General features: G+C 38.2%; 11 protein-coding genes and 2 pseudogenes across 21 annotated transcripts; 4 read left to right on the top strand and 9 right to left on the bottom strand.

Moving 5' to 3' along the window:
* Positions 1-56,684: 56,684 nt before the first annotated feature.
* Positions 56,685-58,680, bottom strand: LOC114183860 (sm-like protein LSM6A). The gene is made up of 4 exons (XM_028071019.2): positions 58,520-58,680; positions 58,041-58,175; positions 57,148-57,261; positions 56,685-57,002 (listed from the first exon to the last, which is right to left on the bottom strand). The coding sequence occupies exons 2-4, from the start codon at positions 58,153-58,155 to the stop codon at positions 56,956-56,958; spliced, it is 276 nt and encodes a 91-aa protein (XP_027926820.1). The 5' UTR covers positions 58,156-58,175; positions 58,520-58,680; the 3' UTR covers positions 56,685-56,955.
* Positions 58,681-60,335: 1,655 nt separating this feature from the next.
* LOC114184316 (uncharacterized) lies at positions 60,336-72,310 on the bottom strand. 7 transcript variants are annotated; one of them, XM_085673923.1, is made up of 13 exons: positions 72,238-72,310; positions 66,137-66,204; positions 63,214-63,517; positions 62,928-63,134; positions 62,613-62,843; positions 62,051-62,531; positions 61,765-61,958; positions 61,447-61,682; positions 61,198-61,365; positions 61,016-61,123; positions 60,844-60,919; positions 60,676-60,771; positions 60,336-60,598 (listed from the first exon to the last, which is right to left on the bottom strand). In XM_085673923.1, the coding sequence occupies exons 3-13, from the start codon at positions 63,511-63,513 to the stop codon at positions 60,506-60,508; spliced, it is 2,190 nt and encodes a 729-aa protein (XP_085530049.1). In that variant the 5' UTR covers positions 63,514-63,517; positions 66,137-66,204; positions 72,238-72,310; the 3' UTR covers positions 60,336-60,505. The 7 variants fall into 7 exon arrangements, with proteins under 7 accessions (XP_085530049.1, XP_027927424.1, XP_027927421.1 ...); XM_028071623.2 differs by having other exon boundaries at positions 72,224-72,295; XM_028071620.2 differs by lacking the exon at positions 72,238-72,310 and adding an exon at positions 66,292-66,363.
* LOC114183085 (uncharacterized) lies at positions 66,369-72,362 on the bottom strand (annotated as a pseudogene). Its single transcript, XR_014995360.1, has 2 exons — positions 72,224-72,362; positions 66,369-69,570 (listed from the first exon to the last, which is right to left on the bottom strand). The product of XR_014995360.1 is annotated as an uncharacterized LOC114183085 (transcript).
* Positions 72,363-73,687: 1,325 nt separating this feature from the next.
* LOC114183082 ((+)-neomenthol dehydrogenase-like) lies at positions 73,688-75,456 on the top strand. The gene is made up of 5 exons (XM_028069935.2): positions 73,688-73,707; positions 73,945-74,191; positions 74,378-74,437; positions 74,725-74,904; positions 75,079-75,456. Exons 1-5 carry the CDS (start codon positions 73,688-73,690, stop codon positions 75,454-75,456), a joined length of 885 nt encoding a protein of 294 aa, XP_027925736.2.
* Positions 75,457-76,554: 1,098 nt separating this feature from the next.
* On the top strand, positions 76,555-79,876 carry LOC114183079 ((+)-neomenthol dehydrogenase-like). The gene is made up of 5 exons (XM_028069927.2): positions 76,555-76,715; positions 76,842-77,088; positions 78,048-78,107; positions 78,774-78,953; positions 79,075-79,876. The coding sequence occupies exons 1-5, from the start codon at positions 76,696-76,698 to the stop codon at positions 79,450-79,452; spliced, it is 885 nt and encodes a 294-aa protein (XP_027925728.2). The 5' UTR covers positions 76,555-76,695; the 3' UTR covers positions 79,453-79,876.
* A 391-nt stretch (positions 79,877-80,267) lies between these two features.
* On the top strand, positions 80,268-82,821 carry LOC146886014 ((+)-neomenthol dehydrogenase-like). The gene is made up of 5 exons (XM_085673697.1): positions 80,268-80,629; positions 80,759-81,005; positions 81,546-81,605; positions 81,875-82,054; positions 82,181-82,821. The coding sequence occupies exons 1-5, from the start codon at positions 80,610-80,612 to the stop codon at positions 82,553-82,555; spliced, it is 882 nt and encodes a 293-aa protein (XP_085529823.1). The 5' UTR covers positions 80,268-80,609; the 3' UTR covers positions 82,556-82,821.
* A 1,444-nt stretch (positions 82,822-84,265) lies between these two features.
* Positions 84,266-88,373, top strand: PMM (phosphomannomutase). Its single transcript, XM_028070713.2, has 12 exons — positions 84,266-84,577; positions 84,675-84,771; positions 85,323-85,367; positions 85,514-85,580; positions 85,881-85,957; positions 86,311-86,346; positions 86,603-86,658; positions 86,745-86,844; positions 86,949-87,044; positions 87,134-87,223; positions 87,661-87,712; positions 88,162-88,373. The coding sequence occupies exons 2-12, from the start codon at positions 84,703-84,705 to the stop codon at positions 88,215-88,217; spliced, it is 744 nt and encodes a 247-aa protein (XP_027926514.1). The 5' UTR covers positions 84,266-84,577; positions 84,675-84,702; the 3' UTR covers positions 88,218-88,373.
* A 370-nt stretch (positions 88,374-88,743) lies between these two features.
* On the bottom strand, positions 88,744-92,171 carry LOC114183087 (bifunctional protein FolD 4, chloroplastic-like). The gene is made up of 5 exons (XM_028069941.2): positions 91,833-92,171; positions 90,284-90,609; positions 89,826-90,062; positions 89,517-89,684; positions 88,744-89,199 (listed from the first exon to the last, which is right to left on the bottom strand). Exons 1-5 carry the CDS (start codon positions 91,972-91,974, stop codon positions 89,029-89,031), a joined length of 1,044 nt encoding a protein of 347 aa, XP_027925742.1. The 5' UTR covers positions 91,975-92,171; the 3' UTR covers positions 88,744-89,028.
* Positions 92,172-94,831: 2,660 nt separating this feature from the next.
* LOC114183999 (uncharacterized) lies at positions 94,832-97,849 on the bottom strand. Its single transcript, XM_028071227.2, has 2 exons — positions 97,486-97,849; positions 94,832-95,585 (listed from the first exon to the last, which is right to left on the bottom strand). The coding sequence occupies exons 1-2, from the start codon at positions 97,808-97,810 to the stop codon at positions 95,362-95,364; spliced, it is 549 nt and encodes a 182-aa protein (XP_027927028.1). The 5' UTR covers positions 97,811-97,849; the 3' UTR covers positions 94,832-95,361.
* A 3,276-nt stretch (positions 97,850-101,125) lies between these two features.
* On the bottom strand, positions 101,126-115,376 carry LOC114183951 (K(+) efflux antiporter 2, chloroplastic-like). Of its 3 annotated transcripts, none has more exons than XR_014995168.1 (22): positions 115,034-115,375; positions 113,003-114,683; positions 112,486-112,657; positions 112,313-112,403; positions 111,316-111,452; positions 111,165-111,224; positions 110,950-111,069; positions 110,560-110,628; positions 109,924-109,989; positions 109,406-109,495; positions 108,694-108,798; positions 108,117-108,245; positions 106,946-107,155; positions 106,004-106,153; positions 103,931-103,984; positions 103,787-103,845; positions 103,205-103,271; positions 102,944-103,120; positions 102,613-102,669; positions 102,081-102,155; positions 101,519-101,981; positions 101,126-101,413 (listed from the first exon to the last, which is right to left on the bottom strand). XR_014995168.1 is itself a non-coding variant. In XM_028071158.2 (22 exons), exons 3-22 carry the CDS (start codon positions 114,598-114,600, stop codon positions 101,850-101,852), a joined length of 3,618 nt encoding a protein of 1,205 aa, XP_027926959.1. In that variant the 5' UTR covers positions 114,601-114,683; positions 114,762-114,823; positions 115,034-115,376; the 3' UTR covers positions 101,415-101,849. The 3 variants fall into 3 exon arrangements, 2 of the variants coding, with proteins under 2 accessions (XP_027926959.1, XP_027926958.1); XM_028071158.2 differs by lacking the exon at positions 101,126-101,413 and adding an exon at positions 114,762-114,823 and having other exon boundaries at positions 101,415-101,981; positions 115,034-115,376; XM_028071157.2 differs by lacking the exon at positions 101,126-101,413 and having other exon boundaries at positions 101,415-101,981.
* A 4,973-nt stretch (positions 115,377-120,349) lies between these two features.
* On the bottom strand, positions 120,350-123,551 carry LOC114185118 (pentatricopeptide repeat-containing protein At2g22410, mitochondrial pseudogene; annotated as a pseudogene). The gene is made up of 3 exons (XR_014995354.1): positions 121,279-123,551; positions 120,927-121,016; positions 120,350-120,791 (listed from the first exon to the last, which is right to left on the bottom strand). The product of XR_014995354.1 is annotated as a pentatricopeptide repeat-containing protein At2g22410, mitochondrial pseudogene (transcript).
* Positions 123,552-124,494: 943 nt separating this feature from the next.
* Positions 124,495-129,757, bottom strand: LOC114185119 (uncharacterized). The gene is made up of 12 exons (XM_028072647.2): positions 129,357-129,757; positions 128,578-128,706; positions 128,379-128,471; positions 128,160-128,239; positions 127,658-127,771; positions 126,837-126,910; positions 126,355-126,431; positions 125,955-126,038; positions 125,778-125,870; positions 125,582-125,689; positions 125,429-125,500; positions 124,495-125,129 (listed from the first exon to the last, which is right to left on the bottom strand). Exons 1-12 carry the CDS (start codon positions 129,702-129,704, stop codon positions 124,686-124,688), a joined length of 1,716 nt encoding a protein of 571 aa, XP_027928448.1. The 5' UTR covers positions 129,705-129,757; the 3' UTR covers positions 124,495-124,685.
* A 2,112-nt stretch (positions 129,758-131,869) lies between these two features.
* On the bottom strand, positions 131,870-134,002 carry LOC114186118 (LIM domain-containing protein PLIM2c-like). The gene is made up of 5 exons (XM_028074146.2): positions 133,681-134,002; positions 133,192-133,291; positions 133,028-133,056; positions 132,768-132,857; positions 131,870-132,453 (listed from the first exon to the last, which is right to left on the bottom strand). The coding sequence occupies exons 1-5, from the start codon at positions 133,813-133,815 to the stop codon at positions 132,181-132,183; spliced, it is 627 nt and encodes a 208-aa protein (XP_027929947.1). The 5' UTR covers positions 133,816-134,002; the 3' UTR covers positions 131,870-132,180.
* Positions 134,003-137,380: the final 3,378 nt, after the last annotated feature.

Genomic DNA, 137,380 nt, shown 5'->3' with positions numbered 1-137,380 from the left:
GCGTTTCGAGTTTTGGGTTACGGTTACGGGTTTCTGGTTACGGGTTGGTGGTTTGAGGTTTCGTGTTTCGGGTTTCGAGATTCGTGTTTCAGATTTCGGATCACGAGTTTTGGGTTTCGGGTGTAGGGTTTGGGGTTTCAGATTTGGTGTTTCGGGTTGGGACTTCAGGTTACGGGTTTTCGGTTTAGGGTTTCGAGTTACATGTTTTTGGTTTCGGGTTTTGGGATTCGGGTTTCGGGTTTCGAGTTTTGGGTTTCGAGTTTCGAGTTTCGGGTTTTGGGTTTCGGGTTTGAGGTTTGGGATTTTGGGTTTCGGGTTTGAGGTTTTGTGTTTTGGGTTGGGCATTTCGAGTTTCGGGTTACGGCTTTTTCGTTTCGAGTTTTGAGTTTTAGATTGTGGGTTTGGAATTTCGGGTATCGAGTTTCGGATTTCGGGTTTCAGGTTTGAGGTTTCGGTTTTCAGGTTTTCGGGTTAGAGGTTTTGAGTTACGTGTTTCGGGTTTTGCGTTTGAGGTTTGGAGTTTCGGATTTCAGGTTACTAGTTTAGGGTTTCAGGTTTAGGGTTTGGGGTTTCAGGTTTGGTGTTTCGGGTTGGGGATTTCGGGGTACGGGTTTCGGATTACGGGTTTGTAGTTTAGAGTTTCGAGTTACATGTTTCTGGTTTCGGGTTTCGAGAGTCATGTTTCAGGTTTCTGGTTTTGAGTTTCGAGTTTCGGGTTTCGGGTTTCGGGTTACGGATTTCCGGTTTTGGGTTTCGAGTTACATGTTTCTGGTTTTGGGTTTAGGGATTCGTGTCCTGGGTTTCGAGTTTTGGTCAGTTTTCAGGTTTGAGGTTTGGGGTTTCGAGTTTCGGGTTACGGGTTTCGAGTAACGCGTTTCGGGTTTGAAGTTTGAGGTTGGAGTTTTGGATTTCGGGTTACGCGTTTTGGGTTTTGGGTTTAGGGTTTGGGGTTTCAGGTTTCAGATTTCGGGTTACGGGTTTTGGGTTTTGGGTTTCCGATTTTGGGGTTTGGAATTTAGGGTTTGGTGTTTCGAGTTGAGGGTTGAGGTGTTTCGGGTTTGAGGTTTCGGTTTTCAGGTTTTCGGGTTAGCGGTTTTGAGTTACACGTTTCGGGTTTTGGGTTTGAGGTTTGGTGTTTCGGATTTCAGGTTACTGGTTTGGGGTTTCAGGTTTAGGGTTTGGGGTTTCAGGTTTGGTGTTTCGGGTTTGGGATTTCGGGGTACGGGTTTCGGATTACGGGTTTGCGGTTTAGAGTTTCGAGTTACATGTTTCTGGTTTCGGGTTTCGAGAGTCATGTTTCAGGTTTCTGGTTTTGGGTTTCGAGTTACATGTTTCCGGTTTCGGGTTTCGAGTTACATGTTTTCGGTTTCGAGTTTTGAGTTTTTGGTTGAGTTCAGAATTTCGGGTTTCGGGTAGCGGGTTTCGGATTTCAGGTTTTGGGTTTGAGGTTTGAAGTTTTGGGTTGAGGATTTATGGTTACGGGTTTCGAGTTTTGAGATTCAGGTTTCGGGTTTCAGGTTTTGAGTTTCGTGTTTCGAGTTTCAGGTTTAGAGGTTGAGGTTTGGGGTTTCGGGTTTGAGGTGGGGTGTTTCGGGTTAGGGAATTCAGTTTACGGGTTTCGGGTTACGGGTTTCCGGATTAGGGTTTCGATTTACATGTTTCCGGTTTCGGGTTTTGGGTGTGAGGTTTGGGATTTCGGGTTTCGGGTGTGAGGTTTGATTTTTCGGGTTACGGGTTTCGAGTTTTGGGTTACGGGTTTTGAGTTTCGAGTTTTGAGTTTCTGGTTGTGGGTTTTGAATATCAGGTTTTGGGTATTGAGTTTCGGGTTTGAGGTTTCGGGTTTCAGGTATCGGGTTTCAGGTATCGGGTTTGGGGCTTCGTGTTACGGGTCTCGGGTTACGGTTTTCCAATTCCAGGTTTCGAGTATCTGGTTTGGGGTTTCGAGTTTCGGGTTTAGGGTTTCAGATTTTGGGTTTCGAGTTTCAGGTTTCCGATTTTGGTGTTTGGGGTTTAGGGTTTGGTGTTTCGAGTTTCGGGTTACTATTTAGGGTTATGTGTTTGGGGTTTGGGGTTTCGTGTTTCGGGTTTGAGGGTTACGTGTTTCGGATTTCGGGTTTGAGGTTTTGGATTTCAGGTTACGGGTTTCGAGTTACGCGTTTCGGGTTTCGGGTTTGAGGTTGGGAGTTTCGGATTTCGGGTTACGAGTTTTGGGTTTCAGGTTAAGGGTTTGGGGTTTCAGGTTTTGTGTTCCGGGTTGGGGATTTCGGGGTACAAGTTTCGGGTTACTGGTTTACAGTTTAGGGTTTCGAGTTACATGTTTCTGGTTTCGGGTTTCGAGATTCATGTTTCAGGTTCCCGGTTTTGAGTTTCGAGTTTCGGATTTCAGGTTTCGGGTTACGGATTTTCGGTTTTGGGTTTCGAGTTACATGTTTCTGGTTTTGGGTTTAGGGATTCGTGTCCTGGGTTTCGAGTTTCGGTCAGTTTTCAGGTTTGAGGTTTGGGGTTTCGAGTTTCGGGTTACGGGTTTCGAGTAACGCGTTTCGGGTTTGAAGTTTGAGGTTGGAGTTTTGGATTTCGGGTTACGCGTTTTGGGTTTTGGGTTTAGGGTTTGGGGTTTCAGGTTTCAGATTTCGGGTTACGGGTTTTGGGTTTTGGGTTTCGGGTTTCCGATTTTGGGGTTTGGAATTTAGGGTTTGGTGTTTCGAGTTGAGGGTTACGGTTTAGGGTTAAGGGTTTCGGGTTTGAGGTTTCGAGTTTCGGGATTTCAGCTTATGGGTTTTGAGTTTCGAGATTCGGGTTTCAAATTTCGAATGACAAGTTTCAGGTTTGGCGTTTGGAGTTTCGGATTTGGGGTTTCGGGTTTTCAATATGGGGGTTTCGCGTTTCGAGTTTTGGGTTACGGTTACGGGTTCCTGGTTACGGGTTGGTGGTTTGAGGTTTCGTGTTTCGGGTTTCGAGATTCGTGTTTCAGATTTCGGATCACGAGTTTTGGGTTTCGGGTGTAGGGTTTGGGGTTTCAGATTTGGTGTTTCGGGTTGGGACTTCGGGTTACGGGTTTCTGGTTTAGGGTTTCGAGTTACGTGTTTCTGGTTTCGGGTTTTGGGATTCGGGTTTCGGGTTTCGAGTTTTGGGTTTCGAGTTTCGAGTTTCGGGTTTTGGGTTTCGGGTTTGAGGTTTGGGATTTTGGGTTTCGGGTTTGAGGTTTTGTGTTTTGGGTTGGGCATTTCGAGTTTCAGGTTACGGCTTTTTCGTTTCGAGTTTTGAGTTTCAGATTGTGGGTTTGGAATTTCGGGTATCGAGTTTCGGATTTCGGGTTTCGGGTTTGAGGTTTCGGTTTTCAGGTTTTCGGGTTAGAGGTTTTGAGTTACGCGTTTCGGGTTTTGGGTTTGAGGTTTGGAGTTTCGGATTTCAGGTTACTGGTTTGGGGTTTCAGGTTTGGTGTTTCGGGTTGGGGATTTCGGGGTACGGGTTTCGGATTACGGGTTTGCAGTTTAGAGTTTCGAGTAACATGTTTCTGGTTTCGGGTTTCGAGAGTCATGTTTCAGGTTTCTGGTTTTGGGTTTCGAGTTTCGGATTTCGGGTTACGGGTTTCCAGTTTTGGGTTTCGAGTTACATGTTTCCGGTTTCGGGTTTCGAGTTACATGTTTCCGGTTTCAAGTTTTGAGTTTTTGGTTGAGTTCAGAATTTCGGTTTTCGGGTAGCGGGTTTCGGATTTCAGGTTTTGGGTTTGAGGTTTGAAGTTTTGGGTTGAGGATTTCAGGTTACGGGTTTCGAGTTTTGAGATTCAGGTTTCGGGTTTCAGGTTTCGAGTTTCGTGTTTCGAGTTTCAGGTTTAGAGTTTGAGGTTTGGGGTTTCGGGTTTGAGGTGGGGTGTTTCGGGTTAGGGAATTCAGGTTACGGGTTTCCGGATTAGGGTTTCGATTTACATGTTTCCGGTTTCGGGTTTTGGGTGTGAGGTTTGGGATTTCGGGTTTCGGGTGTGAGGTTTGATTTTTCAGGTTACGGGTTTCGATTTTCGGGTTACGGGTTTTGAGTTTCGAGTTTTGAGTTTCTGGTTGTGGGTTTTGAATATCAAGGTTCGGGTATCGAGTTTCGGGTTTGAGGTTTCGGGTTTCAGGTATCGGGTTTCAGGTATCGGGTTTGGGGCTTCGTGTTACGGGTCTCGGGTTACGGTTTTCCAATTCCAGGTTTCGAGTATCTGGTTTGGGGTTTCGAGTTTCGGGTTTAGGTTTTCAGATTTTGGGTTTCGGGTTTCAGGTTTCCGATTTTGGTGTTTGGGGTTTAGGGTTTGGTGTTTCGTGTTTCGGGTTACTATTTAGGGTTATGTGTTTGGGGTTTGGGGTTTCGTGTTTCGGGTTTGAGGGTTACGTGTTTCGGGTTTCGGGTTTGAGGTTTCAGATTTCAGGTTACGGGTTTCGAGTTACGCGTTTCGGGTTTCGGGTTTGAGGTTGGGAGTTTCGGATTTCGGGTTATGAGTTTTGGGTTTCAGGTTAAGGGTTTGGGGTTTCAGGTTTTGTGTTCCGGGTTGGGGATTTCGGGGTACAAGTTTCGGGTTACTGGTTTACAGTTTAGGGTTTCGAGTTACATGTTTTTGGTTTCGAGTTTCGAGATTCATGTTTCAGGTTCCCGGTTTTGAGTTTCGAGTTTCGGATTTCGGGTTTCGGGTTACGGATTTCCGGTTTTGGGTTTCGAGTTACATGTTTCTGGTTTTGGGTTTAGGGACTCGTGTCCTGGGTTTCGAGTTTCGGTCAGTTTTCAGGTTTGAGGTTTGGGGTTTCGAGTTTCGGGTTATGGGTTTCGAGTAACGCGTTTCGGGTTTCAAGTTTGAGGTTGGAGTTTCGGATTTCGGGTTACGCGTTTTGGGTTTTGGGTTTAGGGTTTGGGGTTTCAGGTTTCAGATTTCGGGTTACGGGTTTTGGGTTTTGGGTTTCGGGTTTCCGATTTTGGGGTTTGGAATTTAGGGTTTGGTGTTTCGAGATGAGGGTTACGGTTTAGGGTTACGAGTTTCGGGTTTGAGGTTTCGAGTTTCGGGATTTCAGCTTACGGGTTTTGAGTTTCGAGATTCGGGTTTCAAATTTCGAATGACAAGTTTCAGGTTTGGCGTTTGGAGTTTCGAATTTGGGGTTTCAGGTTTTCAATATGGGGGTTTCACGTTTCGAGTTTTGGGTTACGGTTACGGGTTTCTGGTTACGGGTTGGTGGTTTGAGGTTTCGTGTTTCGGGTTTCGAGATTCGTGTTTCAGATTTCGGATCACGAGTTTTGGGTTTCGGGTGTAGGGTTTGGGGTTTCAGATTTGGTGTTTCGGGTTGGGACTTCGGGTTACGGGTTTCCGGTTTAGGGTTTCGAGTTACATGTTTCTGGTTTCGGGTTTTGGGATTCGGGTTTCGGGTTTCGAGTTTTGGGTTTCGAGTTTCGAGTTTCGGGGTTTGGGTTTCGGGTTTGAGGTTTGGGATTTTGGGTTTCCGGTTTGAGGTTTTGTGTTTTGGGTTGGGCATTTCGAGTTTCGGGTTACGGCTTTTTCGTTTCGAGTTTTGAGTTTCAGATTGTGGGTTTGGAATTTCGGGTTTCGGGTATCGATTTTCGGATTTCGGGTTTCGGGTTTGAGGTTTCGGTTTTCAGGTTTTCGGGTTAGAGGTTTTGAGTTACGCGTTTCGGGTTTTGGGTTTGAGGTTTGGAGTTTCGGATTTCAGGTTACTGGTTTGGGGTTTCAGGTTTAGGGTTTGGGGTTTCAGGTTTGGTGTTTCGGGTTGGGGATTTCGGGGTACAGGTTTCGGATTACGGGTTTGCAGTTTAGAGTTTCGAGTTACATGTTTCTGGTTTCGGGTTTCGAGAGTCATGTTTCAGGTTTCTGGTTTTGGGTTTCGAGTTTCGGATTTCGGGTTACGGGTTTCCAGTTTTGGGTTTCGAGTTACATGTTTCCGGTTTCGGGTTTCGAGTTACATGTTTCCGGTTTCGAGTTTTGACTTTTTGGTTGAGTTTAGAATTTTGGGTTTCGGGTAGCGGGTTTCGGATTTCAGGTTTTGGGTTTGAGGTTTGATGTTTTGGGTTGAGGATTTCAGGTTACGGGTTTCGAGTTTTGAGATTCAGGTTTCGGGTTTCAGGTTTCGAGTTTCGTGTTTCGAGTTTCAGGTTTAGAGCTTGAGGTTTGGGGTATCGGGTTTGAGGTGGGGTGTTTCGGGTTAGGGAATTCAGGTTACGGGTTTCGGGTTACGGGTTTCCGGATTAGGGTTTCGATTTACACGTTTCCGGTTTCGGGTTTTGGGTGTGAGGTTTGGGATTTCGGGTTTTGGGTGTGAGGTTTGATTTTTTGGGTTACGGGTTTCGAGTTTCGGGTTACGGGTTTTGAGTTTCGAGTTTTGAGTTTCTAGTTGTGGGTTTTGAATATCAGGTTTCGGGTATCGAGTTTCGGGTTTGAGGTTTCGGGTTTCAGGTATCCGGTTTCAGGTATCGGGTTTGGGGCTTCGTGTTACGGGTCTCGGGTTACGGTTTTCCAATTCCAGGTTTTGAGTATCTTGTTTGGGGTTTCGAGTTTCGGGTTTAGGTTTTCAGATTTTGGGTTTCGGGTTTCAGGTTTCCGATTTTGGTGTTTGGGGTTTAGGGTTTGGTGTTTCGAGTTTCGGGTTACTATTTAGGGTTATGTGTTTGGGGTTTGGGGTTTGGGGTTTCGTGTTTCGGGTTTGAGGGTTACGTGTTTCGGGTTTCGGGTTTGAAGTTTCGGATTTCAGGTTACGGGTTTCGAGTTACGCGTTTCGGGTTTCGGGTTTGAGGTTGGGAGTTTCGGATTTCGGGTTACGAGTTTTGGGTTTCAGGTTAAGGGTTTGGGGTTTCAGGTTTTGTGTTCCGGGTTGGGGATTTCGGGGTACAAGTTTCGGGTTACTGGTTTACAGTTTAGGGTTTCGAGTTACATGTTTCTGGTTTTGGGTTTCGAGATTCATGTTTCAGGTTCCCGGTTTTGAGTTTCGAGTTTCGGATTTCGGGTTTCGGGTTACGGATTTCCGGTTTTGGGTTTCGAGTTACATGTTTCTGGTTTTGGGTTTAGGGACTCGTGTCCTGGGTTTCGAGTTTCGGTCAGTTTTCAGGTTTGAGGTTTGGGGTTTCGAGTTTCGGGTTACGGGTTTCGAGTAACGCGTTTCGGGTTTCAAGTTTGAGGTTGGAGTTTCGGATTTCGGGTTACGCGTTTTGGGTTTTGGGTTTAGGGTTTGGGGTTTCAGGTTTCAGATTTCGGGTTACGGGTTTTGGGTTTTGGGTTTCGGGTTTCCGATTTTGGGGTTTGGAATTTAGGGTTTGGTGTTTCGAGTTGAGGGTTACGGTTTTGGGTTACGGGTTTCGGGTTTCGGGTTTCGGGTTTCGGGTTTGAGGTTTCGAGTTTCGGGATTTCAGCTTACGGGTTTTGAGTTTCGAGATTCGGGTTTCAAATTTCGAATGACAAGTTTCAGGTTTGGCGTTTGGAGTTTCGGATTTGGGGTTTCGGGTTTTCAATATGGGGGTTTCGCGTTTCGAGTTTTGGGTTACGGTTACGGGTTTCTGGTTACGGGTTGGTGGTTTGAGGTTTCGTGTTTCGGGTTTCGAGATTCGTGTTTCAGATTTCGGATCACGAGTTTTGGGTTTCGGGTGTAGGGTTTGGGGTTTCAGATTTGGTGTTTCGGGTTGGGACTTCGGGTTACGGATTTCCGGTTTAGGGTTTCGAGTTACATGTTTCTGGTTTCGGGTTTTGGGATTCGGGTTTCGGTTTTCGAGTTTTGGGTTTCGAGTTTCGAGTTTCGGGTTTTGGGTTTCGGGTTTGAGGTTTGGGATTTTGGGTTTCGGGTTTGAGGTTTTGTGTTTTGGGTTGGGCATTTCGAGTTTCGGGTTACGGCTTTTTCGTTTCGAGTTTTGAGTTTCAGATTGTGGGTTTGGTATTTCGGGTATCGAGTTTCGGATTTCGGGTTTCGGGTTTGAGGTTTCGGTTTTCAGGTTTTCGGGTTAGAGGTTTTGAGTTACGCGTTTTGGGTTTTGGGTTTGAGGTTTGGAGTTTCGGATTTCAGGTTACTGGTTTGGGGTTTCAGGTTTAGGGTTTGGGGTTTCAGGTTTGGTGTTTCGGGTTGGGGATTTCGGGGTACGGGTTTCGGATTACGGGTTTGCAGTTTAGAGTTTCGAGTTACATGTTTCTGGTTTCGGGTTTCGAGAGTCATGTTTCAGGTTTCTGGTTTTGGGTTTCGAGTTTCGGATTTCGGGTTACGGGTTTCCAATTTTGGGTTTCGAGTTACATGTTTCCGGTTTCGGGTTTCGAGTTACATGTTTCCGGTTTCGAGTTTTGAGTTTTTGGTTGAGTTTAGAATTTTGGGTTTCGGGTAGCGGGTTTCGGATTTCAGGTTTTGGGTTTGAGGTTTGAAGTTTTGGGTTGAGGATTTCAGGTTACGGGTTTCGAGTTTTGAGATTCAGGTTTCGGGTTTCAGGTTTCGAGTTTCGTGTTTCGAGTTTCAGGTTTAGAGCTTGAGGTTTGGGGTTTCGGGTTTGAGGTGGGGTGTTTCGGGTTAGGGAATTCAGGTTACGGGTTTCGGGTTACGGGTTTCCGGTTTCGGGTTTTGGGTGTGAGGTTTGATTTTTTGGGTTACGGGTTTCGAGTTTCGGGTTACGTGTTTTGAGTTTCAAGTTTTGAGTTTCTGGTTGTGGGTTTTGAATATCAGGTTTCGGGTATCGAGTTTCGGGTTTGAGGTTTCGGGTTTCAGGTATCCGGTTTCAGGTATCGGGTTTGGGGCTTCGTGTTACGGGTCTCGGGTTACGGTTTTCCAATTCCAGGTGTCGAGTATCTGGTTTGGGGTTTCGAGTTTCGGGTTTAGGTTTTCAGATTTTGGGTTTCGGGTTTCAGGTTTCCGATTTTGGTGTTTGGGGTTTAGGGTTTGGTGTTTCGAGTTTCGGGTTACTATTTAGGGTTATGTGTTTGGGGTTTCGTGTTTCGGGTTTGAGGGTTATGTGTTTCGGGTTTCGGGTTTGAGGTTTCGGATTTCAGGTTACGGGTTTCGAGTTACGCGTTTCGGGTTTTGGGTTTGAGGTTGGGAGTTTCGGATTTCGGGTTACGAGTTTTGGGTTTCAGGTTAAGGGTTTGGGGTTTCAGGTTTTGTGTTCCGGGTTGGGGATTTCGGGGTACAAGTTTCGGGTTACTGGTTTACAGTTTAGGGTTTCGAGTTACATGTTTCTGGTTTCGGGTTTCGTGATTCATGTTTCAGGTTCCCGGTTTTGAGTTTCGAGTTTAGGATTTCGGGTTTCGGGTTACGGATTTCCGGTTTTGGGTTTCGACTTACATGTTTCTGGTTTTGGATTTAGGGACTCGTGTCCTGGGTTTCGAGTTTCGGTCAGTTTTCAGGATTGAGGTTTGGGGTTTCGAGTTTCGGGTTACGGGTTTCGAGTAACGCGTTTCGGGTTTCAAGTTTGAGGTTGGAGTTTCGGATTTCGGGTTACGCGTTTTGGGTTTTGGGTTTAGGGTTTGGGGTTTCGGTTACGGGTTTCTGGTTACGGGTTGGTGGTTTGAGGTTTCGTGTTTCGGGTTTCGAGATTTGTGTTTCAGATTTCGGATCACGAGTTTTGGGTTTCGGGTGTAGGGTTTGGGGTTTCAGATTTGGTGTTTCGGGTTGGGACTTCGGGTTACGGGTTTCCGGTTTAGGGTTTCGAGTTACATGTTTCTGGTTTCGGGTTTTGGGATTCGGGTTTCGGGTTATGAGTTTCGAGTTTCGGGTTTTGGGTTTCGGGTTTGAGGTTTGGGATTTTGGGTTTCGGGTTTGAGGTTTTGTGTTTTGGGTTCGGCATTTCGAGTTTCGGGTTACGGCTTTTTCGTTTCGAGTTTTGAGTTTCAGATTGTGGGTTTGGAATTTCGGGTTTCGGGTATCGAGTCTCGGATTTCGGGTTTCGGGTTTGAGGTTTCGGTTTTCAGGTTTTCGGGTTAGAGGTTTTGAGTTACGCGTTTCGGGTTTTGGGTTTGAGGTTTGGAGTTTCGGATTTCAGGTTACTGGTTTGGGGTTTCAGGTTTAGGGTTTGGGGTTTCAGGTTTGGTGTTTCGGGTTGGGGATTTCGGGGTACGGGTTTCGGATTACGGGTTTGCAGTTTAGAGTTTCGAGTTACATGTTTCTGGTTTCGGGTTTCGAGAGTCATGTTTCAGGTTTCTGGTTTTGGGTTTCGAGTTTCGGATTTCGGGTTACGGTTTCCAGTTTTGGGTTTCGAGTTACATGTTTCCGGTTTTGGGTTTCGAGTTACATGTTTCCGGTTTCGAGTTTTGAGATTTTGGTTGAGTTCAGAATTTCGGGTTTCGGGTAGCGGGTTTCGGATTTCAGGTTTTGGGTTGAGGATTTCAGGTTACGGGTTTCGAGTTTTGAGATTCAGGTTTCGGGTTTCAGGTTTCGAGTTTCGTGTTTCGAGTTTCAGGTTTAGAGTTTGAGGTTTGGGGTTTCGGGTTTGAGGTGGGGTGTTTCGGGTTAGGGAATTCAGGTTACGGGTTTCCGGATTAGGGTTTCGATTTACATGTTTCCGGTTTCGGGTTTTGGGTGTGAGGTTTGGGATTTCGGGTTTCGGGTGTGAGGTTTGATTTTTCGGGTTACGGGTTTCGAGTTTCGGGTTACGGGTTTTGAGTTTCGAGTTTTGAGTTTCTGGTTGTGGGTTTTGAATATCAGGTTTCGGGTATCGAGTTTCGGATTTCAGGTTTCGGGTTTGAGGTTTCGGGTTTCAGGTATCGGGTTTGGGGCTTCCTGTTACGGGTCTCGGGTTACGGTTTTCCAATTCCAGGTTTCGAGTATCTGGTTTGGGGTTTCGAGTTTCGGGTTTAGGGTTTCAGATTTTGGGTTTCGGGTTTCAGGTTTCCGATTTTGGTGTTTGGGGTTTAGGGTTTGGTGTTTCAGGTTTAGGGTTTGGGGTTTAGGGTTTAGGGTTTAGGGTTTAGGGTTTAGTGTTTAGGGTTTCGGATTTCAGGTTACTGGTTTGGGGTTTCAGGTTTAGGGTTTGGGGTTTCAGGTTTGGTGTTTCGGGTTGGGGATTTCGGGGTACGGGTTTCGGATTACGGTTTTGCAGTTTAGATTTTGGAGTTACATGTTTTTGGTTTCGGGTTTCGACAGTCATGTTTCAGGTTTCTGGTTTTGGGTTTCGAGTTTCGGATTTCGGGTTACGGGTTTCCAGTTTTGGGTTTCGAGTTACATGTTTCCGGTTTCGGGTTTCGAGTTACATGTTTCCGGTTTCGAGTTGAGTTTTTGGTTGAGTTCAGAATTTCGGGTTTCGGGTAGCGGGTTTCGGATTTCAGGTTTTGGGTTTGAGGTTTGAAGTTTTGGGTTGAGGATTTCAGGTTACGGGTTTCGAGTTTTGAGATTCAGGTTTCGGGTTTCAGGTTTCGAGTTACGTGTTTCGAGTTTCAGGTTTAGAGCTTGAGGTTTGGGGTTTCGGGTTTGAGGTGGGGTGTTTCGGGTTAGGGAATTCAGGTTACGGGTTTCGGGTTACGGGTTTCCGGATTAGGGTTTCGATTTACATGTTTCCGGTTTCGGGTTTTGGGTGTGAGGTTTGGGATTTCGGGTTTCGGGTGTGAGGTTTGATTTTTCGGGTTACGGGTTTCGACTTTCGGGTTACGGGTTTTGAGTTTCGAGTTTTGAGTTTCTGGTTGTGGGTTTTGAATATCAGGTTTCGAGTATCGAGTTTCGGGTTTGAGGTTTCGGGTTTCAGGTATCGGGTTTGGGGCTTCGTGTTACGGGTCTCGGGTTACGGTTTTCCAATTCCAGGTTTCGAGTATCTGGTTTGGGGTTTCGAGTTTCGGGTTTAGGGTTTCAGATTTTGGGTTTCGGGTTTCAGGTTTCCGATTTTGGTGTTTGGGGTTTAGGGTTTGGTGTTTCGAGTTTCGTGTTACTATTTAGGGTTATGTGTTTGGGGTTTGGGGTTTCGTGTTTCGGGTTTGAGGGTTACGTGTTTCGGGTTTCGGGTTTGAGGTTTCGGATTTCAGGTTACGGGTTTCGAGTTACGCGTTTCGGGTTTCGGGTTTGAGGTTGGGAGTTTCGGATTCCGGGTTACGAGTTTTGGGTTTCAGGTTAAGGGTTTGGGGTTTCAGGTTTTGTGTTCCGGGTTGGGGATTTCGGGGTACAAGTTTCGGGTTACTGGTTTACAGTTTAGGGTTTCGAGTTACATGTTTCTGGTTTCGGGTTTCGAGATTCATGTTTCAGGTTCCCGGTTTTGAGTTTCGAGTTTCGGATTTCGGGTTTCGGGTTACGGATTTCCGGTTTTGGGTTTCAGGTTAAGGGTTTGGGGTTTCAGGTTTCAGATTTCGGGTTACGGGTTTTGGGTTTTGGGTTTCGGGTTTCCGATTTTGGGGTTTGGAATTTAGGGTTTGGTGTTTCGAGTTGAGGGTTACGGTTTAGGGTTACGGGTTTCGGGTTTCGGGTTTCGGGTTTGAGGTTTCGAGTTTCGGGATTTCAGCTTATGGGTTTTGAGTTTCGAGATTCGGGTTTCAAATTTCGAATGACAAGTTTCAGGTTTGGCGTTTGGAGTTTCGGATTTGGGGTTTCGAGTTTTCAATATGGGGGTTTCGCGTTTCGAGTTTTGGGTTACGGTTACGGGTTTCTGGTTACGGGTTGGTGGTTTGAGGTTTCGTGTTTCGGGTTTCGAGATTCGTGTTTCAGATTTCGGATCACGAGTTTTGGGTTTCGGGTGTAGGGTTTGGGGTTTCAGATTTGGTGTTTCGGGTTGGGACTTCGGGTTACGGGTTTCCGGTTTAGGGTTTCGAGTTACATGTTTCTGGTTTCGGGTTTTGGGATTCGGGTTTCGGGTTTCGAGTTTTGGGTTTCGAGTTTCGAGTTTCGGGTTTTGGGTTTCGGGTTTGAGGTTTGGGATTTTGGTTTTCGGGTTTGAGGTTTTGTGTTTTGGGTTGGGCATTTCGAGTTTCGGGTTACGGGTTTTTCGTTTCGAGTTTTGAGTTTCAGATTGTGGGTTTGGAATTTCGGGTATCGAGTTTCGGATTTCGGGTTTCGGGTTTGAGGTTTCGGTTTTCAGGTTTTCGGGTTAGAGGTTTTGAGTTACGCGTTTCGGGTTTTGGGTTTGAGGTTTGGAGTTTCGGATTTCAGGTTACTGGTTTGGGGTTTCAGGTTTAGGGTTTGGGGTTTCAGGTTTGGTGTTTCGGGTTGGGGATTTCGGGGTACGGGTTTCGGATTACGGGTTTGCAGTTTAGATTTTGGAGTTACATGTTTCTGGTTTCGGGTTTCGACAGTCATGTTTCAGGTTTCTGGTTTTGGGTTTCGAGTTTCGGATTTCGGGTTACGGGTTTCCAGTTTTGGGTTTCGAGTTACATGTTTCCGGTTTCGGGTTTCGAGTTACATGTTTCCGGTTTCGAGTTGAGTTTTTGGTTGAGTTCAGAATTTCGGGTTTCGGGTAGCGGGTTTCGGATTTCAGGTTTTGGGTTTGAGGTTTGAAGTTTTGGGTTGAGGATTTCAGGTTACGGGTTTCGAGTCTTGAGATTCAGGTTTCGGGTTTCAGGTTTCGAGTTACGTGTTTCGAGTTTCAGGTTTAGAGCTTGAGGTTTGGGGTTTCGGGTTTGAGGTGGGGTGTTTCGGGTTAGGGAATTCAGGTTACGGGTTTTGGGTTACGGGTTTCCGGATTAGGGTTTCGATTTACATGTTTCCGGTTTCGGGTTTTGGGTGTGAGGTTTGGGATTTCGGGTTTCGGGTGTGAGGTTTGATTTTTCGGGTTACGGGTTTCGATTTTCGGGTTACGGGTTTTGAGTTTCGAGTTTTGAGTTTCTGGTTGTGGGTTTTGAATATCAAGTTTCGGGTATCGAGTTTCGGGTTTGAGGTTTCGGGTTTCAGGTATCGGGTTTCAGGTATCGGGTTTGGGGCTTCGTGTTACGGGTCTCGGGTTACGGTTTTCCAATTCCAGGTTTCGAGTATCTGGTTTGGGGTTTCGAGTTTCGGGTTTAGGTTTTCAGATTTTGGGTTTCGGGTTTCAGGTTTCCGATTTTGGTGTTTGGGGTTTAGGGTTTGGTGTTTCGAGTTTCGGGTTACTATTTAGGGTTATGTGTTTGGGGTTTGGGGTTTCGTGTTTCGGGTTTGAGGGTTACGTGTTTCGGGTTTCGGGTTTGAGGTTTCGGATTTCAGGTTACGGGTTTCGAGTTACGCGTTTCGGGTTTCGGGTTTGAGGTTGGGAGTTTCGGATTTCGGGTTACGAGTTTTGGGTTTCAGGTTAAGGGTTTGGGGTTTTAGGTTTTGTGTTCCGGGTTGGGGATTTCGGGGTACAAGTTTCGGGTTACTGGTTTACAGTTTAGGGTTTCGAGTTACATGTTTCTGGTTTCGGGTTTCGAGATTCATGTTTCAGGTTCCCGGTTTTGAGTTTCGAGTTTCAGATTTCGGGTTTCGGGTTACGGATTTCCGGTTTTGGGTTTCGAGTTACATGTTTCTGGTTTTGGGTTTAGGGACTCGTGTCCTGGGTTTCAAGTTTCGGTCAGTTTTCAGGATTGAGGTTTGGGGTTTCGAGTTTCGGGTTACGGGTTTCGAGTAACGCGTTTCGGGTGTCAAGTTTGAGGTTGGGAGTTTCGGATTTCGGGTTACGAGTTTTGGGTTTCAGGTTAAGGGTTTGGGGTTTCAGGTTTCAGATTTCGGGTTACGGGTTTTGGGTTTTGGGTTTCGGGTTTCCGATTTTGGGGTTTGGAATTTAGGGTTTGGTGTTTCGAGTTGAGGGTTACGGTTTAGGGTTACGGGTTTCGGGTTTCGGGTTTCGGGTTTGAGGTTTCGAGTTTCGGGATTTCAGCTTACGGGTTTTGAGTTTCGAGATTCGGGTTTCAAATTTCAAATGACAAGTTTCAGGTTTGGCGTTTGGAGTTCCGGATTTGGGGTTTCGGGTTTTCAAAATGGGGGTTTCGCGTTTCGAGTTTTGGGTTACGGTTACGGGTTTCTTGTTACGGGTTGGTGGTTTGAGGTTTCGTGTTTCGGGTTTCGAGATTCGTGTTTCAGATTTCGGATCACGAGTTTTGGGTTTCGGGTGTAGGGTTTGGGGTTTCAGATTTGGTGTTTCGGGTTGGGACTTCGGGTTACGGGTTTCCGGTTTAGGGTTTCGAGTTACATGTTTCTGGTTTCGGGTTTTGGGATTCGGGTTTCGGGTTTCGAGTTTTGGGTTTCGAGTTTCGAGTTTCGGGTTTTGGGTTTCGGGTTTGAGGTTTGGGATTTTGGTTTTCGGGTTTGAGGTTTTGTGTTTTGGGTTGGGCATTTCGAGTTTCGGGTTACGGCTTTTTCGTTTCGAGTTTTGAGTTTCAGATTGTGGGTTTGGAATTTTGGGTATCGAGTTTCGGATTTCGGGTTTCGGGTTTGAGGTTTCGGTTTTCAGGTTTTCGGGTTAGAGGTTTTGAGTTACGCGTTTCGGGTTTTGGGTTTGAGGTTTGGAGTTTCGGATTTCAGGTTACTGGTTTGGGGTTTCAGGTTTAGGGTTTGGGGTTTCAGGTTTGGTGTTTCAGGTTGGGGATTTCGGGGTACAGGTTTCGGATTACGGGTTTGCAGTTTAGAGTTTCGAGTTACATGTTTCTGGTTTCGGGTTTCGAGAGTCATGTTTCAGGTTTCTGGTTTTGGGTTTCGAGTTTCGGATTTCGGGTTACGGTTTCCAGTTTTGGGTTTCGAGTTACATGTTTCCGGTTTCGGGTTTCGAGTTACATGTTTCCGGTTTCGAGTTTTGAGTTTTTGGTTGAGTTCAGAATTTCGGGTTTCGGGTAGCGGGTTTCGGATTTCAGGTTTTGGGTTTGAGGTTTGAAGTTTTGGGTTGAGGATTTCAGGTTACGGGTTTCGAGTTTTGAGATTCAGGTTTCGGGTTTCAGGTTTCGAGTTACGTGTTTCGAGTTTCAGGTTTAGAGTTTGAGGTTTGGGGTTTCGGGTTTGAGGTGGGGTGTTTCGGGTTAGGGAATTCAGGTTACGGGTTTCCAGATTAGGGTTTCGATTTACATGTTTCCGGTTTCGGGTTTTGGGTGTGAGGTTTGGGATTTCGGGTTTCGGGTGTGAGGTTTGATTTTTCGGGTTACGGGTTTCGATTTTCGGGTTACGGGTTTTGAGTTTCGAGTTTTGAGTTTCTGGTTGTGGGTTTTGAATATCAAGTTTCGGGTATCGAGTTTCGGGTTTGAGGTTTCGGGTTTCAGGTATCGGGTTTCAGGTATCGGGTTTGGGGCTTCGTGTTACGGGTCTCGGGTTACGGTTTTCCAATTCCAGGTTTCGAGTATCTGGTTTGGGGTTTCGAGTTTCGGGTTTAGGTTTTCAGATTTTGGGTTTCGGGTTTCAGGTTTCCGATTTTGGTGTTTGGGGTTTAGGGTTTGGTGTTTCGAGTTTCGGGTTACTATTTAGGGTTATGTGTTTGGGGTTTGGGGTTTCGTGTTTCGGGTTTGAGGGTTACGTGTTTCGGGTTTCGGGTTTGAGGTTTCGGATTTCAGGTTACGGGTTTCGAGTTACGCGTTTCGGGTTTCGGGTTTGAGGTTGGGAGTTTCGGATTTCGGGTTACGAGTTTTGGGTTTCAGGTTAAGGGTTTGGGGTTTTAGGTTTTGTGTTCCGGGTTGGGGATTTCGGGGTACAAGTTTCGGGTTACTGGTTTACAGTTTAGGGTTTCGAGTTACATGTTTCTGGTTTCGGGTTTCGAGATTCATGTTTCAGGTTCCCGGTTTTGAGTTTCGAGTTTCAGATTTCGGGTTTCGGGTTACGGATTTCCGGTTTTGGGTTTCGAGTTACATGTTTCTGGTTTTGGGTTTAGGGACTCGTGTCCTGGGTTTCAGGTTTCGGTCAGTTTTCAGGATTGAGGTTTGGGGTTTCGAGTTTCGGGTTACGGGTTTCGAGTAACGCGTTTCGGGTGTCAAGTTTGAGGTTGGGAGTTTCGGATTTCGGGTTACGAGTTTTGGGTTTCAGGTTAAGGGTTTGGGGTTTCAGGTTTCAGATTTCGGGTTACGGGTTTTGGGTTTTGGGTTTCGGGTTTCCGATTTTGGGGTTTGGAATTTAGGGTTTGGTGTTTCGAGTTGAGGGTTACGGGTTTCGGGTTTCGGGTTTGATGTTTCGAGTTGAGGGATTTCAGCTTACGGGTTTTGAGTTTCGAGATTCGGGTTTCAAATTTCAAATGACAAGTTTCAGGTTTGGCGTTTGGAGTTCCGGATTTGGGGTTTCGGGTTTTCAAAATGGGGGTTTCGCGTTTCGAGTTTTGGGTTACGGTTACGGGTTTCTTGTTACGGGTTGGTGGTTTGAGGTTTCGTGTTTCGGGTTTCGAGATTCGTGTTTCAGATTTCGGATCACGAGTTTTGGGTTTCGGGTGTAGGGTTTGGGGTTTCAGATTTGGTGTTTCGGGTTGGGACTTCGGGTTACGGGTTTCCGGTTTAGGGTTTCGAGTTACATGTTTCTGGTTTCGGGTTTTGGGATTCGGGTTTCGGGTTTCGAGTTTTGGGTTTCGAGTTTCGAGTTTCGGGTTTTGGGTTTCGGGTTTGAGGTTTGGGATTTTGGTTTTCGGGTTTGAGGTTTTGTGTTTTGGGTTGGGCATTTCGAGTTTCGGGTTACGGCTTTTTCGTTTCGAGTTTTGAGTTTCAGATTGTGGGTTTGGAATTTTGGGTATCGAGTTTCGGATTTCGGGTTTCGGGTTTGAGGTTTCGGTTTTCAGGTTTTCGGGTTAGAGGTTTTGAGTTACGCGTTTCGGGTTTTGGGTTTGAGGTTTGGAGTTTCGGATTTCAGGTTACTGGTTTGGGGTTTCAGGTTTAGGGTTTGGGGTTTCAGGTTTGGTGTTTCAGGTTGGGGATTTCGGGGTACAGGTTTCGGATTACGGGTTTGCAGTTTAGAGTTTCGAGTTACATGTTTCTGGTTTCGGGTTTCGAGAGTCATGTTTCAGGTTTCTGGTTTTGGGTTTCGAGTTTCGGATTTCGGGTTACGGTTTCCAGTTTTGGGTTTCGAGTTACATGTTTCCGGTTTCGGGTTTCGAGTTACATGTTTCCGGTTTCGAGTTTTGAGTTTTTGGTTGAGTTCAGAATTTCGGGTTTCGGGTAGCGGGTTTCGGATTTCAGGTTTTGGGTTTGAGGTTTGAAGTTTTGGGTTGAGGATTTCATGTTACGGGTTTCGAGTTTTGAGATTCAGGTTTCGGGTTTCAGGTTTCGAGTTACGTGTTTCGAGTTTCAGGTTTAGAGTTTGAGGTTTGGGGTTTCGGGTTTGAGGTGGGGTGTTTCGGGTTAGGGAATTCAGGTTACGGGTTTCCAGATTAGGGTTTCGATTTACATGTTTCCGGTTTCGGGTTTTGGGTGTGAGGTTTGGGATTTCGGGTTTCGGGTGTGAGGTTTGATTTTTCGGGTTACGGGTTTCGATTTTCGGGTTACGGGTTTTGAGTTTCGAGTTTTGAGTTTCTGGTTGTGGGTTTTGAATATCAAGTTTCGGGTATCGAGTTTCGGGTTTGAGGTTTCGGGTTTCAGGTATCGGGTTTCAGGTATCGGGTTTGGGGCTTCGTGTTACGGGTCTCGGGTTACGGTTTTCCAATTCCAGGTTTCGAGTATCTGGTTTGGGGTTTCGAGTTTCGGGTTTAGGTTTTCAGATTTTGGGTTTCGGGTTTCAGGTTTCCGATTTTGGTGTTTGGGGTTTAGGGTTTGGTGTTTCGAGTTTCGGGTTACTATTTAGGGTTATGTGTTTGGGGTTTGGGGTTTCGTGTTTCGGGTTTGAGGGTTACGTGTTTCGGGTTTCGGGTTTGAGGTTTCGGATTTCAGGTTACGGGTTTCGAGTTACGCGTTTCGGGTTTCGGGTTTGAGGTTGGGAGTTTCGGATTTCGGGTTACGAGTTTTGGGTTTCAGGTTAAGGGTTTGGGGTTTTAGGTTTTGTGTTCCGGGTTGGGGATTTCGGGGTACAAGTTTCGGGTTACTGGTTTACAGTTTAGGGTTTCGAGTTACATGTTTCTGGTTTCGGGTTTCGAGATTCATGTTTCAGGTTCCCGGTTTTGAGTTTCGAGTTTCAGATTTCGGGTTTCGGGTTACGGATTTCCGGTTTTGGGTTTCGAGTTACATGTTTCTGGTTTTGGGTTTAGGGACTCGTGTCCTGGGTTTCAGGTTTCGGTCAGTTTTCAGGATTGAGGTTTGGGGTTTCGAGTTTCGGGTTACGGGTTTCGAGTAACGCGTTTCGGGTGTCAAGTTTGAGGTTGGGAGTTTCGGATTTCGGGTTACGAGTTTTGGGTTTCAGGTTAAGGGTTTGGGGTTTCAGGTTTCAGATTTCGGGTTACGGGTTTTGGGTTTTGGGTTTCGGGTTTCCGATTTTGGGGTTTGGAATTTAGGGTTTGGTGTTTCGAGTTGAGGGTTACGGGTTTCGGGTTTCGGGTTTGATGTTTCGAGTTGAGGGATTTCAGCTTACGGGTTTTGAGTTTCGAGATTCGGGTTTCAAATTTCAAATGACAAGTTTCAGGTTTGGCGTTTGGAGTTCCGGATTTGGGGTTTCGGGTTTTCAAAATGGGGGTTTCGCGTTTCGAGTTTTGGGTTACGGTTACGGGTTTCTTGTTACGGGTTGGTGGTTTGAGGTTTCGTGTTTCGGGTTTCGAGATTCGTGTTTCAGATTTCGGATCACGAGTTTTGGGTTTCGGGTGTAGGGTTTGGGGTTTCAGATTTGGTGTTTCGGGTTGGGACTTCGGGTTACGGGTTTCCGGTTTAGGGTTTCGAGTTACATGTTTCTGGTTTCGGGTTTTGGGATTCGGGTTTCGGGTTTCGAGTTTTGGGTTTCGAGTTTCGAGTTTCGGGTTTTGGGTTTCGGGTTTGAGGTTTGGGATTTTGGTTTTCGGGTTTGAGGTTTTGTGTTTTGGGTTGGGCATTTCGAGTTTCGGGTTACGGCTTTTTCGTTTCGAGTTTTGAGTTTCAGATTGTGGGTTTGGAATTTTGGGTATCGAGTTTCGGATTTCGGGTTTCGGGTTTGAGGTTTCGGTTTTCAGGTTTTCGGGTTAGAGGTTTTGAGTTACGCGTTTCGGGTTTTGGGTTTGAGGTTTGGAGTTTCGGATTTCAGGTTACTGGTTTGGGGTTTCAGGTTTAGGGTTTGGGGTTTCAGGTTTGGTGTTTCAGGTTGGGGATTTCGGGGTACAGGTTTCGGATTACGGGTTTGCAGTTTAGAGTTTCGAGTTACATGTTTCTGGTTTCGGGTTTCGAGAGTCATGTTTCAGGTTTCTGGTTTTGGGTTTCGAGTTTCGGATTTCGGGTTACGGTTTCCAGTTTTGGGTTTCGAGTTACATGTTTCCGGTTTCGGGTTTCGAGTTACATGTTTCCGGTTTCGAGTTTTGAGTTTTTGGTTGAGTTCAGAATTTCGGGTTTCGGGTAGCGGGTTTCGGATTTCAGGTTTTGGGTTTGAGGTTTGAAGTTTTGGGTTGAGGATTTCATGTTACGGGTTTCGAGTTTTGAGATTCAGGTTTCGGGTTTCAGGTTTCGAGTTACGTGTTTCGAGTTTCAGGTTTAGAGTTTGAGGTTTGGGGTTTCGGGTTTGAGGTGGGGTGTTTCGGGTTAGGGAATTCAGGTTACGGGTTTCCAGATTAGGGTTTCGATTTACATGTTTCCGGTTTCGGGTTTTGGGTGTGAGGTTTGGGATTTCGGGTTTCGGGTGTGAGGTTTGATTTTTCGGGTTACGGGTTTCGATTTTCGGGTTACGGGTTTTGAGTTTCGAGTTTTGAGTTTCTGGTTGTGGGTTTTGAATATCAAGTTTCGGGTATCGAGTTTCGGGTTTGAGGTTTCGGGTTTCAGGTATCGGGTTTCAGGTATCGGGTTTGGGGCTTCGTGTTACGGGTCTCGGGTTACGGTTTTCCAATTCCAGGTTTCGAGTATCTGGTTTGGGGTTTCGAGTTTCGGGTTTAGGTTTTCAGATTTTGGGTTTCGGGTTTCAGGTTTCCGATTTTGGTGTTTGGGGTTTAGGGTTTGGTGTTTCGAGTTTCGGGTTACTATTTAGGGTTATGTGTTTGGGGTTTGGGGTTTCGTGTTTCGGGTTTGAGGGTTACGTGTTTCGGGTTTCGGGTTTGAGGTTTCGGATTTCAGGTTACGGGTTTCGAGTTACGCGTTTCGGGTTTCGGGTTTGAGGTTGGGAGTTTCGGATTTCGGGTTACGAGTTTTGGGTTTCAGGTTAAGGGTTTGGGGTTTTAGGTTTTGTGTTCCGGGTTGGGGATTTCGGGGTACAAGTTTCGGGTTACTGGTTTACAGTTTAGGGTTTCGAGTTACATGTTTCTGGTTTCGGGTTTCGAGATTCATGTTTCAGGTTCCCGGTTTTGAGTTTCGAGTTTCGGATTTCGGGTTTCGGGTTACGGATTTCCGGTTTTGGGTTTCGAGTTACATGTTTCTGGTTTTGGGTTTAGGGACTCGTGTCCTGGGTTTCGAGTTTCGGTCAGTTTTCAGGATTGAGGTTTGGGGTTTCGAGTTTCGGGTTACGGGTTTCGAGTAACGTGTTTCGGGTTTCAAGTTTGAGGTTGGGAGTTTCGGATTTCGGGTTACGAGTTTTGGGTTTCAGGTTAAGGGTTTGGGGTTTCAGATTTCAGATTTCGGGTTACGGGTTTTGGGTTTTGGGTTTCGGCTTTCCGATTTTGGGGTTTGGAATTTAGGGTTTGGTGTTTCGAGTTGAGGGTTACGGTTTAGGGTTACGGGTTTCGGGTTTCGGGTTTGATGTTTCGAGTTGAGGGATTTCAGCTTACGGGTTTTGAGTTTCGAGATTCGGGTTTCAAATTTCAAATGACAAGTTTCAGGTTTGGCGTTTGGAGTTTCGGATTTGGGGTTTCGGGTTTTCAATATGGGGGTTTCGCGTTTCGAGTTTTGGGTTACGGTTACGGGTTTCTGGTTACGGGTTGGTGGTTTGAGGTTTCGTGTTTCGGGTTTCGAGATTCGTGTTTCAGATTTCGGATCACGAGTTTTGGGTTTCGGGTGTAGGGTTTGGGGTTTCAGATGGGGTGTTTCGGGTTGGGACTTCGGGTTACGGGTTTCCGGTTTAGGGTTTCGAGTTACATGTTTCTGGTTTCGGGTTTTGGGATTCGGGTTTCGGGTTTCGAGTTTTGGGTTTCGAGTTTCGAGTTTCGGGTTTTGGGTTTCGGGTTTGAGGTTTGGGATTTTGGGTTTCGGGTTTGAGGTTTTGTGTTTTGGGTTGGGCATTTCGAGTTTCGGGTTACGGCTTTTTCGTTTCGAGTTTTGAGTTTCAGATTGTGGGTTTGGAATTTCGGGTACCGAGTTTCGGATTTCGGGTTTCAGGTTTGAGGTTTCGGTTTTCAGGTTTTCGGGTTAGAGGTTTTGAGTTACGCGTTTCGGGTTTTGGGTTTGAGGTTTGGAGTTTCGGATTTCAGGTTACTGGTTTGGGGTTTCAGGTTTAGGGTTTGGGGTTTCAGGTTTGGTGTTTCGGGTTGGGGATTTCGGGGTACGGGTTTCGGATTACGGGTTTGCAGTTTAGAGTTTCTAGTTACATGTTTCTGGTTTCGGGTTTCGAGAGTCATGTTTCAGGTTTCTAGTTTTGGGTTTCGAGTTTCGGATTTCGGGTTACGGGTTTCCAGTTTTGGGTTTCGAGTTACATGTTTCCGGTTTCGGGTTTCGAGTTACATGTTTCCGGTTTCGAGTTTTGAGTTTTTGGTTGAGTTCAGAATTTCGGGTTTCGGGTAGCAGGTTTCGGATTTCAGGTTTTGGGTTTGAGGTTTGAAGTTTTGGGTTGAGGATTTCAGGTTACGGGTTTCGAGTTTTGAGATTCAGGTTTCGGGTTTCAGGTTTCGAGTTTCGTGTTTCGAGTTTCAGGTTTAGAGTTTGAGGTTTGGGGTTTCGGGTTTGAGGTGGGGTGTTTCGGGTTAGGGAATTCAGGTTACGGGTTTCCGGATTAGGGTTTCGATTTACATGTTTCCGGTTTCGGGTTTTGGGTGTGAGGTTTGGGATTTCGGGTTTCGGGTGTGAGGTTTGATTTTTCGGGTTACGGGTTTCGAGTTTCGGGTTACGGGTTTTGAGTTTCGAGTTTTGAGTTTCTGGTTGTGGGTTTTGAATATTAGGTTTCGGGTATCGAGTTTCGGATTTCAGGTTTCGGGTTTGAGGTTTCGGGTTTCAGGTATCGGGTTTGGGGCTTCGTGTTACGGGTCTCGGGTTACGGTTTTCCAATTCCAGGTTTCGAGTATCTGGTTTGGGGTTTCGAGTTTCGGGTTTAGGTTTTTAGATTTTGGGTTTCGGGATTCAGGTTTCCGATTTTGGTGTTTGGGGTTTAGGGTTTGGTGTTTCAGGTTTAGGGTTTGGGGTTTAGGGTTTAGGGTTTATGGTTTAGGGTTTAGTGTTTAGGGTTTAGGGTTTAGGGTTTCGGATTTCAGGTTACTGGTTTGGGGTTTCAGGTTTAGGGTTTGGGGTTTCAGGTTTGGTGTTTCGGGTTGGGGATTTCGGGGTACGGGTTTCGGATTACGGGTTTGCAGTTTAGATTTTGGAGTTACATGTTTCTGGTTTCGGGTTTCGACAGTCATGTTTCAGGTTTCTGGTTTTGGGTTTCGAGTTTCGGATTTCGGGTTACGGGTTTCCAGTTTTGGGTTTCGAGTTACATGTTTCCGGTTTCGGGTTTCGAGTTACATGTTTCCGGTTTCGAGTTTTGAGTTTTTGGTTGAGTTCAGAATTTCGGGTTTCGGGTAGCAGGTTTCGGATTTCAGGTTTTGGGTTTGAGGTTTGAAGTTTTGGGTTGAGGATTTCAGGTTACGGGTTTCGAGTTTTGAGATTCAGGTTTCGGGTTTCAGGTTTCGAGTTTCGTGTTTCGAGTTTCAGGTTTAGAGTTTGAGGTTTGGGGTTTCGGGTTTGAGGTGGGGTGTTTCGGGTTAGGGAATTCAGGTTACGGGTTTCCGGATTAGGGTTTCGATTTACATGTTTCCGGTTTCGGGTTTTGGGTGTGAGGTTTGGGATTTCGGGTTTCGGGTGTGAGGTTTGATTTTTCGGGTTACGGGTTTCGAGTTTCGGGTTACGGGTTTTGAGTTTCGAGTTTTGAGTTTCTGGTTGTGGGTTTTGAATATTAGGTTTCGGGTATCGAGTTTCGGATTTCAGGTTTCGGGTTTGAGGTTTCGGGTTTCAGGTATCGGGTTTGGGGCTTCGTGTTACGGGTCTCGGGTTACGGTTTTCCAATTCCAGGTTTCGAGTATCTGGTTTGGGGTTTCGAGTTTCGGGTTTAGGTTTTTAGATTTTGGGTTTCGGGTTTCAGGTTTCCGATTTTGGTGTTTGGGGTTTAGGGTTTGGTGTTTCAGGTTTAGGGTTTGGGGTTTAGGGTTTAGGGTTTATGGTTTAGGGTTTAGTGTTTAGGGTTTAGGGTTTAGGGTTTCGGATTTCAGGTTACTGGTTTGGGGTTTCAGGTTTAGGGTTTGGGGTTTCAGGTTTGGTGTTTCGGGTTGGGGATTTCGGGGTACGGGTTTCGGATTACGGGTTTGCAGTTTAGATTTTGGAGTTACATGTTTCTGGTTTCGGGTTTCGACAGTCATGTTTCAGGTTTCTGGTTTTGGGTTTCGAGTTTCGGATTTCGGGTTACGGGTTTCCAGTTTTGGGTTTCGAGTTACATGTTTCCGGTTTCGGGTTTCGAGTTACATGTTTCCGGTTTCGAGTTGAGTTTTTGGTTGAGTTCAGAATTTCGGGTTTCGGGTAGCGGGTTTCGGATTTCAGGTTTTGGGTTTGAGGTTTGAAGTTTTGGGTTGAGGATTTCAGGTTACGGGTTTCGAGTTTTGAGATTCAGGTTTCGGGTTTCAGGTTTCGAGTTACGTGTTTCGAGTTTCAGGTTTAGAGTTTGAGGTTTCGGGTTTCGGGTTTGAGGTGGGGTGTTTCGGGTTAGGGAATTCAGGTTACGGGTTTCGGGTTACGGGTTTCCGGATTAGGGTTTCGATTTACATGTTTCCGGTTTGGGGTTTTGGGTGTGAGGTTTGGGATTTCGGGTTTCGGGTGTGAGGTTTGATTTTTCGGGTTACGGGTTTCGAGTTTCGGGTTACGGGTTTTGAGTTTCGAGTTTTGAGTTTCTGGTTGTGGGTTTTGAATATCAGGTTTCGGGTATCGAGTTTCGGGTTTGAGGTTTTGGGTTTCAGGTATCGGGTTTGGGGCTTCGTGTTACGGGTCTCGGGTTACGGTTTTCCAATTCCAGGTTTCGAGTATCTGGTTTGGGGTTTCGAGTTTCGGGTTTAGGGTTTCAGATTTTGGGTTTCGGGTTTCAGGTTTTCGATTTTGGTGTTTGGGGTTTAGGGTTTGGTGTTTCGAGTTTCGTGTTACTATTTAGGGTTATGTGTTTGGGGTTTGGGGTTTCGTGTTTCGGGTTTGAGGGTTACGTGTTTCGGGTTTCGGGTTTGAGGTTTCGGATTTCAGGTTACGGGTTTCGAGTTACGCGTTTCGGGTTTCGGGTTTGAGGTTGGGAGTTTCGGATTTCGGGTTACGAGTTTTGGGTTTCAGGTTAAGGGTTTGGGGTTTCAGGTTTTGTGTTCCGGGTTGGGGATTTCGGGGTACAAGTTTCGGGTTACTGGTTTACAGTTTATGGTTTCGAGTTACATGTTTCTGGTTTCGGGTTTCGAGATTCATGTTTCAGGTTCCCGGTTTTGAGTTTCGAGTTTCGGATTTCGGGTTTCGGGTTACGGATTTCCGGTTTTGGGTTTCGAGTTACATGTTTCTGGTTTTGGGTTTAGGGATTCGTGTCCTGGGTTTCGAGTTTCGGTCAGTTTTCAGGTTTGAGGTTTGGGGTTTCGAGTTTCGGGTTACGGGTTTCGAGTAACGCGTTTCGGGTTTCAAGTTTGAGGTTGGAGTTTCGGATTTCGGGTTACGCGTTTTGGGTTTTGGGTTTAGGGTTTGGGGTTTCAGGTTTCAGATTTCGGGTTACGGGTTTTGGGTTTTGGGTTTCGGGTTTCTGATTTTGGGGTTTGGAATTTAGGGTTTGGTGTTTCGAGTTGAGTGTTACGGTTTAGGGTTACGGGTTTCGGGTTTCGGGTTTCGGGTTTGAGGTTTCGAGTTTCAGGTTCGGGATTTCAGCTTACGGGTTTTGAGTTTCGTGATTCGGGTTTCAAATTTCGAATTACAAGTTTCAGGTTTGGCGTTTGGAGTTTCGGATTTGGGGTTTCAGGTTTTCAATATGGGGGTTTCGCGTTTCGAGTTTTGGGTTACAGTTACAGGTTTCTGGTTACGGATTGGTGGTTTGAGGTTTCGTGTTTCGGGTTTCGAGATTTGTGTTTCAGATTTCGGATCACGAGTTTTGGGTTTCGGGTGTAGGGTTTGGGGTTTCATATTTGGTGTTTCGGGTTGGGACTTCGGGTTACGGGTTTCCGGTTTAGGGTTTCGAGTTACATGTTACGTGTTTCGGGTTTCGGGATTCATGTTTCAGGTTTCCGATTTTGGGTTTCGGGTTACGGATTTTGGTTTACGGTTTATGGGTTTCCAGATTAGGGTTTCGAGTTACATGTTTCTGGTTTCGGGTTTTGGGATTCGGGTTTCGGGTTTCGAGTTTCGGGTTTCGAGTTTCGGGTTTTGGGTTTCGGGTTTGAGGTTTGAGATTTTGGGTTTCGGGTTTGAGGTTTTGTCTTTTGGGTTGGGCATTTCGAGTTTCGGGTTACGGCTTTTTCGTTTCGAGTTTTGAGTTTCAGATTGTGGGTTTGGAATTTCGGGTTTCGGGTTTCGGGTTTGAGGTTTCGGTTTTCAGGTTTTCGGGTTAGAGGTTTTGAGTTACGCGTTTCGAGTTTTGGGTTTGAGGTTTGGAGTTTCGAATTTCAGTTTACTGGTTTGGGGTTTCAGGTTTAGGGTTTGGGGTTTCAGGTTTGGTGTTTCGGGTTGGGGATTTCGTGGTACGGGTTTCGGATTACGGGTTTGCAGTTTAGAGTTTCGAGTAACATGTTTCTGGTTTCAAGTTTCGAGAGTCATGTTTCAGGTTTTTGGTTTTGGGTTTCGAGTTTCGGATTTCGGGTTACGGTTTCCAGTTTTGGGTTTCGAGTTACATGTTTCCGGTTTCGGGTTTCGAGTTACATGTTTCCGGTTTCGAGTTTTGAGTTTTTGGTTGAGTTCAGAATTTCGGGTTTCGGGTAGCGGGTTTCGGATTTCAGGTTTTGGGTTTGAGGTTTGAAATTTTGGGTTGAGGATTTCAGGTTACGGGTTTCGAGTTTTGAGATTCAGGTTTCGGGTTTCAGGTTTCGAGTTTCGTGTTTCGAGTTTCAGGTTTAGAGCTTGAGGTTTGGGGTTTCGGGTTTGAGGTGGGGTGTTTCGGGTTAGGGAATTCAGGTTACGGGTTTCGGGTTACGGGTTTCCGGATTAGGGTTTCGATTTACATGTTTCCGGTTTCGGGTTTTGGGTGTGAGGTTTGGGATTTCGGGTTTCGGGTGTGAGGTTTGATTTTTCGGGTTACGGGTTTCGAGTTTCGGGTTACGGGTTTTGAGTTACGAGTTTTGAGTTTCTGGTTGTGGGTTTTGAATATCAGGTTTCGGGTATCGAGTTTCGGGTTTGAGGTTTCGGGTTTCAGGTATCGGGTTTGGGGCTTCGTGTTACGGGTCTCGGGTTACGGTTTTCCAATTCCAGGTTTCGAGTATCTGGTTTGGGGTTTCGAGTTTCGGGTTTAGGGTTTCAGATTTTGGGTTTCGGGTTTCAGGTTTCCGATTTTGGTGTTTGGGGTTTAGGGTTTGGTGTTTCGAGTTTCGTGTTACTATTTAGGGTTATGTGTTTGGGGTTTGGGGTTTCGTGTTTCGGGTTTGAGGGTTACGTGTTTCGGGTTTCGGGTTTGAGGTTTCGGATTTCAGGTTACGGGTTTCGAGTTTCGAGATTTGTGTTTCAGATTTCGGATCACGAGTTTTGGGTTTCGGGTGTAGGGTTTGGGGTTTCATATTTGGTGTTTCGGGTTGGGACTTCGGGTTACGGGTTTCCGGTTTAGGGTTTCGAGTTACATGTTACGTGTTTCGGGTTTCGGGATTCATGTTTCAGGTTTCCGATTTTGGGTTTCGGGTTACGGATTTTGGTTTACGGTTTATGGGTTTCCAGATTAGGGTTTCGAGTTACATGTTTCTGGTTTCGGGTTTTGGGATTCGGGTTTCGGGTTTCGAGTTTCGGGTTTCGAGTTTCGGGTTTTGGGTTTCGGGTTTGAGGTTTGAGATTTTGGGTTTCGGGTTTGAGGTTTTGTCTTTTGGGTTGGGCATTTCGAGTTTCGGGTTACGGCTTTTTCGTTTCGAGTTTTGAGTTTCAGATTGTGGGTTTGGAATTTCGGGTTTCGGGTTTCGGGTTTGAGGTTTCGGTTTTCAGGTTTTCGGGTTAGAGGTTTTGAGTTACGCGTTTCGAGTTTTGGGTTTGAGGTTTGGAGTTTCGAATTTCAGTTTACTGGTTTGGGGTTTCAGGTTTAGGGTTTGGGGTTTCAGGTTTGGTGTTTCGGGTTGGGGATTTCGTGGTACGGGTTTCGGATTACGGGTTTGCAGTTTAGAGTTTCGAGTAACATGTTTCTGGTTTCGGGTTTCGAGAGTCATGTTTCAGGTTTCTGGTTTTGGGTTTCGAGTTTCGGATTTCGGGTTACGGTTTCCAGTTTTGGGTTTCGAGTTACATGTTTCCGGTTTCGGGTTTCGAGTTACATGTTTCCGGTTTCGAGTTTTGAGTTTTTGGTTGAGTTCAGAATTTCGGGTTTCGGGTAGCGGGTTTCGGATTTCAGGTTTTGGGTTTGAGGTTTGAAGTTTTGGGTTGAGGATTTCAGGTTACGGGTTTCGAGTTTTGAGATTCAGGTTTCGGGTTTCAGGTTTCGAGTTTCGTGTTTCGAGTTTCAGGTTTAGAGCTTGAGGTTTGGGGTTTCGGGTTTGAGGTGGGGTGTTTCGGGTTAGGGAATTCAGGTTACGGGTTTCGGGTTACGGGTTTCCGGATTAGGGTTTCGATTTACATGTTTCCGGTTTCGGGTTTTGGGTGTGAGGTTTGGGATTTCGGGTTTCGGGTGTGAGGTTTGATTTTTCGGGTTACGGGTTTCGAGTTTCGGGTTACGGGTTTTGAGTTTCGAGTTTTGAGTTTCTGGTTGTGGGTTTTGAATATCAGGTTTCGGGTATCGAGTTTCGGGTTTGAGGTTTCGGGTTTCAGGTATCGGGTTTGGGGCTTCGTGTTACGGGTCTCGGGTTACGGTTTTCCAATTCCAGGTTTCGAGTATCTGGTTTGGGGTTTCGAGTTTCGGGTTTAGGGTTTCAGATTTTGGGTTTCGGGTTTCAGGTTTCCGATTTTGGTGTTTGGGGTTTAGGGTTTGGTGTTTCGAGTTTCGTGTTACTATTTAGGGTTATGTGTTTGGGGTTTGGGGTTTCGTGTTTCGGGTTTGAGGGTTACGTGTTTCGGGTTTCGGGTTTGAGGTTTCGGATTTCAGGTTACGGGTTTCGAGTTACGCGTTTCGGGTTTCGGGTTTGAGGTTGGGAGTTTCGGATTTCGGGTTACGAGTTTTGGGTTTCAGGTTAAGGGTTTGGGGTTTCAGGTTTTGTGTTCCGGGTTGGGGATTTCGGGGTACAAGTTTCGGGTTACTGGTTTACAATTTAGGGTTTCGAGTTACATGTTTCTGGTTTCGGGTTTCGAGATTCATGTTTCAGGTTCCCGGTTTTGAGTTTCGAGTTTCGGATTTCGGGTTTCGGGTTACGGATTTCCGGTTTTGGGTTTCAGGTTAAGGGTTTGGGGTTTCAGGTTTCAGATTTCGGGTTACGGGTTTTGGGTTTTGGGTTTCGGGTTTCCGATTTTGGGGTTTGGAATTTAGGGTTTGGTGTTTCGAGTTGAGGGTTACGGTTTAGGGTTACGGGTTTCGGGTTTCGGGTTTCGGGTTTGAGGTTTCGAGTTTCGGGATTTCAGCTTATGGGTTTTGAGTTTCGAGATTTGGGTTTCAAATTTCGAATGACAAGTTTCAGGTTTGGCGTTTGGAGTTTCGGATTTGGGGTTTCGAGTTTTCAATATGGGGGTTTCGCGTTTCGAGTTTTGGGTTACGGTTACGGGTTTCTGGTTACGGGTTGGTGGTTTGAGGTTTCGTGTTTCGGGTTTCGAGATTCGTGTTTCAGATTTCGGATCACGAGTTTTGGGTTTCGGGTGTAGGGTTTGGGGTTTCAGATTTGGTGTTTCGGGTTGGGACTTCGGGTTACGGGTTTCCGGTTTAGGGTTTCGAGTTACATGTTTCTGGTTTCGGGTTTTGGGATTCGGGTTTCGGGTTTCGAGTTTTGGGTTTCGAGTTTCGAGTTTCGGGTTTTGAGTTTCGGGTTTGAGGTTTGGGATTTTGGGTTTCGGGTTTGAGGTTTTGTGTTTTGGGTTGGGCATTTCGAGTTTCGGGTTACGGCTTTTTCGTTTCGAGTTTTGAGTTTCAGATTGTGGGTTTGGAATTTCGGGTTTCGGGTATCGAGTTTCGGATTTCGGGTTTCGGGTTTGAGGTTTCGGTTTTCAGGTTTTCGGGTTAGAGGTTTTGAGTTACGCGTTTCGGGTTTTGGGTTTGAGGTTTGGAGTTTCGGATTTCAGGTTACTGGTTTGGGGTTTCAGGTTTAGGGTTTGGGGTTTCAGGTTTGGTGTTTCGGGTTGGGGATTTCGTGGTACGGGTTTCGGATTACGGGTTTGCAGTTTAGAGTTTCGAGTAACATGTTTCTGGTTTCGGGTTTCGAGAGTCATGTTTCAGGTTTCTGGTTTTGGGTTTCGAGTTTCAGATTTCGGGTTACGGTTTCCAGTTTTGGGTTTCGAGTTACATGTTTCCGGTTTCAGGTTTCGAGTTACATGTTTCCGGTTTCGAGTTTTGAGTTTTTGGTTGAGTTCAGAATTTCGGGTTTCGGGTAGCGGGTTTCGGATTTCAGGTTTTGGGTTTGAGGTTTGAAGTTTTGGGTTGAGGATTTCAGGTTACGGGTTTCGAGTTTTGAGATTCAGGTTTCGGGTTTCAGGTTTCGAGTTTCGTGTTTCGAGTTTCAGGTTTAGAGTTTGAGGTTTCGAGTTTCGGGTTTGAGGTGGGGTGTTTCGGGTTAGGGAATTCAGGTTACGGGTTTCCGGATTAGGGTTTCGATTTACATGTTTCCGGTTTCGGGTTTTGGGTGTGAGGTTTGGGATTTCGGGTTTCGGGTGTGAGGTTTGATTTTTCGGGTTACAGGTTTCGATTTTCGGGTTACGGGTTTTGAGTTTCGAGTTTTGAGTTTCTGGTTGTGGGTTTTGAATATCAAGTTTCGGGTATCGAGTTTCGGGTTTGAGGTTTCGGGTTTCAGGTATCGGGTTTCAGGTATCGGGTTTGGGGCTTCGTGTTACAGGTCTCGGGTTACGGTTTTCCAATTCCAGGTTTCGAGTATCTGGTTTGGGGTTTCGAGTTTCGGGTTTAGGTTTTCAGATTTTGGGTTTCGGGTTTCAGGTTTCCGATTTTGGTGTTTGGGGTTTAGGGTTTGGTGTTTCGAGTTTCGGGTTACTATTTAGGGTTATGTGTTTGGGGTTTGGGGTTTCGTGTTTCGGGTTTGAGGGTTACGTGTTTCGGGTTTCGGGTTTGAGGTTTCGGATTTCAGGTTACGGGTTTCGAGTTACGCGTTTCGGGTTTCGGGTTTGAGGTTGGGAGTTTCGGATTTCGGGTTACGAGTTTTGGGTTTCAGGTTAAGGGTTTGGGGTTTCAGGTTTTGTGTTCCGGGTTGGGGATTTCGGGGTACAAGTTTCGGGTTACTGGTTTACAGTTTATGGTTTCGAGTTACATGTTTCTGGTTTCGGGTTTCGAGATTCATGTTTCAGGTTCCCGGTTTTGAGTTTCGAGTTTCGGATTTCGGGTTTCGGGTTACGGATTTCCGGTTTTGGGTTTCGAGTTACATGTTTCTGGTTTTGGGTTTAGGGATTCGTGTCCTGGGTTTCGAGTTTCGGTCAGTTTTCAGGTTTGAGGTTTGGGGTTTCGAGTTTCGGGTTACGGGTTTCGAGTAACGCGTTTCGGGTTTCAAGTTTGAGGTTGGAGTTTCGGATTTCGGGTTACGCGTTTTGGGTTTTGGGTTTAGGGTTTGGGGTTTCAGGTTTCAGATTTCGGGTTACGGGTTTTGGGTTTTGGGTTTCGGGTTTCATGTTTCAGGTTTCCGATTTTGGGTATCGGGTTACGGATTTTGGTTTACGGTTTATGGGTTTCCAGATTAGGGTTTCGAGTTACATGTTTCTGGTTTCGGGTTTTGGGATTCGGGTTTCGGGTTTCGAGTTTCGGGTTTCGAGTTTCGGGTTTTGGGATTCGGGTTTCGGGTTTCGAGTTTCGGGTTTCGAGTTTCGGGTTTTGGGTTTCGGGTTTGAGGTTTGAGATTTTGGGTTTCGGGTTTGAGGTTTTGTCTTTTGGGTTGGGCATTTCGAGTTTCGGGTTACGGCTTTTTCGTTTCGAGTTTTGAGTTTCAGATTGTGGGTTTGGAATTTCGGGTTTCGGGTTTCGGGTTTGAGGTTTCGGTTTTCAGGTTTTCGGGTTAGAGGTTTTGAGTTACGCGTTTCGAGTTTTGGGTTTGAGGTTTGGAGTTTCGAATTTCAGTTTACTGGTTTGGGGTTTCAGGTTTAGGGTTTGGGGTTTCAGGTTTGGTGTTTCGGGTTGGGGATTTCGTGGTACGGGTTTCGGATTACGGGTTTGCAGTTTAGAGTTTCGAGTAACATGTTTCTGGTTTCGGGTTTCGAGAGTCATGTTTCAGGTTTCTGGTTTTGGGTTTCGAGTTTCGGATTTCGGGTTACGGTTTCCAGTTTTGGGTTTCGAGTTACATGTTTCCGGTTTCGGGTTTCGAGTTACATGTTTCCGGTTTCGAGTTTTGAGTTTTTGGTTGAGTTCAGAATTTCGGGTTTCGGGTAGCGGGTTTCGGATTTCAGGTTTTGGGTTTGAGGTTTGAAGTTTTGGGTTGAGGATTTCAGGTTACGGGTTTCGAGTTTTGAGATTCAGGTTTCGGGTTTCAGGTTTCGAGTTTCGTGTTTCGAGTTTCAGGTTTAGAGCTTTAGGTTTGGGGTTTCGGGTTTGAGGTGGGGTGTTTCGGGTTAGGGAATTCAGGTTACGGGTTTCGGGTTACGGGTTTCCGGATTAGGGTTTCGATTTACATGTTTCCGGTTTCGGGTTTTGGGTGTGAGGTTTGGGATTTCGGGTTTCGGGTGTGAGGTTTGATTTTTCGGGTTACGGGTTTCGAGTTTCGGGTTACGGGTTTTGAGTTTCGAGTTTTGAGTTTCTGGTTGTGGGTTTTGAATATCAGGTTTCGGGTATCGAGTTTCGGGTTTGAGGTTTCGGGTTTCAGGTATCGGGTTTCAGGTATCGGGTTTGGGGCTTCGTGTTACGGTTTTCCAATTCCAGGTTTCGAGTATCTGATTTGGGGTTTCGAGTTTCGGGTTTAGGGTTTCAGATTTTGGGTTTCGAGTTTCAGGTTTCCGATTTTGGTGTTTGGGGTTTAGGGTTTGGTGTTTCGAGTTTCGGGTTACTATTTAGGGTTATGTGTTTGGGGTTTGGGGTTTCGTGTTTCGGGTTTGAGGGTTACGTGTTTCGGGTTTCGGGTTTGAGGTTTCGGATTTCAGGTTACGAGTTTCGAGTTACGCGTTTCGGGTTTCGGGTTTGAGGTTGGGAGTTTCGGATTTCGGGTTACGAGTTTTGGGTTTCAGGTTAAGGATTTGGGGTTTCAGGTTTCAGATTTCGGGTTACGGGTTTTGGGTTTTGGGTTTCGGGTTTCCGATTTTGGGGTTTGGAATTTAGGGTTTGGTGTTTCGAGTTGAGGGTTACGGTTTAGGGTTACGGGTTTCGGGTTTCGGGTTTGATGTTTCGAGTTTCGGGATTTCAGCTTACGGGTTTTGAGTTTCGACATTCGGGTTTCAAATTTCGAATGACAAGTTTCAGGTTTGGCGTTTGGAGTTTCGGATTTGGGGTTTCGGGTTTTCAATATGGGGGTTTCGCGTTTCGAGTTTTGGGTTACGGTTACGGGTTTCTGGGTACGGGTTGGTGGTTTGAGGTTTCGTGTTTCGGGTTTCGAGATTCGTGTTTCAGATTTCGGATCACGAGTTTTGGATTTCAGGTTACGGGTTTCGAGTTACGCGTTTCGGGTTTCGGGTTTGAGGTTGGGAGTTTCGGATTTCGGGTTACGAGTTTTGGGTTTCAGGTTAAGGGTTTGGGGTTTCAGGTTTTGTGTTCCGGGTTGGGGATTTCGGGGTACAAGTTTCGGGTTACTGGTTTACAGTTTATGGTTTCGAGTTACATGTTTCTGGTTTCGGGTTTCGAGATTCATGTTTCAGGTTCCCGGTTTTGAGTTTCGAGTTTCGGATTTCGGGTTTCGGGTTACGGATTTCCGGTTTTGGGTTTCGAGTTACATGTTTCTGGTTTTGGGTTTAGGGATTCGTGTCCTGGGTTTCGAGTTTCGGTCAGTTTTCAGGTTTGAGGTTTGGGGTTTCGAGTTTCGGGTTACGGGTTTCGAGTAACGCGTTTCGGGTTTCAAGTTTGAGGTTGGAGTTTCGGATTTCGGGTTACGCGTTTTGGGTTTTGGGTTTAGGGTTTGGGGTTTCAGGTTTCAGATTTCGGGTTACGGGTTTTGGGTTTTGGGTTTCGGGTTTCTGATTTTGGGGTTTGGAATTTAGGGTTTGGTGTTTCGAGTTGAGTGTTACGGTTTAGGGTTACGGGTTTCGGGTTTCGGGTTTCGGGTTTGAGGTTTCGAGTTTCAGGTTCGGGATTTCAGCTTACGGGTTTTGAGTTTCGTGATTCGGGTTTCAAATTTCGAATTACAAGTTTCAGGTTTGGCGTTTGGAGTTTCGGATTTGGGGTTTCAGGTTTTCAATATGGGGGTTTCGCGTTTCGAGTTTTGGGTTACAGTTACAGGTTTCTGGTTACGGATTGGTGGTTTGAGGTTTCGTGTTTCGGGTTTCGAGATTTGTGTTTCAGATTTCGGATCACGAGTTTTGGGTTTCGGGTGTAGGGTTTGGGGTTTCATATTTGGTGTTTCGGGTTGGGACTTCGGGTTACGGGTTTCCGGTTTAGGGTTTCGAGTTACATGTTACGTGTTTCGGGTTTCGGGATTCATGTTTCAGGTTTCCGATTTTGGGTTTCGGGTTACGGATTTTGGTTTACGGTTTATGGGTTTCCAGATTAGGGTTTCGAGTTACATGTTTCTGGTTTCGGGTTTTGGGATTCGGGTTTCGGGTTTCGAGTTTCGGGTTTCGAGTTTCGGGTTTTGGGTTTCGGGTTTGAGGTTTGAGATTTTGGGTTTCGGGTTTGAGGTTTTGTCTTTTGGGTTGGGCATTTCGAGTTTCGGGTTACGGCTTTTTCGTTTCGAGTTTTGAGTTTCAGATTGTGGGTTTGGAATTTCGGGTTTCGGGTTTCGGGTTTGAGGTTTCGGTTTTCAGGTTTTCGGGTTAGAGGTTTTGAGTTACGCGTTTCGAGTTTTGGGTTTGAGGTTTGGAGTTTCGAATTTCAGTTTACTGGTTTGGGGTTTCAGGTTTAGGGTTTGGGGTTTCAGGTTTGGTGTTTCGGGTTGGGGATTTCGTGGTACGGGTTTCGGATTACGGGTTTGCAGTTTAGAGTTTCGAGTAACATGTTTCTGGTTTCAAGTTTCGAGAGTCATGTTTCAGGTTTTTGGTTTTGGGTTTCGAGTTTCGGATTTCGGGTTACGGTTTCCAGTTTTGGGTTTCGAGTTACATGTTTCCGGTTTCGGGTTTCGAGTTACATGTTTCCGGTTTCGAGTTTTGAGTTTTTGGTTGAGTTCAGAATTTCGGGTTTCGGGTAGCGGGTTTCGGATTTCAGGTTTTGGGTTTGAGGTTTGAAGTTTTGGGTTGAGGATTTCAGGTTACGGGTTTCGAGTTTTGAGATTCAGGTTTCGGGTTTCAGGTTTCGAGTTACGTGTTTCGAGTTTCAGGTTTAGAGTTTGAGGTTTCGGGTTTCGGGTTTGAGGTGGGGTGTTTCGGGTTAGGGAATTCAGGTTACGGGTTTCGGGTTACGGGTTTCCGGATTAGGGTTTCGATTTACATGTTTCCGGTTTGGGGTTTTGGGTGTGAGGTTTGGGATTTCGGGTTTCGGGTGTGAGGTTTGATTTTTCGGGTTACGGGTTTCGAGTTTCGGGTTACGGGTTTTGAGTTTCGAGTTTTGAGTTTCTGGTTGTGGGTTTTGAATATCAGGTTTCGGGTATCGAGTTTCGGGTTTGAGGTTTCGGGTTTCAGGTATCGGGTTTGGGGCTTCGTGTTACGGGTCTCGGGTTACGGTTTTCCAATTCCAGGTTTCGAGTATCTGGTTTGGGGTTTCGAGTTTCGGGTTTAGGGTTTCAGATTTTGGGTTTCGGGTTTCAGGTTTTCGATTTTGGTGTTTGGGGTTTAGGGTTTGGTGTTTCGAGTTTCGTGTTACTATTTAGGGTTATGTGTTTGGGGTTTGGGGTTTCGTGTTTCGGGTTTGAGGGTTACGTGTTTCGGGTTTCGGGTTTGAGGTTTCGGATTTCAGGTTACGGGTTTCGAGTTACGCGTTTCGGGTTTCGGGTTTGAGGTTGGGAGTTTCGGATTTCGGGTTACGAGTTTTGGGTTTCAGGTTAAGGGTTTGGGGTTTCAGGTTTTGTGTTCCGGGTTGGGGATTTCGGGGTACAAGTTTCGGGTTACTGGTTTACAGTTTATGGTTTCGAGTTACATGTTTCTGGTTTCGGGTTTCGAGATTCATGTTTCAGGTTCCCGGTTTTGAGTTTCGAGTTTCGGATTTCGGGTTTCGGGTTACGGATTTCCGGTTTTGGGTTTCGAGTTACATGTTTCTGGTTTTGGGTTTAGGGATTCGTGTCCTGGGTTTCGAGTTTCGGTCAGTTTTCAGGTTTGAGGTTTGGGGTTTCGAGTTTCGGGTTACGGGTTTCGAGTAACGCGTTTCGGGTTTCAAGTTTGAGGTTGGAGTTTCGGATTTCGGGTTACGCGTTTTGGGTTTTGGGTTTAGGGTTTGGGGTTTCAGGTTTCAGATTTCGGGTTACGGGTTTTGGGTTTTGGGTTTCGGGTTTCTGATTTTGGGGTTTGGAATTTAGGGTTTGGTGTTTCGAGTTGAGTGTTACGGTTTAGGGTTACGGGTTTCGGGTTTCGGGTTTCGGGTTTGAGGTTTCGAGTTTCAGGTTCGGGATTTCAGCTTACGGGTTTTGAGTTTCGTGATTCGGGTTTCAAATTTCGAATTACAAGTTTCAGGTTTGGCGTTTGGAGTTTCGGATTTGGGGTTTCAGGTTTTCAATATGGGGGTTTCGCGTTTCGAGTTTTGGGTTACAGTTACAGGTTTCTGGTTACGGATTGGTGGTTTGAGGTTTCGTGTTTCGGGTTTCGAGATTTGTGTTTCAGATTTCGGATCACGAGTTTTGGGTTTCGGGTGTAGGGTTTGGGGTTTCATATTTGGTGTTTCGGGTTGGGACTTCGGGTTACGGGTTTCCGGTTTAGGGTTTCGAGTTACATGTTACGTGTTTCGGGTTTCGGGATTCATGTTTCAGGTTTCCGATTTTGGGTTTCGGGTTACGGATTTTGGTTTACGGTTTATGGGTTTCCAGATTAGGGTTTCGAGTTACATGTTTCTGGTTTCGGGTTTTGGGATTCGGGTTTCGGGTTTCGAGTTTCGGGTTTCGAGTTTCGGGTTTTGGGTTTCGGGTTTGAGGTTTGAGATTTTGGGTTTCGGGTTTGAGGTTTTGTCTTTTGGGTTGGGCATTTCGAGTTTCGGGTTACGGCTTTTTCGTTTCGAGTTTTGAGTTTCAGATTGTGGGTTTGGAATTTCGGGTTTCGGGTTTCGGGTTTGAGGTTTCGGTTTTCAGGTTTTCGGGTTAGAGGTTTTGAGTTACGCGTTTCGAGTTTTGGGTTTGAGGTTTGGAGTTTCGAATTTCAGTTTACTGGTTTGGGGTTTCAGGTTTAGGGTTTGGGGTTTCAGGTTTGGTGTTTCGGGTTGGGGATTTCGTGGTACGGGTTTCGGATTACGGGTTTGCAGTTTAGAGTTTCGAGTAACATGTTTCTGGTTTCAAGTTTCGAGAGTCATGTTTCAGGTTTTTGGTTTTGGGTTTCGAGTTTCGGATTTCGGGTTACGGTTTCCAGTTTTGGGTTTCGAGTTACATGTTTCCGGTTTCGGGTTTCGAGTTACATGTTTCCGGTTTCGAGTTTTGAGTTTTTGGTTGAGTTCAGAATTTCGGGTTTCGGGTAGCGGGTTTCGGATTTCAGGTTTTGGGTTTGAGGTTTGAAATTTTGGGTTGAGGATTTCAGGTTACGGGTTTCGAGTTTTGAGATTCAGGTTTCGGGTTTCAGGTTTCGAGTTTCGTGTTTCGAGTTTCAGGTTTAGAGCTTGAGGTTTGGGGTTTCGGGTTTGAGGTGGGGTGTTTCGGGTTAGGGAATTCAGGTTACGGGTTTCGGGTTACGGGTTTCCGGATTAGGGTTTCGATTTACATGTTTCCGGTTTCGGGTTTTGGGTGTGAGGTTTGGGATTTCGGGTTTCGGGTGTGAGGTTTGATTTTTCGGGTTACGGGTTTCGAGTTTCGGGTTACGGGTTTTGAGTTACGAGTTTTGAGTTTCTGGTTGTGGGTTTTGAATATCAGGTTTCGGGTATCGAGTTTCGGGTTTGAGGTTTCGGGTTTCAGGTATCGGGTTTGGGGCTTCGTGTTACGGGTCTCGGGTTACGGTTTTCCAATTCCAGGTTTCGAGTATCTGGTTTGGGGTTTCGAGTTTCGGGTTTAGGGTTTCAGATTTTGGGTTTCGGGTTTCAGGTTTCCGATTTTGGTGTTTGGGGTTTAGGGTTTGGTGTTTCGAGTTTCGTGTTACTATTTAGGGTTATGTGTTTGGGGTTTGGGGTTTCGTGTTTCGGGTTTGAGGGTTACGTGTTTCGGGTTTCGGGTTTGAGGTTTCGGATTTCAGGTTACGGGTTTCGAGTTTCGAGATTTGTGTTTCAGATTTCGGATCACGAGTTTTGGGTTTCGGGTGTAGGGTTTGGGGTTTCATATTTGGTGTTTCGGGTTGGGACTTCGGGTTACGGGTTTCCGGTTTAGGGTTTCGAGTTACATGTTACGTGTTTCGGGTTTCGGGATTCATGTTTCAGGTTTCCGATTTTGGGTTTCGGGTTACGGATTTTGGTTTACGGTTTATGGGTTTCCAGATTAGGGTTTCGAGTTACATGTTTCTGGTTTCGGGTTTTGGGATTCGGGTTTCGGGTTTCGAGTTTCGGGTTTCGAGTTTCGGGTTTTGGGTTTCGGGTTTGAGGTTTGAGATTTTGGGTTTCGGGTTTGAGGTTTTGTCTTTTGGGTTGGGCATTTCGAGTTTCGGGTTACGGCTTTTTCGTTTCGAGTTTTGAGTTTCAGATTGTGGGTTTGGAATTTCGGGTTTCGGGTTTCGGGTTTGAGGTTTCGGTTTTCAGGTTTTCGGGTTAGAGGTTTTGAGTTACGCGTTTCGAGTTTTGGGTTTGAGGTTTGGAGTTTCGAATTTCAGTTTACTGGTTTGGGGTTTCAGGTTTAGGGTTTGGGGTTTCAGGTTTGGTGTTTCGGGTTGGGGATTTCGTGGTACGGGTTTCGGATTACGGGTTTGCAGTTTAGAGTTTCGAGTAACATGTTTCTGGTTTCGGGTTTCGAGAGTCATGTTTCAGGTTTCTGGTTTTGGGTTTCGAGTTTCGGATTTCGGGTTACGGTTTCCAGTTTTGGGTTTCGAGTTACATGTTTCCGGTTTCGGGTTTCGAGTTACATGTTTCCGGTTTCGAGTTTTGAGTTTTTGGTTGAGTTCAGAATTTCGGGTTTCGGGTAGCGGGTTTCGGATTTCAGGTTTTGGGTTTGAGGTTTGAAGTTTTGGGTTGAGGATTTCAGGTTACGGGTTTCGAGTTTTGAGATTCAGGTTTCGGGTTTCAGGTTTCGAGTTTCGTGTTTCGAGTTTCAGGTTTAGAGCTTGAGGTTTGGGGTTTCGGGTTTGAGGTGGGGTGTTTCGGGTTAGGGAATTCAGGTTACGGGTTTCGGGTTACGGGTTTCCGGATTAGGGTTTCGATTTACATGTTTCCGGTTTCGGGTTTTGGGTGTGAGGTTTGGGATTTCGGGTTTCGGGTGTGAGGTTTGATTTTTCGGGTTACGGGTTTCGAGTTTCGGGTTACGGGTTTTGAGTTTCGAGTTTTGAGTTTCTGGTTGTGGGTTTTGAATATCAGGTTTCGGGTATCGAGTTTCGGGTTTGAGGTTTCGGGTTTCAGGTATCGGGTTTGGGGCTTCGTGTTACGGGTCTCGGGTTACGGTTTTCCAATTCCAGGTTTCGAGTATCTGGTTTGGGGTTTCGAGTTTCGGGTTTAGGGTTTCAGATTTTGGGTTTCGGGTTTCAGGTTTCCGATTTTGGTGTTTGGGGTTTAGGGTTTGGTGTTTCGAGTTTCGTGTTACTATTTAGGGTTATGTGTTTGGGGTTTGGGGTTTCGTGTTTCGGGTTTGAGGGTTACGTGTTTCGGGTTTCGGGTTTGAGGTTTCGGATTTCAGGTTACGGGTTTCGAGTTACGCGTTTCGGGTTTCGGGTTTGAGGTTGGGAGTTTCGGATTTCGGGTTACGAGTTTTGGGTTTCAGGTTAAGGGTTTGGGGTTTCAGGTTTTGTGTTCCGGGTTGGGGATTTCGGGGTACAAGTTTCGGGTTACTGGTTTACAATTTAGGGTTTCGAGTTACATGTTTCTGGTTTCGGGTTTCGAGATTCATGTTTCAGGTTCCCGGTTTTGAGTTTCGAGTTTCGGATTTCGGGTTTCGGGTTACGGATTTCCGGTTTTGGGTTTCAGGTTAAGGGTTTGGGGTTTCAGGTTTCAGATTTCGGGTTACGGGTTTTGGGTTTTGGGTTTCGGGTTTCCGATTTTGGGGTTTGGAATTTAGGGTTTGGTGTTTCGAGTTGAGGGTTACGGTTTAGGGTTACGGGTTTCGGGTTTCGGGTTTCGGGTTTGAGGTTTCGAGTTTCGGGATTTCAGCTTATGGGTTTTGAGTTTCGAGATTTGGGTTTCAAATTTCGAATGACAAGTTTCAGGTTTGGCGTTTGGAGTTTCGGATTTGGGGTTTCGAGTTTTCAATATGGGGGTTTCGCGTTTCGAGTTTTGGGTTACGGTTACGGGTTTCTGGTTACGGGTTGGTGGTTTGAGGTTTCGTGTTTCGGGTTTCGAGATTCGTGTTTCAGATTTCGGATCACGAGTTTTGGGTTTCGGGTGTAGGGTTTGGGGTTTCAGATTTGGTGTTTCGGGTTGGGACTTCGGGTTACGGGTTTCCGGTTTAGGGTTTCGAGTTACATGTTTCTGGTTTCGGGTTTTGGGATTCGGGTTTCGGGTTTCGAGTTTTGGGTTTCGAGTTTCGAGTTTCGGGTTTTGAGTTTCGGGTTTGAGGTTTGGGATTTTGGGTTTCGGGTTTGAGGTTTTGTGTTTTGGGTTGGGCATTTCGAGTTTCGGGTTACGGCTTTTTCGTTTCGAGTTTTGAGTTTCAGATTGTGGGTTTGGAATTTCGGGTTTCGGGTATCGAGTTTCGGATTTCGGGTTTCGGGTTTGAGGTTTCGGTTTTCAGGTTTTCGGGTTAGAGGTTTTGAGTTACGCGTTTCGGGTTTTGGGTTTGAGGTTTGGAGTTTCGGATTTCAGGTTACTGGTTTGGGGTTTCAGGTTTAGGGTTTGGGGTTTCAGGTTTGGTGTTTCGGGTTGGGGATTTCGTGGTACGGGTTTCGGATTACGGGTTTGCAGTTTAGAGTTTCGAGTAACATGTTTCTGGTTTCGGGTTTCGAGAGTCATGTTTCAGGTTTCTGGTTTTGGGTTTCGAGTTTCAGATTTCGGGTTACGGTTTCCAGTTTTGGGTTTCGAGTTACATGTTTCCGGTTTCAGGTTTCGAGTTACATGTTTCCGGTTTCGAGTTTTGAGTTTTTGGTTGAGTTCAGAATTTCGGGTTTCGGGTAGCGGGTTTCGGATTTCAGGTTTTGGGTTTGAGGTTTGAAGTTTTGGGTTGAGGATTTCAGGTTACGGGTTTCGAGTTTTGAGATTCAGGTTTCGGGTTTCAGGTTTCGAGTTTCGTGTTTCGAGTTTCAGGTTTAGAGTTTGAGGTTTCGAGTTTCGGGTTTGAGGTGGGGTGTTTCGGGTTAGGGAATTCAGGTTACGGGTTTCCGGATTAGGGTTTCGATTTACATGTTTCCGGTTTCGGGTTTTGGGTGTGAGGTTTGGGATTTCGGGTTTCGGGTGTGAGGTTTGATTTTTCGGGTTACAGGTTTCGATTTTCGGGTTACGGGTTTTGAGTTTCGAGTTTTGAGTTTCTGGTTGTGGGTTTTGAATATCAAGTTTCGGGTATCGAGTTTCGGGTTTGAGGTTTCGGGTTTCAGGTATCGGGTTTCAGGTATCGGGTTTGGGGCTTCGTGTTACAGGTCTCGGGTTACGGTTTTCCAATTCCAGGTTTCGAGTATCTGGTTTGGGGTTTCGAGTTTCGGGTTTAGGTTTTCAGATTTTGGGTTTCGGGTTTCAGGTTTCCGATTTTGGTGTTTGGGGTTTAGGGTTTGGTGTTTCGAGTTTCGGGTTACTATTTAGGGTTATGTGTTTGGGGTTTGGGGTTTCGTGTTTCGGGTTTGAGGGTTACGTGTTTCGGGTTTCGGGTTTGAGGTTTCGGATTTCAGGTTACGGGTTTCGAGTTACGCGTTTCGGGTTTCGGGTTTGAGGTTGGGAGTTTCGGATTTCGGGTTACGAGTTTTGGGTTTCAGGTTAAGGGTTTGGGGTTTCAGGTTTTGTGTTCCGGGTTGGGGATTTCGGGGTACAAGTTTCGGGTTACTGGTTTACAGTTTATGGTTTCGAGTTACATGTTTCTGGTTTCGGGTTTCGAGATTCATGTTTCAGGTTCCCGGTTTTGAGTTTCGAGTTTCGGATTTCGGGTTTCGGGTTACGGATTTCCGGTTTTGGGTTTCGAGTTACATGTTTCTGGTTTTGGGTTTAGGGATTCGTGTCCTGGGTTTCGAGTTTCGGTCAGTTTTCAGGTTTGAGGTTTGGGGTTTCGAGTTTCGGGTTACGGGTTTCGAGTAACGCGTTTCGGGTTTCAAGTTTGAGGTTGGAGTTTCGGATTTCGGGTTACGCGTTTTGGGTTTTGGGTTTAGGGTTTGGGGTTTCAGGTTTCAGATTTCGGGTTACGGGTTTTGGGTTTTGGGTTTCGGGTTTCATGTTTCAGGTTTCCGATTTTGGGTATCGGGTTACGGATTTTGGTTTACGGTTTATGGGTTTCCAGATTAGGGTTTCGAGTTACATGTTTCTGGTTTCGGGTTTTGGGATTCGGGTTTCGGGTTTCGAGTTTCGGGTTTCGAGTTTCGGGTTTTGGGATTCGGGTTTCGGGTTTCGAGTTTCGGGTTTCGAGTTTCGGGTTTTGGGTTTCGGGTTTGAGGTTTGAGATTTTGGGTTTCGGGTTTGAGGTTTTGTCTTTTGGGTTGGGCATTTCGAGTTTCGGGTTACGGCTTTTTCGTTTCGAGTTTTGAGTTTCAGATTGTGGGTTTGGAATTTCGGGTTTCGGGTTTCGGGTTTGAGGTTTCGGTTTTCAGGTTTTCGGGTTAGAGGTTTTGAGTTACGCGTTTCGAGTTTTGGGTTTGAGGTTTGGAGTTTCGAATTTCAGTTTACTGGTTTGGGGTTTCAGGTTTAGGGTTTGGGGTTTCAGGTTTGGTGTTTCGGGTTGGGGATTTCGTGGTACGGGTTTCGGATTACGGGTTTGCAGTTTAGAGTTTCGAGTAACATGTTTCTGGTTTCGGGTTTCGAGAGTCATGTTTCAGGTTTCTGGTTTTGGGTTTCGAGTTTCGGATTTCGGGTTACGGTTTCCAGTTTTGGGTTTCGAGTTACATGTTTCCGGTTTCGGGTTTCGAGTTACATGTTTCCGGTTTCGAGTTTTGAGTTTTTGGTTGAGTTCAGAATTTCGGGTTTCGGGTAGCGGGTTTCGGATTTCAGGTTTTGGGTTTGAGGTTTGAAGTTTTGGGTTGAGGATTTCAGGTTACGGGTTTCGAGTTTTGAGATTCAGGTTTCGGGTTTCAGGTTTCGAGTTTCGTGTTTCGAGTTTCAGGTTTAGAGCTTTAGGTTTGGGGTTTCGGGTTTGAGGTGGGGTGTTTCGGGTTAGGGAATTCAGGTTACGGGTTTCGGGTTACGGGTTTCCGGATTAGGGTTTCGATTTACATGTTTCCGGTTTCGGGTTTTGGGTGTGAGGTTTGGGATTTCGGGTTTCGGGTGTGAGGTTTGATTTTTCGGGTTACGGGTTTCGAGTTTCGGGTTACGGGTTTTGAGTTTCGAGTTTTGAGTTTCTGGTTGTGGGTTTTGAATATCAGGTTTCGGGTATCGAGTTTCGGGTTTGAGGTTTCGGGTTTCAGGTATCGGGTTTCAGGTATCGGGTTTGGGGCTTCGTGTTACGGTTTTCCAATTCCAGGTTTCGAGTATCTGATTTGGGGTTTCGAGTTTCGGGTTTAGGGTTTCAGATTTTGGGTTTCGAGTTTCAGGTTTCCGATTTTGGTGTTTGGGGTTTAGGGTTTGGTGTTTCGAGTTTCGGGTTACTATTTAGGGTTATGTGTTTGGGGTTTGGGGTTTCGTGTTTCGGGTTTGAGGGTTACGTGTTTCGGGTTTCGGGTTTGAGGTTTCGGATTTCAGGTTACGAGTTTCGAGTTACGCGTTTCGGGTTTCGGGTTTGAGGTTGGGAGTTTCGGATTTCGGGTTACGAGTTTTGGGTTTCAGGTTAAGGATTTGGGGTTTCAGGTTTCAGATTTCGGGTTACGGGTTTTGGGTTTTGGGTTTCGGGTTTCCGATTTTGGGGTTTGGAATTTAGGGTTTGGTGTTTCGAGTTGAGGGTTACGGTTTAGGGTTACGGGTTTCGGGTTTCGGGTTTGATGTTTCGAGTTTCGGGATTTCAGCTTACGGGTTTTGAGTTTCGACATTCGGGTTTCAAATTTCGAATGACAAGTTTCAGGTTTGGCGTTTGGAGTTTCGGATTTGGGGTTTCGGGTTTTCAATATGGGGGTTTCGCGTTTCGAGTTTTGGGTTACGGTTACGGGTTTCTGGGTACGGGTTGGTGGTTTGAGGTTTCGTGTTTCGGGTTTCGAGATTCGTGTTTCAGATTTCGGATCACGAGTTTTGGGTTTCGGGTGTAGGGTTTGGGGTTTCAGATTTGGTGTTTCGGGTTGGGACTTCCGGTTTCGGGTTTCCGGTTTAGGGTTTCGAGTTACATGTTTCTGGTTTCGGGCTTTGGGATTCGGGTTTCGGGTTTCGAGTTTTGGGTTTCGAGTTTCGAGTTTCGGGTTTTGAGTTTCGGGTTTGAGGTTTGGGATTTTGGGTTTCGGGTTTGAGGTTTTGTATTTTAGGTTGGACATTTCGAGTTTCGGGTTACGGGTTTTTCGTTTCGAGTTTTGAGTTTCAGATTGTGGGTTTGGAATTTCGGGTTTCGGGTATCGAGTTTCGGATTTCGGGTTTCGGGTTTGAGGTTTCGGTTTTCAGGTTTTCGGGTTAGAGGTTTTGAGTTACGCGTTTCGGGTTTTGGGTTTGAGGTTTGGAGTTTCGGATTTCAGGTTACTGGTTTGGGGTTTCAGGTTTAGGGTTTGGGGTTTCAGGTTTGGTGTTTCGGGTTGGGGATTTCGGGGTACGGGTTTCGGATTACGGGTTTGCAGTTTAGAGTTTCGAGTTACATGTTTCTGGTTTCGGGTTTCGAGAGTCATGTTTCAGGTTTCTGGTTTTGGGTTTCGAGTTTCAGATTTCGGGTTACAGGTTTCCAGTTTTGGGTTTCGAGTTACATGTTTCCGGTTTCGGGTTTCGAGTTACATGTTTCCGGTTTCGAGTTTTGAGTTTTTGGTTGAGTTCAGAATTTCGGGTTTCGGGTAGCGGGTTTCGGATTTCAGGTTTTGGGTTTGAGGTTTGAAGTTTTGGGTTGAGGATTTCAGGTTACGGGTTTCGAGTTTTGAGATTCAGGTTTCGGGTTTCAGGTTTCGAGTTTCGTGTTTCGAGTTTAAGGTTTAGAGTTTGAGGTTTGGGGTTTCGGGTTTGAGGTGGGGTGTTTCGAGTTAGGGAATTCAGGTTACGGGTTTCCGGATTAGGGTTTCGATTTACATGTTTCCGGTTTCGGGTTTTGGGTGTGAGGTTTGGGATTTCGGGTTTCGGGTGTGAGGTTTGATTTTTCGGGTTACGGGTTTCGAGTTTCGGGTTACGGGTTTTGAGTTTCGAGTTTTGAGTTTCTGGTTGTGGGTTTTGAATATAAGGTTTCGGGTATCGAGTTTCGGATTTCAGGTTTCGGGTTTGAGGTTTCGAGTTTCAGGTATCGGGTTTGGGGCTTCGTGTTACGGGTCTCGGGTTACGGTTTTCCAATTCCAGGTTTCGAGTATCTGGTTTGGGGTTTCGAGTTTCGGGTTTAGGGTTTCAGATTTTGGGTTTCGGGTTTCAGGTTTCCGATTTTGGTGTTTGGGGTTTAGGGTTTGGTGTTTCGAGTTTCGTGTTACTATTTAGGGTTATGTGTTTGGGGTTTGGGGTTTCGTGTTTCGGGTTTGAGGGTTACGTGTTTCGAGTTTCGGGTTTGAGGTTTCGGATTTCAGGTTACGGGTTTCGAGTTACGCGTTTCGGGTTTCGGGTTTGAGGTTGGGAGTTTCGGATTTCGGGTTACGAGTTTTGGGTTTCAGGTTAAGGGTTTGGGGTTTCAGGTTTTGTGTTCCGGGTTGGGGATTTCGGGGTACAAGTTTCGGGTTACTGGTTTACAGTTTAGGGTTTCGAGTTACATGTTTCTGGTTTCGGGTTTCGAGATTCATGTTTCAGGTTCCCGGTTTTGAGTTTCGAGTTTCGGATTTCGGGTTTCGGGTTACGGATTTCCGGTTTTGGGTTTCGAGTTACATGTTTCTGATTTTGGGTTTAGGGATTCGTGTCCTGGGTTTCGAGTTTCAGTCAGTTTTCAGGTTTGAGGTTTGGGGTTTCGAGTTTCGGGTTACGAGTTTCGAGTAACGCGTTTCGGGTTTCAAGTTTGAGGTTGGAGTTTCGGATTTCGGGTTACGCGTTTTGGGTTTTGGGTTTAGGGTTTGGGGTTTCAGGTTTCAGATTTCGGGTTACGGGTTTTGGGTTTTGGGTTTCGGGTTTCCGATTTTGGGGTTTGGAATTTAGGGTTTGGTGTTTCGAGTTGAGGGTTGAGGGTTACGGTTTACGGTTACGGGTTTCGGGTTTCGGGTTTCGGGTTTGAGGTTTCGAGTTTCGAGATTTCAGCTTACGGGTTTTGAGTTTCGAGATTCGGGTTTCAAATTTTGAATGACAAGTTTCAGGTTTGGCGTTTGGAGTTTCGGATTTGGGGTTTCGGGTTTTCAATATGGGGGTTTCGCGTTTCGAGTTTTGGGTTACAGTTACGGGTTTCTGGTTACGGATTGGTGGTTTGAGGTTTCGTGTTTCGGGTTTCGAGATTCGTGTTTCAGATTTCGGATCACGAGTTTTGGGTTTCGGGTGTAGGGTTTGGGGTTTCAGATTTGGTGTTTCGGGTTGGGACTTCGGGTTACGGGTTTCCGGTTTAGGGTTTCGAGTTACATGTTACGTGTTTCGGGTTTCGGGATTCATGTTTCAGGTTTCCGATTTTGGGTTTCGGGTTACGGATTTTGGTTTACGGTTTTGGGTTTCCAGATTAGGGTTTCGAGTTACATGTTTCTGGTTTCGGGTTTTGGGATTCGGGTTTCGGGTTTCGAGTTTCGGGTTTCGAGTTTCGAGTTTCGGGTTTTGGGTTGAGGGTTACGGTTTAGGGTTACGGGTTTCGGGTTTTGGGTTTCGGGTTTGAGGTTTCGATTTTCGGGTTCGGGATTTCAGCTTACGGGTTTTGAGTTTCGACATTCGGGTTTCAAATTTCGAATGACAAGTTTCAGGTTTGGCGTTTGGAGTTTCGGATTTGGGGTTTCGGGTTTTCAATATGGGGGTTTCGTGTTTCGAGTTTTGGGTTACGGTTACGGGTTTCTGGGTACGGGTTGGTGGTTTGAGGTTTCGTGTTTCGGGTTTCGAGATTCGTGTTTCAGATTTCGGATCACGAGTTTTGGGTTTCGGGTGTAGGGTTTGGGGTTTCAGATTTGGTGTTTCGGGTTGGGACTTCCGGTTTCGGGTTTCCGGTTTAGGGTTTCGAGTTACATGTTTCTGGTTTCGGGTTTTGGGATTCGGGTTTCGGGTTTCGAGTTTTGGGTTTCGAGTTTCGAGTTTCGGGTTTTGAGTTTCGGGTTTGAGGTTTGGGATTTTGGGTTTCGGGTTTGAGGTTTTGTGTTTTGGGTTGGACATTTCGAGTTTCGGGTTACGGCTTTTTCGTTTCGAGTTTTGAGTTTCAGATTGTGGGTTTGGAATTTCGGGTTTCGGGTATCGAGTTTCGGATTTCGGGTTTCGGGTTTGAGGTTTCGGTTTTCAGGTTTTCGGGTTAGAGGTTTTGAGTTACGCGTTTCGGGTTTTGGGTTTGAGGTTTGGAGTTTCGGATTTCAGGTTACTGGTTTGGGGTTTCAGGTTTAGGGTTTGGGGTTTCAGGTTTGGTGTTTCGGGTTGGGGATTTCGGGGTACGGGTTTCGGATTACGGGTTTGCAGTTTAGAGTTTCGAGTTACATGTTTCTGGTTTCGGGTTTCGAGAGTCATGTTTCAGGTTTCTGGTTTTGGGTTTCGAGTTTCAGATTTCGGGTTACAGGTTTCCAGTTTTGGGTTTCGAGTTACATGTTTCCGGTTTCGGGTTTCGAGTTACATGTTTCCGGTTTCGAGTTTTGAGTTTTTGGTTGAGTTCAGAATTTCGGGTTTCGGGTAGCGGGTTTCGGATTTCAGGTTTTGGGTTTGAGGTTTGAAGTTTTGGGTTGAGGATTTCAGGTTACGGGTTTCGAGTTTTGAGATTCAGGTTTCGGGTTTCAGGTTTCGAGTTTCGTATTTCGAGTTTCAGGTTTAGAGTTTGAGGTTTGGGGTTTCGGGTTTGAGGTGGGGTGTTTCGAGTTAGGGAATTCAGGTTACGGGTTTCCGGATTAGGGTTTCGATTTACATGTTTCCGGTTTCGGGTTTTGGGTGTGAGGTTTGGGATTTCGGGTTTCGGGTGTGAGGTTTGATTTTTCGGGTTACGGGTTTCGAGTTTCGGGTTACGGGTTTTGAGTTTCGAGTTTTGAGTTTCTGGTTGTGGGTTTTGTATATAAGGTTTCGGGTATCGAGTTTCGGATTTCAGGTTTCGGGTTTGAGGTTTCGAGTTTCAGGTATCGGGTTTGGGGCTTCGTGTTACGGGTCTCGGGTTACGGTTTTCCAATTCCAGGTTTCGAGTATCTGGTTTGGGGTTTCGAGTTTCGGGTTTAGGGTTTCAGATTTTGGGTTTCGGGTTTCAGGTTTCCGATTTTGGTGTTTGGGGTTTAGGGTTTGGTGTTTCGAGTTTCGTGTTACTATTTAGGGTTATGTGTTTGGGGTTTGGGGTTTCGTGTTTCGGGTTTGAGGGTTACGTGTTTCGAGTTTCGGGTTTGAGGTTTCGGATTTCAGGTTACGGGTTTCGAGTTACGCGTTTCGGGTTTCGGGTTTGAGGTTGGGAGTTTCGGATTTCGGGTTACGAGTTTTGGGTTTCAGGTTAAGGGTTTGGGGTTTCAGGTTTTGTGTTCCGGGTTGGGGATTTCGGGGTACAAGTTTCGGGTTACTGGTTTACAGTTTAGGGTTTCGAGTTACATGTTTCTGGTTTCGGGTTTCGAGATTCATGTTTCAGGTTCCCGGTTTTGAGTTTCGAGTTTCGGATTTCGGGTTTCGGGTTACGGATTTCCGGTTTTGGGTTTCGAGTTACATGTTTCTGATTTTGGGTTTAGGGATTCGTGTCCTGGGTTTCGAGTTTCAGTCAGTTTTCAGGTTTGAGGTTTGGGGTTTCGAGTTTCGGGTTACGAGTTTCGAGTAACGCGTTTCGGGTTTCAAGTTTGAGGTTGGAGTTTCGGATTTCGGGTTACGCGTTTTGGGTTTTGGGTTTAGGGTTTGGGGTTTCAGGTTTCAGATTTCGGGTTACGGGTTTTGGGTTTTGGGTTTCGGGTTTCCGATTTTGGGGTTTGGAATTTAGGGTTTGGTGTTTCGAGTTGAGGGTTGAGGGTTACGGTTTACGGTTACGGGTTTCGGGTTTCGGGTTTCGGGTTTGAGGTTTCGAGTTTCGAGATTTCAGCTTACGGGTTTTGAGTTTCGAGATTCGGGTTTCAAATTTTGAATGACAAGTTTCAGGTTTGGCGTTTGGAGTTTCGGATTTGGGGTTTCGGGTTTTCAATATGGGGGTTTCGCGTTTCGAGTTTTGGGTTACAGTTACGGGTTTCTGGTTACGGATTGGTGGTTTGAGGTTTCGTGTTTCGGGTTTCGAGATTCGTGTTTCAGATTTCGGATCACGAGTTTTGGGTTTCGGGTGTAGGGTTTGGGGTTTCAGATTTGGTGTTTCGGGTTGGGACTTCGGGTTACGGGTTTCCGGTTTAGGGTTTCGAGTTACATGTTACGTGTTTCGGGTTTCGGGATTCATGTTTCAGGTTTCCGATTTTGGGTTTCGGGTTACGGATTTTGGTTTACGGTTTTGGGTTTCCAGATTAGGGTTTCGAGTTACATGTTTCTGGTTTCGGGTTTTGGGATTCGGGTTTCGGGTTTCGAGTTTCGAGTTTCGAGTTTCGAGTTTCGGGTTTTGGGTTGAGGGTTACGGTTTAGGGTTACGGGTTTCGGGTTTTGGGTTTCGGGTTTGAGGTTTCGATTTTCGGGTTCGGGATTTCAGCTTACGGGTTTTGAGTTTCGAGATTCGGGTTTCAAATTTCAAATTACAAGTTTAAGGTTTGGCGTTTGGAGTTTCGGATTTGGGGTTTCAGGTTTTGAATATGGGGGTTTCGCGTTTCGAGTTTTGGGTTACAATTACGGGTTTCTGGTTACGGATTGGTGGTTTGAGGTTTCGTGTTTCGAGATTCGAGATTCGTGTTTCAGATTTCGAATCACGAGTTTTGGGTTTCGGGTGTAGGGTTTGGGGTTTCAGATTTGGTGTTTCGGGTTGGGACTTCGGGTTACGGGTTTCCGGTTTAGGGTTTCGAGTTACATGTTACGTGTTTCGAGTTTCGAGATTCATGTTTCAGGTTTCCGATTTTGGGTTTCGGGTTACGGATTTTGGTTTACGGTTTATGGGTTTCCGGATTAGGGTTTCGAGTTACATGTTTCTGGTTTCGAGTTTTAGGATTCGGGTTTCGGGTTTCGAGTTTCGGGTTTCGAGTTTCGAGTTTCGGGTTTTGGGTTTCGGGTTTGAGGTTTGAGATTTTGGGTTTCGGGTTTGAGGTTTTGTGTTTTGGGTTGGGCATTTCGAGTTTCGGGTTACGGCTTTTTCGTTTCGAGTTGAGTTTCAGATTGTGGGTTTGGAATTTCGGGTTTCGGGTATCGAGTTTCGGATTTCGGGTTTCGGGTTTGAGGTTTCGGTTTTCAGGTTTTCGGGTTAGAGGTTTTGAGTTACGCGTTTCGGGTTTTGGGTTTGAGGTTTGGAGTTTCGGATTTCAGTTTACTAGTTTGGGGTTTCAGGTTTAGGGTTTGGGGTTTCAGGTTTGGTGTTTCGGGTTGGGGATTTCGGGGTACGGGTTTCGAATTACGGGTTTGCAGTTTAGAGTTTCGAGTAACATGTTTCTGGTTTCAAGTTTCGAGAGTCATGTTTCAGGTTTCGGGTTTTGTGTTTCGAGTTTCGAATTTCGGGTTATGGGTTTCCAGTTTTGGGTTTCGAGTTACATGTTTCCGGTTTCGGGTTTTGGGATTCGGGTTTCGGGTTTCGAGTTACATGTTTCCGGTTTCGAGTTTTGAGTTTTTGGTTGAGTTCAGAATTTCGGGTTTCGGGTAGCGGGTTTCGGATTTCAGGTTTTGGGTTTGAGGTTTGAAGTTTTGGGTTGAGGATTTCAGGTTACGGGTTTCGAGTTTTGAGATTCAGGTTTCGGGTTTCAGGTTTCGAGTTTCGTGTTTCGAGTTTCAGGTTTAGAGTTTGAGGTTTGGGGTTTCGGGTTTGAGGTGGGGTGTTTTGGGTTAGGAAATTCAGGTTACGGGTTACGGGTTACGGGTTTCCGGATTAGGGTTTCGATTTAAATGTTTCCGGTTTCGGGTTTCGGGATTCATGTTTCAGATTTTCGGATTCAGGTTTTGAGTTTCGGATTTCGGGTTTCGGGTTTCCGATTTTGGGGTTTATGGTGTAGGGTTTGGTGTTTTGAATTTCGGGTTACGGTTTAGGGTTTGAGGTTTCGGTTTTCGGGTTTGAGGTTTCGGGTTTCGGGTTGGGGATATCGGTATACGAGTTTCGAGTTTCGAGTTTCATGTTTCGGATTTCGGATTTCGAGTTTCGGGTCTGAGGTTTGGAGTTTCGAGTATCGTGTTTCGAATTTCGGATTTCGTGTTTCGGGTCTGAGGTTTGGAGTTTCGAGTTTCGTGTTTCGGGTTTCGTATTTCCAATTTTGGGGTTTTAGGTTTGCAGTTTGTGGTTTCGGGTTTGAGGTTTGGTGTTTCGGGTTTGGGATTTCGGGTTACGGGTTTCGGGTTTCAAGTTACATGTTTCCGGTTTAAGGTTTCGGGATTCATGTTTCATGTTTTCGGTTTCAAGTTTCGAGTTTCGAATTTCGGGTTTCGGGTTTCGAGTTTCAAATTTTTGGGTTTGGGGTGTAGGGTTTGGTGTTTCGAGTTTCGGGTTACAGTTTAGGGTTACATGTTTCGAGTTTCGTGTTTCGGGTTTCGAGTTTGAGGTTTCAGGTTTCGAATTTCGGATTTCGAGTTTCAGGTTTTGGGTTTCGGGTTTTGGGTTTTGGGTTTTGGGTTTTGGGTTTCAGGTTTCGGGTTTCTGATTTTGGGGTTTGGGGTTTAGGGTTTGGTCATTCGAGTTTCGGGTTACGGTTTAGGGTTACGGGTTTGGGGATTGGGCGTTTCGGGTTTGAGGTTTGGAGTTTCGGGATGGGGATTTCGGGTTACGGGTTTCGAGTTTCGGATTACGGATTTCTGGTTTCGAGTTTCAGGTTGTGGGTTTGGAATTTCGGGTTTCGGTTATCGAGTTTTAGATTTCGGGTTTCGGGTTTCAGATTACGGGTTTCAAGTTACGCATTTCGGGTTTCGGGTTTGAGGTTTGGAGTTTCAGATTTCGGGTTTTGGGTTTGGGGTTTCAGGTTTGGTGTTTCGGGTTGGGGATTTCGGGTTACGAGTTTCAGGTTACGGGTTTCCAGTTTAGGGTTTCGAGTTACATGTTTTCGATTTCGGGTTTCGGGATTCATGTTTCAGGTTTCCGATTTCGGGTTACAGATTTTGGGTTATAGGTTTCCGGTTTAGGGTTTCGAGTTATATGTTTCCGGTTTCAGGATTTGGGATTCGAGTTTTAGGTTTCGAGTTTCGGATTTCGCGTTTCGAGTTAACGATTTCATGTTACGGGTTTCCTATTTAGGGTTTCGAGTTACATTTTTCTGATTTCGGGTTTCGAGATTAATGTTCTGGGTTTCGGGTTTCGTGTTTCGGGTTTCAAGTTTCGGATTTCGGGTTTGAGGTTTGGGGTTTGGTGTTTGGGTTACGGGTTTCTAGTTACGCGTTTCGGGTTTCAAGTTTAAGGTTGGAGTTTCGGATTTCTGGTTACGCGTTTCGGGTTTCAGGTTTTCGTGTTTCGGGTTTCGGGTTTCAGATTTCGGGTTTCAGGTTTCGAGTTTTGAGTTTTGGGCTTCGTGTTACGGGTCTCGGGTTTCGGTTTTCCAACTCTGGGTTTCGAGTTTCGGGTTCGGGGTATCGGGTTTTGGGTTTCGTGTTTCGGGTTTGAGGTTTCGGGTTTCGGGTTAGGGATTTCGGGTTACGGGTTTCGAGTTTCAAGATTCGTGTTTCGGGTTTCGGATTTTGGATTTCGAGTTTCAGGTTTGGAGTTCCGGGTGTCGGGTTTCCGATTTTGGGGTTTCGGGTTACAGTTGCGGGTTTCTGGTTACGGGTTTGGGGTTTGGGGTTTCATATTTCGGGTTTCGGGTTTCGAGATTCGTGTTTTGGATTTTAGGTTGCGAGTTTTGGGTTTCGGGTGTAAGGTTTGGGGTTTCCGGTTTGGTGTTTCGGGTTAGGGATTTCGGATTACGGGTTTCCGGTTTAGTTTCGAGTTACATGTTTTCGATTTCGGGTTTCGGGATTCATGTTTAAGGTTTCCGGTTTTGGGTTTTGAGTTTTGGATTTTGGGTTACGGATTTCGGGTTACGGGTTACGGATTTCCGAATTAGGCTTTCGAGTTACATGTTTCCGGTTTCGGGTTTTGGGATTCGGGTTTCGAGATTTCGGTTTCGAGTTTCGGATTTCGGGTTTGAGGTTTGGGATTTCGGGTTTCGGGTGTGAGGTTTGGTTTTTCGGGTTACGGGTTACGGGTTTCGGGTTACGGGTTTTGAGTTTCGAGTTTTGAGTTTCTGGTTGTGGGTTTTGAATTTCAGGTTTCGGGTATCGAGTTTCGAATTTCAAGTTTCGGGTATCGGGTTTGGGGCTTCGTGTTACGGGTCTTGGGTATCGGGTTTCCAACTCCGGGTTTCGAGTATGCGGTTTGGGGTTTCGAGTTTTGGGTTTGGGGTTTCGGATTTTGGGTTTCGATTTTCAGTTTTCCGATTTTGGTGTTTAGGGTTTAGGGTTTGGTGTTTCGAGTTTCGGGTTACGTGTTTGGGGTTTGGTTTTCGTGTTTCGGGTTTGAGAGTTTCGTGTTTCGGGTTTCGGGTTTGAGGTTTCGGATTTCAGGTTACGGGTTTCGAGTTTCGAGATTCGTGTTTCGGGTTTCGGATTTCAGATATTGAGTTTCAGGTTTGGGTTTTGGAATTTCGGGTTTCGGGTTTCTGATTTTGGGGTTTCGGGTTTCGAGTTTCGTGTTACAATTACAGGTTTCTGGTTACAGGTTTGTGGTTTGAGGTTTCATGTTTCGGGTTTCGAGATTCGTGTTTCGGATTTTGGGTTGCGAGTTTTGGATTTTGGGTGTAGGGTTTGGGGTTTCAGGTTTGGTGTTTCGGGTTGGGGATTTCGGGTTACGGGTTTCTGGTTTAGGGTTTCGAGTCATGTTTCCGGCTTTCGGTTTCGGGATTCATGTTTCAGATTTCCGGTTTCGAGTTTCGAGTTTTGGATTTCAGGTTTCTGGTTGCGGATTTCGAGTTACGGGTTTCCGGATTAGGGTTTCGAGTTACATGTTTCCGGTTTCGGGTTTTGGGATTTGAGTTTCGGGTTTCAACTTTCGGATTTCGAGTTTCGCGTTTGAGGTTTGGGATTTCGGGTTTCGGGTTTGAGGTTTGGTGTTACGGGTCGGAGATTTCGGGTTACGGATTTCTAGTTTCAAGTTTTAAGTTTCGGGTTGTGGGTTTTGAATTTCAGGTTTCGGATTTCGGGTTTTGGGTTTGAGGTTTCAGGTTTCGGGTATCTGTTTACCGGTTTCGAGTTACACGTTTCAGGTTTGAGGTTTGGAGTTTCAGATTTCGGGTTACGGGTTTTGAGTTTCGAGTTAGAGTTTGGGGTTTCAGGTTTGGTGTTTCGGGTTGGGGATTTCGGGTTACGGGTTTCCGGTTTAGGGTTTCGAGTTACATGTTTTCGGTTTCGGGTTTCGGGATTCATGTTTCAGGTTTCCGGTTTCGGGTTTCGAGTTTCGAATTTCGGGTTACGGATTTCGGGTTACGGGTTTCCGGTTTAGGGTTTTGGGTTACATGTTTCTAGTTTCGGATTTTGGGATTCGAGTTTCGGGTTTCGGGTTTCGGGTTTCGAGTTTCGAGATTCGTATTTTAGGTTTCGAGTTTCAGATTTCGGGTTTGAGGTTTGGCGTTTCGGGTTTGAGGTTTGGTGTTTCGGGATGGGGATTTCGGGTTACGGGTTTCGAGTTTCGGATTACGGATTTCTGGTTTCGAGTTTCAGGTTGTGGGTTTGGAATTTCGGGTTTCGGTTATCGAGTTTTAGATTTCGGGTTTCGGGTTTCAGATTACGCGTTTCAACTTACGCGTTTCGGGTTTCGAGTTTGAAGTTTGGAGTTTCAGATTTCAGGTTACGGGTTTTGGGTTTCAGGTTTAGGGTTTCGAGTTTGGTGTTTCGGGTTACGGGTTTCGGGTTACGGGTTTCCAGTTTTGAGTTACATGTTTTCGGTTTCAGGTTTCGGGATTCATGTTTCAAGTTTCCGGTTTCGGATTTCGGGTTTGAGGTTTCGGGTATCGGGTTGGGGATTTCGGGTTACGGGTTTCGAGTTTCGAGATTCGTGTTTCGGGTTTCGAGTTTCGGATTTCGGGTTTCGGATTTAAGGTTTCGGGTTTCGGATTTCGGATTTGAGGTTTGGTGTTTCAGGTTGGGGATTTCAAGTTACGGGTTTCGGATTTGAGGTTTGGTGTTTCAGGTTGGGGATTTCGGATTACAGGTTTCGAGTTTCGAGATTCAGGTTTTAGGTTTTAGGTTTCGGGTTTGAGGTTTTGGGTTTCGGGTTTGGTGTTTCGGGTTGGGGATTTCGGGTTGCGGGTTTCGAATTACGAGTTTTCGATTTAGGGTTTCGAGTTACATTTTTCCGATTTCAGGTTTCGAGATTCATGTTTCAGGTTTCCGATTTCGGGTTTTGGGTTTCGGATTTCAGGTTACGGATTTCGGATTACAAGTTTCCAGTTTAGGGTTTCGAGTTTCAGGTTTTGGGATTCGGGTTTCGAATTTCGGGTTACGAATTTCAAGTTACGAATTTCCGGTTTAGGATTTCGAGTTACATGTTTCCGGTTTCGAATTTCGGGATTCGTGTTTCGGGTTTCGAATTTCGAGTTTCGAATTTCAAATTTCGAATTTCGAATTTCAAGTTTGAGGTTTGGGGTTTCGGGAACGACAAAACTTATTTTTCAAACTTCTTCATCATGAGTTTATGTTTGTTCAATCTAATCAAACCAGAGTTTATGTTTGTTCAATCTAATCAAACCAGACAATCACCGTCAATAATTTGGTGGATTACATATCACATGGGGGATGGTTAACTTTATAGTTCAGACCCATCCAACCAAGTCAAAAACTCCCCTAAGAAGATTTACACAGGCATAATATATAACATAGTAACATGTCATTTAAAAAAACTAAAAGAAAAATCAAAGCGATAGCAGTTTCTATTACAATTTTGAATTTTCAGAGCAGGCTAAAAATTCTACCAAAATATGTCAACATGCATTTTACAAACTGACCATATTGCTTTGCCTTACATATTTAAGGCGGGCAAATCGTCTACAGCAGGCAAGAGTTGAACATAAAGGCAGTCTCGAAAAAATCATACGCGTCTTCCAAACATAAAAGAACATCAATAATCCTATACATTTTACGCCCCCTCTGCTAGAGTCCTCTTTGAGGTACTGATGTATAGAACTGCATCAAATAAAATAAATTTTCCAATTATTTCTTCAATCAAATATCTATTGTGAATAATAAACAATATCTCAATTTTCCATATATATGTGTGAGTCTGTGTGCGCGTGTTTATAATATCATTGCATTTCAAATATTAGTGTACCATTATTTCCTCGGATGAAAGCGTCACCATACTTGTTCTTCAGTTGTCCATTGACATATTCCTCTGTCTGCTCCATTGCAATATTCATATAACCATCTAGACAAGCAAGTATACCTGCGACATTTAGCCAAAAAGAGTGAGCCTACGTCATGCATACACAGAAGCATAACATAACAGATACAAACTATACAGTGGAGAAGACCAATAGGCAAATTCACAAAGTAAATCCTCCATTAAACATTGAATTTGATAATAAATTGAAGGTCATAATTTGAACTACTTTTCCTCGTTTTGTCACTTAAATAATCAATTCCTTTTCAAATACCCACAGAAACGTATCATAAAGTAAAAAACTATGATCTTCAATAGTTAGTGAAAAACGTGTCTATATGAAAAGAAGAACCCAGCGTTTGATATATATATAAAAAAGTAAGTAAATTCCATCCTTATTACTCCAAGTATGCAACAATTTTGGGCATGGCTCAAACACAGCTTGCCCAGAAACCTAAATCAATATACGAGATCAAAATCTAACAATAATTACCATTAGACTAAATGAAGAAGTTTCCTTCTCATCCAATCAACCAAATCATTAGATTTTCTCTCAACAAAGCAGAAAAAGCTGTGGCAAGAAAATATGGACCACGCACAACATATCGATGAATCATATCCAGCCCAGATATACCCATTAATTCACCAATATTTTAAAGAATCATGAGACAACGACTTGCACAAGCACACTAACCCATACATACCCCTTACAAAAATATGACAGAAAATAAACCAAAACATGTCGGCACTAACAGTCTCTAACTTTCTATCAACATTTAGCAAACAATCTTGATCAGCGTATCTAGGGAAGACGAAAAAAAGTAGTAAACGAAGAAAGAAACCTCGGTAATCAACACCGGAATTGAGCTTGACGACAACCGGCCTTCCACGAATGGATTTGAGGAAATCAGCTGGGGTTTTTGTGGTTCCTGATCCTCCTTTCTCTGTTCCACTCATTTTATCTCAACTTCAAAAACCTGACGGAAAAAGAGAATAACTTTAATCAATTACACACTCTGGCACCGTATAAGGCATCCAAGTTCCCTCCTGACTGAAGCATTTTCACAAACAGCTTACGGGGAGTTAAAAAAAAATGGAGTACGCTGGTAATTCTCTCTCGAAATTCTAATTGACCCTCTCTAATTCGGTCTCAAATTAAAGCTCTGGAATTTGACCTCAGCCAGGTGCATAAAAAGGCTACGTAATCCAGATTCACAAAAAGAAGATAATATACAAGAAAAGTAAAGAAAAGAAACAGAAAGAAGGAACAGTGTTGTGATAGTGAGGGTTAAAATTTGAAGAATGGTTTAGAAGGGCGTACCTGAGATGAAGTGAATTGATTTTACACAGCGATCCACTCTCTATTCTCTTCCTCAGATGCTTTTGAAAACAGAGAGATGGCAAAATAAGAAGACACAAGAAACGTGAAAAAAGCCCAAAAAAACCCTAGGGTTTCAAAATCAACCAATCTAATTATCTAACGCTCCTCCCAAACAGTGTGAAAAAGGAACTCAAAATATAAATAAATTTATATTATCTAATTATTTTTTTTCAATCATATTATTGGTACCAGTTTTATTTATGTAACTACAATATTTGAACTTGATAGAAGCTATATATCAACCACTATTAATTTTTTTTCTCAAATAAAATATTATTATGATATAAAAAATATTAGTTTTAAACCGTTAGAAATGAAAACAAGGCCCTATGTCGTCTCTGTTTTCTTCAATTCAAAATTTAACCTTCGTGTCGGAAGTTAACTGTAATAATAATTTAATAAAAATTAGACAAATCATATTTTATCTTGTAAATCAAGCTGAAATTATATGTTTCAATTCAACTCTTTGTCTTTATAATTTTTTTAATATGCAAGCTTAATTTAATTAAATTTTAATATAGAGTGTGGAAATACATTTCTTTTTTAGCATTTTAAAGTCAAACAAGTCTAGTCTATCTTAAGTTAAATATCATCTAATTATTAATACAGAATACTAACATGTTATTTTGCGTATTAAATGATAATAATTATTATTACTACCTCTACTTTATCAGTACCGATTCAACTACAGTTTAATATGAAAAAACAGAACTTTTTTAGTTTCTAAAATCTGAAATTTATATGTTTTTGGTTTAAGAAATTAAAAATTATTGGTAAGAAAATAAAGACGAGAATAAAACATAGAAAAAAGAATAGTTATAAACACGACACAAGTGTCACCTTTATTTTCACAAGTAAAAAAATTGAACCATTTTGGTTTGTAAAATATCAAGTATATATACAATGGAAGTGTTCTATGATCAAATTGATAACGTTCAGAATCAAACAACCACATTTTATCATAACTCAACACAAATGAGATATATGAACTCAATTTTTATAAGCTTGATAAGTTATTGACGTCATCTCCAACTTACAATCTTAACATAATAATTTTATGAGTTTTTATATTCAATTTTCCCATCTCTACTTTATTAAAGAATTATAAGCATGCAAATTAAATTTCAATGACTTGGGGATTGCAAGTGCCGTCTACAATATCCAAATCCAAAAGGAAATCGGTGAACATGTTTTTGTATTTTGTAAAGACATACTTTGACACTGTTCATAAGTAATTACTTTTCTTATACTAATAATTTCTTTGAACAACTTTTACTTGTAATATTCTTATAGCATTCCCACCTTTCACTAGTGTAAAATAGGCTTTTTATACCGATTATAAAAGGCTTTTTATACCGGTTCTAGCATAGGTATAGATGCAGGTGGTATAGAAAGTTTGATCTTTTCTACATCGGTTCCATGACAGGTATAAAAAATTATATTTTATACCATTTCTAAAACCGGTATAGAAAGTCCTCTTGGAAATGGAAAGTCATGTAAGAAAAAATGACTTATTATATCGATTATAGTTCCAACCGGTATAAAACATTACACATTTTACACCAAGTATGACCTCAACCGGTATAAAAAGTGATTTATTATTTTTTTATGAAGAATTCGTTTATGCTTCTTACCACATACCAAACCTGTATATAATTACCCAAAACATCCAGAAAACAAATCTCATTCAATCTAATATTTACTTGAAATAAAATCTAATGTTTATATGAAATATAATACTACTCCAAAACGAATATAAGTCATAAAACACCTAACATCATCTTATATACTGTATGTAATAACCCAAAACATCCAGAAAACAAATCTCATTCAATCTAATATTTACATGAAATAGAATCTAATGTTTATATAAAATATAATACTACTCCAAAACAAATTACTATATAAGTCATAAAACACCTAACATCATCTTATATAAACACTTAAAAGAAACGAAGCCCACTGCTCACGAACTTCCTTCAAGACTCCTTGATCCATTGGAGATGTGTCATTGAAAATCTACACAATGAATAGTTGAGTCAACAATCTTTTAGTGATAAATACTTAAGATGTGATTTATAAATTGTACATATTACCATATCCCATGAGTCAACAATGTTTGCGGATATGATTCTATGCATGTGCCTCATGGTATAATATCCACACTCATAGCTTCCCGGTTGACGTGAGCACTACAAGTTAAATTCATATAATATCATAAATTTGATAATTGTATTTCAACAGTTTGAAGATTAACTACTTACAGTTGGCGCAATGAACTGTAACTTCTTTCTAGAAGTGATTTGTTGTCCCTGCAACCTAGAATGAGCCTCAACCGCTCTGTAAAATTTAATGTATATTGAAATTTTGCCTAATATGGAACTTAGTAAAATTAAGTTATATAACACAAAAAATAAGTTAATAAAAAAAACTTACGCTTGTAAAGTACTTTTAATTTTCAGAGTGTTAGGCTTCTTGTGTAATGAACACAAAAGAACCACAACAAACTTCTGAGGAAGAATTACCAACAACTGCCAATGACCCCTACAGATTCAAATACCATTATATACAATTAAGTTCTACATAAATATAATTTAATGTATAAAAGACATTCTTACTGCTGCAAATAAGGCGCTAAGTACACTTCTTTTTTCCCAACATCAAATGCCTCTAATAGGTACTTTTGAACCTCTTCACTTTTATTCCCAACACCTTGAATGGCAATAGGATCAATAAATCCATATATGTGATCATTCTTCTTCTCAGTGCATCTACGATGTAAATACCTTAAACATTGAAAATAAATAATATAAGAATAACATATTGAATATATTCAAACTTCATAAAAGTAATAAAAGTTTACTTACAACAACCAAAGTTGTATTACTGATATACATAACATATCAGTGCCAGAGAGAACTTCAAAAATATCCTTTTGACATATAAAAAAAGGGGTGTTGAAGGTCCTATTTGTGGCTTGGGGAGACATTTCTAATTGTATAGGTTGCAAGGCGATAGTCGCTGCCATTGCACCAAGTCGTTCTAGAATTGTCTGTTGTGGTAATGATTCATTCACATCTTCCTTTTCTTGTACTCTAATCTGCTATACATATTTAAAGTATTAAATAACATTAGTATACACCGATGTAAATAAATGCATAATTAAAACAAGTAAGGACAATTACCTCCTTTGCAATTACTTTTGCTAATCTAACTGGCCAAAGGATAAAATTTCCAGGGGCCTGCCCCACTGTCTTAACCTCTTGAGTGGGCACTGGGACTGGAGCAGTAGCATCTCGAACATCTACAACCACTACTCTCATCATATCATCTGCAATGGTTGCATGGTGTATGGTTGACCCCAATGCATACATTTTACCTAAGGTAACCAAATAATATTTGTAAAATAAATAAGACAATATAGTTAGGCTAAAACAAATACATGCAAAACAATATAATTAGACAAATTACCTAAAGCCACCAAGGACTGCAGGAGATCATCAATGAACAACTCGTAATCTGCATCACCAATGAGAGAAGCCTCTTCAAGAGGAACATCACAACTCCCCTTTGTGCTTACACAAATAATAGAAGGTTGTTGATGAGGATTACAAGGTTGGGCTGAGGGAGAGGCTAACTCTGCTCTCATGTCTGATAACAATTGTGCCTTCATATCAAAGTACTCTTTCTTCATCTCCTTCTTAATCTCCTCCCTAATTTCTTCCCTCATTTGTTCTCTCATTTCTTCTTTGATGGACATGATAACTTCCTCATTGATATTTACTTTATTATGATTAGCTGATGGAGGACCAAAGAATTGACGGATGCCTACAAATTTTCCAACACCACGAACACGTCCAGGATGCTCTGGACGACCAATGGCAACTGCCAATATGTCCTCACGCCCCTGTGGAATGAATGATCCTTGTGTGCTTTGCTCGACCAGTTCATCCTACAACACAAAAACTTTAAGTTAAGATTAAAAAAAATATATTAATACACATCTAAAAATAAATTAGTTTGAGTTACTTACAATACGCCTAGCTACGCTTTCTGTTTCTGCAGATATGTAATCCCCTGTTGGTTTTTGACGAGCTCTTTTCCATTTATCATGGCGAGGAGGATGAGTAACAGTAGTCCCACTGGAATTAGAGGCAGATGCCTCTTTCATCATCTTCTGCTCCAATTTATCATAACCCCCACGAGACAATCTATGGGGGTGGACATTCTTTCTTGCTATCTCTTGTGCAGCTTTCCTCTTAGCCTATGAGCACCAAAGTATAAAGAATGATTTATTTTAGCAATATGTTCAATTAAATAGTTAAACCTACATATAATATGAATTTACCTGAAAGACAGGATTTAATCGCCTTTCCTTAAAAGCCTGCCATGTGTCTTCATCAAGGAACGGATACTTCTCACAAGGGTTTTTATCACTTAAGGGACCATAGATATAACGACTTGTAAGGTCCGTCTTAAAACCCTTCCATCGTTCCCCAGCAAATGAAATCCATTTCGTCCTCAACAGATTACTATTTGGGACATCATATGTGACCTGTATAATAAGAATGGATTACATATGTTAAATATCAGTTATATGTACGTAATAAATTATATAAGTTAAGATTTCATACTTGGACACTTAGCCAAATCTGATTCTTTACTGTCTCTGGAACATGGTCCCAATCATCTATAAGAATGGATGACTTGCTCCTACCAAGCAAGGCCACATAGCTGGTGAATTTTGTGCTATTATCTCCCAAAGCTTTACCAGTTTGCATATCAAATTGGATAGGCAATCTTTGATCCGCACTACGACTGACTGTTAACTCCCTCAACCTAGTTCCACGCCTACCATTTTTTTTGGTACATGTATGAATCTTGTCCCCACCTTGTGAAGGTGGAAGGTCACCAAATGGTGTGTCACCGGGCATTTCCCTATTCAAATAAATAATTGTTAGTGAAAATTAATAAATAATTTCTATTTAACATTTACATGCATCAATTAGTCTCCAGCTAAGTCATCCACAAACTCAATACAGTGAATCATCAACAAAAGTAATGAAACTCGGGGTATTCCCTCAAACTGATAATAAATCAAGTCAATAACTTTTCTTTTCAATTTCACAAACTAAACTTAATCTCTGTGCCAGATTGTAGCTGCATTAGCAAAAAACTGTTCAGTAATCGGGGAGAGTTGTGACTATGTAGGTCAAAAAGTAAGTGACAAATAAGCATGACAGATGATTCTTCAAAATGAATTATAAAGAAGTACTGCTAACATTTTTACGTATCAATTTAGACATTTATAAAAATGTTACTAGAACATTTTGTTAGGGGAAGATGTAGGAAGGCAAGTAAAAAAGTTTAAAACTAGAACATATAAGCATAAGTAAATGAACAGGTTTTGAACTGTTAGCAAAGGATAAAAATTTTGCTATTGAAGTGATTTGTACACAAGTCCAAGGCTAGAAACACATTGGTAATTGTCATCATGCACAGGTGTAGATCATGATGTCGTTGAAAATTTTATTTTGAGAAATAAATAGATGAAATTGAATGACAAAAGGATACATAATGAACAATAGACTTATAATATCAATTTCAAAATTTACATTGGATGTAACAGAGGAATCAAGACAAGAAAAATGATTAGAGTTGTGTACTTACTATCAACTGGGATCTAATGTGCTTAAGAGATGAGAAGTCTTTATTTGGATGGATTCTGGAAACTTCAATGAAAATAATTTAATAAACGAAGATAAAAGTACATTTCAATTATCAGCAAAAGAAAAACCATCTGCAAGAGAATCGAAAAGAGAATAAGAGAAACAAATAAGGATATGTTAGAGGGTGTGGGAGTGTTTATTTTTGTTTTAACTCGTACTCTCAATTTTGATAAGCATGCATACAATGATACAAATGCATGGCAAAACTTAATCATGAGAAGCTTAGTAAAAACAGTAATGGTGAGTTAGAGCATGATTGTGCTCTTCGGTCTTCTTCCGTACTCAACCTGGTGAAAATTTTAGTCTAGACATTGAAACATCTTAAGCCCTGTTTTGGGTGATTGTGAGTTTTCAATTCAACTGCAATTTTCAAAACAAAATGCATTTAGCCAAAATGGAGCTGGAATAATTTTTCACTTAATTTTGAAACACATACACTATCATCATTATTGCTACTACTACTATCGTTATTTCTGCCAAAATAATCATCATCTCTACTACTAATATTGTCTTTGTTTCGAGACTTACAACTGAAAACAGTGCTGAAAAACTAAAATCCATTCTGAATGAGGCCATAGGACATTCGTTCAAATTTTAAAAGAACTTTGTCGGTGACTTTTTGCAGTCTTAGCACCTTATGATGATGTTTGCAATTAAAAACACTGCAACTGGCATGATTGGTATATTGAAATATTGATATTTTAGAGAGGCTGTAGAAATAAAGAAGCGCGTGGATAATTATTATTGTCGTTATTATTATAATTTTAAAAGTTTACTTCATGTTGTAACAACAAAAAGAACAATAATATTATAATACCTAAATTTTGATAATTTTCTGAATTGATATATTTTAAAAGTAAGTTTGGAATATAGAAAAAATGAAAAATTACTTAAAAAATATTAAAAAATAATAACTTAGATCGTAAAATAAAGTTGTGAAAGTATAATTTTCTCATTAAAAATTGAAAACTTTTATCCTTTATCATTGTCTCATGTTGGCTAGCCCACCATGTTTCAACTTTTAAGCCATAGACACAAAAATTCATATTCAGATTCATCACTCTCTCTCTCACACAGAATGGTTTTGTGTTGTGGGCTCCCATTCCCATTCCCAACAAGTTAAGCCTCACGGACACCATCATCACCTTATCTCTCTTCCTTCTTTCTCTTCAGATTTAAATTTCCTATTACATTATTATGAATTAGTGTTTTCATAGTTGCATGTAATCTGAAACTAATGGACTTAACTTTGTTTCTATATTCAACTTAGGTATATTAAATTAATATACATATTTTATGTTAAAAGGTAGTACACGTACTTAGATGTAACAGTTTCTATATATTACAAAAAATCTTTGATCATATTATAATTTTTTTACAAAATATTATCACCAGATTGTAATTTATTTTTTATGTATAAAAGACAAAACTGCCGGGAAACAAGAAAAGAGTTAACTGGTGAATAAAAAAAGATGATTGCATCATCATCAGCCATGAAAGAAAATATGAGAAACATGACATCCCATGTTTTGCCAAACTATCTGTGCTGGGAAATTTGTCTCCCAGAATATGTGTTCCTCAGAAATTATAAACCTCTGATTTCATCAACTAGCTAGAGCATATATATATATATATATATATATATATATATATATATATATCTTAGGGCTAAACCACATAATCTTAGTTGAACTCATATTATCTACCTACCTACCTTCCTATTTATCTATCTGCTATCTATATATTCACATAAAAAATTGATATGCAACTTTAAGGTTTTAAAGAATATTCACGTAATCATATAAAAAAAGTAGAATATAAAAGTTACCTGAAAGCAATGGATATTAGGTTATCTTGTTTGTAATGGCTTCAGATCAAAACTTTGAACCTACCCACCTATGAAGAATATGAAAGAAATAAAGATGAAGTGAACCACATGAATCGTAGTTTTTAAAACAATGAACAAGAAGGGATAAAATGTACCAATTAACTTGAACTGAGAAAGATGAAGAGCGTGAAGAAAAGTCACACACAAGTTTATGTGCACATAAATAAATGGGTCAAGTTAGAATGTTCTCCCATAACCCTTCATTGTGGCCATCACGTACGGCATGAACATCATCTACATCATTGTCGACATTCAAGGTCGGCATATTTGATGAGAAGGATGGAGTTTTGCTAATATCAAGTATCAATTCATCATTGTAATCAGTATAATGTAGGGTTCTGCCTTGGAGAACCACTGACCATCTTTTGTTAGCGGGATCAGTGACATAAAACACTTGTTTTGCTTGAGATGCCATGATGAATGGCTCTTTAGTATAACCTTCCTTTTCTAGGTCAACCAAGGTAAAACCTAGATCATCAGTCTTCACGCCAGTATTACCATCAACCCACTTACATTTAAAAATAGGTACTCTGAAACTTGTGTAATCTATTACCCAAATATCTTCAATTACACCAAAGTAGCACATTGAGGCCATAATCGGATATTTATCCTTTGAACTTGAGAAATGCATTGATTCAGCTACAACCATTACTCCACTATTCTGTGTGGTGCTTTTTTCATCTTCGTCTTTTGTATGAAATGTATAATTGTTTATATCATACCCACTCCAGCATAAGACATCATAGTTTGGCTCACTTGCTAGCCAATTTAATGTATCAGAAGTTGTGTTGTCATTTTGAACCTATTGTTTGAACCACTTCAAAAAAGTTTTGTTGTGCTCATTAATGACCCACTTTTGAGACATTCGTGGATTATTTCTCTTCACAATATCTTTATGAGCACTTAAATAAGGGATGACTTCTTTAGTGTTATTCAATAGATATAAATGTGCTTGGAGAACTTCATCTCTACTCAGAGTTCTAACTTTTGCACTTCGAGTACCCTTACCAGCACCTCTTTCATGGTAACGAGACTTCGGTACCCCTATAGCTTCAACTTGTGATAAGTAGTTTGTACAGAACTCAATAGCTTCCTCTGCAATATATCTTTCAACAATTGATGCTTCTGGACGATATTGGTTCTTTACATACCCTTTCAATATCTTCATGTATCGTTCAATAGGGTACATCCATCGTAAGAATACTGGACCACAAATTCTAACTTCTCGGACTAAATGAATAATCAGATGGACCATAATATCAAAGAATGATGGAGGAAAGTACATCTCCAACTAACACAATATGAGTACAGCCTCATTTTCTAACTGATCCAACTTCTCAATATCGATAACCTTACTACATATTGCATTAAAAAAGAAGCACAATCTTGTTAAGGTATATCTAACATTCTTAGGCAATATGCCTCGAATAGCCACTGGTAGAAGTTGTTGCATCAATACATGACAATCATGAGATTTTAACCCAAGTAATTTTAGATCTTTCATGGATACAAGTCTTTTAAAATTGGAAGAGTAACCTAGTGGAACTTTCACACCTTGTAAAATCTCACAAAAACTTCTCTTCTCTTGTTTAGACAATGTGTGACATGCTGGAGGCAAGTATGTTCGCTTACCATATGATTGTGGAGCTAATTGTTCTCTTATACCCATTTCAACTAAGTCCAAACGAGCATTTAGACCATCTTTCGTCTTGCCTTGAATATTGAGGAGTGTTCCGATAATACTATCACACACATTTTTCTCTACATGCATAACATCTATACAATGTCTCACATCAAGCACCCTCCAATATAGGAGATCAAAGAAAATTGACCTTTTCTTCCCCAATGTCTTTCACACGCTCATACACTTGTGACCCACTTAAAACCATTGGAGCTAATTCATTTTCTTGACACCCATTAAATGCTTTCTTCAATTTACGATATGGATGGTTTGTACTAAGAAATCTCTGATGTCCAAGGTATACTGTTTTCCTTCCATGTTGTAGTTGATGGTGACATGTGCCTTCTTCACATATAGGGCATGCTTTGTGACCCTTAATGCTATATCCACTTAAATTACCATATGCTGGAAAGTCGTTGATTGTACAAAATAACATGGCATGCAACTTGAATGAATCACTAGTGTACCCATCAAACATATCAACACCCTCCTCCCATAACATCTTCAAATCTTCAACTAATGGGGTTAAATAAATATCAATGTCGTTTCCTGGTTGTCTTGGACCCGAGATCATCAAGGATAACATAACATATTTGCGTTTCATGCACAACCAAGGAGGTAAATTATAAATCACTAATAGAACAGGCCATGAACTATGTTTACTGCTCAAGTTACCATATGGATTCATTCCATCTGTAGCAAGTCCAAATCTAATGTTCCTTGAATCATTGGAGAAATTTGGGAACATGGAATCAATTTTCTTCCATTGCAAACCATCTGCCGGATGTCTCAAATGGCCATCTGTTGTACGTCCATCTGCATGCCATCTCATGAGTTTTGCATCATTTGCATTGCTGAATAAACGTTTCAACCGTGGAACTACAGGAAGATACCACAAAACTTTTGCTGGAGGACCCTTACTATCAGATTCAAACTCACTATGTTTCTGTTTGTATCTTGACACCCCACATCGTGGACATTGATGTAACATGGCTAACTCCTTCCTGTACAAGACACAATCGTTTGGGCATGCATGAATTTTTTGATACTCCATACCCATCGGACACAATATCTTCTTCGCATCATAATTGCGTGTTGGCAACGTGTTACCTTTAGGAAGCATGTCACTCAACAACTCAAGTAATTCTGTGAAGCTTTTATCAGTCCACCCATTTCTTGCCTTCACATTGAACAATTTTAATACCGCTGACAATCGAGTATACTTAGTGCATTCTGCGTACAGAGGTTTTTCTGCGTCATTACACAAATTGTCATACACATTCGCACGTTGAAAGGAATCATGTCCAATATCATGAATCATTTCCTCCATTCGATCATCCATCTCTAAATCAACTTCTTCTGCTTCAGACACATCTACACTTGGCATGTCTATTAATTCACCATGCCATATCCACTTTGTGTAGCTCTTTAAGAAACCATCACAAAGAACATGCTCCCGAATAATGTCAGTTGGTAGTTTTCTCTCATTCAAACAATTAACACACGGGCAGTAGAATTTTCCATTATTATCCAGAACATTCATATTTGCAAATTCAAGAAATTCTTCCACTCCGTTCTCATATTCATTTGTTGTGCGTAAAAAATTTATCCAACTCCGATCCATTGTTGTGTGTATAAATTAACACCACTGCTTTTGGTTAGAGCTCAGAAACAGCCAAACACGTAGTCCAATCTGTGAACTCAACACTACCACCATTTAATATAACATAACAACTCATTTGACTTTGGAACAGTTCACACAAAGGAATTCTAAGCAACAAAAATTCTATGAGCACAAGTTATATAACTCATTAATGAAGATAGAACAAAAGAATCTCTCAAACAGTTCAACTACAATTTTTATTGATAGTAGACATCATAATTATGGGTCAATAATCCAATTATAGGTAACTGATTTGACTCCTATGATATATCAATATCTAAATTATTTTCTGTTTTATTTAAAAGATATATGAATTATTATAAATTTCAAAAATTGTTATTATTATTGTTGCTATATATCTTTTATCATAATGGTTATAATAAAACCTATATAATAATATATTTATAAAAGGGGAGTATTACAAAAAATTTAGATTCGATCTGTATAGTATTTTTGTTTAATGTAACTCTCTTATTAATTCAATTAAAGATGATAAATTATGTCATTTCAGATCCTTTCAATTCACTATTAACCCATCACAAGTGAGATGGGGAAAATAGACTTATTACAATTATGTGAACTTAATTTTGACTCGCAACCAAATTTCAAAAAATAAAATTGTTATTTTTTACTTAATATATATATATATATATATATATATATATATATTATAAGACTTCAATTTATAATTAATATTTTTAATAAGATAAATTAAAAAGATTATTGTCTTTACATATTAAATTAATTCATAATTAATAATAGAAAATTAAATTAAAGGTGTTGATTAATACAAATTTTTTTAACTATTTTTTATATTAAGGTATAGTTGAAAATCATCCAACTCTCTCAAGTTGGCAAGTTATTGTTAGGTGAGTTTATTTGACACTTCTATATTTAAGCAACAGCTAAACACTTCAGTATTGTTGAAATTTACTTATTATTTATTTACTCTTTTTATTGATGATAAGTATTGTTTTACTTCATTATAGTTTCTCACACCCTCAGATGGTTTCCATAAATTTAAAAACAGATTGAATTTTTTATATTTTCTAATTTTTTTAATTAGTTTGTACCATTACTAATAGTAAATTTCTAGAAACTTTTTATTTTATTTGCAGTAAGAAATTATAGTAGCGTGTTTTCCTATGTAGGTGATGATTATGAACATGTGTTGTTTATTAAGACCTAAAATAAGTGGGTGGTGCATATTAATGTATAAATACTGCTAGACCACCCTTTTACTTTCTTCTTCTTTCAATTACTTATTTACCCCATTGAGTTAATTTAATTAATTTCATCAACCGTAAAAAATTTCCTGTACCAGACTTAATTTGCTTTAGTTTCACTAAAATAAAGGCATAGAAGTAAAATGTCAGTGACAGTGATTATTGGCAAAATGTCACAAAATCAGAGGCAGAGAAACAAGATATTACGCTTGAGTTCAAAGTATATATACATATAGGAAGCTACCTCAAGTCTCAATCTCAAGTGTTAATCACAACAACTTGTCATGGCTCTATACAGGTTCTTTGGAAAGCACAGTGGGTATTATTGGGGGTGGTGTTTGTTTGATGAACTCAACTAACAGGAAAACGAGCAGTGTTTCTCTGAATCTGTGTTTGTGCTGCAATCTATCCCAACTTTGTTTTGAATTGTAGTTTTCATCATGTACCGAGAAAAAGGTAGGATGATGAATCTTTTGCTTCTAAAAAGACTTGGTCTCTATAGTCTCAATTCCCGTGAGAGTGAGCTATACTCATTGTATCCGATACAGAAAAGCAGTGGATACACATATACATATATACTAACTAGTTCGTTTTCAGCTTTTTTTTTTTCCTTTTGCCTCTCTTCCAACAAGTACCCTGTAGCTACCACTTCGAAACTGTTTCTATCACTCTCCCCAAACAATGCAATGAAACTGAAACAGTCACACCCCCCTCTCCCTCTCTCATATAAACTGCATCTACATTCACATTCACAACAACTTGCATGCATATATATAAATTTTAATAAAATGTTCTATTATTATTCATTGTTTAAACCAATAGAATTGAACTAGTCTTGGTATTCCTCCATTGATGTGAAGTTGAGCAAGAAGAGACTGTATTCAGAGTATCTTAGTATTATTCAGCCTCAGGGCTGTTGCGGGAGACTGCATTTTGCTTTTGGGAATGCCTCAGGGCTCATCCACTATTCTCTGCTTTTAGGTGTTTAGTCCTTTATTTTTAATTTCTTAAGTTTTGCTACCCATGTTATTTTTAAGTTTTATATTCTTGGTATATTTCATCACAGAGAGACATAGCTCTATCAGGTTTCAAATAGACCTGGGTGAGGGTGACTGCGAATAAAATGTTATGAAGAGGAATGTACTATAGTTATAAAGTTGCAGAAAGGTCATGAATTATTGAAGGTGATAAGAGGATATGTTTATTTGCAGAAAGGTCTATCATTGCTGAAGATTCAAATGGATAAATGTGACAGTACTAATAATGTAAGCAGAGTGACTCATAGGGGACAAGATTTTGTATATGCTTCCTACTTTTTATGTTGCTGATGTTAGTGAATATGAGCCAGTTTTTATCTAATTTCAAATATTCAGCTACCTTGTTGCACAAAAGGAAGAAAAAAAAGAAAAGAGATTCAGGGACAAGAGATATACAGAGTAGTTATATGAAAATTTTACCAGTTTACACCTACCACTAGGATAGTGGCATCACAACTCCTGCAGATATCCCCCAACCAATGTCTGAACAGGTGAAATTGGACGCTTAGCCCCTACAGAAGCTGACCCCAAGGCTTTCAAGTTATTCAATGCTTCTTCCTTGATTGATTTCACTCCTTAAGACTTGAATTTCTAAAACCACAAAAGTTAGCAATTAATAAAAAATAAAAAAACTCAGGAGAATTTGGACTTTTAAAAAAATAATACATACATTCTTATATACTGTCATCTAACCATCAAGCATTGAAGAAAACAATATTGCTTCAGGAACCATGATAAAACTATGGCGTGATTGAAGAAATTAAATATTGAATAAACTGATTAAGGGAATTCTATTATCTTAGCATAGATTCTATAGAAACAACAACTTGTGTGGACAATCATCAACATCATTATGTTTCTTCTTTACTAAGTATATAGTTGATATTAATTCAGGCTAGCAACATGAACAGTTAGGGTTCCATCAGTTAGCAGTAATTAACTAAAGCTAGTGATATTACTTCAAGCTAGCAACATGATGAACAATTAGGGTTCCATCAGTTAATAGTAATTACCGGTTAGCAACATGATGCTAGCAAACGAAGAGCACATAAACAACACGCGAGGGTGACGAGGTGACTTCACATGGTGACGGCGACTTCGTAGGCGACTCCGCACGGTGATGGCAACTTCGCAGTCCACTTCGCAAGCGACTTCGCAAGCTACTTCGTAGGCGACCGGTGACGGTGATTGTTGGAAAGTGGAAGCGACAAATGTTGGAAACGAAGAACTGTGTTAAGGTATGCTGGAAACGAAGAATAAGGAAAGGGAAGCAACGAACTATGTTTGAAACAAATGTTAAGGAAAGGAAATGAACGAAAGAAATGGAAAATGAAAAACATACTATGCCGGTCAAAAGGTCAACAAGTATAATATCTTTTTTAAAAATTAAAAAAATAATATATATATATATATATATATATATATATATAAAATTTATACCAATTTTAGCTATAACCGATATAAAAAGTATTTTTCAATATTGCTAAAAATGTCATCGCGTTAATTTTTATACCAGTTGAAAGTATAATTGGCATAAAAGATCTCACATTATTTACAAAATTGTCATCCGTCTCTTGTTTTATACCTGATAGATTTGAACAGGTGTAATAATGTAGGTATAAAAAGCTTATTTTGCACTAGTTCGTTAATTATGATAGTGAAGACGGCAATTGATTCCAATCATGCAGTTGAAAAACCATAACATGATACATTGTAATTAACAAACATCCAATTAAGTGTTGTGTGTATTTCTTAATTCTTATTTTGAACAAAGAAAAAGGCCAAAGTTGGAGAATCACTGCTTATTAATAAGGTTCATCATTGTGATGAATTGAACGAACACACTGGTAGTAGAAAAAGTTATCACCTTGTAATTTCTGTGCAATGGGAGAGGAAGCAAAAAGGTTTAACTTTTGTTTCTGAGTATATTAGACTGACATCTGAGACTTTTGTTTAACTTAAGTTTTTGTATAATATTTTCAAACAACTAAGAACTAATGTAGGACAGAAAAAGAAAGAATATGAGAAGTAATTTGAGAAATTCTGAGAAAGTATCAATATGATTTACTCTTTTTTCTACTAGCTGAATAGACTTTCTAAGTTCTAAGCACATAGTAATTACTTTCTGAACTATCTTTCAGGTATGCTGTAGTGACTGGAGCAAACAAAGGGATTGGTTTTGGGGTGTGTAAGAAGTTAGCTTCAAATGGGGTTGTGGTTGTGCTAACAGCTAGAGATGAAGAGAGAGGTTTGAAAGCAGTTGAATCACTGAAAGAGTTTGGTCTCTCAGACCTTCTGGTTTTTCATCAGCTTGATGTGAATGACCCTGCTAGTGTTGCTACCTTAGCTCATTTCATCAAAACCAAATTTGGGAAACTTGATATCTTGGTTTGAATCATAATTGCTCATTTTTCTCGTGTTAGTGTAAAACTCTTTGATTGTCATACAAAGATACTGAGTTATACACCTGAAGTATTTAAAGTTCATATTACAGTCAGAATAATGTATCAAAATTTTAGGAACTTCTTCTTCACCATGTTATGCAAAATTTTCACTCTTTTGGTACTGATGCAGGTGAATAATGCAGCTGTTACTGGGGGTAAATTATTAGATGGTGACGCTTTACTTAGAATGGTTGGTTTGCTTCTTCTTCTGTTTCTTAATTAATACAATTCCATTTTATTAATCTATCTACTCCTGTTCTGCATCAAGCTATAAAATGTTGTACTCTAAAGTCAAGTATAACATATTTCTGAGTTAGCTAGCTAGATTAAGATCACTCTCCTCATTACTCAAAATCAACAAGTTATGTGTTCATTTCCTTGTTATAGAGCCATGTACAATGCAGGTATGTTCCATATATTAGTCTCTGTGTATTGTAATGGAGAAGAAACTAACTATAAATGTCATATTTGTTGTAGAGAAATGGTGAAAAAGTTGATTTGAGTGAAGTAGGGTATGCAACTTATGAGTTAGCTCAACAATGTGTAGAAACAAACTTCTATGGTGTGGAAAGGATAACAGAAGCTCTTATTCCCCTTCTACAGTTGTCTACTTCACCAAGAATTATCAATATTTCCTCAAGAGCAGGGTTCTTGAAGGTACATTTAGGCTGCAACTCTTCTACAGAAAACAAATTTATTGTTCTAATCTTATATTACTATTTTATATTTAAAATGGTTTTATTCTTTTAGTAAATAGAATAGAAATTGGAAAGTGACATATGATAGAGCATGTTAAGGTGGCTTATTATTTTTGTACTATGATTGTTTCAGAACATACCTAATGAGTGGGCTAGAACAGTGTTCAGTGACATTGAAAACCTTACAAGAGAAAAAATAGATAGGGTACTGAAAGAGTTTCAGAAAGATTTGAAGGAGGGGTTCTTGGAAATCAAGGGTTGGCCAACTTTTGCTCCTGCTTATACAATGTCAAAAGCAGCTTTGAATGCTTACACAAGAATTATGGCCAAGAAAATTCCACATTTTCACATAAACTCTGTGTGCCCTGGCTTTGTCAAGACTGATATGAACAACAACACTGGACAATTGAGCATTGATGAAGGTTCTGAAACTCCTGTAATGTTGGCACTGTTGCCAAATAGTCTTCCTTCTGGTTGCTTCTTTTATCAGGGTGAAGTAATACCCTTTTGATCATTGAAGTAAAATCCATTTATGTAGCAAAAAGTTCTGAATAAGAAGTAAGTAGATAGTCACGAAAACATTGATTTAGTTCTATGCAGAGTCTACATTAAGGCTATTTTCTACATCAAATTTATGTAGGTTCTGTTTCAGCAAGCAAGCTTGCAACATGTTTGAGGAATAAAATTTCTGTGCCTTCATGCTTTTCTGTGTCTTACAGTTTTCTTCAATACACACCAGACAGTGGAATTAATTAAGAACAACTTCTGCATAGAATTTCATTATTAACTTATTATTCCTAAGGAACCATGTAACAGTTGATGAAGGGACTGCAGTTACTGAGTGGCTGACCATGTAACAATAGATTTGAATGTGTAACTCTTTTAAATATGTTTAACATGATGATGTTTTTCAATCAAATAATGATAAGAACTTGAAATAATATATCTATTTAAATATTAAGTATATTATTATTACTATTATTATTAACTAGCGAACACATAGGCGCGACAGTACATGTGTATTCGTATTTTTTAATTTTTAAAAAATTTAAGTTGAGATAAATAATAAATATATAATTTTTAAAATAGTTGTTAAATATAAAATTAAAAAAAAATAAAATATGTAAAAAGAAAATTTAAATAGTGATTTAAGACAAAAGAGATTTGTAAAAAAATGATTAAAATAAATTATTTATAAAATAATTAATTTTTAAAATAACTAAAAGTAAAACGGATATTATGAAAAAATAAAACATTGCTATAGAATAGATAATAATAAATTTTAGTGTGATATAAAATAAATTGAGCGGTTAATTATGAAAAAATAAAACATTTCGCGTTTTATAAATCTGGGCACTTGTATGAAATCTAAGTAAATTAATTTCTAATATTTATTCACACGAAACCATTACTAGAATTTACTAATAATTTTTCAGTTTTGAGAAATAGGATGGAAGAAGTATAAACCAGAGATAACTTTAAGATGCCAAAAAGTTTTTTTGTTTTTGCAAATAATATTATCAAGTAAGGAAATTTTTTGTTTTCAAAATAAACACATTAATTTCTTAGAAAATAGTAAATAAATGGTGACTTTTTTTCCCAATATGAAAGTCAAAGTAAGTCAAAGTCCAGATGTGTCCTATCCAGAAGTAGTAGAAAACTTTGACATAAAAGAACAGAGCAGGTGAACTTACCTCTTAAAAAGTGGTGTTAAATTTCAAAAAGCTCACAAAGATTTGTTGCATCAACAATGGCAGCAGCAACAACAAGGTACACGTTTCTTCAAGTCTCAAATAATCCATATTATATGATGCCCAAATTTTAATCAATCATAGAATAACAAAGAATTTTAAGTGCTTATTTTTCCAAATTTTGATGGATTGATGTATGTTACAGGTATGCAGTTGTCACAGGAGCAAACAAAGGGATAGGATTTGGGATTTGCAAACAATTGGTTTCTAATGGTGTCACTGTGGTGCTAACGGCAAGGGATGAGAAAAGGGGTATTGAAGCTGTTGAAAAACTGAAAGAGTTTGGTGTGTCTGACCAAGTGCTGTTTCATCAGCTTGATGTGACCGACCCTAAAAGCATTGAATCCCTTGCAAATTTCATCAAAACCCATCTTGGGAAACTTGATATCTTGGTATGATTAAGTTTTACCATCGTATTATATGTTTCCACATCCTTTTTTCTTGTGCTTCTACTCGGATGTGACTTGATATATTATCCTGTGTGTTAAAAAGAGAACGCTATCACAAGATGAAGATTATTGTATGGTTGTATGGATTAAGATGGTAATACTGTAAAGAAGGGTTGGAATTTGACGTTTATGCAATGAGTTGGTGAAGTTTGGAGGATGAAATACAGTTTCAGCTATTGATATGAAAATTAACAGTTTAAATTATAACATCTGCAGAATTTGTTACACATGGACTGATATTTTGTTACAGTGTTAACCCTTAATTTCCAAACCAAGGATTATAATTGCATTTCTTCACAAAGCCAAGTCGTGAATGAGAAAAAGGTTATTAATATTGTAGTTTTTGGTAAAGAAAATGAAATCCATATTCTGGTCATTCTGTACAAATTTTAAAAGCAGGAAACAGATTGAAAATAATAATACTTTTATAATTAAGAAATGAAATTTAGTTTTTTCGAATGCTTAAAATCAGTTTCAAAAAATAAAAGTAAAATAAATTGATCGCATTTTTTAATCATTTTTGGAGATTTGGGTCCTCTCTTTAAGAAGAGAAAGACAATTTGTTTTTGTTATATGATCAACCATGCTAGTTTCTAGTAGGACATAAATTGTGTATTTTCTTTTTCCCAATAATCCGGCCATTTATGTTGTTTAAGAACAGGGGAGCATCCAAATCCTCATTTTTGGAAGTTCATTGTGCTTCATGACTTCATCCCTATTCATATTCATAATTGAAATTTATAGTTAACAAGCACTTGTCCTGCACCAACTCTTAGATCAGTTGGATCTTACTGTTCTTGTGCTGTGTGTTCTCTAGTATAGTTCATTTTTCTTCCCATTATCATACATACACTAATTTGGAATTTGGAATGAATATTGATTAATGTTTGAATTCTGATTAGGTGAATAATGCAGGAATAAGTGGAACTAATGTTGACCATGATGCTTTAGCTGCTGCACGGGTATGTATTCCTAGTTATATAGAATATTTCCTCTGTCTTCTAACCTGAAAGCTGAAAGTTTACTAGGAAATGTTAATCTATAGTAATTTGAGTGAAGGCTTGAGTTAGGACATAACTGATCTGTTGATCTAGTTTGTGAATGGTTTTCTGAAATGTGTTGTCTTCAGCTTTTTAGTGTGCATAGACCATAATGAGTCAAATTTTAGCACAATTTAACACTTATTAGCATAAGATCCATTATGGTTGAGCTTTTAATCATGATAATGGGCATAATCTAACGTAAGTTTCCAAACTATATACTCACTCTTAGAATTTGGATTTGGACTTCACCCTAAAGTTAGCATGAGAGTTTAGGGTTGTTCTTAATTTATATACGTTATTTTGATCATACCACCCCTAAGTTATTTTTCTTTGGTCAATGATATTCTCGTATCCATGTTTCTATGTCATGTCTGTTATAAACATTTATTTCTCCAAGAAACAACTGGGCTAACATATATTATATTCAAATTTCTTTGGATAGTACTTAGTCTTTGTTCTTGCAAAGGTTTATTCATGAAAAAGACATATTAATCATAAAAAGCCCTGTTTTTTTTTTATTATTTAAAGATGTCTGCCCCTTTTTGCGATATGGAAAGAGGTTAACTTTCTTCTCTTTGACTACAGGAAAAAGCTGACAGTGTCGATTGGAGAAAATTCGCATATGAAAATTATGAATCTACAGAAGCATGCATTAGAACAAATTACTATGGAGCCAAATTAATGTGTGAAGCATTTATTCCCCTTCTAGAATTGTCAGACTCACCAAGGATTGTCAATGTTTCCTCCACCATGGGGAAGTTGGAGGTATATGTGACTAATATGCATGAACTTGTTACTGTGTCTGGAATCACAATCTGAGTAGCCAACTTTTGCTATGCACTGTTCTTCAATCATTGTGATGTATTTGATGCTGTTGTTCATGCAGAGAATACCAAATGAATGGGCTAGAGGAGTCCTAAGTGATGTTGAAAGCTTAACAGAAGAAAAAGTGGATGAAGTTCTGAAAAAGTTTCTAAATGATTTTAAAGAGGGTTCATTAGAAACCAATGGGTGGCCACCTGGGCTTTCTGCATATATAGTCTCAAAAGCTTCTTTAACTGCCTACACAAGGGTTCTTGCCAAGAAGCACCCATCTTTCTGCATCAATGCTGTTTGCCCTGGTTTTGTGAAAACTGATCTCAACTTCAATATTGGTTATCTTGGTGTTGATGAAGGTGCTGAAAGTGTTGTAAGGTTGGCTCTGCTACCTAATGGAGCTCCTTCTGGTCTCTTCTTTTATCGAAGTGAAGTTGCATCAGTTTGACAAAAGGTTTGCTAAGCAGTTGAAGAGAATGAATAAATAACAAGCTATGTGTCATGTTAGGACATGACACATTTCTACCCATCATTACTGAGAACAACCCTACAGTGAATTGCATCAAGCTATTCTGCATCAAGCTATTAAATGTTGTACTCTGAAGTCAAGTATAATATATTTCTGAATTAGCTAGCTAGATTAAAATCAGTCTCCTCATTACACTGCAGGTATATTCCATATATTAGGTCTCTGTGATGGAGAAGAAACTAATTATAAATGTCATATTTGTTGTAGAGAAATGGTGAAAAAGTTGATTGGAGTGAAGTTAGGGTATGGAACTTATGAGTTAGCTGAACAATGTGTGGAAACAAGTTCTGTTTCTGCAAGCAAGTTCGCAGCATGTTTGAGGAATAAATTTTTTACGCCTTCATGCTTGTGTCTTACAGTTTTCTTCAATACACACCAAATAGTGGAATTAATAATCACGAACAACTTCTGCATAGAATTTCGTTATTTATTATTCCTAAGGAACCATTTAGCAGTTGATGAAGGGACTGCAATTACTGTGAGTTTGACCATTCAACACTAGATAAAGGAATTTTATCTTGACATTGTTATGTGGAAAACAAATTCTCCGTTCTGATGAAGTTTAAGAGTCTAACAGATATGAATTTTTGGCACTGTAATCAAATAATTGTAATATACTTTTTAAGGATATATATATATATATATATATATATATATATATATATATATATATATATATATATATATAGTCGTAAGAACTATTTACATATTTAAATTTGAATACAATGAAAATATGAATGAAAATTATATTTAATATATTATTATTTATAAATTTGAGTAATGAATGCTATAAAATAAATTGAGTGATTAATGATGAAAAATAAAACATTACGCGTTTTATATATCTGTGCACCTGTATGAAATCTTAGTAAATTAATGTCTAACATTTTAGTAAACCTTAATTTCTTAAAAAATAATAAGTAAATGGTAACTTTTAGTCAAAGTCCAGACATATATCCTATGGTCCTATGGAGAAGTTGTAGAAAACTTGAACTCTAACAACAGAGCAGGTAAACTTTCCTGTTAAAAACTGGTGTAAAATTTCAAAATGCTCACAAAGATTTTTTGCATCAACAATGGCAGCATCAACAACAAGGTACACGTTTCTTCAAGTCTCATAAATAATCCATATTATATGGTGTCCAAATTTTAATCAATAACAGAATAACAAAGAAATTTAAGTGCTTATTTTTCCATAATTTTGATGGATTGATTTATGTTACAGGTACGCAGTTGTCACAGGAGCAAACAAAGGAATAGGATTTGTGATTTGCAAGCAATTGGTTTCTAATGGTGTCACTGTGGTGTTAACTGCAAGGGATGAGAAAAGGGGTATTGAAGCTGTTGAAAAACTGAAAGAGTTTGGTGTGTCTGACCAAGTGCTGTTTCATCAGCTTGATGTGACTGACCCTAAAAGCATTGAATCCCTTGCAAATTTCATCAAAACCCAGTTTGGGAAACTTGATATCTTGGTATGATTGAGTTTTAGCATCTTATTATATGTTTCCACATCGTTTTTTCTTGTTGATCCTGTGTGTTACAAAGAGACCGGATTAAGAGGGTAATATTGTGAAGAAGGGTTGGAATTTGATGTTTATGCAATGAGTCGGTGAAGTTTGGAGGATGAAGTACAGTTTCAGCTGTTGATGTGAAAATTAACAGTTTAAATTATAACATTTTCATAATTTGTTATACATGAACCGATATTTTGTTACAGTTTTAACCCTTAATGATCAACCATGCTAGTTTCTTCTAGTAGGACAAAAATTGTGTATTTTCTTTTTCCCAATAATACGGCCATTTATGTTGTTTAAGACTTCATGCATGTTCATATTCATAATTGAAACTTTAGTTAACAAGCACTTGTTCTGTACCAACTGTTAGATGGGTTGGATGTTACTATTCTTCTGCTGTGTGTTCTCTTGTATAGTTCATTTTTCTTCCCATTATCATATACACACACTTATTTGGAAATTGGAATGAATGTTGATTAATGTTTGGATTCTGATTAGGTGAATAATGCAGGAATAAGAGGAACTACTGTTGACCATGATGCTTTAGCTGCTGCTCGGGTATGTATTCCTAGTCATGTAGAATATTTCCTTAGTTCCTTAGTCTTTTAACCTGAAAGCTGAAGGTTCACAAGGAACTGTTAATTTATAGCAATTTGATATAAGGCTTAGGTTAGAACATAATTGATCTGTTGATCTAGTTTGTTAATGGCTTTCTGAAATGTATTGTCTAACATTTGTTAGCATAAGATCAATAATGGTTGAGCTTTTGATCATGATGATGTGCATAATCTAACATCTAACGTTAATTTTCTTCTCTTTGACTACAGGAAAAAGTTGAGAGTGTTGATTGGAGAAAATTCTCATATGAAACTTACGAAGCTACAGAAGCTAGCATTGGAACAAATTACTATGGAGTAAAATTAATGTGTGAAGCATTTATTCCCCTTCTAGAATTGTCAGACTCACCAAGAATTGTTAATGTTTCCTCCACCTTGGGGAAGTTGGAGGTAATGTTATGTGACTAATATGCATGAACTTGGTACTGTGTCTGGAATCACAATCTGACCAGCCAAATTTTGCTATTTACTGTTTCTTCAATCATTGTGATGTATTTGATACCGTTGTTCATGCAGAACATACCAAATGAATGGGCTAGAGGAGTTCTAAGTGATGTTGAAAGCTTAACAGAAGAAAAAGTGGATGAAGTTGTGAAAAAGTTTCTGAATGATTTTAAAGAGGGTTCATTAGAAACCAATGGGTGGCCAAGGCCTTCTGCATATATAGTCTCAAAAGCTGCTTTGACTGCCTACACAAGGGCTCTTGCCAAGAAGCACCCATCTTTCTGCATCAATGCTGTTTGCCCTGGCTTTGTGAAAACAGATCTCAACTTCAATAGTGGCTATCTTGGTGTTGATGAAGGTGCTGAAAGTGTTGTAAGGTTGGTTCTGCTACCTAATGGAGGCCCTTCTGGTCTCTTCTTTTCTCAAAGTGAAGTTGCATCAGTCTGATATAAGGTCTGTTGTGTACTTGAAGAGAATGAATAAATAACAAGCTATGTGTCTCAAATATGTATCTTGCACAACAAGAAAATAAGGCACATATCCACCCATCATTGCTGAGAACAACCTTAAGGTGAATTGCAGATATTACAGGATTATGTTGCCAATAGTGGCTAACTACAGACATTAATAATTTGAGAAATTTAATTGAGACACAGTTTATTGTTTGTTAAGTTATAATCAGTTTATGGAAGACTTGAATGATCTTTACTAAATTTGTGAAGCTGGTATGTTAGTACTTCTCTGTTTCAAAAATTGTTATGCTCTTACTATTTATGATCCTAACCAGTTGATGAAACTGAACATCCTCTAATGTCAGCGAACACTAAAGCCAGATATGGTAGCAACTTGCTTTCCAAGCCTTGTTTCTTTTAACACTAATCAAGTGCCGCAATTTTAGCTCAAAATATTTTTGTTTTCATCAGAGTGTGAGCAATATGAATACTCTTGTTAACTCTTTTTGGACTCTTACAGGTATATGATTCTTGTTGGAGACTAAGTTAACTATTGATTTATATGTCTTACAATAATCCTATTCAAATTTAATATGAAGTAAAAATGATTAGTTTTTAAAATATATATGACATTTTCATTACGTTAATGAATTTAACAGTTAAAATATCTTGAAATATAATGATAAACACAATATAACAGAGTCATGGTTAAAATACACAATGTAGTATCACCTTGCTTTAAAAAAAAAGACCATATATCAACATCAATGTCTTAAACTATAATCCTTAAATAATGGAAAAAAATTATAAAAATATAATTTTAACCATTGAAAGGCCTTTTCTAACCTAAAATATTATAATATTTTAAAATAACTTAAAAGACTTTTATGTGAAAACAATAAAAAGGTGTTTCAATTCAACGCCCTTGTCCCTGTTGAAAGGTGAATTTGTATGTAAAATTTTCAAGTTTGAAAGCTTATTTCGAGGAAAATGGGAAGAAGTTTCCTTCCAACGTAAAGCCAAACTATACTTTGGCCTAAAGTATGCAAAATTTGGCTTATGAAAAATCATATATAGCATACACAAACACCTTAAATATTTGCCAAATTCTTTTGCTGAAAACATTTGAATAAGCCTTAATTGTATAATTTAAAAATATTTAACATTTGATTGTTTCTTACAAGTATGGACATTTTCACCTTTGCTTGGGAAAATAAGGATTTCTTGTTTTTGCATCAAAAGTAAATGTCTCCCATGGACTTTGCCAACTTTGCGTGCTCAATCCACAACCATTTCAATGACCAAGTTAAGGCTTTTGTGAGAAAGAAGAATATATAACTCAGCCATTGAATGAAATAATAAATACCATTTATGGTTATATAAGCCACATGTATAATAATTAGGTCAAACTTTAAATGTAATTTCTTAATTTTTTATTTTTCATATAAAGTTTGATTTTTATTTTATATTCTTTGTGGATCTCAATACAAAAACTTGTATGAAATATGCTAAAATAAAAAGCTTATCATGATAAGTGAAAAATAAAAATCCTTAAAATCCATATGAATTGGATAAACCGTTCTCTCTTTTGCACCACAATATATGAATTATTTTGTAAAACAAAAACCCTGAAAGACGTTGCAAAATTGTTGGATGAAAATGATCAACAAATTGCACATAAGTTGTTTTTTTTTTTTTTTCTCTGAAAGGTGAAAATTAACCCTAATCCTGCAAAAGAACAAGGATTGATTAACACACAATTCATGACAGAAAAGTAAGCAGCATCGACGTGATTGATGAATTCTTTTACATGTACGTCACTGATGAATTAGTTGTTGAAGCTTCACTTCGGAAAGTTTTAATGTTACGAGGCACATGTGTCTCCAACTTGTTGGTCCCACAGAGAGTTTCTTCCTCTGTCCATTTCCCTCGCAGATCTCAACCAGTTCTTATAAACCCCTTTGGAGATCTGCTTCAAACTCTGTCCCCTTCTTCAACTTCCTCACTCCCCTCACAGGCAAGTTCTCACCTTTCAACTCCAATCCTGCATTTGCATCAACTTGGATGGTGTATTTGTTTGAAGTTTGATAAAATAATGGTTTAAAATTTTTCAGGCTTTTGTGGATAAGAGAGAGAGCTATAATGGCTGCCCCGAAACCTGGTGTTATTGCTTTGTTTGATGTTGATGGGACTCTTACAGCTCCCAGGAAGGTATCTGTTTTCTCTAGAGCTAATTACAATCACTGGCTGTTATTTTGACTTTAAATTCAAGTTTTTGGGTTACCAATGGATGCGAACGCTCGCTGTCCTCGTCGCCGATCACTCGCCGCCGTCGTCACCGCCCTGGGCGCCACCCATCCCTGCAACTCTATTCTTCTACTCTGCTCCTTTTCTTTTTCTCCTCACGTCGCCTCTCTTTTTCTTTCCCCTTACGATCGTCGAGTTCGACAATATTGGTTACCATGGCCACAATTGTGGCTGCAACAGCGACAATTATTTGCAATTTTCTGCAATATCATAGCCACAATTATTTGCAATTTTATGCAATGTCAAGTTAAAACCTTCATTACTGAAAATGTGCATGCTACAATTTGATATAGTTCTAAGACAGATCTGTTACCAATATGCCACATGAGTTTATTCATAATTTTATTGATTATCAAATGCTGTTGTTCCCCTTGCCTACAAAACTAGAAAATCTGTTCTTTCTGATTGTTTAGTTTTGCATCACCTCTACTTATTGTTTCGTACTTGAATGCAAGGTGGCCACTCCAGAGATGTTGACATTCATGCAACAACTACGAAAGGTGTGTGATTTAGAATTTTTTTTTTTTTTTAATATACAGTGCATTTCATTACTTGGCGTTTTAGTTCAACATCTACTTGGCCACGCATAAATCTGTGCTGATATTCTGTCTTTTTTGTTGTTGAATTTTGTGTTGTCTGGGTACAGGTTGTAACAGTGGGAGTTGTTGGGGGTTCTGACCTTATAAAGATATCAGAACAACTTGGAAACACAGGTTAGCAATAGATTCATGTCACGACACTATAATGCTATAGCAAGTAGGAAGCTGCGTTGAGGATATTGATCTTAGCGTTTCTTTCATTCCTTCATATGTATTATTTTCATGTTCTAGTTGTACGTAAGTGAACTTATAATCATTGTTACAAACTTTTCCTTTACATTGTATTTGTTCTTCATTTCTTCTATTTCTGAAAAAGCATACATTATCTGCTTTGTAGATTAGCTATTAAAATGAAATAATGAAATAAAGAAACAAACAGGAGGGTTTATATTTGTGAATATTTGTCTGTTGCAGTTACCAATGACTATGATTATGTTTTTTCTGAGAATGGTCTTGTGGCTCACAAGGGAGGAAAACTCGTTGGAACTCAGGTACAATACATAAACCTGAATAACTGAAAGAAACGAATTGTCATGAGATGATCATGGATGTATCTTAATAGATTCATACTGATCCTTTGAGATATTTAAGAAAACATAACTAGTTCACTATGTTGTGACTTATAAGTAAATCAGGCATTATACAAATTTTATAAAGCCAGTAAAGCATGTAAAGTAAATTATATCCATTAAGACCTATTGAAAGTTAGCTGGTAAAGTTTTTCATTTGGCAACCTATCCCCCCACCACACACACACACAAACACACTCGGTCACTCCTTTTTACCAATGTTATTTTTTTCTCTCTGATACACCATGACAAGTTGTGAATTGCCCTCTTTTCAGAGTTTGAAGTCATTCCTTGGAGATGAAAAGTTGAAGGTATGGCCTTATATGATGTTGACTACATCCTAAATTTGTTTTTGTTTGTTACTCTTCCAACCCAAAAAATTTACGGGGACAATGAAGTTTATCTGTAAGGTCATTTCAAGTAAGCTCAGAAGCCGTGAATAAAGAAGATTATACTTTTGTTAACTGCTTTTAAATTCAATAAAGTTGTGACTTGTGAGCATATATAAAAAACATTTGATATTAATAAATTCCTTTTAATAATGACAGAGTTGGTGATATTTTGCAGGAGTTCATTAACTTTACTCTTCATTATATTGCTGATTTGGATATCCCTATTAAGAGGTTAGTGGGATTCAGAGGCTAATATTTATTTTAAGGATTAGTTATATGAACCTGTTAATTTCTAATTGATATAACTATATTTTTAGGGGAACATTTATAGAATTCCGTAGTGGGATGCTGAATGTGTCACCTATTGGCCGAAACTGTAGCCAAGAAGAAAGAGATGAATTTGAGAGATATGACAAGGTTATTTATTTTGGTTTTTTTCATATTCACTAGAATTTTAACTATCCAAATTGAAATGTTAGGTGAATAATGTTATCCTAAAATTTTGCAATTTAAGCTCTCAGGTTCAAAATATACGCCCAAAAATGGTTTCTGTACTTCGCGAGAAGTTTGCTCATTTTAACTTAACTTTTTCCATTGGAGGACAGATAAGTTTTGATGTAAGTAATGATCCTCATGACATGATTTGGTGATTTTATTTCTGGTAAAGTGATAGTTTAACAGTGCTTAATTTGAATATACTCCGCAGGTTTTCCCACAAGGCTGGGACAAAACATACTGCCTAAGATACCTCGATGATTTCAATGAGATTCACTTCTTTGGTGACAAAACTTACAAGGTTAGTCCATAAGTTTATCATGCAGTCCTTGTTTGGAGTATCAAATCAACATCTTACATGTTCTCTGCCTCCCTGCATACATACGCTATCAGTATGTATTCTATGCAGTCTTCATAAGCACTCACATTTGTCTGAGTCTCCAATGTCACTTACTTTTATGAAAATCGTACAAGTGAGTTGAGGCAAAAGCTTTTTGTAGTAAGCGAGTTATTGGCAATATAATTACTGGCATAGTTACACGAGTCCTTTTCTACATTTTGAATATTTCAAATATTCAGCAAAATTAATGCTTAGTTTTTATATTTATTGATAGACTTCTCTTATTATAATCTTCACTTGTTTCCACTGCTAGATTTCTGGCTTCTAAAAGCATTGTTAGTGTAATTAGGCAGAAGGATTGATTAATGTCCTATAATTATTTTATTTTTGCTGTGCAGGGTGGAAATGATCATGAAATCTATGAATCTGAACGGACTATCGGACACACAGGTTAGTACTTTGACTTTGTTATCATTTGTGCAGGAAATATAATTGTTTCAGTGCCATGGGTTAACAGTTCAAATTCAATTTTTTTTTTTAATTAAGACCCAATTTGTTTCAGCTTATATTACTTCAAAAGCATTTTTCTTTAGGTTCTTTAGGAAAGGCAGTAACTGCTTCTCCATTTCTGGAATTACTTAAAAGATTTAAAAAAGAATCAGAATCTTCAAAAGAAAATCTTTTTTAACTTATTGTTCAAGAAACTGGAAGTGTACGTTTTTTTCTAAATCTCAAACAATAATAATTATAGTAACTTTTTTCAAAAGTTTGGTATATTTTTTTCTTAAATGAACCAACTAAAGTTGACAACCAAGCCAAAGTACGGTAAAAGAATTAACGGAATCATTATAATTTGCATTGGTTACGTGATCCTTATTACTTTGTATTTTTCTTTTCAGTTACAAGCCCAGATGATACTGTGAAGCAGTGTAAATCTCTGTTCCTAGAAAATTGAAGAAATTTGCAGCAACGTACTATTATTATTGAGAATTGCAGAGGAAGTGTACCCATACATGTTCTACATTGGACCATATAGGCTGTAATCAAAAACTCTGTATTTTGATTGTCTGTTCACATTTTGGTTTAATAACAAGTTTATCATTCCGTGAAATTTGATACGGGACTACTCAAAGATCATGCTACCAACTAGCATTCTTCTTATGAAAGGGTATTTATGTTAGAGAAAAAGGTTAAAACAATCAAAGTTGAAATAAAAACCGGTCAACTAAATTAAGTAGGATGCTTAAATTGTTATAAACACTCATAAACTGTGTTTAATTCTGACATATAAAAAAAAGGCTATAGCCGAAACAACATCGAGGCAAAGTCATTCAGCAAATAGTTGGATTCATAGTACCAATGCCTCACATTTAAGAAAATTTTGTTCTTTATCCATTATTAGTGAATTATAGGTTCATCCTTCATGTGCATATACGCATAGTATATATAATACGCTTCAAAATATGGGATTTCAAGCAAAATGCACCAACTTAAATGTCCTCCTCCACAAGCATTTTTATACTGTGATTTCTTATATGATTACTGTTATGTTTTCCCAATCAATTTTTATTTTGTAGCCACACGATTTTTGCATCATATGATGCAACTATAGGAAAGGAGAAGTTTTACACTGTCATCCTAAGCAACATTTTCTCTTATTATTTTGGCTTAAGGAAAAAACTCAAACCCCCCTCCAAAATGTTGAAAAAAGCTACCTTAAAATCCAAGAATCCCATAAACAAAAATTATAGACCCTTTTCACAATGTCATTCAAAATTGTGCACCCTCTTTGCAGAAATGAGTGTATTTTGGAGCAGCATTGCTATGGTCATTGGACCAACTCCTCCAGGGACTGGTGTAACGGCAGAGGCAACTTTTATGGCTTCTTCGTAACAAACATCTCCTACCAGTTTATAACCTCTGGGGCTATTTTGATCCTGCAAAATAAACCGATACATGCATTGCTCAAATAGTGTTGGTATTGAAATTGATACATTCTATATGAATTTACTTCTCAAATACATTAACAATCAAGGTGGAAGCCTGGAGGCATGGGAACTGATTCAATGACTTTTACATAACTTTGCTCAATTTTTAATTGGCTTGTTTTACATATATTTTTTTTAAAAATTAAAGTTGGTCATTTAACACATGAAAATTAAGAGAAGTTACGTGACTTTTTCCGGAAAAAAGTTACTAAATCCATCTCCCTGGAGACATTGCAAAAATGTAACCTTGATATAAATCTACTCACCTCTACTGGATTGATTCCAACGTCAATGATGACTGCACCAGGCTTTATCCAGCTTCCCCTCACCATGTTTGGTTTCCCAACAGCAGAAATGATAATATCTGCCTGTCTTATGATCTCTTCAGGGTTACTGGTTCTGGAATGGACAATACTGACAGTAGCATCTTCCCTCTGGTAACACAAGAGACATATAAAGAAGTAGAAACGCATAAGTTTGAAGCAAAAAATGAAAGAAGCAAGCAGAGACAAAGAAATAAAAATTAGTTTTGGAGTGCTAACTAAAAGTTTAAGTTCGGTTGAATGTAATCTTACTTGCAGCAATAGAGCAGCTGGCATTCCAACAATGTTGCTTCGACCAATCACCACAGCCCTCTTTCCTTTAATGGAAACATTGTATCTGTGCAGTAGCTCTATGCATCCCTTTGGTGTACAGGGAACAAATAGAGGGTCTCTTCCACGCATGGCAAGACGGCCGATATTTAATGGATGAAAACCATCTACATCCTTCTCAATTCTAACAGCATTCAAGACGTTTTGCTCATTCATATGCTGTCACAAGACCATGGAAAATTAATTAAACTTCCATTAAAAAATCTTATAGTTGTACTTTAGGTGCCAGCAAGTTAACTATAAGATTGAGTTATCAATGTATGTACCATGTCTGGAAAGCTTAACTAGCCTAAGGACCTAAATAGGAAAAAAGATTAATGATATATTTTGGCATACTTGGCCCCACAAAAGAAAATGAAGTTGAAGATCTAGAAGTATACCGAAGGCAAGGGCAACTGAACAAGGATGCCATGAACTGACGGATCATCATTGTAGCCTGAAATATAGTTCAAAACTTCCTCTTCTGTGGAATCCTCAGGCAGATTAGCTTCCAAAGAATTGATTCCAACAGATTCACAAGCCTTCTTCTTGTTACGAACATAAGTTGCAGAGTCCTTCCTATCTCCCACAAGAATTACAGCTAATCCTGGAATCACACCTGTAGCTTCTCTCATCCTGGAGACCTCAGCCGTTATCTCATCTCTGATTTGCTTTGCTACAGCTTTTCCATCAATCACCTTAGCAGAAGAATCCATAGCCATAGCAGCTGTACATATTATATAAATTCAGATGGAGGCACACGAGCACAGGCTAGTAAAACCTTATTCAGTCAATAGCAAGCAGAGGAAAGATAATTTGGCATGTACATGTAAGGGAATACATGTACATGCATAGCACTGACAAACATGTGTACAAGGTAACATAACAATCAACCGTCTTAAATTTACAAGTCATGACAACAGTAGGCAAATTAAAAAAAGAAATGAACCTTTGAAATTAGTGACATATCATAAGATTTTTTTCATAAATTCTCCCAAACACTTGTGTCAAAGAGGATAAAGTTTCCGCCAAGGCACCGCCATAAACAATTTTTAATAACACTGAGATAAACTTAAATAATTTGAAAAGAAGCTCTTCCCCTAACGCACCCTAAACCTAATATCTTGATCCAACATGCTAAGACCCCGCGAATTCTTCAAAGAAAAAACTATCATCTTAAATCTGACCACCGGGCAATTGAGGAAAAAGACTTCTAAAATCAACAGCAACCTAAGCAGAGAAACACTGTCACTAATACATACGCTGTAGCAACACAGCCCATGTCTCAACAAAGCCATAAATTACTAAGGGAGAACTGGAAGACTATATAATCATATAAAATCAGTGGTCTATAACTAATTCAAAAGTTTGCAACTAAACAGACCAAGGTTTTTCCAGCCTTTAACCTTGCACTTCCAACATACTCACACCACACCACAACCATAACAACAATAAGGACAAAAGTTGGATACAATCTACTGCTTAAAGCGTTATTCTATAAACAAAATTAGAGCTTCACCTCAATAACATATGTTGACCTCTCACGGAAATCTTTATTATGCCAATTACTGGGGTAAAACTAACTCAAATTCTGATTAGAGAATAGAATCAAAAGGACTACATCTGAGTTCCATGCTAACAACAAATGTAAACCAATTAGTAAGGAAACACGACCATGCATAAACTGAAAATTAAAGTAGTACAAATAAGCAGACAAATGACTGAGCACTGATTTTGCAGTGAATGGTAAACTCGGTACGAAAACCCTCCACTCAAAACTCAAGTCCACTGAGATAAAAATGAAAAACTCAAACAAAAACAAATTTTGGCACATTTTTATTTTTTGGAAAAAGAAGAGAACCCAGTGAACCCCAGAAGCCAAAAACTAGATAAAAAGTTGGCAAAGACAAAAAATGAAAGAAAAAAACAAAGTTAAGAGCTTTATCATACCAACGTTGGCAACATGGGAGGATGATAACCGGAGAGATGTGGGAGCCACACCCAGTTGACGGTGGAGGCGAAAAACGAGAGAAGAAGAAGAAGTAGAAGAAGAGTAGCAATGGGAATGAGTGAAGAACAACGAAGAAGCCATTGTTGAGATTCGGTGACTAAACCCTAAACAAAGATTCAGCAACCTATAAGTTCTGATGTGCTTTGCTATGTTTCTCCGCGTTTTGATTTACACAAAGAGAATGACAACGACAAAGAACAAGGCTATGAATTGGGTGTTCTCAGAGGACAGATTCTCTGTATTTTTTAAGACTTTAATCCGGCATAGCATTCATACTTTAGCTACTCTAACTTCTTAAGGTATTTTTTAGAACTAATTGTTGAGAACAATAATGATATTTATATTATCTATATTATTATATAAAAGGAATAAATGTTTTGAATTCTTTTTCTTTTGTCTTTATTAGCTACACAATTTTTTTATTAAATTAAAATAAATTTTGATAAAATATATAGTAGTAAAAATTATCTACCAAAAACTAATTGCTTAATTTCCTAACTTAAAAAATAAACGAATAACTTTTTTTTTATCCTTGAAAAATTGATTACTTTTTAATTTTTAAAATTAAATTATTTTAGTATAATAAAATTGTGAGTGGTCAAATATACAATTTATTGACTTAAAAATATTCGTGTAATTTTTTAAACTTTTATCTTTATAAAATTATTTACTTTTTTCTATTTTTAAAATCTTATCATTTTAATGCTATTGAAATGCATTGCATATGCGAGAATATGTGTTTTTAATAATAGTTTATAATGTAAAATAAATGTAAGTATGTTCATATTTTATTTAATTTTATGAAAAAAACACATTGACATTTTTCAAAGTTTTATCATTTCACTAAGATTTGTCATATATTCAAGGCCCAAAATATATTTTAGATATTTTATAAACTGATAATTATTAATAAATTATAGTTGGTAATAAAACCATGTGATTATTTTATTATATATTTAATGTAATATTAATTATATTAATTTTATTATTAAAATAATTATTTTATAGTTGTTTATACTTACGTAATTAATTTTTTAAATATAATTTTATTCTTACAATTAAGTAAATAGAAATACACTTTTATTATTCAATCTTTGATGTAACTTTTTGGAGTGTTTCACGTTTATGTTGACATATTTACATTTTTATGGTCAAATTATGGTCAAGTTTTCGGTACAAATTTTTAAGCTCGTTTCTCATACCAATGTCCATGCACTTGTAATTTTGTGGTCGAGTCTTGTATAATTTTTTATATAAGTGTATCTCATACTTTCATGTTGACATAATAATACTAATGAGAGTGTCAGGATATTAGGATTGAGCATTTACTAGGAATCCTACTTGGATTGTGACTTGATCTACCTGATATCCGTTTTGAGACAATTGTTCAACCCGCAATAATCTCTTCCTCAATAATTGTCCACCAGGAATCAAATTACTCGTGATCTTGATTCTGATATCAATTGTTAGGATCGAGTGTTTACCACTAGGCTAAAAGTTATAGTCATTAGTCAACCCACTTAAGAATGTAACAGCCAAAACGCTACAATTCAATTGTGATCCGGTCCACTTGACTTCCATCACGAAACATTTAATGCCACATGCACCAAAGAAAAAACCCTTGATGAAATTTTTTACATGAAGGCACCTTCTACAACCATGTAGGAGCAACCACACTACACCTACTATACATACGTGAACCTCTAATGTAGATGTTTATATGAACTATATTGATGTAATCATAACCCTCTGGTTAAATATCTTTGCAAGTTTGTAGTAAGTGTGTCTCTCACACACAAGTGGATAGACTCACTCATTTTGACATAGGATTAGCATAGTTCTAAGAGGAGTTTTGTGTTGAGAATATTACTTAATATTTTTTTATTTAAATTAGTTTTTAGAAAATATTTCAGTTTTAAAGATATGTTTCAGTTTTAGAAATTAGCTATTATTTTAGATTAGGAGTGAGATATTCTAAATATTTTATATTTGATATTCTGTTATATTTTGTTTTATATAGAGAGTATATCAATAAAATACAACAACATGTTCCTCCGTATAACATATCACATATATCTTTCGTATATCTCATATCTCTCATATTTTTAAAGGCCCTAAAAATCCCAACACTTTGATACCATAAAAGCCGGTGGAAAGCTTTCAAGAAAGATGACAAAAAAGGTTCTCCAATAAAAAATACACCTCAACATGCTTTAGAACATTACATAACAGATTTCATAACAGAATAAAACTGAATAAATTCTCTTAAAATTAAGGTTGATTGTCCTTTTGGAATTATGGTTATCCTATATTTCTTTTAAAAGTCACCTTTACAATGATCATTTTCAAAATTATGAAGGTGCAAAAGGAAAAAGCCCTTACAAAGACCATTTGCATTATATTCAAAGAAAGGTTTGTAATATATTTATATAATTTTTTTCTGTCCATTTCGAATTGTGTAATCCAAAAATAAAATAGAACTTTCGGATAGGCAATCCAAGAAGTCAAAATTAACTTCTAATTGTATAATTGAAAAGTTTTTTCTAAGGAAAAAAAAATGATCAAAAGTCATTTTTAGTTTTCAAATTATATAATCTAGAAGTTTGAATGTGAAAATGACTTTCAGATTACACGATCCTAAAAAGTTAAAAACGGATTTCTTTTATATTGGGATGTAGCGGGAAATTTATGGAGGTACAAGAACTGCCTTCATCACTTTCCTCAATCAGTCCTCTTAACTTTTTTGGACCCCAAGTCAAGTTATCTAGCTCATTCAAATTTCACATAAGAAAATGTTACAAATAATGTTAGTTTTATTGAAGTAACATTAAAAATCTTAAATAGGGAGAAACAGTTGATTTTATAAGTACTTACTCAAAGCAAGATAGTCGGGAGTGTTGCCAAAAGTTTGATGGTGTTTAGATGTGTCTAGAATACATACATTAAACTAATTATGGTTTACCATAAAAAATAAAGTCAAATAAGCAAAAATCAATCAAGCCAATGAAAGTTTGTACATAACAATTATCACCCTAGTTGTTGGGTATATTTGAGGTGCCTAACACTTCAAATGATCAAGCTTAAAATAGGACAAAGAATAAGTTCATCATAAGAAAATTTTACATACAATATATTCATGCCTAAAGCCAACACAAATTAAACAAATGTAAAAGCTTACATACAATTAATGATGAAGCCAAAACACAGCGACAAGGACTATACAATATCCTGTCTTTTCCTTCACTGTCTCACTCCCTGTCCTACTAGCAAGGGATGCTTTTCAAATTGTTACCACAAAAGACCAAACAATGTAATACATTATACATCAGCATCGAATCATTCTTCTCAGTTGCAGAATAAGGAAAATGGTGAAGAGGTGGCTTCATCGAACAAATCCAAGTTGGTCAATGCTGGATCACTTGTTTGCTTATGTGTTAAGATAAATAACTAATGTAAGTTACATCAAGGCTATCCAGTTTTCTTCCTTTTGAAGGCCGGATGTATTGTTGCATCTTTGTATGAATCAAACTTTTCAATTCTGGTAATGCAATCTTTCATCCTTTTCAAAACAATTGGCATAGCAGAGCAATTGCTCGAGATCTTTTCATTCAGTAATTTCAGTTTCTTGGCAGTCTCTGGGTCTTCTGGAGCAGATGAAGTTTCTTCTCTAGACATGTTTTGTTCTGATGCACCTAGACAATATAAAACCAGTCAACGAGTCAAATACACAGTAAAAAAAAACATTGCAGCTTGAAAGAGATAAGGAAATAAACAAAATATACAGAAGTCTTAACCACCAAAGTACAAGGATAATAGCTGAAAGACTGAAACTGATGCCGTTACCTTTCACTAGCACCAGGTGTGACTCAAAGTCACAGTAATGACATAGTCATTCAATACCCTTGGAAAAACAGTTACTACATCTAAGTCAAGAAAACAATGAAGGAAAGATGAACAGGACACTAGCAATCAAGGGAATACAAAACAAGCTTTATGCTCAATTTAACACAATGTCATCTGTAAATGGTGAATTCTTTAAATATTTGAAAAGCAGCATTTGTTTCTGCCCACGTGACAATATTCAAAATGCATTTTGAATTGTAATTAATTTTGATCATCACAATGCTAGCGATTTCTATAGGCCAAATTCAGTTTACAGCGCAGGAAATTGTAAACTTAAATCTCATTACTCAAAAAACCTGTTGGAAAATGAAGCCAGGCAAGTAGGTAAAGAATTGCTTCAGGAAAAACAATACAAAAAGAAAATATTACTCAGACAAGCTGATGATGCCAACAAAAATGTAATATTAGTTTTAGAAAAATGAAAGATGATTCAAACAATTTTATTTTTTATACATAAGATTCAAATGATAACAATTTCTCTTTATTGCTAATAGATCAACCAAGTAATGATTACTAAGTCATTATCTTTATGTTTTTATGTTCAGTTCTAAGCAAATTACAGCACCTCATAGTAAATAAGCTACTAGTTTCATTGCACAATGCACAAAAAAAATTTTACATCGCAAAACAACATGGCATTACCAAAACACAGATGATCAAAATCAGTAAAACCTTTTACTTTTCCTTCCTCCAAAACCAAACCAGAAGTTTCATGCATCTAATACCAAACGAGCTACATTTTTCATTCATCTAAGCACATCAGCATACTTGTATTACAAGTACCAGCTTAGAACTTACATACACTAATTCCTTATTTGAAAAAATTTCTTCATTAACACGTATAGGAAAAGAAAATAAGAATATAATTGAACTTCTCCCTCAACGTAAAATCAATGAATGTACCTTAGCTTCTGGAAAATTTAAATCAGATCTTCGACGAAAAGTAAGTGCAAAAGCTTATATGAAAATTGTTTGTATAAATTTCTCCGTAAACACTTTTAAGAGAATAAAATAAGGGGTAAAAGCCACATGAACTTCTCCTTAGCTTATGCATAAACTAATTTGTAGAAACTCGCTAGTATTAATTTTTCAAAAAGATTATTTGTAACTACTGCATAAAATAACTTTAACTTATAGATAAACTTATTTCACCGTTTGTTTTTGTTTTATTCTCCTCCAAGTGTTTATAGAAAAATTTATCCAAATAAACCACTTATGAGAAAAATTCAATTCAACTTTCCCTTCTTATCTCCTTCTCCCACATGTGCTTATGGAAAAGTTTATCCTACCATGACCAAATTTCAGTTTCGGTAATATGTGCCCAATAATAACCTCAATAAAATGACAACAAATACGCAGGGACATATGAGAGAAATGAAAGTCAGCTCTAAAACTCAGTTAAGTATTAAAAATACTGAAGCAAACTACATTACCAACAAGATCCAAACAGCACCCATTTCAAATCACATGATACTGAAAACTCACATGTCTAGACAAGAAAAAGAGGCCATCTTTCCTAAATCCCAAATAAATACAAATTGAAGAAACTAACTAAAACCACAGAACACCAAATAAACTCTATCCATCTTGAGGAGCATAAAATAATTCAAAATGAGCACATAGGTTTAGTCCACACCAAATTTCCCAAATTTAGAGCCACGAAAAGAAAAACCCTAGAAAGAGATGTACCCAGTGGGAAATAGGGTCTGTGGGCATCGAGAATCGAATGGAGCGTGGAGCTGAGCTGATCCGGAAGCGTTGTCCGGTATTCGAGAATCTTCTGCGCCATTTGCTTCAAATCAGATTCCAACTTCACCACTTCCGAGTTTTTTTCAGCTTCGTGAGTTTCCACCACTTCGGAAGCCATTGTTTGTAGAAATTGGAATACTTTTTGCGTTGGTGTGTTCACGGTTGGAGAAGATAAAGCAGAGAAGTAGTGTGAATAAGTAGTAAGAAGGGTGTGTTGTGGGTTTACGACTTTTGCTGGCGCACTTTCAAATTTTGAATCTACCATGAATATGTAGTGTAGGTGCACTGGGGAAATTATTGATTTCTAATTAGTTAGTTAAAAGTATTTATGAACCCACGCCACGCTGGTTTTATACACTGCTAAATTTGTAATTAAATATTTGTTTTTGTAAATGAAAAAAATTAGCTGAGAAATAAGATGTCACCATATGTATTTATAAGTTTACGGAAAATTATTCGTAAACAAATTTCGTGAATATTTAATATTAAAAATATAGTTGTAAATATTTTGATGATCATCACAACTAAAAGTTATATTTTTAACTTTTTTAATTTTTAGATAATTTAATTTTTGGCTATTCAAATTTAAAAATTAAATCTTTATAACTTTCAATTTATAAAAAAAAATGTGTAAATATTTTTGTCTATATTGATCAACATTTAATAATGTAATAGTAAAAAGCAAAATAACATTAAGTTAACATCTAAACTTGTTAATAGATAAATTAAAAAACTTTGGCTTAAATACACATTTGGTCCCTATTTTTGTCAAAATTATTCAATCTGGTCCCTATTTTGGTTGTTTGTTCAATTTAGTCCTCGTTTTGGTAAAATCGCATTCAATTAAGTCCTTTTGGCAGACGGAGTTAAAATTTTTAACGGCACAGTGACACGGTGTAACTGTTTGGCCTACGTGTAAGTTTTTTGAATACATGTTGACACAGTGTATCGTTAAAAATAAATTGGGGTGAAAAGTTAAATAAATTAAAAAGTTAAAACAATTAAAAATTTACAAATGGTAAAGTAAAAAACAAGGTAAACGTCGAGCACCCAAGTCTTAGGCAATCAAATGTGATTTTATTACAGCGAAAAGTGATAACGAAAGGGGATTAATCATTTGAGTGAAGTGGGAACGAAGGAGATCGTGGAGAACATTCGAGAGATGGCCTAGGGTTAGTCAGAAAGGTGAAGAAAATTAGGGTTTTTGCTACTGGAGAGTTCATCAGTTAGCAACCACCACCACCATCAAGTCAGCAGTCCACACAAGTAACACAACCTACACAACAACCACCACCATCAAGTCAGCAGACCACACAACCAACACAACCATCACAGCAGGAACATGAAGTCTCACAACAGACAGGGCAACCAAGCTGCAGGCAGAAATTGCAGATTCGAAGACCACCAACTTGAACAACATTTTCTGTGCTTTAATTAGGCCTACTTAGGAGACAACTTTTGATGTATTTAGGCCTGTTTTGGTAGTAATTTTGTAGTAATTGGTACTATGTTTGTTAACTTTTTTTGTCCAGCACACTTTTGTTGAACATTTGAATTCCATGACTTCAGCACATTTTGATTGCACTTGAATGAATATTGGTCTCCAAGATTGGAGTTGTGATTGGAATTTGGACTTGTGTGATTGGCAGGTTGTGTATGTTCAATATGGACTCAATTATATGTTGGTTTATTTTCCACTTCTATTTGGCAGGTTGTGTTATAGAACAGGGACTTTATTCAACAGTTTAAACTTAAAACAGGGACCAAATTAAACATTTTAAACTTAAAATAGGGACCAAATTGAACATTTTAAACTTAAAATAAGGACCAAATTGAACATTTTAAACATAAAATAGGGACCAAATTGCACATTTTAAACTAAAGTATGAACTTAAAATATGGAGTTAAATTGCACATTACTAGACCCTGCTTCATTACAAACAAACACAACATTCATAAGTTACAGCACTGCTTTTTTACATTCATAACTTCAACACCAACAAAACATCATCAACACCAACAAATCATCATCCTCAACTACAAACATTGAATCTTAAACATTATTGGCAGCATGACTACAAAGATTACAACAACAACAAAAACTAATCGTAACAAAAATTGATTCGTTTTCTTCATAGCCCTCACAGAAATCTCCAGTTCAGAAATCTTTATCCTTTGTTGGGCTATAATACCATCTCTTTCATCACAAAATTCTTCATCACACCACTTGAAGTAGTTACACCACACATTATCACTGCAAGCAGCACGCTTGAACTTAGAACAACCCCAAAATTGTCTACCATTATTCTTCAAAGTTCTTGCCACTCGAAGCACTGCAACTTCTCCACATTTGCAAATGGGGATTAAACCCATACCCTTGGAACCACGAATATGAGACCCACCGTAACTTTGTTGCCCCCAACTATTACAGCAAGAGCAGGAAGATGAGTGGTGACGAGACATACCTCTCAAACGCCAATTTCGAATCACACACTGGATGGAGTGAAACAGCTGGATTGGCCACAGTTTTGCTTCACACCTCTCAAACCCTAATTTCTTCCCCAAATCAATTTCCCTAAATTTTAAACTTCCAACGGCCATATAAGTTTACTGTGCCAACGTCATTGACCAAAAACTGACACGTAGGCCAAACAGTTACACCGTGTCACTGTGCCGTTAAAAATTTTAACTCCGTCTGCCAAAAGGACTCAATTGAATGCGATTTTACCAAAACGAGGACTAAATTGAACAAACAACCAAAATAGGGACCAAATTGAATAATTTTGACAAAAATAAGAACCAAATGTGTATTTAAGCCAAAAACTTTTCTTCAGATCGGCCTTTTAAGAGGCTCTTCCTATGTCTTTTATCCGATATCTTGAAATTTATTAGAAAACACAATTTTGATAAGTTTTAGTTAGGGGTGATAAAAATATTGTGTTCCTGAATATTCCTTGATACTTAATATTTGCTGGGTATTTATTATCCATAAGAACATATATTTTAATATTTTTTTATAAAGATTAGTCTGATTTGAAAATTAAAATTAAAATTTGTTTTAAATTTAAGAAAATAAAATTATATTTAACATTTATAACAAAAATAATTACAATTAGTTATTATGTAATGTATTTTTTTCTAATATGATGAAACTTATCCGTATTAAAAGTTTTATTCTATAAAATATTGCATTCACGTAGTACAATAACGAAACACGTAATAATTTTGAGATATAATATATTTGCAACCTCTAACAAGTTTAAATTTTTGTTTTTGTTTCTAATGTTCATTTTAGCTTTTCATTCTTGTTAAATTTTCTTTTATTTTTGTTCTTGAAAACATCATCTAAAAATAAATTTATCTTACCGTTCAAAGTGTTGTCCACATAAATAGGAGTCAAAAAAAACAATACGAAAGATAAAATTCCAAATAAAAACATATTTAAACTTAATTTTAATATTATTTGTTTGAAATAGACGTGAAAGAATGGTTATTCAATTTGTTTGTTAAGACGATGGTATTTATCCGACGACATTGTGAAAATGTTAAAAAGTTAAACAGGAAAGTGTTTCAAACTATAGTAACTAATAACACAATAATAGTTGTTGATAGAAATCAAGTTAGGAATATTCCTAACCGACAGTCAAATCTCTTCCGAGTGTGTGTGTGTATATATAATATATAACACACACAACTCGTAAATAAAGTCTTTATTCTAGAAATAGTAAAAAACAAATCGCAGTGAAATTACTTCTAAAGTCCAAGTATTTAACAAACGTACTGAAAAGATTGTTAGTGCATGCAAGGGATAACATTTCTTAACTTTTTAGCCTTGTATGCGGGCTGTAGCATATAGCTGAAAAAGAAACTAAAAAACGAAAGGAGGTTCGGGATTAGAATATCTGAGTAAAAATATGTAAGTACCAACTTTCCAATATAACAACAATAAAAAAAAATGAAGACAATTATCTACCTGCAAGAGTCGCCCTACTTGTCCAGGGCGTTGGCATGTTCATGTTAAGCAGGGGAAACATGACTGGACTTTTTTCTGGAGCCATGGCAAATGAAAACAATGCCAATGGTGCATATAACTACATCAACAGGGATATCACCCTTTAACAGAAATTTGAGATGCCCGGAACCAAAATTTTTCTAGGCAAAAAGAAAATAAAACTAATGCTTCTCCATCTATCCGGCTATATCTGTACATAACAATAGAACTAAAAATCTGCTATACATCTTTTGATCATTTTTTTCTAACTCGTTCTCTTCTGCCATCTACTTTTGTATATATGCAACACTCTTCATATTGCCAGTGTGCCTTCAGAAACCGGGGTCTCATCTAATGAATCCGTTGATTGGGATTTTGGTTTGCCCGCAATTTTATTATTATTATTATATCCATAACCTAGCGAATTTCCGCTTGCTTCACACAGCTGCACAGATAGATCAAGAACAACGTCCATTCAAATATCCAATATAAAAGAGTGATATAAACTGTGAATGTTTATGCACGAATTCAAAAGGAATATTACCTCTGAGAGCTCAGCCAGATGTCGAGATCTGAATTCATTTATAGTTGCTGCAATCTCCGACGTGGGGAGTTTGGCCTAAAGAAAAATGAAGATCACCCACCATTGTGTCATAATTTTCATAAATTATTAATAAATATAATAAAAAAAATTAATAGTTTACAAAGTAACGCCTAATTACACATCATCTGACATTTTCATTTTATTTTTTTCTTCTCATACTTACAATTTTATAAACGGAACAGCTAGTTCTGCCAACTAGATGTGAAGAATGCGTAAAAGAACAAAAGTTTGTTCAAACCATTTCTAAGAAAAGTTAATCAAGATTCAAGTAAACTAAATATAAAGAGAAATTAACGATAGTGAATGCACAGGATTCAATCGCAACAAGAAATAACCAATAATCATTTGCTACTAACTATGACAAATTTCAATATGACTATTAACATAAATACGAGAGAAGCGGGTTAAGGTATTTTCTATTAAATCAATATTTTGTTTCAATAAAAATATGATATTCAATGAAAATTGTAACCTGAGAAAGCAGAGCAGCTGCTAGTTGAAGACTTGGTTCCAAAGTCTCTGGGACGACCTGCAAGTAGAAGAAAGTTCTCTAGAGTAAGCATTTCACTAACCGTGTGTTTTTCTTTTAATTTTGCTACAATAAACAACAGCTTTTTTTCCTATGACAGCATTTGGTTGCAGATAGAATAGAGTAGAATGCCTATTCAGTTTTCTTGTTTAATCCTTTTAATGGATTCATAATTTACCAAACATTTTAATGCGATGACCAAATGCTACACTATCATGGAATTGTATCACCAGGTAATCAAACAGGAATACTAGAATAGGTACTAGAATATTACAGCAGTGGCTCCAGCCTTTTCTAAATTCAATCCATGATCAACGTCATGGGCACGGACAAAGGTCTTCACGTTTGGGAAGTACTTGCTCAGAGCCCAGACTGTTCTATAATTTGCACCAGGTGTATCGAGTGTTATTGCTGCAGCACATGCCCTTTCAGCTCCAAGTTTATGTAAGACCTAAACACACATCCCAGAAAGAATAAAGATAAAATCAAGTAAGAACTGTTATGCGACTAGTGTTGCTGAGGCGACGTGCACTACCTCTCTACTACCAGCATCCCCAAAATACACAGGAAGACCCAGACCACGGCCAACTGCCACTCTATCACTGAAGATAATAAGAAATATGATAAACAAGTTAGTTCATCATCTCTTTAACCTCTATCCAAAGCCACCCATATCTTACAAGCAAACCATATAAAAAAATAAAGATATGAAAACATTCTGTTCATGAGAAAAAAAATTATGAAAAAAATCATGTGAGAGTACTCCAATCTTCTGGGTATCATACAATATATGAATGTAAATTGCATATAGATCATTGCCAGAAACAATTGTGTCATGTCTTGTCAATTTATTTACTCATGTACAATCCAAGATTGTCTCTCATCCTAGACTTCAATTATCAGAAACATTGAACTAGAACTAACTATATATAGATGCTCCAATTAAGTATAAAACACTACACTCGAACAAACTATTGTGAAAAATTAAAACAAATATTATTGTGATAATTTTATTTTCTTTCCCCCAGGAGACAAGCCGGTATTGCATCTAACAATGTAGATATCAAATCATTCATCCACAGAGAATGAACAATAATTTCAATTAGCAAGTTGTTACCTTCTTACATCTAGTGCGACGAATGGAATAAGACGCTCAGAAAGAAGTTGGGCAATGATCTAAACATAATACAGAAGTAAGTCGTTACACCTAAATCAGTTATATAAAAAATAAACTATTTAATCAAACCAAAAAAGAGTTTACCTGTCCCACTCGTCCAAATCCACAAATAATAATATGATCTTGCAGATCATCTGTCTGTAAAAAGGTGTCATCCAAAAAGAACTCAGTCAACTACCAAATTTTCATGTTACTCTGAAATAAACGAATTACAAAATGGTAAATCCAAATGGGATAATTGCATCCACTACCCCATTCTGGTTTAGGAAGAGCTCTCCTTAAACTACTACATAGTTTTTAGCTATAAATGTCAACTAAATTGTTAATAATGAACCAATAACATTCGTGTCAACTGATCAAGATGAAAAAAGTTAATAAAGAACCTATAGCCCAAAAAATTGAAATGAAAGAAATAAGCACTCATAATGTCAAAAAGGTATGAAGGGTATCAAAGTTCGCCATTCAGACATAATTATCATTTCTCTGATTAAGAATTCTATCGAAACGTGCTATCCCTATGGAATCAGAACAAACTTTTAACAAGGGAGTGAGGACTTTAGTAACTATAGTTAACTGACTTCATAAAAAACTTCACCAACTGAGCTAGGTTTATAGTTTTCAACTTATTCCATCCCTACACTTTTCTGATAAGATATGTCAAACTAAAATGAGTTACCAAACTGAGCTCTGCGGTGCTTGGGCATGGTTATAAACCGACTCCAAAATATAAATAGGCATATATAGTGCTGTGTCATATTAGGTTTTGATATTCATTGACCAATGGTATAAATGTTGTTATTTACTATAAAGAAAAATTAAAAATTTTGAACAATAAATACAGCTAGCATTTTATGTTACCCATATTTTCAATCACATGAAGCACCAAGTGATGATCCATGTTCTTCTCATTCAGTCACCCACACAACATATCCCAATGATGAAAATTTCGGTTGACCACTATTTCTCATGAAAGGTATGATCTACTTGGAACCTCCATTCTATTTATAACTTTCTTGGTTATCATTGCTTGTCTCCCTCCTATCTCTCCTTCGTATTCTTTTTTTTTTTATTGCAATTACTAAAAGTATTCGTGAAAAACTTGGCAAATCTGATGGCGACAAGGGATTGATAAGATACATGTTTTTGAATGCAACGATACTTGAGATTTGGTGCTTGCTCCCCTTGAGAGAAAGGAAATTGGTTTGCAAGTGGGTGTATGCTATAAAAGTTGGACCAAATGGAGAGGTAGACATCTTAAAGCTAAGTTGGTGGCAAAAGGATATATTGAAATCTATGGTCTTGATTACATACTTCAGTAACATTCTTTCTCCTGTGGCCGAAATCACTACAATCCATCTCATTATTGTTATAGCTGCTATCAATCACTAGCCTCTTCATTAGTTAAATATTGAAAACGCATTTCATCTTGGTGAGCTTGAAGAAGAAATTTATTTAGAGCAACCTCATGGTTTTGTTATTCAGGAGGAGTTCTATTTGGTTTGCAAGCTCCATTGATCTCTTTATTGAGGAGGGAGAAATCGAGAAGGCACATGATGAATTTTGTGTGTTTAGACCAAAATGGAACTAACCTATTTATAGGGTAGATAATATAATTACAAAATATTCAGCTACCTTATTTTAGGCTAATAATAACATAAAAATAAAATCAATTTAATTGATCCTAATATTATCATATGTATAAGATTCTAACATACCTACACTCCCCTCAATCGATCTATATTTCGGGAAATTGAAGAATGATTAAGCTAATCCAATACTTATTTTATGTACTACTAGATAATAGTAGATGCCTCTTAGTTTTATTGGGATCTATGAATTGAGGGAATTTCACTTGCAAACTAGGATTAAGATAATTCAACTGAAATATGTTTTAAATGGCTGACTGAAAATCCATGACTCCATGTGGTCGGACATCAGTTTCTGCACAACTTTGATAAAGACCAAATACGACAACCACATTATACCTGCAGGTCCAAAATTCCTATACCTACGAAACATAAACAATTTATTTAGCTCTAAGAATTTGATAAAACAATGCCCAAATAAGGGTGCCCAATCATAGATACTTCTTAATCTAAAATTTCATGATCATTATTAACGAAGCTAACAGTCAGCTACTCGTGTAAGAGAATTTACCTCACTTTCTTCAGGTAATAGTCTTCTAACATCATTCTGCTCAAAACGGGAAGCAATCAGCTGGCCGCCTGCTGCTAGCCATGGTGTGATGGCCATTGAAATGCCCACAACCAGAAACAGCAAAGATGACAGCTGGGAAGACATTATGCCCTGCATAAATACCAATTAGTGGGGGTAAACAGCTCTTTCATTTGCAAACTATTAAGGAAAAACCCAACTCTTAGTGGTGACTAGTAAAGAGATTTTTATTTGCAAACTATTAAGGAAAACTCCAACTCTTAGTGGTGACTAGTAAAGTGATCTGCATTTTGTATTTTTCAACTTACAAGGAAGACCAATCATTAACAACTAAAGACAATACAAAATTCACAAAAACAGAGAACTTCATCTTAAACAAGAAACGTGCTAGCCAAGCCCCACACCCTACTTAAATATCATTCCCATAAATGTTGCAAGAGCTGAGCACCAGAAAGAACAAAGAAAGATATAATTCAGCCTAAGAAAAGGATATAATCATTCTCAGACTTTAGAAAATATCAAAGCTTCTATTCCAAGTAATAAAAATATAACACATCTCAATCTCAACTCATAGAACGTTATCGATATAATCTACCTAAAACCTCCCCGGCAATTGGAGGAAATCACCGGAGGTTAAGGCATGCATCAAAGCTTCCCAATAAAACCACATATTGTAATCCTATAATATCCAAGGTAACAAGCAATGCAGGAACAAATGTTCATGGATCTCAACTCTTACTACACGTCTTGCTAAAACAGAACTTATTTTATGAACATACGTTTAACCCAGAACCCATTATACATACATTTATTTAAGTAACTACAGAAAAGTGGCGTATTTTACATGAATATCAAGTCCTAGAGTAAACTACCACAAATAAAACACAACTCTTCACATAAAAAACAGTTTTAAGGACAAAAAACCTGATTAACGGCATCACCAAAAGCCACAAATGCAAACTCTCCACCAGGAGCAAGAAGAAGACCAGCTCTGATGGCAGAAATAAAGGAAATCCCAAACATTCTACCCATCAAAGAAACCAAGATAGTCTTGCCAAATATTAAGAGTCCTAGTGTAACTCCGATGACTGGGAAGTTTGATACAAGAAGTTTTGGATCTATTGACATTCCAACCTGAAAAGTCACAAAAACCAATTGTCATCGATTATGTAGATAAAAGCTGGCTGATCATTAAGACACAGATAGTAACAAAAAAATCAAGAAAAATTCACACTTAAGCAATCAAGATTTCCAATCAATATAGCATAATTGTTTTTGTCTAGATTCTAGATCGATCAAAGTTCAAAATGTTATAGGTATACAAACCCATTTTTTCTTTAGACAGAATTAGCTTTCTTTCAAGTAACAAAGCTATCCCCAAGTGGCCAAGGCCAGCTTGTGGGATAAGGCTTGGTTAATACTGTGTAAGTGTGCAAGTTCTAACTATAATAGACCATGGCATAACTAATGTTTTCCTATTGTCAGATCATCAGTACATAAGTAACAGCTACAGACAAAGAATTGTTCACATAAACATTCGCCCCTTTTTGTCAATTGTTATAGAACTAGCATACAACCCAACTAAAAGCAATACTTCAAACTAAATTATTTTCACAAAAAATTCAGTTACAGTAGAATCTAAAATTGAATATTCATTTTACAGAGTTATTAGTTGACTTTGTGCACGCCTAAATAAAGGAAATGGTTTGATCTCTAAAATATTCAACTTTGATTCAGTTTTTCTTCTGGTGTTTTTCTGCATAGAGAAAACTACTTTTAACTTCGATTTAGTGCTATGAAGTCCAGATGTGTGTCTGTGTGTGTATGTCCACCACTTCCCGCACAATTAGATACTAATGAAGATTTCCAACTCTTCAATTCATTGCTTTTAAATATTCTCATATGAATATATCTCGCACAAGTACTTGACTACATGCTTTTAAACTATGGCCACATATTGGCTTCAAAGAACTCCGAATCCACATATCTTGCTACAAGAACCATAACCCAAATTTTAAGAAAATAGATATGTTTCAGATGAACAAATAAAATAATACAATTAACAAATTTGTGAATTCCGATATTTAGAACCTACCGTCATAAAGAATAGCCCTAACAGAAGGCCACGATATGGAGCAATGTCAGATTCAACCTGTAACGAAAATTCAGTTTCTGCCAACAGTAAACCAGCCAAAAAGGCTCCTAATGCCATGGAAAGTCCTGCCTGTTTTATTTAAAGGAAAACAGAAACAAGTCAAGATCCAGTTAATGAACTAAAAAATATAGGATTTGAAAACTGGACCAATCACCAAACTAGGTCACAGTTTAATGGTTTAAGCATAGTTGAATCAGAAATATCTACATTCATCTTAGTAAATTATATCAAACTAAGTTTTATTTTATGGAATAGGATGAGTGAAATGTTATTTATCCACCCAACCCCACACCATGAACGGCTACTGATAGAACCAACCCAACTGGCCAATTGATTTCCAGGCAATGGCTGGACCAAACAATCAAACCTTCAGAAGCCTTATCAATCCCCAAAATGCTTATTTAAAACATGAAAAGTTGTTCGTTTCTACATAAACAAAAGCACAAGAATGAACTATTCAACCAGTTAAAACCCAAAAGAAAGGATAAGAATGAAAAGGAATAGGACAATCACATACCCTGGCCGTAAGAAGACTTGTGCCAAGAATAACAAGGAGTGTATTGGCTGAGAAAATTTCAGCATTTTGATTTTCTGCAACCTGCTTGTATATTGGTCGAAGGAGCTGTGAAGAAGAACAGAACATTCAGCACAAAGCATACTCTGCACCTTCAATTAAAGTACCACCTTGCAATATCTTCCAAATGAATCCCAACAGGATATCACTTGTCCTATGAACAAATCATTTTTAATGATATATATATTTTATGATTACCATCTCGAGTCCTTGAGACAATTATCACCAAATATAATAAATGGTCATTCTATTTAATGTATATAGAAACTTCCACTAAGATCACATAAGTTCAATCACTACAGTCCAAAATTTATCTCAAACTATGTAAGCAACCGAGTCTATGTATTTCATGTATGGTACCTTATTAGTAACTTCCATTAACATATCAGAATGTTTCAATTTCAAGGAATTATATATATATATCATGTGAGACTGACACCTAAGTAATAGAGAGGCTGCCCTAGCATCACGCTTTATGTAAATGCATGTCTTGAAAAGCATACAAATCAAGACTTAATTACATAAAATATAGTGACTAAAGAAGATTTCCCTCCAAGTAGAAAAATGTAAGCATCAGTTATCCTAATTAGAACTACATGTTAGTAACAGTTATACTGATGAGAGATTTCACAGTCCACTTCCGAATACCACTTACCAATCGTCCCCCTGCAATAATGGCAGTGATTGCAACTGCTGCCTTAACAGCAGCCATTCCAAGTGCTTCGGCAATTGCTTGAAAACCAACCTGAATATATAGATTGGTCTTTACAATGAATGAGGGGTTCAGAAGAACAAAGGCAGAATTACAGAGTAAACATGTAAGAAAAATAACAATGAAAACCTCAGAAGGTCACGTGCTGACCTGAATATAAATAAAATATGAAATTAATTGGCAGACCTATAAATAGTGATTAATTACCACATTCTGTTCCAGGCCAGTAGAAGGGAAATAATTAAAAAAGAACCTGTCATATGCAATGTGGTTATACTAAATTTATTGCTGAAATTTCTGCTTGCACTTTTATTTCATGTTTTCATACTTCTTTCAGCATGTTAAATTTAAGTGTTTCATGTCATATACTGTCTCTCAGACTTCACAGGAGTCTAGTCTACACAACTTAATCATGTTCTAAACAGCCAAACCTAGTGTCCAAGAGCTTAGAAAAAGATTACCCCTCCTTTGGAAGAATTAGGAGAAATAAGAGGTATGAGTATTAGCAACACCACAACAGCCAGATCCTGAATAGAAACATACAGAAAGTTTGTGTCAAAATATTGCATCCCCAATACAATAAGAAATAGAAGGCATTTAAGAGCTAATAACAAAGAATCAAAGTCAGAAATGGCAAATTCATATAACTATAACAATTGCCTGATACAGCAGACAAAGTAGAGAATGCTTGTTGAGGATCTCTACAGAAAAAAAAAAAAGTGCCTAAGGGACAAATGATTCATCCAGTCATCTGCCCCAACATCCAAATAGACATGATAATTTTACAGTTTAATCCTTGCTTGTTAGGAACATGCTTGTTTAGTGTCTCTCAAAACATGGTACAAAAATTCTAGACTGAGCAAAGTGCAAAGATAATATGCTCATCCAATAACATACAACTATTGGAAATCATGATTAATTTATCCAGAGCAGTAGCAGCAAAAGTATTGCCATACTAAAGAAAGAAACATATAACAATCATATGGCAAAGTTCAGCCATATGTCACAAGAATAATATTCTCCTTAAAATCTAGCACAACATTTAACAAAAGAAAAATCTTTCAGTATTTAAATAGATGGGTAAGGAATAAAATAACCTGAAAGAGTAACACAGAAAAAGTAGCTCGGCCATGCCGTGATGTGCTCTCACCTCTCTCCTGCAACACCTGCAGAACAAGTTCACTGAAATTATTGCAGCATGATAGACTCATCAAAAATAAAATAAAAAGTAGATAGAATGCACACTTCCTTTTTTTACCATTTGAATGTATGTATAATGTATTACTCATATAAGGGAGCCTTTCAATGATGTGCATTTGATACAGCTAAGGCATTAAGTTTTATTAAGCAGTAATAAGCATTAAAACGTCTATTATTAACAGATCCAAGCTACAACATAACTTCAGCAATCACTTACCTAGTATTTTCAGTTAATGTTAGTCAATATAGATAGATATTACTTAAACATGCAAGCTTAGGTTCTTTACCTGCAGAACAACAGCAGTGGATGATAATGCAAGGCCATTCCCAACAACAATAGCAGCAGGACCAGGTTGGCCACAGATAAAATGAACCACCAAACCAATAGCTACAGCAGTTGCCAAAACCTTCATTTGTTCATACAGTTGGTTAATACAGTACTACAGTATAGCTTGTGCTGAACAATAATAACGAAGGTGGGAGGGACGGGGTTTCCAATCACCTGTGCAGAGCCTAATCCGAAGACATATTTCTTCATTGAACTAAGCCTTTCAACAGAGAGCTAAAACAACAAAGAAAATAAGAGCGTCAATTTAGCTCTTCTAATAATGGTTATGGTCAAAGTAAACATAAACTGAATAAGAACCACCCACCTCTAGGCCAATATTGAATAGAAGGAAAACAACTCCAAATTCAGCTACTGCTTTTGTGCCATGTACGTGACGAATGATAGAGAGACCATAAGGCCCAATCAAGATACCAGCGGCCAAATAGCCAAGAACAGGACTGCCTAAACAATGTTGCGAGTAAGATAGAGGGCATAGAGTTGGCACAAAAAATATGTGAATATGTAAGGCAATTAATTTTATTGAGTATACCTTTAAAAGAAAATTAACATATCTAGGTAATCGTTCGATGCTTATGACAAAAGCATACTATTCAAACGTAAGTGAAAATTTTTCCTTTAACAGTTTCATATTGCCATAACCATAATTTTCAAAAAGCAAACATGGGTAAGATAAATGAACCAAGCCACCAGTTGGTCCAGTCAACCTAAAAAACTGTTAGAAATCCCATGTTCGAACTAGTGAACAACAGATCAAACCATGAAATCTGGACATGATTTTTCATTTTAATAATGATCATTTACAACAAAATGCCATTTACACTACGCCAAGTTTTATTTGTTGTTTAAGTGTCACAAGCATGGTTAATTTTAGAAAATATTATATTTTTTCTTTTTTTGTTTCTAGGCTTGATTACTAATTATATTATGCTATATCTATAAAAGTTTAAGAGGTGCTATATTTATTATAATTTTTTCAACTGTTTTTTAATAAAGTCACATATTTTGAAGAACATTTTGGTACTTGCAAAACCCAGTTCATCCTCGACCACACTCAAAACCTTGAATCTTTCTTATGCATGACCAGTCTGAGTTTGAAAAAATTGGCCATAACCATACTAAGAAACAAACCAAGAGCTAAAAGGAGTGGATATAATCTATGCATCGAAGTTTGATTGAACCAAAATATGTGGAGTTTGGTGCCTAATCACATTCTAACAAAAACATCTAGATCCTACACAACTTTGCCATACTTGGCAGACTATGTGCAATTCAACTCTATGAAAACATTGCAAAAGAGTTACCTCCAGGGATTTTCTGAAATATTGGCACAAATATAACACTTGCAAGTAATAGCCAAAGCATGTCAAAGAGGGAGGCTTCTTCCTCATTCACCTGGGAATGAAGTATAACATAGTCATATAATATTTATAAAATAGCGCACAAGACTAAAGGGGAAGAATGAAGAAAAACAAACCTCTTGATGAGGTAATGACGCAATGATTTTCTTGATTTTCTTGGGCAGTTTCTGTAGGTGTCTAACCAGCGGCTTTGCACTAGAGGAAACTTCTTCAACACTGGTCATGATAACGTCTGCCTGGGGAAGCAGCTGAGCATTCCTATCCACTTTATTAGCAAAGAAGGTAACCCTGAAGTAAAAATTCACCGTTTACTGAATACTATGTTAAATCTTTATATTAAACCTTTGCATGTAAATTTTTATATTATATGTCCTGGTCCAAAGTCCAAACAAAAGCAATTTAGCTTTCAAAAAATATAATCAAACAAGCCAGTGAATATTATGCCTAGATATTCTTAATCGTGTTGAGCAGAAAACTCAAAAATATCATATTAGTACTTTGTATCATTACTCCTATACCATACATATTATGCCAATCACATAATGTGTATATATTCACCTAGATAAATTGCTTTAGAAGGATAGAAATAAACGATAGCAATAAATGAAAAAGATGTAGCACGATTATACAGACCCTGCTCCCATTAACAAGACCCCAAATATCAGCTTGGGCAACTGCTTCCGTACAGATATTATAACGCCCTGAAAGACTGACGCTGGTGTGAACTCAGTCCCATCTTCATTAAAAGAAAAGTATGACGCAGAAAAGAATCGAGAAGACTTTTTCAATAATGCCTTGGGAGCAAAAGGTGAACTATCTTTGGCTAAATCTTTCTGTGTTTCCTGCTTTTTCGCTTGCACAGCATTCTCATTATCACTTAAATAATCAGACTGTGTTTTGTCTTCCAAAATTTGGTTGGCTTTATCAGATAGTGTTTCAGGTGATAAATTTGAAACCAAAGATTCATCATCAATTGACAAATCTTTGTCTCTTTCAACATTGGCATCACCAGAAAAAGAGTGAACCACTTTCTCCTCCTCAAGAATAGCCTCAACATCGGGTGCTTGGGTAGTTTCTATGGTATCAGTATTTGAATTAGAATTAGACTTATCTGCTCGTTGTAAGGCAATCTCTGCATCATTCACACGTTTTGTTGCCTCAAGTTCAAAGGCAACAGCTTGCTCAGCCAAAAGCATTATGTTTGTAACATCCTCCTCAGCTTTCACAGCATTCAGCTGAGCCTTTTCAGCAATTTCTTGCAATTTGCTCACTTCCTTCTGCAACTCTTCCTTCCTACTTTGCAAGCGCCTCAGCTCTGCCTCACAATTGGCTAAGTTAGCCTGGCATTCCTTGATATCTTCTTGAGCAAACAAAATAGCTTTCTCATGTTCCTCTATATCCTTATCACCATTGCTCTCATTAGAACCTTGTGCTGAATCAGGAACTTCTTTTGTGGGCTCCAAAGATTCTATGGCTACTTGAAGTCTTGCCTCAGCTAATGAAAGAGCCATTGTTGCAGTTTGGACAGCTTCTTTGGCCACAAGCTCTTCATTGTCTATTTCTTTGATGGTGTCAAGGGTAGAATTAAGAGCATTCAAAGAAATCACAGCTTCATCATGCAAAGAAATGGCAGTCTCTGATATTTTTTTAACCTTTTCCTCAAACATGGTACTATTTATTTGAGCTACTTCTAGCTCCTTCCTGGCCTTTTGCAATAGTTCTTTCAATTCATCCACACTTAGTTCGTCTGATCCTATTTCACTCCCTCCCTCTTTTCTTCCGGCTTGCTCTTCTTCTTCCAAAGGTGCATCAAGTTCAACACTAGAAACAGGCCCCAATCCTGCATCCTCACCCGAACCTTCCACATAATCAACAGTCCGACCGTTGCCAGTAACATAAGCTAAAGAATCATTACCCTGGCACTTCGACCAAACCACTCTAGACCCCGTAAAAAGACTATTATTCTTACAAGACAAACTTCTCTTAATATTCAAAACTTTAATCTCCCTACCAGTAAACACCCTGGAATTACTCCAACAAGCAGAAGCACTCATTCCACTAACACGAAATTTTGAAACACTTCTCGAGCTGTCAAAACCAGCACAACCAACACCTCTCCCTCTAAAATCAAAACAACCTAACTGACCAACTGATCTGTGTCTGTAACTCGTCCCCACACCTCCATGCAACACTCTTGACTGCGGCAAACCACAAGCCATATCCATATTCATACTCCTCAAACTATCACAACAGAGAGACAACACGTGTTCGTTCAACGCATTTTACGTACACCAATCAGCAAATCGCCAAAAACCTGTTCCGAAAAGGAAAACAAAATCAGAAACGCCTAATACGACACTCACTCCACAATCAGCTAAAACAAATAACTCACTCAATACAGCGAGATTGAAACCAAAACCGCATCTGCATTCAGTATATCCACACACACCAACACTGTTCAACACATTCCCCCAAAACTAATCAGCAATTAACCGTACACCGTACACCAAAATTATCCGAAGCAAAAAAATGAAAAGCCGCCAAATCCAACGCGATTTTCATAATAATCAGATGCAGAACACTTATTCGGCTCTTCAGCACAACATTAGATTGTAAGAGATTAACAGAAAGTACGCACGCAAGAGTGAGTGTGTATGCACATACCTGTGCATCGAAGGATAGGTGTTGGTTGTTTGGAAGTGGAAAGAAGAGTGTGTGAGGATTGATCACAAAGAACAGAGAATGACGAAAAACGAATCGGCAATGAACGCGGCGTAGTCTTCAAAGAAGTTCGAAAGGTTTTCTTGGCTTTGCCCGAAACGGTGAAATTTATTACAACATTTTATATTCCAACTTTTTTTTATTTATTTATTTATCCTTTCTTACACCTACCTACTACTACTCCTTGATACTACAACACTTACTCCGTGTTCGTTTGGGAAAAAAAAAATCAGAAACCCGGCGGAGGAAAACGTGCACTAGAACGAGGGAAACTTTTCTTTTTTCTTTTTTTCTTTCTTTTATAACAGGTTTAGCATGTGTTGTGGCGTTATTATAATGTGTCTTTGTGTTATTGGGATGAATGGCCCTTTTCATATTTTTGTGGGATGGCAACAAAAACGGCCATTGAGTATATGAGAGGGATATTCTTGAGGTCATTTTTGCATTCGCACACGTGTTCAAGTGGTTGTAGAATCGGACATGGTTAACAAATTTTTTTTGTATGATTATTGTTATTATTTTGGAAGAGAGGACAAGTCAATAAAATGAGTCACGAAGAGTGTGTGATTTCATGTAACATGTAAGGAGAAAGGGTAGAAGATCATGAGACGGGATGATTTGAGTGGTTTAAACTCGTACACACACTTTTCTTGGTGGTGTTAAATTTATGGCTTTTAATGTGTGGATAAAGAATTCAAATCTCTTGTGGTAAGTAACTCTTAAATGTTGTATGCGAAAATAAGTTAGCTTCTTTACTTGATTTGTCGGTAGTACTTTCAGATTTTTTTATTTATTTTTTACTATGTTTTATACACTAACTTTGGATTTCAAATTTTAAAAAAAAAAATCTAATTTATATGCTTAAAAGTTATTATTTTAGTTTTATTAATTTACTAGTTGAATTCATGACATGCGAAAAGAGTATATAATATATCCTGAGTTATTTTTAACTTATCTATTTCATTAAACTTTTCACCTAAAAATAGTGTATAATCTATATCTATGTAAAATCAGTTTAATCATATTTTCTCCTCAATTATGAAAACAATTTGATTCAATAAATACATATCCAATTAAGTCTAATTAAAACATTTACCAAGTGGCAAAACAAACAAGGTTAGACAGACTAGACTGTTAGCCTGTCCAAACAGATTTAATTGAAGATTTTACCATGTCAATTCGTTTTAGATCCATTCAACCTGTCAATTTGACATGTTAAAATATGGACCAATTCATTGACAGGTTGACTCGATTCTCTTTTTAAATTAAAAGTTAAAACAAAAAATAATTAAAAAATTATTTTTTTATATTATACTTTTTAAAAGAGTGTAAATATATAATAATATTGTAATTTAAATCATTAACACTTACACATAATTATAATTATTAGTTATAATAGGGTAATACTATAGTAATTATTTAGTTTTATCGAATTAACGACTTTAACTAATCAATTCAAAGTTTAAAAAAATATTTTATATGATTAAATATATTTTTAATAGTAATTTATATATATAAACAAATCTTAAAAACTAAAAAAATTTCAAAATTTGAAAACAAATTAAAAAAATTAAAACAAAAATTTTAAAAAAGTGATAGGCCAGCCTGTGTGGGTTACCATTATTGACCTGTGTCTGTTTGATGGGTCAGTCCAACCCACCTTATTTTTTACGAGCCATAGATGTTCTAGGTCAAAACGGACCGAGATATCCCATTTTGTCAACCCTACCCTTATCCAAATTCTAGCCAAGGTGAACCTCTGAAATCATAAAATTTAGAACTAAAATACGAAACAAACTAGATTAGAGTGATATCCTTAAACACGTGACCACCAATGTTAAATGCAAACTCACTAACAACCATTGTTATTGAAATAAACAAGATATCGCATGTTAATCTACAATTATTTGGATAGCGATGATCCTCCAATAACTCAAAACATCTAACTTTGAAAAAATATTTTGGCTCAAGTGGTGTTTTAGTTCAATATAAATCCAACTCAAAATTGTCAATTACATTCACATTTTAGGTTATATAATTGATATATTCCTACAACAATGTAATGCAAACATAAAAATTAGTCAATAAAGATTACATAATAATAAATGTCAGCCTTCACCCTAGCAGTCATGGGATGAATATTACTAGCGGGAGATGGCGATGAGGGAGAAGACAACACATAAGATGAAATAGTAGAGAATAAAATGTAGGAGACATTGCATACGGAGGAAAGATAGATTCTATAATACCCGTCAAGATGCTACTAAAACACTTAGGAGTTTTTAGCACATTTTCTAAACATATTTATTTCACATATTAAAAATATATGGAAGATAAAACTTTCATTTATTATAACAAATAAAATTTTTGCACTTACAAATTTGTTCAAAAACATATAACCATATTCGGTAATTAAAATTGTTCAAAATACATTTGAAATTTTTAAAAAAATATTTCTTCCCAATGCAACTCCAAACTCCTAACTAATGTGCATCCAGAACATCATTTGAAACCCATCTGTTTACGTATAACATAAGTTATTTGATGCAAATATTGTGTTAACTCCAAGGAATTAGAATTTGTAAGCTGGTGGTATGAATGTTTGAGTTGTGTTAAAAATATATTGCGTAAAGTATTACATTGAGTTGAGTTCATAAAATTCAACTCAAGTGAAATTTTGCCCCGATCAAGTAATATGACTTTAATTTAGTATATTTATGTTCAAAATCATATTTTTTGCGAAATTCGAATAAATGTTTTGTCATATTATTAGTTTGAATTTGTATAAATACACAATTAACTATACACGGATTTTCCAAATGATTATTTGCATGATCAGTGGTGGAACTTAGACAAAAATTCAAGGGGGCCAAGTTATATTTTTTATTTATAAATTATTTTTTCTAATTAAAAAAAAGGTTTTCATTTTTTTTCATCATTTTCTCTACTCAAAACAAACACACATGATAGTAGAATCAAACAAAATATGACAACAATATTTATGAAAGTGAAACATAAAGTTTATCATCAACAATAATATATTAAAAAAAGAAAAAACCACCTTTAGTCATAGTGTTGCTCTACGCTATTTCAATTACTTAAAATCTTCAATAACTGAATCAGAACTAAAACTTGTTACAATATCCCTTTTAATACAAATCATCATACTACTTGTTAAGAATTTAACCTCCATCTTATTTCTCAATCTGTTCTTGATTATTTTTATTATAAAAAAATATCTTTCAGTTGTAGCTATAGAAATGCAAAGAGTCATGATATAGACTCTATTTTATGTAAGTCATTCGTACCTCGTCAATTTGATTTGGTGTATATTATCAAATTTGAAGATATATCCCCAAATCACGAATCACGTTCTAAAGAATTTTATAATTCATTATATGTAACTGAAGTTTACTTGACGTAAATACATTTTTTTCGTCTTCATCAAAATTCTTTCTCTTGCAAAGAAAAATCAATTTTTTAATTCTTTATCATAATTTTTTTAATATGAATTTGTCACATCTCACATATCTAGGAAAAGAAAAAATTATGAATACTCCAACCTAAATTTCAAAACCAAAACTCAATATTTTAAGAAAATTAACAACTTCTAAAGATTAGCTTCCCTGACCTTGAATAGATTCACAATATTGCTCTTCCCTTACACAAGCTCTTCCCTTACACAACATCAAAGCCTAAAATAACTTCATCTACACAAGAAAGAGTTTGATCAATAACTAGATCATGTTTTTATTATCTATAACAAATTAAGATATTCCTATAATGTAGAAAAATCACATATATAAAATGAAAACATATTGATTCAAACAAAAAAAAAGGGTAAAAATTCAATCTACTCAAAAGATATTGTTTAGTCCAAAATATTCTTTAGCTTCTTAATTTCATCTTGATGTGATTTAATTTTGAAAACAATGAGAGATTAAGGATAAAAATTGATATTGAAAGAAAATGTGATAAAGAGAGGTACAAAAAAGAGAGAAAGCAAATAAAAGAAGAAAAATACATAGTTTTTAATTTTTAAAAAAGCTTTTTTAAACTAAATTTATATAAACAATAAAATAAAATATAAATATATTTTAAAAATATATATAAATTAAAAAAAAATCGGGGAACCTAACTCCCCGTCCCTTAAAAGGGCACCACTGTATACGATTTGGTACACTTATGAATAAGTTAACATGATTGAAGTTCGACGTAATTAACAATGCACTACGTGGACAATTATAAGATGAAAACAAACCGAACAATATTGAAAAATGGTGGCACTAAATTCATTAAGTCACCCAAATGATGAAAAATTGGGTATCTACCATGCTAATAATCTTCCATCCATTTCTCTTCGGAAATATAATTTGGTTTAATAATTTATTTGATCTTTGTTTTTGTCTAAAAATGTCAAGTTGGTCCTTTAGTTTTTTTGAGTTTCAATTTGGTTTCAATTTGTGAAAAAGTTGATGTAATTTAGTCATTATTTGTGAAAAATTGATTCAATTTTGTTATTTTCGTTAAATTTTTTGAAACGAAGAAAGGATGTAATTAATATAATCTTAGTGTCAAATTTGATAAAAAATCATTGATCTATTTTATGAAATTTATTGAAAATGATTAAATTGTATCAATTTTTAAAAAATCAAGATGAAATTGGATTAATTTACACAAATGAGAACCAAATTGAAACTAAAAAGAATTTAAGAATTAACTTAACATTATTAATCGAAGACATGGACCAAATGAGTAAGTAAACCATATAAATTTTATTCCTCTTGATCAAATGCTTCAATTATAAATGAGATAATGACGGTTAAAGTTTTTTTTTTTTAACTTCCTACGATTTTAATTTAATAATGCATTTTCATTTTCAAATTTGATGTTTCTTTTTACCTATTTTATCTATGTAATAATAGTTCCATCCTTAAAAAAATTTTACAGTTATTTTTAAAATTTAAAACAATGATAATCACTAAATTCAATTTACGTAAAAATAAAAATAAAAATTTAATATAATAGAGTTTTTAAAAATTAGTTTACATTATTTTTAAACTAACGAAAATATGAGTTGCCAAATATCTGCTTCACATTTTTATTATATTAAAAATATATGCAACTTTATATTTTAATTATTTTTATCAAATTATTTGTATTGAATTTTGTTTTGATATTTATTTTGTCTTTTCAATAATCAAAGTAAAGAATATAACTCATAAAAAGATCAACACTAGAAGAACACATACAAAGATCAACACTAAAACCACAAATATAAAGATAGAATTTTGTGGAAGTGTTTGGTTGATTAGGATCACAGGATTCACTTTATTCAACAAACTAATTTTTTTTAACTGTATAAAAGTTGGGAGTGGTGGGACTTTGGGGCGTATGCATTCCCGCGGGAAAAGATGAAGTCTTTAAACAGTGGGAGTTCACTTGATCCAGTATTATGTATAAAAATGTCAAAGAATCAATAAAACAAGTGTGCTTGAAGACATGCCCCAGAGCTTTCTACAACAAGAGATGTTCTGGTTGCCTAATAATTCTTTCTTAATATTTAAGCCTTCAACACGATCTCAACCAATAGAACAAGCGCAATCAGGCTAACATTTATTGCGCATATTTAAATACCAGAACGGATGTTTTGTATAATATAGTTGCGAGTCCTTGACCGAAGTTTCATGATAAACCATGCCTGCCAGAAGAGAAGAAAGTAAGAAAAAGATTAACACATAACTAATTACTCAAACCGGGTCATCATAGCAGATTCTAAACCATGAGATCAAGAAAAAACGATAGAGTAAATAAAATTTTAAGGTGATTCCCATACTTTTTCCTGTTCAAGTGCATCATTTGAGAGCATGAACACAACTCTGTTCTGCATTTCGAATAAACCCGGGCATGTTCCAGGATTGATTGCCTGGTACAAATTTTAGAGTGAGTTCATAATAATTGTAAAAAGGAATCAACAGAAGAAAAAGATTCAGCTATCTATATACGATTTTGTAGCGGCCACTCACGATTTTAGTGGGGCATTGTTTGCAACTTAGTCTAGCGACTAATACAAAATGAGCACATCGCTAGTACTAAAAGCACATTAGCAATTTAGGCATCATTAAACCTATGTCCTACTAATTCTCATTTTATGCTAAAACTTATCGAGTCAGTAACAATTACATTACCGTGAGCATAATCAGTCTCTAACCAGTGAACCGGAGAAAACTCGTCGCAAGACAAAATAAAACATATGCCCAATTAGCAATTCCATCCGTAATCCGTTATTAGAATCAAAGTAGTGCTCCATCAAAGGAAACTACTAGTTCTCCATCAAAGTAGTGCTCCATGGCATCAGATAAGAATTAGAATCAAGTCACTTGCTTGACAAATTGAAGTTGATAAGGCCATCAGGTCAGGTTCAAAATTTTCAGACCTTTTGGTTTATCCTGTACATTGCACGTGCTGTCCCAGAAATGAATTCAATTTATGAAGTAAAAAATGAATCTTCTAGAGAACAGTTAATTCACTCTTCTGTTGATGTTTCATAGAAGAATCTTGAGAACTGTTTGGACCATTTATTTCTATGAAACTGCTACCTGATGGTTTCTGAACATTACTCTTATCCATCAGTCCTCTCATTTTAACGACATCTTCCCATCTATTCGAGCCCGCATAAGTATTAGAGGAAAGTACATAGTTACCACTATTAGAAGGATCCAGTTCAAGAAGCTTCTTTGTGGCAATCTCAGCCAAGTGAACATTTCCGTGAACCTGAGAAGCGCTCAGCAATATCCTCCACACTACCACATCTGGAGTCACAGGCATCTCTTTTATGAATTCATATGCCCTTTGTAAATTTCCAGAGCGACTCAGAAGATCCACAACACATCCATAATGTTTCATTTCAGGTTTCAGTCCATAAATTTTTCCCATACTTTCAAAATATTCCAATCCTTTGTCAACCAATCCAGCATGAGCACAGGCTAGCAATACTCCAACAAAGGCACCATGAGATGGACAAACACCTTCCCTCAACATCCGGGAAAAATAATCAAGTGCTGAATCTGCAAAGCCATTAACTGCAAAGCCTGAAATGATCGAAGTCCATGACACTGAGTCTTTCTTCCTCATTTCTTTAAACACTTCCAATGCTTTCCCAACTACACCACATTTGCAGTACATATCTATCAAGGCATTGCCAACATAAACATCAGCTTTCACATCATATTTCCGTATGTAGTCATGAACAGCCTCCCCAACATCAAGTGAACCAATATGAGCACATGCAGAAAGCACACTGGCAACCGTTATTTCATCCGGTTTCACCTTAGCTTCCATCATTTCCTTGAAGAGCCTCACTGCCTCCGTAAACTGGCTTGCTTGAGAGTAACCCGTGATCATAGAAGTCCATGATATCACATCTCTCTGCAGCATAGAGTCAAACAACTCCCGCGCAGCAACCAAGTTTCCTACTTTCCCATAACCCATAATCATGGTATTCCATGAAACTAAATTTCTCCGTTCCATCCGATCAAAAACTCCACGAGCCAGGTGCACCAAACCGCGCCGTCCATACATGTCAATCAGGGTATTCCCCAAGTAAACATCCATTTCCACTTTATTTTCCTCAATGTAGTCAACCATGGCATCAGCAACACTCCACTCACCCAAAACAGAGCATGCAAGAACAACCTTCACCATCGTCACAGCATCACCCTTCACATCAGCCACCCGCATCGCTTCGAAAACACCCAACACCTCCCTAAACCTCTTACACTGACCATACCCACAAATCAACGAATTCCAAGAAACCAAGTCCCTTTCAGGCATTTCATCAAACACCTTCCGAGCAAAATCCAGATGGCCACAAGAGCCATACATATGAATCAAGGCGTTGGAAACAAAGAGATAGGGTTCAAACCCAAGTTTCAAAACGCGACCATGAAGCGTTGTACCGCAAGGAACATGAGGAACTCGAGCACAGGCCTTGAAGAGAAAAGGGTAAGTAAGGTTGTCACCCAACAGGCCTTGGCGATACATGAGGTTGTACAAGCTAATTGCTTCGATGGGTTGGTCACTGAGGGACCAGCCACGGATCATGAGGTTCCAAAATGACAAGGTGGGTCGGTGGATTTGTTGGAAGAGGTGGTGGGCTTTGAGGATGGTTGAGGGGGAAAGTGCGTAGGACTTGAGAAGGTTGTAAATGGTGGAAGGGTCTGTTCTGAGATTTGGGTTCATCATGTTTTGTTGATTTATGAACTACACCAAACTTCAAATACCAGTTATTTATACTCTTGCCTTCTTTCTTTCTAAACCTCGCCTTGGAGAAACCATGTTACTTGATTTCTGAACTCTAACAAATTCTTTTAACACAAATTTAGAATGTAATTTTACATTTCTGATTGACAAGTAAAAAAAAAGCCCTGTAAATGAATTTTTAGGTGCAGAAAACTACAGTTGAAATCACTAATTAAATTTTTTGTTAGAATATCTCAAAGGTGAAAAGGTAAGAGGTAGAATGAACTCCAATGCTTCAGTAGAAACCACTAAAAATTTTCTACATACACCTAAGCTACAAAAAATAAAAAAATCTTATTGCAGCTATTTAACTATCTTTGGAGTGCTAAAATTTTATACAGAGAATCGCGTGTTATTAAAATGATGAGTCAGAGTTACTTTGTCTTCTCACTTTGATTCTCCTCACAACTTTCTCCTAACATGGTTGCTCTAAGAAAAGAGACAACAAACTTCCATGTCCTAAAAAACACTATTTTTTTTTTCAATCTTTATTCATAAATAATAAATTTTAGTGACGTGAAAAAAATGATAATGTGGTGATTTTTGACATAATCATCATCCATCATGTTAACCATTAACATATCCAAACTGATAGATACTAATATTTTATGTTTTAAAACTTTAATTCTAATACTTTTTTCAAGTTTTAGCTTTAGATCATATGATATTTTTAAATAAAAAAATGGAAGTGGTTGTTACTTTATCAAAAATATAAAAAAAGTATAGATCTCATTTTATTAAAAATATAAAAGAAAAAGTTTTATTTTAAAATTAGAAAATTGTAAATTTCGTTTACGTGATTATCAGTTCAATATTAACATCCTCTTTCAATAACATTATTAAGAACTCAGTTCAACATTTTAAGGTGTAAGTGTTAGAATTTGTGACTCTTCAATATTTTTTAATATTCTGTCTTAATTTGGAGGTTATAAGTTGTCAACATTTTTAATAGCCATTACAATCAGCGCGTGCATATTACTACATCATTGAGATTTTCACATGAGAAAATCATGAAAGGGAAGAGGTACAAAAGTAAGATCTCATAAATTTTGGTCAACTATAATGATTACATATCCGCAAATTAACTTCCATGACAACATAAATCAGTAGAAACTCGAATTGTAATGTATAAATAACTAATCTTCAGAAGTAAACAAAATTTGAAACTTGAATAAAACTAAACAAAGGAAGTGCATCTATCTTGAAGTTATTTTCCATTACACACTTCCATTCAACTTGATACAAACAGAAACTGTAGAAAAAAAGAAGCAAATATTACAGATATAACTACTATCTATCTGGTCTTGCGTGATTTAGCCAACTTTTTCTTTCTTTTCTTAACAGCCTTAGGAACTTTAGTTTTACGTGCTTCTCTTTTCTCCTCCTTCACCTTCTTCTTATTATCTTTTCTAGCCTCTTTTCTAGCAGCTTTTCTATCTGCAGGATCCATTGTTTCACTTTCTGAGGATGAATCCTCCTCAGAATCACTTTCGTCATCTTGGTCCTCGTCAGATTGAACCTCAGCATCATCCTCCAAGTTGTTAGATTTATCATCAGAAATGTTCGGTGAATCTTTTGTGGCATTTGATTTCTGCTGGGAAGACTGAGTTAATGACAAGGCATGCTTAAGGCCAGTAATAGTCTGGTAGTATAAGTCTTTAGTGTCCTTCCCACTTGTTATCCGTTGTACATCCTCCTCAGCATTCTTAACATCTTCAAGTGTATTTGGAATGAAAGACTGTAACAAGAGTTCAAGAACTTAAACATGTAAGAATGAACAGAAAAGATTAATGTGTTCGTAAAACTCAAGCTCACACATACTCTTGGGAAAGTAAATAAGAATAAGAATGAATTTTGTACTCAAGCTAAAAGCATATACTACGGTCACGCTCTTAGATGTGGCTCACACATAAATTCAAATATGATATTTGAACAATAATAATAATATACAGTTTTTTCACCCATGACCAGAGCTTCTTGGTTTTTTCATTAAGGATAATAACTATAAAATGATGTTGAGATAACAAGGGAAGTTACCTGCACAAATACAGAGTCTGCAATCTCATCCTCTACAGATACATCTCCTCTAGCCAAAATTTTTTGTTGCATCTAGAAATATTTCAAAAACCAGTCAAGATCTCTTTGAAGCTGGTCAGCGATCATAAACCATAATATAACAAAGCCAAATACCTCTTCCAAGTAACTATCCACAGCATCATCAGCTATTGATGCATCAACAATAAAATCAAACAATTCTCTTATTGTCATGACCGCTACACCATGCTTTTTAAAGAAATCCTGCAGGCCAAGAAGCTACTTAATCACACTCTTTCCAAAAAAGTCAACAAGGAATCTATAATTACATATAACAATTGGAAGTACTTACAGATACATGAACACAATCTTCACGCAGAAAATCTAAGGCATGAGGATGTTCAGGATCGACAGCTTGAGAAACATCAATAATATACAAGTGACCCTGGCAAAAAAGGAACATGTGAATTGACTATTGGCAGATTGACATTCAATCAATGAAATATAAACTGGAGAAAGAATTGCTCACCTCATAATATAGTATATTATATTCACTCAGATCTCCATGTACCAATTTGCATTTCTGATACATAGTCCGCATTGCTATAATAATCTGAAACAAGAAATACTCAAATGATTTCAACCCAAAGTTTTGATTTTATGGAATAGAAACTAGAAAAACGTGAATGATAATCACTAAATAAATGGAACAGACAAAATTGTGATTTCTAATTAATCCCAACCCTAATAGAATGCACTCAAAACAGTGTTTTAAAAAGTGTGTTGTGTTGCAGGCATGTCTCTTCTAGACAAGTAACCTCAGTAAAAACTGTATACTATAGCATCCCAGCATCATAAGACACTCGTTAAAGGATTCTATGTACGAAACCATGCTAGCATCAGAAGAATACTGTAGTGATTGGACACACCTCAACATAGCCTTCCCGCAACTTGTCTAAAGATAAAGCAGCATCTTTAAGACGAGGGGCAGCCCAACCAGATTTTCCTTCAAAAAACAACAAAACCAGAGAATTTAAATAAAATTGTATTTGTATTTATTTTTTCTATCCTAAACTGCAGTCGGCATTAGAATCTGATGTTATATGCCGTAGCAAGAAATTGAAATTTCTATGAACGATAACAATAAATTTTTTAGTGCTGAGGTAACTACAAGTAGTTATACATACTAGTACAAAAAAACAAGTACACTATTCATCACACTCTTCATTCATTCTTCTTTTTTATTTTTTTTTTCTCAACAGTAGACATTATACACTGATATTCCATATATTCAGTGATAGAATAATAGACATTTGAGAGCAACAGATCACATATAAACAACTAGTCACATTCATCAGAGTAACATCAGATTATATTCTTGAATTCTTGAAATTCAGAACAAAATTAATACCTATAAACTCCATAACCAGAACATGTAGTCGCAGAATATATGCTGTAGGACACCTAATTCCTGCTGCCTTAAGCCTGCAATCCAATATAAACAGGGTAAAAGAAATAGTCCATGTAAGCATGTAATCAAACTTTTGTTTCTCTTATTGGAAACATCCAACCGAACAAATCCACAAGCACACAGAAGAGCCACCTCAACGGAAAAAGAAAAGGTAGTGCATGTAAAAATTGATGCACAAAACATTGCCTCTTCAGCACACATTAAAACTTGATACCTTTAAGACAAATACACAGTTCATAAAAGAATTTGCACCTAAAAATATGACTACACAAGTTCCTGATAAGTACAAGCCATAATAGAATACATCTAAGGTCCATAGTGCTTCAAATCATAACTTATAAATAAGAGGGTTAAGCAACAAAAACCCCAATGACGTATTCATTCTCTCTTCAAGTCCTTCCCTTGTTATTTTAACAGTCTAATTTAGTTCATTGTATTGTACTCCTTTTGATCTTGGATATAAGCAATAACAAAAAAAAAACTAATTCACACTGATTTAAAACGTTAGTAACTTTGAATTATACTAAACTTATTTAAAAAATAACCACTGTTCCTGATTTACCCTTCCTTATAACTTGATATCAAGAATAAAAGAGAGTCATTGGAAGTAAAGATTTCAATTAAATAAAGGGCTTTTAGAGATAGCTTCGTTAAATAGAGTAAAACTAGTTGAGATTTGCGTATACACAGAGGCTGGGGGGAGTACTTTGATTTTTACAAGAATTTTAGAAGAAGAGAAAGAAGTAAGAACAAAAGTGAACCTCATAAGATTCCTCATTTCTTTCTCTGCCCATTTTTGTACCATCTTTCTGGGATTATGCTTGCTGTATCCATTTCTAAACCGGAAGTCTCCTTGTACATATCTATCTCTATCCCTGATATCATAAGATAATAGAACGCAGTTCATAAAATAAAATAACTTGAATCAAGAAACTGTTTCAAGTAAATGTAGCAGAAGTATATTACAAGCTGCCTTTTCGCTGTGTGTATCTAATGAATAAATTAAAAAAATCCATCCAGAAAGTATCAATAATTCCTAGCCCAGGGCATTTTATAATTCTTCAACAATATATTATATAGGAAAACAGAGAGAATAGACAAAAACAATACGACAAGTACACCTGAATACAAATCCTACTTTTCTCCTTAAAAGAGAGAAAACAAAGGTATGATTGCCTATATAGTTCCGCTTAACATTTCAGCCTTCAAAACAATTGACAGTAACAGAAGAAGCTGAAACAAGCTAATATCTGATATACTTACTTAAATACCAAAATAGATGTTTTGTATACTTTTATTGCAAGTTCTTGATCACCAGATTTAGTTGCATGATAAACATTTGCCTGTTAGAAAACAACGTAAGAAACAGAAATATGGCTTAACATCACATAATCAATTATCCAAACCATGTTACTGTCATAGAACCTAAACAGTAAGATTGAGAGAAAAAAAGGAAATAAAAGCTCCAGGCACATCACATACTTCCTTGCCGGTTGAAATGCATCCATTGATATCATCAAAGACACCTCTGTTCATCATCTTATACAAAACCATGCGTGTTCTTTGATCAATTGCCTGGAGGAAACTTTAGAGTTACTTGCATAATAATTGTAAAAAAGGAATCAACAAAATAACAAGGCTCCATTTAGGTGCCACATTTGATGAAATCACCATTACTCACCTGTTCAACAGTTGCTCGGTCTGCTTTATCTGTAGTTTTAGTTTTCCCAACGGCACTTTCTCTAACACTTCCACGGATGGCTGTCGTCACAGAGTTTGACATGCCAATATTCATCCTCCCTTCCCACTCCTGCACCACCAACCACCTAATTTAAAAGTACAACAACACAAGCATACCCCACAGAATTCCAAAAACCACCATTCACCACACAACTTCAAATTCAAACTAGTCCATATTAAAGGAACACAAAAGACCCAATAAAACAGAAGTGAGAAGTCAAGATCATGCACCATGCTCACAATTTGAAAAAAAATATTATCTTTAATAGATAACAAAATGTCCCCAGTGGATAATCAAGAATAACACACATTAACAGTCACGAAAACAGCTATAATGAAGTAATCACGTTAACCCGCTAAGCACTGTAAATTTATCCCAAACTTCAGAAAACGAAATCAGCATTCCCCTATGCAAGTATCCTCCTTTTGGAACAATCATGTTCCAAAGATTGTCAAACACTAAATGTTAGCACATCTTCTAGCCAGTCAAGGTTCAAACCTTGACCTTGACTCACCACATTTAAGAAGATAGCCTTTCTGATAAACCCAACCTTCGGTTAATTAATTAACATGGTTCATGATCAGTCATGAAAAAATAAAATAAAAATCCAAACTTCAACTAACAAACAAAAAAATAAACAGTTTAGAACGAATGAGGGGATACCCATTTAGCTATTGACAATTATGAACAAAAAGAAGTAAAAGGACATGTAAGAAAACCTCCAAGGGTGAAGCTCGAATGTGGTGGGAGAACTTTTGGTTGCGATTGGCGAGAGGTTGGAGAGTTGAGGAATGGAGGTGGTGGCCACCGTGAGCATTGGGGCGCCTAGAAGTGAGGGAAAAGGAACCTTCATCTTCCTCCTTCGAATACAAACAGTCCAACACATCACCGATTTCAGAATCCGAAGAACTCAAAACCTCTTCATCTTCTTCGTCTTCAACTTCATCTTCTTGATCTTGTTGTTGTTCTGGGTGATTATTAAGCTTGTTCTCGACATCGTTTTCCATTAGTGAATGTGTGACGTTGCTAATCAAGTGAACGGCTTCCTCTGTACCCGGAGCGGCCATTGGAGGGTTGGAGAAAAAATAACCTACGCTTTCACTATGATTCAATATTTCTTTTCAGGATATTTAATATATGATTGAATACATATTTATTTTAGGAAGAACTAGTATTTTAGGACTTGAATTATATTTATTTTTATATACTAAACTAATAATTAATATAATTTTAGATAGATTATCGTAGAATAAAATTTATAGTGAAAAACATCATCAAATAACTAAAATATATCTTTTGTTTGCAGAAAACAATTTAAATTAAGATGAAGTAGCATGCTCTATCTATGTATTTTTCATATACGAATTATATTATATTAATAAAGGATAATAGTATAATATTATTAAGTTAATATATAAAATAAATATATATTTATTAAAAATAAAATAAAATGAATAAAAAAAAAAAATAAACCATTTTATACAAAATTAGCGAATACACAGTCGTTTGATGTGTTTGTGTATTCATATTTTTTAATTTTCAAGAAATTTAAGATAAATAATAAAAATAATTTAAACAAAAATAATAAAAATAATTTAAACAAAAATAACAAAAATAAAAGAAGAAAATTTAAATAATAATTTAAAATAAAAGAGATTTGTAAAAAAATTATTAAAAGTAAATTATTTATAAAATAATTAATTTTTAAAATAAATAAGGAAAAACGGGTAATATAAAATGTGGACATGAAAGGAGAAATTCCCTTTATTGTTATAGAAGATATAGATAAATAGATAGATAGAAGATATAGATATAGATAGATAGATATATAAGATAGATAGATAAATAAAAATAACAATTAATTTTAAAAAATTTAATAAATAATTATATTATAAATGATATAATTAGTAGTATGAAATGTAAATATAAAAGAGATTTATATATTATTATAGATAAGTAAAAACAGATGATGTGTTTTATTTTTTGATAGTAATAAAAAATAATAATAATATTATTATTATTTCTGTTTTTATTATAATTATAAAATTAAACATAAGTAATTTTTATAATTTTATGGTAATAGTTTTTATTTATTTTATAAATAGTTTTACAATTACAAAAATAATTAAGTTAAAAAAAATTCAAATTAAAAAAAACAAAATTTTAAGAAACTGTCAATTAAATAGTAAATTTGATAAAATATTTAAATGGTAAGGAAAAATCTCTTTTATATATAGATATAAATTATATAAAATTTATTTTATATTAAAATATATTAAATAAAAATTATTAATTTATTGTGAATAATTAAAAAATTAACAATTTTTTTTTTCTTTTTTGATTTATTTATTGAGAATTTTTTACGGATGGATAACCCATTTATAAAAATAACTAATTTTTAAATATTAAAAAATTGTAAAACATATTATAATAATTTAATTTTGAATTTTTAAATAACAAATTTAAGGATAATTTGGTTATGAAAAAAAATTATTGGATTAATTTTGATAATATTGATGAAAGTAGAATTATATTTTGAAAAAACTATGAAAGGATAATTAACAATTAGATAAATGAAATTGATAAATTTTTTTATTTTTTATTTTTATAATGAATAAATTTATTTCATAAATAAATTATGTCAATAATATTAATAAATAAATGAATTTAAACAAGTATATATGTTGTTCTAGCATAAACTCCAAAGTTTTAATGTTATTCATTTTCACTCCAAAGAAATGATTGGTTTTTGAATTAAAATTTCTTCAGAAGAGTTTAGAATTTTTGATAATTTGATCGGTCCAATCTTATTTCATGAGTAAAAAAGTCTTATTCTAGACTTTGCTTGATGAAAATTTATTCAGCCATCAAATTTAAGGATTTCGAATAGCAAATCTCATTCGGAGAATGATAAGGCAATTTCTTATTCAATTTTGCTTGGTGAATTAAATTTAAATCTACTAATATCCTCTTAAGGTAATATGTTATAGTAAAGATGCATGAAAAGTGTTTGATGGAATGCCTTTACAAGATGAGGGCTAATGATGTTTCACAGCTTGAAAATCATGCCCTTTAATGCTTTCCCTAAACATTTGAATATCTCAGTATGCTTTCTTTCAGCATAGTGTAAGTGCATATATAGAGATTTTCCTAAGTTCTTGCATTTGTCATGTCTACCATCCTCAGAAATGTCATTAACCTGATGAAGTATCATTCCCAAATGAAGTGAAAATGGGTAGAAAAAATTGTGAACCATATTAGATTGTGTCCCGTAAGTTATTATTACATAGTAGTGATATGATATGATATCAAACGAGGAGAAAAATCTCCGATAAAGAATATCTTGTAGTGAACAACTCTTTGTTTAAATACATAAATAAACCTCTCAAATTAGCTTACAATAAACTAATTTGTGAAAAAATGTCAGAAAGTGGAATTTAACCAAACAAGAGTGAGCCAAGTGCCAAGACTCGAACGAAAGAACTTTCTATAGTATATCCCTGAAAGAAAGGGAGGAAGCAACTCATATTTTCTATGCTTCATTTAGGATTTTTCTTCTGTTTCTTCCTCTTCAGGTTCCTTTGGCTTTGGTGGTTCTTCCTCTTCGACTGGTTCAGGAGGTGGTGTGACATTCTTCCTGTTTGCAGCAGCTTGGAGTACGTGATGGTAGTTCCCTTTCTCCATGAAAAGCTGTTGGAAATGGTGCCTGCAGTAGAGGACACCGTCTAGGGCAGCATAGGAGGAATGTGTGAGGTGGCAACCTGCATGAGCACACCTAAAGCAAGTCTTGTGATAGCATTCCCCTTCCAGTGTCATCTATTCAGCAAAGCAACAATCATTTAGCTACTTCAGTTCAATCAAAATTCTAATCCAGGTGACCACAAATAGTTTAAAAACAAGCTAAAATGTGAAATCTTTTTCTGGATTTTTCAACCAGGCAGACCAACCACAACCAGCATCCACATGTTTCAGGCTCAATGCTTTAAGGAAGTGAGGACTATTCTGCCATTTCCTTTGTATCAAACATATAATGGAAAAACAAAATCTTATTTCAAATTGTTCGGTGAGATAGTATTTCAGGCTCAGCGCTTGAAGGGTTGTGAGATGGTCTTCTGATAGATACTACAAACCTTTTCCAGAGGATAGACTGTTTTTGAGCAAACTGAACATTTGTCTAGAGTTCCACTGAACATGGACGAGAGTCGGTTGGGGGTCTTATTCTGAAAATGAAGATTCTTGTTATTGACACGTTAGAAAATCACACAAGAATATTTGAAAGAAAAAAATTATGTAGCTCTTTTTGATGCCTTAAGCTTATTAAAGCTAAGGTCTTAATAATGATGATGATGATGATTTCCAAGTGTATACTCAAACTGGGTAGTGAGCGTACCATCTCATTTTGTTTTTCAGAAGATCTTGCTGTGCCGCATTACAATCATGAAAAAAACGCATAGCATGTTAGCCAAGCCAATAGAAAGTTACTGGTGCAAATGAATCTGCACTTACTGAGATTGTGGCTAAAAAAGGTGCTGACAGAAGATGGTAACATGTTACCTGTCTGAAAGTTCTTGCTGAAATTGCCAGATTCCTTGAAAAGCTGTTCAAAGTGTGGCTTGCAGTAGAGGACACCGTCCATTGAAGAGTATGTACTCATCTAACCAAAATATAATTGCACCATTGGCACCAAAGTTAAGAACAAGTTTAAACTACACAAATTGATTTTTCTTGAATCAATTCATATCAAAGTACAAGATTGGTCATTTATGTCATTACAAATTTCAAATTCTAGCACCAGGATTCCAAGATCAAAACTAGTTTCCACACATTTCATGAATGAGTTGTGCAAGTAATTAGCTCAGTAATTGCATGCTTCTATTCTATATGATTTTGATGACAAAACTGCATTGTTGGTATTTGGTTAAACAGGTCTCATATTAACACTATAAGAATGAGAGAAAACAACAAACATATTCAGAAGACATGAATATGGCATCAAAAGAACTGAAGATGAAGAAAAAATGGCGTGGAAGAAGCATCATATACCGTGAGGTATCCCTTGCAGTGACTGCATCGGAAGCAGTTCTTATGGTAAGGTATACCTTCAAGAGTTAACAAGTCAACCACATAAACAGTCTTATCACAAGCCTTGCATTTATCAAGAGTTCCTGTGAATGACATTTTGGCTTTCCTCCTCAAGAATGATGCAAAACAAGGCTCAGGAATTTTCTGGCTGGTGTTTCTGTTTTTCCCTTAATCCAAGATCAGAGGATTAAAGAGAAGTTCAACAAGAGAGAACAGCACACATTACCTTGCACCTCAGACAAATAAGGATTGAATAAAGTCTTTGGTATGTCTTAGCAAAGTAATTTAAATCAGATTATAACGTATTTGATTGCTATGGTAAATGGTTGGCAAGTGATTAGAGACCTCAAAATATTAAGCAAACGATGGGAAATCCTTACCGTAATTTGTGGATGAAAAAAATTTATTGTGTGGAGTGAAAAACATTGACCATTTCAACAACATATACAACAAAATAAAAAATAACTCATTCCAACTATTCTTGAATTTAACTTTTTTATATTTAACTAGCCAAGTAAAGAAAATTTTCATATTTAAGATGCTGAAAAAAGTTAAATCCAGAATAATCCAAAAGAAAAAATTAAATCCACATAAAGCAGTTATATTTTTAGAATCTGATAAATTAAGAGGACTTTGCATTCCTTGTAAGAAAAAAAAAACATCTTTTTCTCTCATAAATTTCACTCTGTTGGTCTCAACCAATTTGAACCTTGCCACGTTCCTTCTGTAAATCTGTTTATGGTAAAAAAAATCTTTCTAGCTTTTATTTTAAGTATTGGCTAAACAAAATTATATTAGTTTCGTATAAATACTAATTTATTTTAGTAATTTATAATATTTTGATTGTTATAATTTCAGTACATTAAACTTTAAAACTCAAAAAGCAGTTAATTTGCTACCTTATACACATATTCAACAGCAATTAGTTTACTACCATATATACGTTAAACATTAATTAATAGTGTCAAAAAATGAGAGAATGAAATTGTCTGTGATAACATGATTCACAGTGAGAGAAGAATTTACATTACCTCTCTACCATCAATTGTTTTAATTTTTCTAAACATATAACATTATATTTTGTTAATGGATTGTGATTTGTGCCACAAACAAAAGGGTTATCTCTTAATCTTATTTTATTGCGGTTTTAATAGTCTCAATTATTTTTGTTTTAATTTTTTTATATATACTTTTGTTAGGAATCCAAGTGTGAGTCTAAGTCCCACATTGACCATAATTGAGAAAGTAGAGCACCATATAAGGATCAAGGCCCATAAACCCATTGCCTTAAGGTTTTGGGTTGAGAGTGGTGTCGGTATCTTATGTAGTTGGGCTCAGATCTAATTGGTGTTGTTCTCCCCAGTGAAAACCCCTCTGTAAAACCTGACAAGTGGCATCAGAGCTCTTGGTTGGGCTATATTTACTTGCTTGAATGATGGAGGCAAATGCAAAGATGGTTGCTTTGAATGGTACAAATTATCAATGAAAGATTTATTATTTGTCAAGAAATTGCATCTTCCGGTCTTTACTACACAGAAGCCAGATTCTATGTCTGAAGAAGAATGGGACTTTGAGCACCAACAGGTATGTGGTTTTATTCGGCAATATGTGGTTTTATTCGGCAATATGTTGAAGATAATGTTTATAATCATATTGCTAATGAGACACATGCTAGAGCTTTGTGGGAGAAGATTGATGTTAAATTGCTTGATGAATTTGAGGTACAGGGAGAATTCAGTTTGATGACGAAGTTATGGGATTATGGTTGCTTAATACTCTACCAGAGTCTTGGGAGGTATTTCGGGTTTCAATTACAAACTCTGCCTCGAATGGTGTTGTTTCTTTTCAGATGGCAAAAAGCGGTGCTCTTAATGAAGAGATGAGAAGGAAGGCACATGGTTCTTCATCTCAGTCTGAGATGCTTGTTACAGAAGCTAGGGGGAGAAGTCAGAAAAAGGAACATAAAGGTGGTAGAGAGAAGAGTGGGAGCAAGTCCAAGTCAAGATACAAGAATTTAGAGTGCCATTTTTGTCATAAAACTGGGCACATTCAGAAATACTGTTTTAAGTGGAAAAAGGAGAACAAAGACAAGAAGGGCAAACAGAGAGAGAATGATCATGATGATGATGATCGTGTCACTACTGCTACAGATGGTGATCTTGTTCTTCTTCGTGACTTTGAGTCCGTTAATCTTGTATCTGATGAGAGCATGTGGATTATTGATAGTGGTGCTACATTGCATGTTACACCTAGGAAGGAGTTCTTCACATCTTACACTTCTGGTGATTTTGGAGTGTTGAAGATGGGTAATGATGGTGAGTCTAAAGTGATTGGTGTTGGTGATGTTTGCCTACAAACCAACATGGGAGTGCAGTTGTTGCTTAAAGGAGTCAAACATGCTCCAGATGTCCGTTTTAATTTAATCTCTGTGCAGTTGCTTGATGATTGTGGTTATGACAATCACTTTGGTTCTAGTAAATGGAAGCTCACTAAAGGTAACTTGGTTATGGCCAGAGGGGAGAAACAATCTAAATTGTATTGGACTAAAGCTTTGGTTGCTAAAGACAGTGTGAATGCTATGTATATGGAGGCATCTTTGTGGCACCGGAGGCTTGGTCATATAAGTGAGAAAGGGCTTAACTGCTTAGCTAAAAAGGATGTGCTTATGGGATTGAGAAATGCAGAATTGGAGAAATGTTCTCATTGCATGGCTGGTACACAAACCAGAGTATCTTTTAAGAAGCATCCACCCTCAAGGAAGTCAGAATTGCTTGAATTGGTGCATTCTGACGTTTGTGGCCCATTAAAGGTAAAGTCATTTAGTGGTGCACTTTACTTTGTTACTTTTATTGATGATTGTTCCAGGAAGCTATGGGTCTATGCTCTTCAGCGGAAAGGTCAAGTACTTGAAAAGTTCAAGGAATTTCATGCTATGGTTGAGAGGCAATCAGGCAAGAAGTTGAAATGCATCCGTAGTGATAATGGTGGTGAGTACCGTGGACCTTTTGATGTTTATTGCAGGCAGCATGGTATTAGACACGAGAAGACTCCTCCTAAAACTCCTCAGTTGAATGGTCTAGCGGAGAGGATGAACAGGACCTTGGTTGAAAGGGTTATATGTATGGTTTCGGAAGCAAAGTTGCCTAAGCACTTTTGGGGAGAGGCATTGCTTGCAGTTGTGCATGTTATTAATCTCAGTCCCGTAGTTGCTTTGAATACTGAGGTGCCAGACAAAGTTTGGTTTGGTAAGAATGTTAACTATGATCATTTGCGTGTCTTTGGTTGCAGGGCATTTGTTCATGTTCCTAAGGATGAAAGATCCAAGTTAGATAAAAAGACAAGGCAATGTATCTTTATTGGCTATGGTGAGGATGAATTTGGCTACAGGTTTTATGATCCTGTTGAGAAGAAGCTTGTTAGAAGCCGTGATGTACAATTCATGGAAGACCAGACCATTGAAGACATTGATAAGGTGGAGAAGACCACACCCGAGAAAGACAATAATCTCACTAATGGTAATCCGATGAGGTTGTCCGCTCACAATTTGGAGAATGTTGAAACGGAAGCTCAAGACAATGAGCAACATGGTGATGTTGATGATCAACAGTTTGGAAGTGGAGTAGAGGTTCTAATTGATGATGCTCAAGAGGAACATGATGAT

The sequence above is a fragment of the Vigna unguiculata genome, chromosome 5, assembly GCF_037176805.1.
Source record: "Vigna unguiculata cultivar grain cowpea cultivar isolate G323 ecotype 2 chromosome 5, ASM3717680v1, whole genome shotgun sequence".
NCBI classification, from domain to species: domain Eukaryota; kingdom Viridiplantae; phylum Streptophyta; class Magnoliopsida; order Fabales; family Fabaceae; genus Vigna; species Vigna unguiculata.
Note: the sequence above shows the minus strand (reverse complement) of the source record. Positions and strands in the feature narration are given on the sequence as shown.

Bases quoted from the DNA above. Each gene is read 5' to 3' on its own strand.
- LOC114183860 (XM_028071019.2), bottom strand. From the start codon at position 58,155: ATGAGTGGAACAGAGAAAGGAGGATCAGGAACCACAAAAACCCCAGCT. The intron at 57,262-58,040 runs GTTTCTTTCTTC...TAAATGTCGCAG, and splicing joins TTCCGGTGTTGATTACCGAG to GTATACTTGCTTGTCTAGAT. The intron at 57,003-57,147 runs GTACACTAATAT...TATTTGATGCAG, and splicing joins TTTCATCCGAGGAAATAATG to TTCTATACATCAGTACCTCA.
- LOC114184316 (XM_085673923.1), bottom strand. From the start codon at position 63,513: ATGCCCGGTGACACACCATTTGGTGACCTTCCACCTTCACAAGGTGGG. The intron at 62,844-62,927 runs GTAAATTCATAT...TGGTGCTCATAG, and splicing joins GATTAAATCCTGTCTTTCAG to GCTAAGAGGAAAGCTGCACA. The intron at 60,920-61,015 runs GTAAGTTTTTTT...TAAATTTTACAG, and splicing joins ATTAAAAGTACTTTACAAGC to AGCGGTTGAGGCTCATTCTA.
- LOC114183082 (XM_028069935.2), top strand. From the start codon at position 73,688: ATGGGAGAGGAAGCAAAAAG. The intron at 73,708-73,944 runs GTTTAACTTTTG...ACTATCTTTCAG, and splicing joins ATGGGAGAGGAAGCAAAAAG to GTATGCTGTAGTGACTGGAG. The intron at 74,905-75,078 runs GTACATTTAGGC...TGATTGTTTCAG, and splicing joins CAAGAGCAGGGTTCTTGAAG to AACATACCTAATGAGTGGGC.
- LOC114183079 (XM_028069927.2), top strand. From the start codon at position 76,696: ATGGCAGCAGCAACAACAAG. The intron at 76,716-76,841 runs GTACACGTTTCT...TGTATGTTACAG, and splicing joins ATGGCAGCAGCAACAACAAG to GTATGCAGTTGTCACAGGAG. The intron at 77,089-78,047 runs GTATGATTAAGT...AATTCTGATTAG, and splicing joins TTGGGAAACTTGATATCTTG to GTGAATAATGCAGGAATAAG.
- LOC146886014 (XM_085673697.1), top strand. From the start codon at position 80,610: ATGGCAGCATCAACAACAAG. The intron at 81,006-81,545 runs GTATGATTGAGT...GATTCTGATTAG, and splicing joins TTGGGAAACTTGATATCTTG to GTGAATAATGCAGGAATAAG. The intron at 82,055-82,180 runs GTAATGTTATGT...TTGTTCATGCAG, and splicing joins CCACCTTGGGGAAGTTGGAG to AACATACCAAATGAATGGGC.
- PMM (XM_028070713.2), top strand. From the start codon at position 84,703: ATGGCTGCCCCGAAACCTGGTGTTATTGCTTTGTTTGATGTTGATGGG. The intron at 85,958-86,310 runs GTACAATACATA...CCCTCTTTTCAG, and splicing joins GAAAACTCGTTGGAACTCAG to AGTTTGAAGTCATTCCTTGG. The intron at 87,224-87,660 runs GTTAGTCCATAA...TTTGCTGTGCAG, and splicing joins TTGGTGACAAAACTTACAAG to GGTGGAAATGATCATGAAAT.
- LOC114183087 (XM_028069941.2), bottom strand. From the start codon at position 91,974: ATGGCTTCTTCGTTGTTCTTCACTCATTCCCATTGCTACTCTTCTTCT. The intron at 90,063-90,283 runs GTATACTTCTAG...GTCTTGTGACAG, and splicing joins TTCAGTTGCCCTTGCCTTCG to CATATGAATGAGCAAAACGT. The intron at 89,200-89,516 runs GTGAGTAGATTT...TTTATTTTGCAG, and splicing joins TTGGAATCAATCCAGTAGAG to GATCAAAATAGCCCCAGAGG.
- LOC114183999 (XM_028071227.2), bottom strand. From the start codon at position 97,810: ATGGTAGATTCAAAATTTGAAAGTGCGCCAGCAAAAGTCGTAAACCCA. The intron at 95,586-97,485 runs GTACATCTCTTT...TATATTGTCTAG, and splicing joins CAGACCCTATTTCCCACTGG to GTGCATCAGAACAAAACATG.
- LOC114183951 (XM_028071158.2), bottom strand. From the start codon at position 114,600: ATGAATATGGATATGGCTTGTGGTTTGCCGCAGTCAAGAGTGTTGCAT. The intron at 107,156-108,116 runs GTAGGTTCTAAA...GTGACTTTTCAG, and splicing joins TAGGGCTATTCTTTATGACG to GTTGGAATGTCAATAGATCC. The intron at 106,154-106,945 runs GTTTTTTGTCCT...GTATTTATGCAG, and splicing joins TTGGTGATGCCGTTAATCAG to GGCATAATGTCTTCCCAGCT.
- LOC114185119 (XM_028072647.2), bottom strand. From the start codon at position 129,704: ATGGCCGCTCCGGGTACAGAGGAAGCCGTTCACTTGATTAGCAACGTC. The intron at 127,772-128,159 runs GTAAGTATATCA...TTATGATATCAG, and splicing joins ACATCTATTTTGGTATTTAA to GGATAGAGATAGATATGTAC. The intron at 126,911-127,657 runs GTTCACTTTTGT...ATTGGATTGCAG, and splicing joins GAAATGAGGAATCTTATGAG to GCTTAAGGCAGCAGGAATTA.
- LOC114186118 (XM_028074146.2), bottom strand. From the start codon at position 133,815: ATGTCATTCACAGGAACTCTTGATAAATGCAAGGCTTGTGATAAGACT. The intron at 133,057-133,191 runs GTAACATGTTAC...AATGCGGCACAG, and splicing joins CAGCAAGAACTTTCAGACAG to CAAGATCTTCTGAAAAACAA. The intron at 132,858-133,027 runs GTACGCTCACTA...CTTCATTTTCAG, and splicing joins CTGAAAAACAAAATGAGATG to AATAAGACCCCCAACCGACT.